The sequence below is a fragment of the Amphibalanus amphitrite genome, unplaced genomic scaffold, assembly GCF_019059575.1.
Source record: "Amphibalanus amphitrite isolate SeventyFive unplaced genomic scaffold, NRLGWU_Aamphi_draft 000811F_arrow, whole genome shotgun sequence".
Taxonomy (NCBI): Eukaryota; Metazoa; Arthropoda; class Thecostraca; order Balanomorpha; family Balanidae; genus Amphibalanus; species Amphibalanus amphitrite.
Genome location: NW_024882305.1, coordinates 60,437 through 201,317, shown reverse-complemented (window position 1 = coordinate 201,317; position 140,881 = coordinate 60,437). Strand labels below are relative to the sequence as shown.

At 48.6% G+C, this 140,881-nt stretch overlaps 9 protein-coding genes across 13 annotated transcripts; 2 read left to right on the top strand and 7 right to left on the bottom strand.

The window, feature by feature from the left end:
* Positions 1–7,022: 7,022 nt before the first annotated feature.
* LOC122366481 (protein disulfide-isomerase-like) lies at positions 7,023–15,670 on the bottom strand. 3 transcript variants are annotated; one of them, XR_006253894.1, is made up of 6 exons: positions 14,981–15,257; positions 12,428–13,128; positions 11,673–12,044; positions 11,232–11,360; positions 9,829–10,275; positions 7,023–7,906 (listed from the first exon to the last, which is right to left on the bottom strand). XR_006253894.1 is itself a non-coding variant. In XM_043338798.1 (6 exons), exons 1-6 carry the CDS (start codon positions 15,117–15,119, stop codon positions 7,847–7,849), a joined length of 1,470 nt encoding a protein of 489 aa, XP_043194733.1. In that variant the 5' UTR covers positions 15,120–15,670; the 3' UTR covers positions 7,023–7,846. The 3 variants fall into 3 exon arrangements, 2 of the variants coding, with proteins under 2 accessions (XP_043194733.1, XP_043194732.1); XM_043338798.1 differs by having other exon boundaries at positions 9,829–9,897; positions 14,981–15,670; XM_043338797.1 differs by having other exon boundaries at positions 10,147–10,275.
* Positions 15,671–23,196: 7,526 nt separating this feature from the next.
* Positions 23,197–27,513, bottom strand: LOC122366491 (uncharacterized protein K02A2.6-like). The gene has a single exon (XM_043338812.1). The coding sequence runs from the start codon at positions 27,511–27,513 to the stop codon at positions 23,197–23,199; it is 4,317 nt and encodes a 1,438-aa protein (XP_043194747.1).
* A 21,569-nt stretch (positions 27,514–49,082) lies between these two features.
* LOC122366490 lies at positions 49,083–65,109 on the bottom strand. The gene is made up of 3 exons (XM_043338811.1): positions 64,985–65,109; positions 63,152–64,804; positions 49,083–49,239 (listed from the first exon to the last, which is right to left on the bottom strand). Exons 1-2 carry the CDS (start codon positions 65,107–65,109, stop codon positions 63,178–63,180), a joined length of 1,752 nt encoding a protein of 583 aa, XP_043194746.1. The 3' UTR covers positions 49,083–49,239; positions 63,152–63,177.
* Positions 65,110–65,187: 78 nt separating this feature from the next.
* Positions 65,188–70,440, bottom strand: LOC122366489. The gene is made up of 6 exons (XM_043338809.1): positions 70,386–70,440; positions 69,977–70,215; positions 69,194–69,880; positions 68,529–69,015; positions 67,129–67,630; positions 65,188–65,536 (listed from the first exon to the last, which is right to left on the bottom strand). Exons 1-6 carry the CDS (start codon positions 70,438–70,440, stop codon positions 65,188–65,190), a joined length of 2,319 nt encoding a protein of 772 aa, XP_043194744.1.
* Positions 70,441–77,129: 6,689 nt separating this feature from the next.
* LOC122366488 (adhesive plaque matrix protein-like) lies at positions 77,130–81,705 on the top strand. The gene is made up of 3 exons (XM_043338808.1): positions 77,130–77,166; positions 79,714–80,476; positions 80,570–81,705. Exons 1-3 carry the CDS (start codon positions 77,130–77,132, stop codon positions 81,000–81,002), a joined length of 1,233 nt encoding a protein of 410 aa, XP_043194743.1. The 3' UTR covers positions 81,003–81,705.
* A 3,995-nt stretch (positions 81,706–85,700) lies between these two features.
* Positions 85,701–92,194, bottom strand: LOC122366492. Of its 2 annotated transcripts, XM_043338813.1 has the most exons (5): positions 92,035–92,194; positions 90,190–90,412; positions 88,519–88,617; positions 87,363–87,452; positions 85,701–86,355 (listed from the first exon to the last, which is right to left on the bottom strand). In XM_043338813.1, exons 2-5 carry the CDS (start codon positions 90,409–90,411, stop codon positions 86,107–86,109), a joined length of 660 nt encoding a protein of 219 aa, XP_043194748.1. In that variant the 5' UTR covers position 90,412; positions 92,035–92,194; the 3' UTR covers positions 85,701–86,106. The 2 variants fall into 2 exon arrangements, with proteins under 2 accessions (XP_043194748.1, XP_043194749.1); XM_043338814.1 differs by lacking the exons at positions 85,701–86,355; positions 87,363–87,452 and adding an exon at positions 87,530–87,593 and having other exon boundaries at positions 92,035–92,155.
* Positions 92,195–96,323: 4,129 nt separating this feature from the next.
* Positions 96,324–100,415, bottom strand: LOC122366495 (hatching enzyme-like). Its single transcript, XM_043338819.1, has 4 exons — positions 100,260–100,415; positions 98,255–98,422; positions 97,039–97,266; positions 96,324–96,632 (listed from the first exon to the last, which is right to left on the bottom strand). Exons 1-4 carry the CDS (start codon positions 100,294–100,296, stop codon positions 96,574–96,576), a joined length of 492 nt encoding a protein of 163 aa, XP_043194754.1. The 5' UTR covers positions 100,297–100,415; the 3' UTR covers positions 96,324–96,573.
* Positions 100,416–115,769: 15,354 nt separating this feature from the next.
* Positions 115,770–133,378, top strand: LOC122366493 (MFS-type transporter SLC18B1-like). Of its 2 annotated transcripts, none has more exons than XM_043338816.1 (13): positions 115,770–116,165; positions 121,016–121,122; positions 121,638–121,733; positions 122,214–122,292; positions 122,750–122,877; positions 123,159–123,247; positions 124,064–124,154; positions 124,461–124,597; positions 129,503–129,699; positions 130,097–130,198; positions 130,982–131,056; positions 131,625–131,718; positions 131,976–133,378. In XM_043338816.1, the coding sequence occupies exons 4-13, from the start codon at positions 122,279–122,281 to the stop codon at positions 132,714–132,716; spliced, it is 1,668 nt and encodes a 555-aa protein (XP_043194751.1). In that variant the 5' UTR covers positions 115,770–116,165; positions 121,016–121,122; positions 121,638–121,733; positions 122,214–122,278; the 3' UTR covers positions 132,717–133,378. The 2 variants fall into 2 exon arrangements, with proteins under 2 accessions (XP_043194751.1, XP_043194750.1); XM_043338815.1 differs by having other exon boundaries at positions 115,776–116,165; positions 122,214–122,287.
* LOC122366494 lies at positions 126,485–128,741 on the bottom strand. The gene is made up of 3 exons (XM_043338818.1): positions 127,861–128,741; positions 127,175–127,411; positions 126,485–126,841 (listed from the first exon to the last, which is right to left on the bottom strand). Exons 1-3 carry the CDS (start codon positions 127,918–127,920, stop codon positions 126,632–126,634), a joined length of 507 nt encoding a protein of 168 aa, XP_043194753.1. The 5' UTR covers positions 127,921–128,741; the 3' UTR covers positions 126,485–126,631.
* Positions 133,379–140,881: the final 7,503 nt, after the last annotated feature.

The window sequence follows — 140,881 nt, the reverse complement described above, 5'->3', positions numbered from 1 at the left end:
AGTGTTTGGTAAGCATAAGCTTGTAGCATAAAAGATGTTTGTGAAATGTCACTAGATTTTAAAGTGTTAGTCTCTGCACATTGATTCTCAGATTGTTTGAATGATGAAGTCTCTGCACAGTCTCTGATTGACTGAATGAGCTCTGCAGTCACAATAATGAAGTTCATGGGAAGATATGATTTGTAATAAAAGAATGTAATATTTTGAGTTGATTTTACCTATTCTGTGAAGATCATAGCATGTTAACAGCATTCCAAACAGGGCATGTCAAAGTTTGGATGGATCTTGCGATTTCCTTGAAGTGTGACTGTTTACCATATGTTGTTTTTTTATTCAAAGTTATTGTTAAAGTCAACCAACTTTTGCAACATTGAGGATCATACTTTAGCTTTGGAAACAAGACATATTATGTAGTTATGCTGATCTTCTTTTCCAGTCTTTGATTATTACGGAGCGAGCGAAGCGAGCGTAGTCTTTCCTTAGATTAACGGAAATTTCTGAGTATGAGCGGCCGGCCGGCCGGCCGGCCGTGGTCACGCTTTTGCGACGCTTATATCTCAGCAACCACTTGACCGATTTACATGCGGTAATTTTTGTAGGGTAGCTTCATTCCTTCTACCAAGTATTGGACTATTCCCGATGCATGTGGGTGACCCCTTATGCACGTGCCACGTGCAAAACGAAGAGGTGTCACTTTTGTAATTGTTGCAATATCTCGGTAACTACTTGGCCGATTGCGCTGAAAGTTGGCATGTAGCTAGGCACCCACTAGGCAATGCATATCCATGTGCCAGAGTTGGGGTGCTGCTGCACGTGCGCACGTGCAGGGGTCGATTCCAGATCTCGAGAACGGCTGGACCGATGGCGCTCAAATTTGGTACATGGTTAGGGACCGGTTAGTAGGGTGCCGTGCAAAAGTCAGTTGGGACCCATTTTGCACGTGCGCACGTGCAGGGTGCCGCTTCCAGATCTCGAGAACGGCTGGGCCGATTATGCTCAAATTTGGCACATCGCTAGAAACCGGTTAGTAGGGTGCCGTGCACAAGTCAGCTGGAGGTACCCCCTCGAAATTTCGCACGTGCAAGGCTCACCCTCTCGCTCGCTCCGTTAGTCGCCCCAAAAGGCGTTATACTGGTCACTTAATTTCATTCACTTTTGATGTAGTGAAATTCATGATCATTTTAATGACAAGCTACATTTGAAATGTATTGTTGCTCCCTTTTTTACCATGCATATTTTTGTGTCTTGTGAGGTCTCATATCAATATAGCAATAACAAGAGCAGTAACATGCATAGTTTGCTTGTGTTGTCATAACTTTGTACAATATTTCCAGCTTTATAATATGCAGTTACCTCACATTGGGCATCACACATATATTTTTTCCTGCAGGAGGAAAGACACAGAGCCAACTAGTGACTCATGTTTGTGCTCCTATCACTTCACCCCTGGGGAATCAGTGCCTACACCCCTTGAGTATAATGGTCATCGAGGGGTGCTGTCCTGACATGTTCACTTTCTGTTGATAAGGTTAGAACAAATACCATGTGTGTCATTTAGTTGCATATATAATACCTTCATGTTAAGTCTGCATTAAGTCTAAAGTCTGTAGCCACCCTTAATCCTAGGTTGTTGTGACCTTAATCTAGCCTGGGTGAATATCTTGCTGTGGGGCGTAGCACAGACTGCGCTACGCCCCGGCACGGCGGCCGGGGCGCCTCCCCTGGAAGAAAACGGCATCGGGGAGAGGGGACGGACGGCGAGGAGCCGGGGAAGGAGCGCGGCACCGTCACCCCACAAGCCGCCCGCAGCACCGCCGTTATTCTTGTGCCTCTTGGGCGCCGCCGACGCCCTGCGGTTGGGGAGCGCATCCCAGACGGGCGGGAGCCGGGAGGGCCGCCTGCGCCACCCGGCCGGCGAAGCAGCAGCCCGGCCAGGCGCGGCGGGCGGCTGGGTAGCGGCCGGACTGAGACGAGTCCCGAGTCGCTCCATGTCTGTCCCTTGCGAAACTAGTACCGCCGCCGCCCAGCCTTGATGGGTCACTACGAGGAAAAGGCGAGCCCGCTCCCAGTACCTGGCGTGGAGCTCCCGCGCGGGTACGCCGCCTTACCGATGGCCCCTGGTCTTCTCTCTCTCTCTCTCTCTCTCTCTCTCTCTCTCTCTCTCTCTCTCTCTCTCTCTCTCTCTCTCTCTCTCTCTCTCTCTCTCTCTCTCTCTCCGTCTCCGTCTCCGTCTCCGTCTCCGTCTCCGTCTCCGTCTCCGTCTCCGTCTCCGTCTCCGTCTCCGTCTCCGTCTCCGTCTCCGTCTCCGTCTCCGTCTCCGTCTCCGTCTCCGTCTCCGTCTCCGTCTCCGTCTCCGTCTCCGTCTCCGTCTCCGTCTCCGTCCCCGTCCCCGTCCCCGTCCCCGTCCCCGTCCCCGTCCCCGTCCCCGTCCCCGTCCCCGTCCCCCCCTCTCTCTCTCTCTCTCTCTCTCTCTCTCTCTCTCTCTCTCTCTCTCTCTCTCTCTCTCTCTCCCCGACGCCAAAACCGGCTCACAGGCGGCGTTCATGTCGGCCGGGGCGAAATGATTTGATGAATTATTTCATAAAGGCATTAACAGTGACAAAAGACAAAAGTTCAACAAATTCTACGCATGAATCATCCAGTAGGTACTGGCTTCGAGAACAGTTAAAATGAAGATGCAAAAGAAATCGTAATTTCCCTATGACATGACATGGCTGTCGCAATGCTTAGCCGCAATCACCTCTTTTTGTAGTTTAAATGGTAAGTAGTTTTTGAAATTATCCGATAAAAATCTAAAATTGATACCATATGAAAGACCAATCAATTCTACACCTGAATCAGGGTGTATCTTTGAGAAAAACTTGAAAGTTTAGGTGTGATAAGAAAAACAAATAAAAATGAACCATTTCCCCATAGACTTTACATTGGCTCCAAAATCGCATGGATCCAGAATTTCTGGAAGTGCCCTCGCCACAACTGCACGTGCGCTGCGCTCGAAAATGATCACGTGACCAAATCCAGATGAGATCACCGTATTTATAGTCACCGTGGCTATTTGGTAGGGACGCAGCACTCGTGTGGGCGGTTCACCGTTTCGCTCATTTCATGTGATCGTGCCAAAATAACTTTTGACGTAAATTCATGGCCAAAGTTTGGTATAAGCTTTTGGAAGAGCACAAGATGTTTTGAAATAGACTAGAGGCAGCCTTTGTCTAGATTACGATAAAATTAAACCATGAAACTTGTGAGCCGCGAGCCATAGGTATTAGGGTGCAATTCATCTCATACCTAAGTCTGTTTTGATAACTTTCGTTGATCAAACTATGTATAGCTCATCGGTCTGTCTTGTGCCGAAGGCTATATCGAGCCCAGTGCTATGTTGGGAAGAAGTCATTCGCTAATCGCTTTAGAGCAGTGGTCGGCAGGTCCTTCGGGGTCGTGCCCCCTTTCTGGGCGCCAGGCAGGGCCATTACCCCCACCTACTAGACTCCATTGCTTACATCAGGGGTCGGCAAATGGTGGGGCATGCCCCCTTTGGGGGTAATGGAGCCCCTTCGGCGGGGGTAATGAGGGCCCCTGAGAAAGCCTAGCTTTTTAGAACTAAGGACTTCCTTGATGGGACAAACATCGTGACTGTTGCGCCCCAAAGATTTACCCAGGCCAAACGCACACAGCATGAATTGCTTACATGGCGCATACCAATTTTTATATAGCTTCACACATAGACCACTATATATCAATGGAGTCTAGTAGGTGGGGGTAATGGCCCTGCCTGGCGCCCAGAAAGGGGGCACGACCCCGAAGGACCTGCCGACCACTGGCTTAGGGGAGAGGCGGGAGAATTGGGACTTATTTCTCAAGCCATATTTACTGAGGCATTATTTGAAAAGAATTGTTGCCAAGCTGCTATGTGCAGCACCAATAAAAGATAGGCCATTTCTCTGCAGCATACCATCATAAAAAAACGAGCCTATGCAGTGGTGTGGCTATGTGTGGAGAAAAACAAAAACACTCATTTTGGGGAGAATAGGGACACACGCAGGAGAAAAGGGACAGACACGAGGCTGAATTGGGACACATAAAAATGAGGTATTAGGACAACATTTTTATCTCGCATTATTGATCTGTCTATGTCTAGGCAATCAATTGAAACGTTGGAACTTATATTCACATTATCTGCTTCGTTAAGGCCGGGATTGTCTTTCACGATCACAATGTTCCCATTAAATGCACATTTTAAGACTTTTTGGTCTACGCTTTGATGCATTTGTGGTTAGGGAGCGCAGCTGCAACCCCGTCCAAAACATGAAGGTAAATACACATCTTTTTGCACCTTTTTACCATTTTCACTATTTGGTGTCCCAATTCTCCCACAACACCGCTATATCAAATGACGCATTTTTTGTCATTTGTCAGTTTCAGAGCGTGTTCATGCAAACTGGCAATCGCATAAAGGCGGTGCTAAGCTTACATCGTAACATCTTGAAAGAAAGATAGTTTGTCATATGCAATACACAGACAACTCAGAATAACACTCGAAAAAACAAGTTTTTTGGTGCTCAGCCAGCACAGCCCAACCGACGGACACAAAAGGGTTGCTGAGGCTTCCCGTCGTTGCACGACACATTGAATCAAAAGGTAAAGGCAAAAATCGTGCAAGGATGCTGCCCATTTTTTAAATATTGGCGTGTCCCTATTCTCCTGCGTCCCAATTCTCCCGCCTCTCCCCTACATGACCAATTTTACTGAAAATCCATACCTTTCCGTGACTCTTTGGGTATTTTTGCGTTTCCGATGCATCAAATTTAACTCACGCCCTGCTGGGGAGGGCGTGTTTGAACACCTGCCGGTTTTTTCGCGAATGTCTAAAAAACGGCGACACTTTGGCTATCGATGACCTCTGGTGACATGACCTTTGACCTGACCAAAAAAGTGACGGACTTGATTTCGACATTATTTTTTACGCTCTTTCGAACGCCGCCAACCACGTATCGTTACGTTGCCTATAAGCCGAGTTAGAAGGGGGTTAAACAAACACCCCCTCCCCCCAGCAGGGCGTGGAAATCCAGGAGCCCCAGCAAGGCGCGGAGTAAAACATGACACTTCCTCCAAAAAACATTTCATATATCACATTTAACCCTCGTACGTATAGGGGCAGCGGGTCGTGAATAACTCACGTAAAAGGCGTCGGATTACAACAAAATTGTACCCTCGGGCCGATCATTTTTTTCCACCTGCCCGGATAACATCATGACATGGATGATGGACGTGGGCCCAAATGACCGTTGGCTTATGAACTTTTCTGGTGATCATGTCGGGCCATAAAATCCCACTTCAAGAAGTTATAGCGGGTCACAATTTTCTCGACACTTGCCACTGACCTCTTCAATGAGATGAAATAACAAGGGCCCTCCCCTTGCACAAGCGGCTGTGAAAGCGCCAGTAGACAGGCGATGGTTAAAACATTGCAGTTGCCTTTGCACGACTGTACGGAATGGTGTGAAGCTATATAAAAATTGGTATGCGCCATGTAAGCAATTCATGCTGTGTGCGTTTGGCCTGGGTAAATCTTTGGGGCGCAACAATCACGATGTTTGTCCCATCAAGGAAGTCCTTAGTTCTAAAAAGCTAGGCTTTCTCAGGGGCCCTCATTACCCCCGCCGAAGGGGCTCCATTACCCCCAAAGGGGGCATGCCCCACCATTTGCCGACCCCTGCTTTAGAGCGAACATCAAACCGTTCCAGCAAAATGATAAACCATGCATATCGGCGGGCGATGCAATTTATAACCAACCCCTCCTGCGATTAGAAGACACCAAAGGGAATCGCTTTTAGCTTATCGTAAGCAGAAGACTATATTGGTGACCGTCCAATGCACAATGCACATGCATGCCTTCTTCGTAGTTCGTTATCCCAAGGCGACGGGTCACACTACAAAAGTACGGATCGTATGTCGTCGATGGCTCTTTGAGATAACATTCCAGCCTGGACCATGGTCAGCTATAGACCGCCATATCCGGTCCGATGCCCTATCAGCAAAACTGCAAAAAAAAATGCACTCGTTTGCTACCACATGCAGCGAACTAAAACCGGTGCTTGCAAACTTGCAAAATGTGCGCTACGCTTGCGTGCCCTAGCGAATAGGTCAGCTGCCAGTGCAGACTGCCGAAACATTGTTTATTTAGTTCGTAGCAGTGCAGCCCGCAGTGTTTTCGTTCTGCGTACAGCGGAAACGCCAGACCGTCTGCAGGAGACCGACCAGCAAACTCGAGCAAAACTCGCCGAATAACAGTCGCTTTCGTTCGTTTGAATGGCTGTAGTTTCGCTATATAACGAAAGTCAGATATCCCGATAGTGTCAAAATGTGGTACCCTCATCGGATTAACCGTACCACACCCGAAATAACGTTATACCACTCCGCAAGACGTAAAACCGTGACGGTTATCCCATCACGGAACGGGCTGGCGTACCATTCCTTCTCAGCCGGTGTCTCACGCTGGTCTGATAAAATGCCATCGACCCCGGCGGCTCAGCCGCGGTATAACGGTGTGCGGGGAACCCGAGCGGACGGTCGGGCCCCACCCGTGCGGCGATTCACCCCGCTTCCCTCCCTACCTCGCTAGCCTCCTGACGCCGCCCGGCACACCTTTCAGGGCGGGCGGTGACGCATGACGGTGGGCTGGGTTGGAGCTTATCATAGGTCTCCGAAACGCAGAGCAATCAAAGGTCTTAGAGGCGCCACTCAGACATCCCAGCATTGGGCAGCTTTCCGGCGATATTTTTGCTCTTCTCAGAAATTTATCTCCGCTTTTCCAAAGGCCTTTCACTATTCTCCCATGGGCATCCGGAGTCTCCCAGAAGTCATACAGCTCTTCATCCCACAGGTTATTCAGAGCCTCCTACGCTCCTACCTAGACCCTTCCACAGTCCACACTGCTCCCGGGGTCTCCCACCTTGGTCCCAGAAGCCCATCAAAACTCTCCAAACTGCCTCAGTTTTTCAAACTCCGCCATAAAAGCCTCGTTCACCTTTAGTCGCCATGTATTCGTCGCTGAGCCAACAGGAGTTCGGAAAACATCTGGTCACCCATCGCACCGTGCAGGTTCACCCAAACGAGCGCCCGCCGGCACTGCCGTCCGCCGCGCGCGCTGCCACGCACCAAAAACCCTCTCCACGTGACGGAATCTCTTCACAAACACAAGAAATCGCTTCACCCGGTGAAGGAATTCCCGCGCGGGGCAGCCGCGGCGGGCGGCGACGCCGGCGCAGAATTTGAAAGACGAACTGCACATTTAGTGTAAATCCGCACCGAACGATGGTATAAATTTCACTCCGCGGACAGGGAGCCCATGGGGATTTATCGGCCGAGTTGTGACTCGACGGGGTCGTATCAGACGCCCTCAACCAGACATCCGCCGCACAGCGGCCCGTCTCATAAATATTCTACACACAACACGAATAAAACCACCGACGCCGCAGTCACAGACACCGGAATTCTACGCATGCGCGTGTAAAAACTCTGTGGAAAGGGCCCGCCAACGGAAGTAGACAACAAGCAACCAGCGGTGCAAAACAAAAAACCAGCAGTCTCTCTTTCTCTCACTCTGTTACAAAATATGCCCTGTGTCACTGGTGGACGAGACCACCCCCATAATGAACGTTGCACAGATCAAATTCACGTCCCCAGTCCCTGCCCCCACTCTTTAGCAGACCACGTCCAGTGGCCGCGGACCGGGCTGCCAGCCAACGTATCAAAAATAGGCCTTTTGCGGCTGGCGTACGCAGCTTTCCGGGAAGAAAGGAAAGAAGGCCGCTCTCACAGGCGGCCTCACGCGGCTGAAGGAGATCTACAACTCGTCGTGCTTTCCCTCATCCTCTTCCTCTTCTTCCTCCTCCTCCTCGCCCTCCTGAGGAACGGGACACGGACGTGAGACGAGAAAAGGGCGTCAGGACACTGACATAAACGGTCACTAATAAGACAGGACAGAGAGAGAAAAACGATTATTGACAGCGGCATACGAAGGTTGAATACTGAGTATGTTGCAGTAAAATTGATGATCGGTTGACAGAAAAATATATAATTTACACAGAAATAATCGGAAAGCACGCTAATTTTCATTACGTTTTGACATAACAATGGCTTATTGAAACATGATCAAGGGAGAGAAGAAAAGTTAAAAAGGAAATTAAATAAAACAGAGTTCGCGATGACGAGGTCATACTGTAAAAACCCGTCTACACACGCCAACAGGCAACAATATTGACGAATGCTAAGAAGAAAACCAAGCACATGCTTTCTGCCAAGCCTCAGAAATCGCAGAACGATGCCAGGTTAGCGACAACCATCACCAATTCTAGCACCGCCAGAATCCAATATTGCATCATGCAGCGTTCACCCGGGGCAGCCCCCGTAACGCATACATACCATACCGTTGCCGCTACGGTTTGCACAACCCCCACCGGACCCTACCCGCTGTTACCCGAACGTCCAACGTGTGAATCATGCCAGTGTTATGTTTGAATGTCATCCCTTCGTAGTTGAATGTCATTCTTCCAACGAGGAGGTATGGTGCAATCGGTTAGTCACGGCAAAGCCGGAGAGTTCCGTTCCCGGATGCCTCAATCGACCTAGTGATTGTTGGAACGGTCCCGTCTACTTGATAAATTATTTCCCCGTAGGTATGATGGGGTTAAATACTGGGTTATTGTGAAACATCAGTCATCGCAGCCGCTGGGGTCATAGACAGCCCGCGCACAATATCCGGAATCCAGCCGCTCGCAGCTGGCCAAACTACCCTCCGCACCTGTCTGCGCTCTCCCCAGGCCACATTCCTCCCCGCTCTACCCGCCCCGCCGGCAGAGCGGCAAACCGGCTGGGCTACGTGGCGCTAGAGAGGTCCCTGAACCGAGCGGCGTGGGCCACGTCACGGCGACTGCCGCGGCCGGCGCGGCGCGGAGCCGACCGGACGGCCGGCTCAGGGGGCGTTCACCCGTACAGGGCGGTGACCTTGACGGAGCAGACCGACCGACAGACAGACCAACCGGCCGGCCGGCCGGCGGCAGCAGAGGCATGGAGCCGACGCGACCTACCAGCCAACCGGCCGGCCGGTAGACTGTCGCCCGTACGGCTAGCGAGGCGTTGGCGGCAGGCGCGGAGCCGCCGAAACCGACCAGCCGACCGGTAGACTGTCGCCCGTATGGTTAGCGAGGCGGCGGCGGCGGCGACGAGGCGGCGGGCCATGGTTAGCGGGTTAGTCTTCCGGTCCACGGGAGGCGGCGGCGCACCGGGCGGGGGCGGGGGCGGTGACCGACCGTGACCGTGGCCGCCCTCCGCCGCCGCCGCGAGGCCTCGCCATGCCGCTGCCGCCTGCCACCGACCAGGCCCATGCGGCGGCTACCACGCTGTGGCTATACATGGGACCTCGATCGGTAGCCCACAGCACACAAAGCCTCGGCCGGTCGACTCCAGCGGCCAACCCCGACCGTCAATAATCCTAGACGATCTCAGCAGCTCAGGCCCCATGGCACCAAAAATAGAAAACCAATTTTCGTCGGGCGTTGCACCGAAATAACCCCAATTTAAAGCTCCTAATGTCGGTAGTCAGTAACTCAGCATGCCGCGTTTCGAACGTGTAAGCGATTCATGCAAGCTCTTCTGTGTTATTGGGATCAAATCGCAGTTCCATTCCAGATTCCATGAAGTTGAGAGGTTGGACAGACAAAACAAACTAATGACGGACGGACGAAACGAGCAGATGTTATTTAACCGAGCCACCTTCACCTATGTTATTACGAACATACAACCACCTCGCCGGCATGGCGTACTCACCTCTTCTTGTTTGCCCTCGAGGAACTTAGTGAATCCGTCCAGAGTTCGCTCGCCGTTGTAGTCTACGACCTACAACCAAGGAAAGCGGTGCTCAGCGTTCGCCAAGAACACACTGGAGCACTAGTGGAGCACACTAAGCGGGGGTTCCCAGGGGTGGGGAAGCGGCACAGCACACATACACAGCGGCACCACCGGTTGGCGGTGTGAGGTCAGGTCAGGTCACAGCGGCGGCTACTAAAGCTGTAGCCTGTAGTGCTGCACGGCAACTCTGCACTCTGGCGCTGCGTCCTGTGAACCCCGTCACTCTCGCTGCTCTACCTCTCCTCCCTCTGCCTCCTCCTCGTCCTCTGCCTCTGCCTCGGACTCGGTAGCCTTGCCCTCCACGCCGCCCGACTCGACGAACTTGACCAGACTCTCGAGTTTGCGGTCACCGCCGTACTCGACTATCTGCGCACCGCGAGTGGCATATTAAGACAATGGTCATTAGGTGAAAGGTTGGGGCGACATTCAAACTGCTAGGAGCTCTCCTAAAAAGGACACATCATGCGATTTGCTATTTTCGCAACGAGTATGAATTTATCACAGATGTTATCACAAAAATCTTTATCAAAGAGCGTGGTGATAACTCGCAGAGGTGGTCGCATGCGGTGTCTTAGCGGGGTTGGTTAAATACATGAAACTGCTGTAAAAGTCTCTCGACTCAAAACCCACCAGGGATTAAAATCATCACGCTGGCTCCCCACCGAGCTGAACATTACACCTGTCAGACCGATAGAGCGACAGAGGGGGCGGGGAGAGGGGGTAGGTGGGAGAGAGGGAGGGAGGGCAATGACGCAGCACCGACGCGGTACACGTGGCCACAGTCCCGACAGGCGCGACATTTGGCAGCCGGGCCCTCTGCGCCACGTGGCACTTCAGGGCCCCACAGCTGTCCGTCAAACACCAGTCACAGGGCGGGAAAAAATGGCGCCAGCGCCGGCGTGCACGTCGCCATGTTGGTCAGATTGGACACGTCAGCACTGGGAAATAACGCGGCGAACCGAACACGACTACAGACTGAGCTAAATCGGGAGCACTGGGAACGATTTATCACGACAACGTGATAAACTAGCACTAGCCCATGACCAGATACAAATTACAAACTCTTAACAGCGTGAACCGTACTGTCTTAGGAGGTAACAACCAGCCTTCTAAGAAGGAACCTAAAAGCTCAAAATATCAGTTTGAAACCTAAGAAAAAGACTGGTATAAATATTTTTTACATGAGTGAGACGGCCGAGCAGCTTCGCGTGAGAGCCTTATAAACTCGTGAATATATCAATCCTGAATCGCCAGACATGGGTATTTCGAGTCGAGTCCCACCCTTGCCCACCACTTCCCTTCAGCCCCTGCGGCTGGCCTACCTCGTTGGTCTCCTTCTTCCACAGTTTGATGGTGGGGAAGCTCTGAATCTTGGTGTGCTCCAGCTCGTTAGCAGTGGCGTCCATCTTGGCAATTACCACCGTCTCAGAGTCCTTGTACTTCTCACCCAGCTGTGGAGAGCGGACGGGAGGGCGAGGTTAGTCATGGGGGTTGACGAACCGAAAGCAGCTTTCATAGCAGGTGGCATGATTAACTTTTGTAGATATGTTATGGGGATAAGATGCTAGTGGTTGCTTCATTGTTTAAAAAAAAACTTATCCAATCAGAACTATTTCGGTTCAACACCCATAACTTACTTGCAGGTGAAACACTACAAACATTTTGGAAAACAAATTGGCAATCATCCAGCATGAGCCCAAAATACTGTCCATCCACTATTCGAAACCCCCAGGAGCTTGAAGAACCACCCAAATCCTTCTTACCTCGTCATAGATGGGCACCAGCTGCTTGCAGTGTCCGCACCACGGCGCGTAGAACTCGACCAGCACGTCCTTCGTCTTGTCCAGCGCCACCTCGTCGAAGTTGCTGGAGACGAGCACCTTGACGCCGGCCTTATCCCAGTCCTCTGGCAGGTCCTGGCTCAGCAGGTGCTGCTTCAGCTTGTCAGCCAGGAAGTCCTCCACGAAGGAGCGAATGGTGGCCTCCTCAAGACCGGTCTTCTCCGGCTTGTACTTGGTCATGTCTTCCTCCATCTTGATGATGCGCAGGGCGGGCACTTCCTCGGCCTTCATGCCGAAGAACTCCATGATGCGGGCGTGATCCTCCTCGTCCGTGTCGATGGAGACGACCAGAATCTGGCGGACGAAAGACCGTGCCGGTTAGAGATCTCACGATTCACGGAGCAAGGAGCGGAGATGGCCGAGATCGGGTTCAGTGACCCCCAAGTGGCACAGTAAAACGATGTAACGTTGTGATCGACGAAACTTTAAAGTTAGTGCACTATCCACGCACAAATTAAGTGACATGACAGAACAGGCATGATTGGAAACCGATCGATCAACGCAAATTGCAATTTTTTCAGTCATTCAGTGAGTACATTTTCTATCAAAGAACATCGTAAGGATAGTCCAGAATACAGTACCAATGCAATGTTTTCCCCTTCAAAGCATCACCATTCAAACGCCAGATAACACTCTAGTGCAGCTCACCAAGGCAGTCCTCCCCCATTCACACGCACCTTTCCGCGCTGCTCCTTAGCCACAGCGGAGGCGGCCTCTGTGTGCTTGGCGAAATCTTCAGACTTCTTGCTCAGGAACATCAGCAGGTGCGCCTTGATCTCGCCGCCGAAGATCTTCTGAGCGGTCTCCTGGTTGAACTCAACCACCAGGGGCAGAGAGTACTTGGCGATGAAGGCCTTCAGGTTGTCATCGTTGATGTCTCCCTCAAGCTCATGACGCTTCTCGTCGAAGGTCTTGATCATGACGACCTTGCCGTCGGCCGCCTCGTACTTGCTGATGACATCGTCGGCAGAGCTGATGACGAAGGGGTAGTCGTCGACGCCGCCGGCGAAGCTGAGGAAAGCCTTGGCATCCTTGCTCTCCTGGTCCTTGAAGAAGCCGACGATGACGACGTCCTTGCCCTCGATGGCCTTCTCAGCGGCCTCGACAGTCTCAACGTTGGTCGCCGGCGGGCCAGTCTTCTTCTTCAGCCAGTTGACGATCTCGTCCTTTGTGCGTCCGCCGCCGTACTCGCTGTCCTTGCCGTTGCGGAAGAACTTGAGGGTGGGGTAGCCGCGCACACCGAACTTCTGCGCCACCTTGTCGTGCACGGTGGCGTCCAGCTTGGCCAGCTTCACGTTTGACTCCTCCTTGGCCAGCGCCTGGGCCGCCTTGGCGTACTCGGGGGCGAGGGCTTTGCAGTGTCCACACCACGGGGCGTCTGCGGAACAGAGAACGCAGCGATAAATATCGGACCATATTCATCGCAGAGTGCGCAGGAAAAAAACACTTGAAAAAATAGTTGTGTCAAATGAGAAACAAATGCATAAAACAAATGCTTGCAGTTTAACAATAACTTCTGGGACACCCAGGATTAGGTACCTATCTGTTGAGCAGTCCTTACAATATAAAGAGAACATTGATCAAGTGGACTGGCTGCCCATTAAGAGAGTGGGGCCCAACAAAAGTGGGTTTCAATATCAATAGGCAGTTCCTAGAGCGATGATATTCTAAAAGGCTCAGAATATTTCAGTTTTAGTGGATTGCTTTTTCTAAAAAAAAAATCATCTCATGGCATTAGCAACAGCCAAAACTTGCCACAATCTTTAGCATTAACCTGCAATCTGATTCTGAAATATCAAAGGATTTTTGTACATAACCACAGACATGCTAGGCAACAAAGCATCCCTTGTCTACAGCTCTGGCATCCAACCAAACACATTCTTCCAGTCTGGGAAACAATATCATGAGTTCCAGCTATTCTTCACAACCACAATATGGTGAATACTGCACAGGATGGTCAGACATATACCTACAAAGTGCCAGTTGCCAGCTTTGGGATGGAGCAAACTTCTACATGCCATCCACAGAACTACAAAACAGATACCATCTAAGCAACTCTTGCAAAGCTTGGTGCTTCTGATGCTGCCAAAATAAAGGACCAAACAAAGCTTTAATCCTGTGACTAGAGTCTTCTGCAGGTCACCAATGCCTACCTACTAAGGACCTGTGACAATGGGCAGTCATTTCTACCCTGATCCTTACTCTACTCAGCCTCTTATCAATAATTTCTCAATAATAAGCAGTGCATAAGTTAAAGGTGCTGGTAGTAATAGCCAGAACAGCACTATGATTGCATGAACAGCACAGCACTACTGAAGATGGTCCCATGAACCTCAAAATCCACCAAAAACAGTCAAAATTGTTGCCGCCATCACAACTGTTTTTGCAATGCTGGTGGATCTACTAGGAAGTTGAATGGAGGTACAGGAAGGCAATCTGGAGATTTTTGAAGATCAGTGTTAGGGATACCAAAAGAATGATAACAGCTCACACTTGAAAACAGAAGTTTTAGTTTTAGTAAAAAAGGTTAAAAGCATAACAGTAGTGTAATCTTCATTACATTTGAATTGTAAAATCCACCGTGAAAATCCTAACTTTTGTAATTGTCATATAGCGCCATAATTGTAAACCAGAGCCTACCTCCAGTCAAATGTGGACCTCCTAACTGACTCAAGGCTACTGGAGGTTTCTGGAGCTTTGGCAAGAGCTTTCTGGAGCTTACTGGAGGTGCTAGAATGCTGAATGGAAAAGTCTAGAACTTTCCGGAGGTGCTGGAACAGGCCCTAAGTTTTCTGCTTCTGCTATGGTCCTCCAGTAGTCAGCACCAATATTCACATGCACTAGGTTTAAATGCAGGTGCAGTGCTGGACACAGCTCATGGACACTTCATGAATCAGTTTTCAATAATCTAAAAAAATTCAGCATTATCTCTATCCTCTTACGATATAACAAATATATTGATACTAGCGTTATCATTTATGTTAATGACAGGAAGATGTGCCAATACCCAAACAAAGTAGGCAAGTTATATTAATCTATATTACCAAATTAATGAAGAAATTGAAGAAATGCAGGTAACTTGTTTCACTAGAGAATGACAATTGACAAATAAAGGAACACTATTGCTGTTTTAATCATGTTTCTAGCATTCAGTCCTGTTATTGTGCATTTTACTATCTTAATGCTTACTTCATAGCGGACGTAAACACGTGGGAGCCTAGAATACTCACAGAATTCCACAAGAATGAACTCATGACCACTGATCGCTTCGTCGAAGTTGTCGTTGGTAAGAACCAACACTCCTTCGTCTTCCTCGATCGCTGCATATGCAGACACGAACAAAACGCACAGTGACAGAATCAACCTCATGATGAAAACACTGCAAGCCCCCTTCCGATCAAACTTGTGCCAAGCGGTGAAATGGGAAGATCGCCCGACGAGAATCTCCGAAAAGCCGGCTCCGGCGGCGAACGTGGCAGTCGCTTGTCGTGTGATGGCCTCATTGGCTCAGTAAGCGCATGCGCAGTCGTTAGCGTCATGGCTACTGAAAACGGGAGAGTCTACCGATCAAATTAGAGAGCTAGGAATGAAACACAAGGCCCTTTGCAGCAAACATTGCAGAAAATAGGAACTTCAGCACCTGTGGAATAGGTAGCACTGTCTTGTGTTTCTTGACGTTTATTTTGAACGTGAAATTTTCTCTTGTAAATAATCCGAAGATTATTCAGACGAAGCAAAAATGCCTGTTGCTCGAATAGCATCTTCAATTGCTTGCATTCATATTTAAATCATGACCAATCTGAGGAATTGAGAAATTTCAAGAAAATGAGGAAGGACTTAAACTACTGAAAATTCGTAAAAAAGGGCAAACTTGCCAGGCTCCTGGGAAATGCTATGAAATACCGGGCTCCAGTGGATAAAATCTGGCCACTTAAAATTCTACCGGAAGCAGTGGTGATGCAACGTCAACTTTCAAGAGCTACCAACTTTTGAAGTATTTCCCTACCATTTCCTTTGCAAACGTACAAACAAGTAATCTTGGTACAGGGACCCGCAGTTGCTACTGTACACATATATTACCAATTTAGAATTGTGTTATTATTTGCTAAGTGCTGGCCATTGGAGAAAAGAAGTGTAGCACAAAGTATGGAGGAGTAACACATGTTTGCTTCTAGGACGAATGTTTTGCATAATACCTCTTACCGCAACAGATATTCTTCCAAAACTACAATCATGCTATTTTTCTGTGCCGGTTGCCTCCCCAGAGCCCGTCCTTGGTATCGCCACTAGCTCCCGCTCCCGCTACGTGTATGAAAGTCACGTGACTACTACACGTTTGCGCTCAGTACTAACACACCTAGCCCGAGGGCCGGTCCGTAGCGGGGAAGGGTAGAACGCCAGAGCTCCAGCGCAGTGGAGGTGGTGGTGGCCCGTATCATAAAGAGGCAACCGTAAGCAGAACTACAATTGCCGCAGTATGAGATTGTGATAAAGTTTTCTTTAAATGTATTGATTAACAAGAAAGTGCAACGCTTTTTCGATATGATAAAACGGTTTCCAAGGTCTTGAAAGAACTGTGAAACATATTCAGGAACGTATAAATTTATGATACAGGCCATGACCTTTCACCTTGCCTCCGGGGAGGACCGCTCAGGAAGCCACATACCGAACGAATCGAGGCCTCGCAGCGCGGCGGCAGAGGAGGTGGATAAACCATCGCCAGATCTTTTGATTACTTATGTTTCCAGAAGAAGAAAAGGGGAGGGCTGTTTTCAACCCACTCACCAATCCTTGCGTTATTAAGTTATAGCTTTCCAAAAAGATACAACACAATGGTGGCCGTCACGGGCGTCACGAGATGTAGCGAATAGTGCCTCAGCCACACCGGTTTTAAGTAAACCTTAAGCATTGGAATTCAGGCCAGTGATCCTGAAGCAGTATTTTATTTTTGTCGTGCATAAGCTGGGATCACGCGGGCAAAGTTATTTGCGAAGAAACGGTTTTAGTTTCAGAACATTTCTGAGGCTAGTCGCGCCAAATAGTATACGTTTGTTGCAAAATGTCAAATAGGATGTTGACGTGCTATCCAGATGATGGAATCTGGATGGAATCTGGACGATGATGGAATCTGGATGGAACGAACGAAGTAAAAAAAAAATGGCATCGTTAGTCATGTTGCATACCTATAAATCGATTCGTCAGCTCGGTTCGAGCTCAATAGTTCTTTTGCGGATGATCGCTTCGTTTTTTGTTTTGTTTTTTTTTTTGACAGTTTATGAGCCCGCAACCACCCTCCCCAGTCCTTCCCTCAACAACAACAACTGTTGACAAATACTGTGATGGCTTAAAATGCCCTCAATTGTGTTACGCATTTGGGGCTCTCAACTTTGATTTGTTAAAGTTATTGGTCTATTCATTATAAAAATCGGTCAAACTTGCCGTATCATTAAACTTCTATTGAGCTTGTATTTCACACTTCTCTAAAATAAACATTTTTATCACTGGATAGTTCTTTTATGAATGGATGGTCGCATGAATGAACGAATGAATAGCTCTACATCATTTGAGCGTCAGATGAAATCAATCCTAAAACATCTATCAGTCTGCAACGAAAAGGTTTTAAAACGGCAGTGCAAGTTAAGTGTAGGTAGTTTCTAATCTACATATACCGTTTTTCATTAAGTGTCTCATAGCTCCTCAATTTTGAGCCACTTATCTCACGATTCATTTTATTTGATGCTTACATTGTTCATGAAGTTATTGTATTCGAGCGGTCTTTAAACTGCTATCGAAATAAATTAAAGTATTTCGGTACTTAAAAACCAATCGATATTTAAACCTCACCCGTACAAGCATTTTTCAGCGTCTCACATGTAGCGGTGGGGCGTAGAAGCCCTCAGTCGTTCGGCCCTTTATAATAGAGCCAGAGCTTCGCTGAAAAAGAAAAAAAGAGCGTGCTCCTCGTGACGAGAGAAATCCGATGATTTTAGGGTCCTGGTCATCGGTGACGAGGGAAAGCCAATTATCTTTATGTCCTGGTCAATGTTGAGATCCTAGGTCATTGGTCGACCACCCAGATCATGTTAATAACCCAAAAGCACGAAAAATTGGATCCTGCTAGAATTTATCCAAGTGAAGTTTGCTGGGACTTGGCTTCCTCCTGACTTCGAATTTGCACTTGCTTTGTTCAAATAATCAAAGCATTTCGGGTAGGACAGGTCACGCCAGATCATCCATTAGGCGTTCCGCCGGCTATCCATAGAATGTTAACCAGCTTTGACAGCCTTGCAACATGTTAGATAGGCACTATAACAGATACCAAACTATACTTAGTTTTCAAAGCTAAAATGGATGCTAAATTTCAAACCAACATTACCTAAAAACCACAGTAAAAAGGTGTAAATTTAAAGAGGTTAACCGACATCACTTCAAGTAAACGACCTTAATCTGAGTTTCACGTGACCTTGGCACCCACAACAATCAATGAGAAACATTAAATATTATATTTCACATGTTGTCACGTCCCTTATCAGTTATCACATAAAGACTATGGAAACACTCAGAAGATGTGCGCTGACTGACTTTCAATCGCTCATCTGGCTAACATCATGATCTTGAGAGAAACTTATCACAGGTCAAAGGTAATTTGGTTCAGGGATTTCAAATTCTCGGAAAGGTGCAAAAATAATAAGGGCTATTTAATTTTCCGGGAAGCTGTAAAATTGATTATCTCCAGGGCACTAAAGAATCGTCGCAATCCTTAGCATTTCCGCGATTTAGGTATTGGTGAAAAACAGAGGGCGGGGTCTACTTAACTCTACTTGTATGTGTTGGTGAGGGTTAATATTCATTTTATCTGTGTTGATGAATGAGCGACAATTTCTGCATGAACTGAGACCAGTCCACTTGAGTATGTTTTTCTCACGGACAATAATCCGGTTTACATAGGGTTTGTTGCAAGCTTATATCTCCGTTCGTGATGTTGCAAAAGATGCCAATGGTGCTTAACAATTTACAAAATGATGCCCTCTAAATATTTGAAGAACACTGCAACGAAGTTATCGCCAAATTAACGAGCTAGAGCCTCGTCAAATATGCTATGTAAACCGGGTTAATGACAATACAATAACAATGCGAATAAACCAGACGTTTCGGACAACAACGTGCCTTCGTCAGTGGAGAAAAATAAGTGTAGGTTTAACATCGATTATTAATATATGCGGCACCGTCTCGGTCTGGCCAGCCGGGTTGCCGATAAAATACAGAAATGTTTAAAAGCTTCCATGATGTGCTTAAAAACTGCTGAAAATATATCTGAAACAATAAAGATACTACTTCATCTATTTTATCGAGAGATAACACCTATGTCCTATACCTATTATAGTGACTTATTTCTTGCCACTGACGAAGGCACTTTGTTGTGCGAAACGTCTGGTTTTATTCGTTTTGTTATCGTATTGTCATTCCCTGTGAGAAAAAGCATAACGCTTCAGTTCTAACCATAATAGATAAGCGGCTTAATAACACTTCACTGTGTATACGAAACCCCTAAGTCCCTAAAAATAATCCTATTTACAGCTTTTAAAAAGATACAGCTTATACAGCTTACTGCTTAGGCCTACAATTTTTTTTTCTGCAACAAGACAATATTCATTTATCTCCACAGAATATGTTAAAATAGCTGAAGTTCACTTTCGAAGCGTCTCCTCCACGAATTCCACAGCTCTCGAGTGTCATTTTGGATCACGGAACATGGCTGGGTGCGGGACAGGTCGTGTGCGAGCTTGGACGGACCACGTGACCACCTCCTGCCCTCCCCTTCATTCCCGTCCCCTTCCCCAGCAGGGCCTCCGATCTAACCGCGCCCCAGGCAGTCGGCTCGGCCCGACCTTCACTGGTCGAGCCCCCGTGCCGCCTGCGTTTGTGCCGGGTGCAAAACTGGAGCAGTTACTAGCGCCGGAACTAGTAATCAGCACGACCATCGTCAGATGGCAGGAGTGAATGGAATAAGCGGTTCCAGGTTTTAGAAGGAATGGGGCAGGAAGAAGCGCTGAAAACAAGGTTTTGCTGATTCAGCCATAAAACGTTCATTGAATTAGGAGAGCAGCACATCAGTTTAAAGCCCTTCAGATGGTGGTTTTAATAAGCACACAATCATTTCCCAATTCGCCTTCAACGGTGTCACAGGCCAAGAATATGCTGAAATACTAGTGTGTACAGAAGCAACTGCGGGTCCCTGTACAAACCAAACATCCACAACATTGCGACCGGCGACGGCCGACGGATGAGGGAAATCCTTCAAATCCCTTCCGTCCGGGTGCGGCTTGTGTTGAACGAGGCCCAGTGGCGGATCCAGGGGGGGGGGGGGCAGAATGGGCATTTGCCCCCCCCCCCCCCAAACGGCATAATTTTAACATTACGCCTATGGACGATGCATGGAAAGAATCATAAATTGTTATGGTTTGCCCCCCCCCCCCCAAAAAAAAAAAAACTCTGAGCTGGATCCGCCTCTGATGGGGATGGGATCCCATCCTGGTATTCTTAGGTCAGGAGTGCTATGGTCCGTCAGAACTAAGGGAAAGGTTGCAACGGTATGTCAGCTGGCAACTTCAAAGGAAATTCCTGTTGATTTGATAGACCAGGTTACCTTTGGCGGAACGAAATCGGGTGAGACCGGCTCAGTCTCCGACCTCCGGGGCAGCCCTCTTGATTACGGCATGTCGAATGTCCTGCAAATGAGGTCCAGACAAGCCTGAAGTCGCTGAAGAACGCGTCATGGTGGCGCACGGGACTCTGGAGATGCTATGCATCGTCGGGACGAGAAATATGCCCCGCGTCGAGGCCGTCGGCGCAGAGGGCGGTGTTTTTGCGACTGGGGTTCTTATCGCAACGTCATACCGAAGTCAGGAAATCATCGGGAAATTAGGTGGCAGGAGCAATAGCTCTATATAAAGGTATATGTTACAGTTAGTAGGTAGGTATGCGAAATCCGTTAGTTTGCAACGTGACTATAAACAAGTTACGTTGCAAACTACCTGACCTGCCAGGTAGTTTGCAAATTAACTATAGTTAGTTTATTTTAAGTTTGCCCCTCACTCACTGTAAACGTCTCTTTGAACACAGCACAAGCATTGCTAGCTGAATTACTGAGAAAACTGGTTACTGGTTAGCGCACATTGTAGGTACCTATTGGAAATATGAATAATATTTTCAAAATAAGTTTTGAACACGGACGATGTAACGTTATGTTAAACACCGCGCAATGTATCAATTAGCTCAGACATAATTCCTGAGAAGTCCTCTCATTCCCTATAGTGGGGCTGTAGGTATTGGCAAATAGGTACGATATATGAGTCAGTGAACTAGACAACTAGTAAATAAATTTGATGAAATTAACCCTCGCCCCGTTGGGGGGGGGGCATTTTGGCCCCCCCTGTGGTGTTTCCTGAATAGTAAGAAAACTGCGGCGCGCAGCGCCGCCAAATTTTCAGTACCTTTCCGGGCATCAATTTGACACCTTCACACCAAATTTCAAGTCTTAGGTCACCTTAGGTCAGGAGTTATTGAGGTCAAACTGAGGTCATGTTCGAGCAAAAATAAGCAAAAAACATGCAATCTTGAAACGCTCACCAAATCTACAGTTATCAAGCAATTTTAAAGTTCTTTATATGGTCTAATAGACAAAAAGCGGCGCTACAAAACTGCTATCTCGGATTTTCAAAATTTTGGGTTTTTGACCAAAAAATTGATTTTTCAAAAAATTGATTTTTTTAGAAAAACTAAAAAAAAATCCAAAATTTTTCCGAATTTCGAAAAAAACCGGAATATATGTGATATTCCCTGCGCTCTTCTATATACATACCAAATTTCAGATCGATATCTCGTTTTTTGGCCAAGTTATAGCGAAAAAACTGTTCAAAAATGATGACGTCAAATTTTTGAACTCAATTTTAAGCGATTCTAGACCTCGTACGGCAAAACAAAGACCACCATTGAACTTCCCGTGACAAGCTGCATCGATTCGATACCCATTTTATGCAAAAATATCAACTTTGAAATTTGACCTAATTTGACCTGACCTTGACGTGACCTTGACCTGACCTTGACCAAAACGTGACCTAAGCTGGCCCCAAAGGCTGCCTGACCCACATAATCGCATTTGTCATGTAAAATGGACCATAAAACATGTATCACACGATACTTTCATATTGTGACCCCCCAGTGACCTGACCTCAGTGACCTGACCTGGTATCAGTGACCTCAACTAGCAAAATATGTGTTTGAAGAACATTTCCCCATCGATGATTTTCAATGAAATGCATTTTACTCGATTTTACAACGCATTTCTTGAAATGCCTGTGAACGGTGAAAATTGGACCTTTGACCTGACCTGTGACGTCATCGGTTTGACCTAGGTCAATAAAATTGGGTCACAAGGTAGTTCCCTGATAGGGCTATCCAACACCGTTTGCCGCTTGTCGCTACGCTGCGTGGTTCTCGAGATCTTAGGGGGGCCAAAATGCCCCCCCAACGGGGCGCGTTGCTCGGCAGAGCCCAACGGGGCGCGGGTTAATTGTCTGTGAAATCTGGTCAAATCAATGCCATTGAGACCTTTCGAACGCCGCCTCGCAGGGCTCGATACGACCATTGGTTCTCGAGATAACAGGGGGGGGGGTCGGATCCGACCCCCCCCCCCCAGGCTGTCGTGGGTACGGAAATAGCCCAGGCGGTGCCGGGTTAAAATAAACGAACTATAGGTAGTTCCGTTGCAAACTATCTGACCGTTCAGTTATTTTGCAAACTAACTAGTTGGGATGCAAACTACTCCTAGGTAAGTACGTTGCAACGGAACTATAGTTATGAATTATGGTGCAAAATGGACGGCTCATTGGCAATAATTGAATTTCAATTTCAATGTTCAGTCGCGAGTTGTTAGAGGCAAAGTTCTGTGATTATCTCAAGGGTTGCGCTCCACGTTTGTATTGGTTTAACCCGCGCCGGGGTACGGTACCCCCTATTACTTGGCTCCTGAGCCAGGTAACGACTCGCGGTGAGCGGCATCAAAAAAAAAAAAATGTCAAATGTTACGCCGCTAGTATCCGCGGCTGAGTTCGTTCCAGCTTCCGGGTCCGCGATCTCGGTCCGCGATCTCACACAGCGTTCTGAATAACGTAGTCCTGTATTGGTGATCGGTATCCGGCGGGGGCCGCTGCCCGACTGCTGCACGGCCGCACCGTGCCCACGAGCGCAACGAGCTCAGCGCCACCTAGTCTACTGCACAAAGTTCAGAGGGCAAGGGCTACGTCACCACACACTACCCCCCTCAACAGGAATGACAGTCGTGGCGAAGCAGACAACACAAAAACTGGCCGAAATAAGACTAAACATCCGTCTAAAACTATTTCAAAGCAAAACCAGTCGCTTCGAACACGACTTTGTGTCGCCGTCACATTTCGGCTATGAGGCGACGCGGCTGCTTCCGCTGCCTGACGGAAACACGCTGAGCGATGCCTCCAGTTGCTGATCCAGCTCCTGTTCCTGTCGCCGATGAGGTCGCACCGCCACCTCTGCTGACCTCCTCGGCACCAGCGTCGCCGCCTGCAGCTACCTGCGCTTCCTCGGAGCTGCCACTGGTAGCGGTAGCAGGTGCTGTCACAGCATCATTGCCCGTCGCCCCCGGCCTGTCTTTGGCCGGTGACCTGACCGTCGTTTCCGACCCGCCGGTCACACCTGACCCGACGATGACCCCCGGTCTGATGATCACCGGTGGTTCGCCAATCCCTGTGGGGGCCACCGGAACCTGTCCAGTACGGTTCGGTGCTGCCACCGTCGGCTGCCGGCTGATTTCCTCCGCGCCATCGGACGCTGCAGCAGCCTGTTGGGTGCCCGCCAGACGCAGCTGGTCGGCGTGCCGCGACCAGATCGCGCTCCCCACGTCCACTTCGAACGACAGCGGGCCCGTCCGGGCGGTGATGACGCCCCGCCGCCACTTGGACGGTCCACCGTAGGCCCGTGTCCAGACGTGGTCTCCGATCGAGAACTGCCTGTTGTGACCTGGCCTACCGGCCTGCCACTGGCGAAGTTTTTCCTCGCGCTGCCGCGCGTCCACATCCGGCTTTAGGAGGTCCAGGTTGGTTCGCACGTTCCGTCCCAACATCATTTCCGCTGGAGACCTCCCCGTGGTCGCGTGTGGCGCCACCCGGTATGCCAGCAAGAACCGCTGGAGGCGCTGAGAAAGCGTTCCTCCGTCCTTGAGTGCAGCTTTCAAGCCATTCTTTACTGTTTGAACTGCGCGCTCCGCCGCCCCGTTGCTACTTGGATGCCACGGCGCTGTCCTGATGTGCCGAATCCCATTCGAGTTCAGGAACTGGGAGAACGCAGTGGCGGTCAGCTGGGGTCCATTGTCGCTGACCACCTGGACCGGCAATCCAAACCTGGCGAACATTTCGCGCAGAACACGCACAGTGCTTTCCGTGCTGGTCTCACGCATCGGCACTGCCTCCACCCAGCGCGAGTAGCTGTCATACACTATCAAAAAGAAAGAGCCCTGGAAGGGTCCAGCGAAGTCGATGTGAACCCTGAACCAGCAGCTGTCCGTCGGTTCCCAAGGGTGAAGTTCAGCACGCGGTGGTGCCCCGCGCTTTTCCATGCAAGCCGCGCAGTCACGCGCCAGGGCCTCCAGCTCGGCGTCCATACCAGGCCACCATACGTATCGGCGCGCCACACCTTTCATTTTGGCGCTGCCCAGGTGACCTTGGTGCAGCTCTGCCAGCACCTGTTGCCGAAGGCAGTGGGGAACCACCGTCCTGCCACCCCAGAGCAGACATCCCAGGTCCGTGGAGAGCTCATCCCGCCTCTGACGGAACGGGGCCAGCTCCTGCTCCACCTGTCCGGGCCACCCACTGTGCACGTACGTCAGGACGCGCGACAGTACCCGATCGCGGCGTGTCGCCGCCGCGAGTTGTTTGGCCGTCAGAACTGGAGCTACTCCGTCCATGAACAGCAGGTACGAGCCGCCGCTGTTGTCGTCTTCAGCATCCGTTGGCTCGACCTCTCCGCCTGGCACTGCCATACGAGACAGACTGTCCGCCAGGTGCATGTCTTCTGATGGACGTAGCTCCACATCATAGGTGAAAGCCGCGAGCTGCAGCGCATACCGCTGGAGCCTGGCCGCCGCCAGCGTTGGCAGCTCGCGCTCCGGACTCAAGATGCGCGACAGCGCCCTGTTGTCCGTGACCAGGGTCCACCTCCGGCCGTAGAGAAACTGACCGAAACGCTTGACGGCGAAAGACACCGCCAGCGCCTCCTTCTCTACCATCGGATACTTCCTCTCCGTTTTTGTGAGTGTCCGAGAGGCGTACATCACCGGACGCTCCAGTCCTTCCTCGTCCGGCTGCAGAAGCACGGCTCCCACGCCGACTTCACTGCTATCTGTGACGAGCTTGAGCGGCGCCTCTGCATCGTACCGCTTTAGGACTGTGTCCCCTGCCAGCAGTTTCCGCACTCTGACCAGTGCGTTTTTGTGCACATTAGTCCATTTCCACGTGGCGCCCTTCTGTAAGAGCTCGTACAGCGGCGCTAGTTCCGTGGAGAGGTTGGGAAGCACCCGCTGGTAGTAGTTGATGCTCCCCAAGATGCTGCGCAGACTTTTCACATCCTTAGGGTCCGGCATGTCGATCACTGCGTCAACTTTCTCCTGTACTGGACGCAGCCCCTGTGCTGAGATGCGCCAGCCGAGGTACTGCACCTCGTCGAGTCCAAGTTGACACTTTTCCCGTTTCAGCTTCACCCCATGAGCTTCCAGCCGAGTTAGCACTTCATCCAAGCGCACGCACAGGTCTGCCATGTTCGCCGCCGTCACCAGCAGATCATCTTGATAGGCCACACACCCGTCTAAGCCATCCAGGATGTGATCGATTGCTGCCTGAAACACCGAACTGCACGCCGATATGCCGAACGGTAGGGATTTCATCCGATACCGTCCTCGGTGCGTGACGACTGTTGTCATATCCCGCGATTCCTCCGCGAGCTCCAGCTGCAGGAAGGCGTCTTTCAGGTCCAGTTTGCAGAACCGCCGTCCTCGGACGCTCGCAAAGATGTTTTCGGCGGATGGCGTAGGATGCGTCGCCATTTGCAGCTGCGGGTTTACCGTCAGTCGATAATCACCGCACAGACGCACACCGCCATCAGCCCGTGGCACCGTCACCAGTGGTGTTCCCCAGCCGGGCGCGTCGTTTGGACCGACTTTTTCCGCGATCCCGGCCTGCACCCAGCGGTCGAGCTCCTGCTCGACGGCCGGTTTCAGTGCATATGGAGGCGAGCGCACCGGCCGTGACACCGGCCGTGCATCCGGTTTCAGTGTCAGGTGCGCCTTTACTCCACTGATGCGCCCCGGTGTGCCGTCAAACACCGACTTGTGCCTGTTACAGACCGCCTCCAGGTCCGCCGTCCCTCGTTCCGGCGTGACGTCCATCACCGCCGTCTCTCCGCCGCCCACACTTATGTCCAGAGCCCGCAGCCAGTCGCGACCTAGCAGACGGCGATCGCCAGGCAGGTCCACCACGACCAGTCGCAGTCGATAGTCCCGACCGCGAAACCTTACTAAGACGTCTGCCTCACCCCGGAGAGGGATCCGGTGACCAGTGAATGACGACAGCTGCAGCTGAGTAGGTTTCAGTCGCAGCCGCGGGATGACCGTGTCCCGCCCCACAGCAGTGATAGGGCTGCCGGTGTCCACCACCATTTTGATGGCCACCCCGTTCACCGGTAAAGTCATTTTAACCGCCTCCGTTAGGTTAACAGCGTTTATCTGCCCCAGCCCCCACATGTCCGCCGTGGCAGGCTGCTGTCGGCATTGACTGCGCAGATGTCCGATCTGCTTGCAGCGGTAGCACCGCCGCGTCTCCGGTGCCGGTCTGACCCCGTCGGACCCACGAGTGTCAGATTCCCGGCGCCCCGGCCCCGTCGGCCGCCGTGACGCTGGTGCCGCACGCGCTGACTCATCCGGGCGTCGGCTCTCCTGACAGTCCCGCTGGAAATGTCCCGCCGCACCGCAGCGGTAGCAGCGGACCATGCGCCGCTGGCGGTTCCGGTTACCGTCAGCTGTGCGCTGTGGCCGGACAGCGTTCAGCTGATCCGGTCCCGAGGTCACCACATCGACCTCTGGCCGCTCGTCCAATGCGGTGGTTGACCGTCCGACGCCGTCCGTGCTCAGAGACGCATTACGGAACTGCGTCACTAGCATTTGCGTTTGCTCGTATGCACGAGCCGTAGCCTGCAGATCTTGCAGTGAAAAGTTGTCTCCTTTGGTTCCGACCGTCTGCAACAGTCGCTCCTGAATTTGTGGAGTCGCGCCGGCCACGCTCCTGTCCCGGAGCTCACGGTCGAGGTCAGCCGCCGGGAACCCGCACCGCCCAGCCACCGCCCGCAAACGAGCCAGGTACGCGTCGAATGACTCGCCGGCGTACATGCTCGTGCGGTGGAACGTTACACGTTCCGCCATAAGGTTAGACGTCGGCTGCAGATATTGGCGTAGTTTAGCCACAGCGGTGTCGTATTGTGACGTTGCAGCCGTTGCAGCCGGCTCCGGCAGGGTGTCGAACACGTCCTGGATGTCCGGCCCCATTAGATGGAGCAGGACTGCAGTCCGCCGCCGGTCGTCTGTTATGTCCATCGCCTCAGCGTAGAATTCCAGACCCTTCAGCCACCGGCTAAAGTCCATCCCCTTTGCAAAAGGAGCCACGCTCGGCAGTCCGGCCGCCATGTTTGCCACCGCCCCGAGGCTGCACCGGGGTCAGGCACTGCACACTGCACTGACCGCGCTGACTCACCAGTCACGCCACACCGAGCAGAGTCCAAAGTTCAGAGTCCAGCGGCCGCCGTCGCCGCCCGCACCACTGTTCACCCAACACGGAGGTGCAATACAAATGTTCCCAACAACGATACAGCGAAACGCAGCGGCAGAGCTTACAGCGTTAATGCACAAAATTATGCAGCAGTATAAAAAAAATACTAAGCACTAAGCAGAACTAAGCACTAAGCAATATCACCCGGCCCGACGCTATCACTTCACCGTGATGTATATCCGCGCCGACCGCCGCGCACTGCACCATCCAGCACGCCAAAGGAGTTTGTCCGAGTCCCGACGCTGTCACTTCCCAGTGACGTATATCCGCGTCGGCCACCGGTGCCGCACCACCAGAACGCCAAATCCGTGAGAACGCCACTTTTCCTTCCGAGATCACCACTAAGCGAATCTCATCCTTGTCGCCAAGTTGTTACGCCGCTAGTATCCGCGGCTGAGTTCGTTCCAGCTTCCGGGTCCGCGATCTCGGTCCGCGATCTCACACAGCGTTCTGAATAACGTAGTCCTGTATTGGTGATCGGTATCCGGCGGGGGCCGCTGCCCGACTGCTGCACGGCCGCACCGTGCCCACGAGCGCAACGAGCTCAGCGCCACCTAGTCTACTGCACAAAGTTCAGAGGGCAAGGGCTACGTCACCACATCAAAGATCATCAAGAAGGCAATCGGTCATTTCTCAGGTTATTTCGAAAGTCGAGTTAACGAATGTCATCAAAGGTCAAGCTTTGCCAATTTCAACATTGTTTTCAGATTCAACCTTTGAACTGACCAGAGAAATGACTGAGTGCTTACAAAATGACTTTCGACGCTCTGACCAGAAAGTCTCACTCCTGTAAGAAAAATGCGCATTTTTTGGGAATATCGTTATCGTGAAAGACAATCCCGGCCGAAGCAGATAGTGTGAAGATAAGTTCCGACGCATCAATTGATTGCCTAGACATAGACAGAGACATAATTCGAGATAAAAATGTTGTCCCAATACTTCATTTTCATGTGTTCCAATTCAGCCTTGTGTCTGTCCCTTTCCCCTGCGTGTGTCCCTATTCTCCCCAAAATGAGTGTTTTTGCTTTTCTCCACATATAACCACATCACGACATAGGCTCGGCTTTTATGATAGCAAGCTGCGGAGAAATGGTCTACTTTTTATTGGTGCTCCACAAGACAGCTTGGCTACAATACTTTTCAAGTAATACCTCAGTAAATATGGCCTGTGAAATAAGTGTGATTTCTCCCGCCTCTTCCCTACGCCAAGCCGTAGGTAGGTATACAGCACCTAAGTGCGAAAACATTTGGTAAAATGACTGCCAGATTGTTAAAACATGAATATTTCTGCATTATTTGCACCATATTTCACGTCCGTCGCTTTGGGAAAGTCACGGAAATGATAAATGATGTGACTGCAGCCGACCGAGCGCTGCACCAGTGGTGCTGTGCGATGGTCCGAGCACTGATCGGTCGCTGCCGTCAAAACCGTTAACCCGCGCACCGACGGGGGGCGGATATCCGCCCCCCCTGAGGTTTTTCGCGGATAGCGGGAAAACCGCGGCGCGTAGCGCCGCGAAATTAGGTACGACTATTCTCTCATCAATTTCGCACATGGTGTGCAAGTTTGAACCTCCTAACTTTCAAGGTCAGGTCACCAGGTCACTTTGAATGACCCAACCTCAAGTCACTTTTTTGTAACTTTGTCACCGTGCCAGAGCTACAGTAGATGTCGGAGGCCTTTGAAAGTCGCAGGATGTTATTAGGTCATTAGTAGCTACAATTTGTATATCTCGGAATTTTGATGTCGGTGACCTAAGGTCAGGTCAATTTCGCGACCTCCCCATTATAAGTCAATGGGGGAAAAATCAACTCCCTGTTTTTACCACTAAAACGGGTCGGAATGGCCCCATATACCACACATGACTTCATATACGATCAACCTTCACTACCTTGAGGTCTGTCTTGCTGTTGGGCAGCTGTAAGGTCATGTGACGTCATCAAAGGTCACCAGCAGTTTTTTTGCCAATAACTCCGTACAGGAACAAGATACAGCCGCGCGGGTGGTCTCATTGTGTTCAGCTCGTCAAGACGCATCGAATGATATACATGATGACCTCGAGGTCACGTGACCTGAGGTCAACCTTTGACCTTGACCTTTCGAGGTCAACATATATATCATTCGATGCGGATTGACGAGAGGATCACGATGATGCCCTTAGTTTGTTCCTATCTTGACTAATTCGAAAGTTATTCGAGAAAAACTCTATCCATATCTAGCGCCGCCATTTTGACTTTTTCGACCCCTGTGACGTCATCTTTGACCTGACCTGAAAATGACCTTCGTAAAAATTGTAGACCTTGTCCATGCGTATCCGATGCCGTTTACCGCTTGTCGCTATCTTGCTTCGTTGGGCGGTCATCCGCCCCCCCCCCCGTCGGTGCGAAGTTGGCGCAGACCTCCGTCGGTGCGCGGGTTAAGAAAACACACACAAAAACACAAAAACATGCTGAGTGGCTACCTACTAGTTCACCAATAACACGAAACAGCTGTGCACTGTTCACCAATAATAGGCCGAGTACCGCCAGCGAGTGGCGATGTTTATTCAAGTGTCATGCTAGGAGCCGACGGAAAAAAAGGCGCCGACGAAAAAAGGCGCCGACGCATGAGTCATTCGAACCGCCGCAGGAAGATGGTACACTTGTTTATACACAGTACAGGTGTCTGGCCCACGAGTCACTGATCCACGGGACTGCAAACGTTCCTTTAGAGCAGGGGTGTCGATTTTTCAAAATGGTTGGGGGTGCTCAACCCCTGCACCGAGTGAAAGATTGCAGCTTTGCCATGAGGCACAACCGTATAGGGTTGGTTATCCCCATAAGGTACTGAATACTGATAATGCCGAGATTTCCACTAATATTTCCCAAGGGCAGAACGTTCTTCTTGAAAATCATTCCGCTCGCCCTAGTACTTGGCTACCTTATTACATAAACATCTTTCCGAAAAAAGTCGTATATTTGCCGGCAGTATGGCAGCAGCCCCGGCACCTCTGTTAAAGGGACCCTCCCACCTTCAAAAAAGTTAATGAATTGGCATGAAAGTGATGTCCCTTGGTTCAGAAAGAGCGAAAACGAATATCTACCAAATTTCACCGAAAAATATTCACTGGTTTTCAAGATATTAGGCTTTTACTTTTGTTTACTTTTTGGGATCTCCCCTGTTACTAGCGACTTTATTTGGAAGCAATAATTTGGCAGCCTTAAAGTGCGGCAGACGTTGCGCGCAAAGCAGCGTATACCACCACGTGTTAACGATGGTTTTAGTCTAAGATTTAAAAATCGTTAGATCTCCGCTGACGTCACAAATTCTAAGGGGGCATTCCAATGCATTAGCCCCTTAGAATCCGAAAACTGCAAGTTGGAAATTCCATATCTTCGAATTAAAGCATTTTTCGATGTTGTGAGTGCCCAAACCGGTATTTGCAGGCCATGGCCACCAATTTGGCTATCTCAACTCAAAACTAATGTTAAGGTGGGAGTGTCCCTTTAAAAGGTGACAGAAACCGATGACGGCGATTAGCACCGGTGCAGCAGTCGCTGCGGTCCGCAGGGGCGGACATTGCGCGGAGACAACGGTAGCTACGATGCTCTGGCAGTAATTAGACGATCACAATAATCGCTGAAAAAATGAAAGGTGATCGCATTTGGATATTTACAGGTTTACGATTTTCCTCAGTGGCGTAGCCAGGTGGGCCCGTGAGGCACGTGCCCCGCCCCCCCTCAGGTTCAGGGTCCCCTCGGGTTATTCGGGCCTGAGGGGCCCTGCGGCGCCAATTGGCCGATAAGGGTCCATGTTGACCATATTTGGATTCAGAAGGGCCCCACAGGGCTCGTAAAAAACACCTCATGGGCCCACAAGTATCAACAATAAGATCTCCATAAGGGCCCAAGCCAGCCTCGGAGGGCCACTTGCTGGACTCTGGGGGTCCTAACCGGCCTATTCCCAGCCAGCAAATTTGGCCTTGGCCGTAGCTGGTTTTACTCTGGATAGCTCAGGCATTTGCTCCGGCTAAAGTACGGGCAAGGTCTGGGGCTCTACTGGAGCTGACACGATCCCGGAGCTCGCCCGCACCACAGCCGGACTTATGCCGCATCAGCCGTGCCGTACCTCCACCGTACTTCAGCCACAGCCACAGTAAGCCAGAGCAGCTATGAGGCAGCCGGACTGGTCGTAAGGGAGCCGGACTTGAGCCGTGGCAGGGAGCCGGACTTGAGTCAGACTTGGCGGTCCGGAACCATACTAACCCGGGAGCGCTACGGCCAAGACTGGCTAACCGGAATAGAGCCGTATCGACCCAAACCCCGGCTCTGACGGCGTTCCTTTTATACCGGCCCGAGTCTGGCATGTCGGAGTTGCCAGGGCAAAACGGACTTGCGCCGAACCAAATTGCTGGCTGGGTTAGGGGGCTCTGGGAGCTCTCTGGGAGCTCCACACCCACCTGTAATAGCCCCACACCTATTTCTCTGAGGGCTACATTCCCTCAGAGGAGTTAAGGTGTTTTTCACAACGCATTGAGCGACGGAACGGCCTTGCTGACACTTGCATTTTTACACATTCTCTGAGGGCCCCTATAACGGCGACTGTGAGGGCCCTCACCGGCGCCTCTGAGCGCCACACCGGCGTCTCTGAGGGCCCACACCCCTAACTCTGAGGCCCCACACCAATGCATTTAAAAAACCCACATGGGCGGTTCTGAGGGCCCTTGTCAGTTATCAGCGACCCTGACGGTCCCACACAGGTGACTCGAAGGGTCCCAGCGGCGTCTGAGAGCGCCATGCCGGTCTCTGAGAACCCCACAAGGCTCCTGATGGCACCGGTGACCTCTTGATATCTTCTTGTCGACCTATGAAGGGTCCGTTCCGTAACAGCAGTTCTGAGGGCCACACGCGCGCCTGTGATGGCCCTAAACCAGTGTCTCTGAGAGCCCCCACAACGGCGCCTGTGAGGGCCATACATTGCCATATCTTAGGGCCCCACACTAGTGCCTCTTAAGGCCCTATATCTGCGGCTTTGAGGGCCCAACATCGTCGCTTCTAAAAGCCCCACAAGTGCACATGTGATGGCCACCCACCGGTGACATTTGAAGGCCCCACACCGGCGACTCTGAGGGCCCCATCGGCATCTGAGCCCGTGCCGGTCTCTAGAGACGACCCCACAGGGTTTCTGAAGGTACCACCGGCCTCTGATGGCACTTTGCCGGCCTCTGAGGGCCCGTCGCCGGTCTCTGGAGCCCCCTGCCGGCTTGTAAAAGGTACACGCCATCAGCTCTAAGGGTCCGACACCCGTCTACGACGGACCCACACCAGTGTCTTTGCAACTTAACGTCTTTTTACGCCCTTCTTCTTTAGACTAACTTTTACTTTCTTTACATCTTTACTTCATTTTTTTTTTATAAATTTAGTCCGAACCTTTTGATGGGAAGGATTCACAAGGACAGAGCCACCGCTAAGCGAAGCTTGTTGCGATGACCCTGCCCTCTACCCTCCGATCGCGCAATTCCGATTCTATGGCAGAATTTAGAGTCCAAAGTTTAACGTGCGCACAAAGCCGCGCACGGCCGGTCCCCTCGCTGACTTCGCCTGGCTACGGCCTGCCACCAACCGCAACCATACCTGTCAGGAGGCCCATAAATGTCGAGCGCCCGTCGCGCTTCGAACCCGGACTGTCATAACCGGGAACGCGTGCTCTCACCACGCGGAGTCCAACGCTCTAACCAACTGAGCTACGGGACCAAATCCAAACTTCATGCATTGTAAATTGCGTAATTGTTTTATTTTTAGTAGTGAAAGACTGCGGAACCAATTATTTTCCTCAAGCAGAGTTAGTGGGAGTTTTTGAGGGACCAAATCATTGGGGATGCTAAACTGGAAAATTTGGGGGTGCCCGGAAAACCATTGGGGGTGCTCATTTGAGCATTGGGGGTGCTGCAGCACCCCCAAAGGTATACAAATCGACACCCATGCTTTAGAGCTTTTATACATACCGCGCCATCGCTTTACTGCTGCGATATGACTATAAATGCACGTCTTTAGAGCTTCGAAATTCATATGAGATGGTATATCGTGCAAGGAAACTGTCACCAGCATTTTTACTCTCATCAAAATTCTGAGGGATACATTTTTTTACTTACTGAATGCTTTAAGCAGTGGCGCGGGAACTTCTTCCAGACTGGGGGGGCTGAACCATCATAGATATCAACCTAGGGTACCCCCAAATCTAGCTTTCTCATCGGTTTTAGGCCACTTATTTTTCAGACCTTGGCCTTTTCAACGAAAAAAAAGAAGAAAATATTTGCAAAAAAAAGTGAGGTATTCCGTCTCAGCTGAGTGAAGAAACTACCGTTTTGGCAACCTGGAATAAAGGTTTTAAGCTGCCAAATGAGTTGCCGAGTCAGTAGCCGCGTTTACATAGGGCTAGTTGCCAGATAGTGGAATTCCACTAACGGGACATTTTTTCCACTAACGAGACATTTCAGGCACCTTCAGATAATTCTGACGACCTATCCGGCCAGAAGGACCAAACCGATTGACAAAAATAAATACATCGTGGCGGATGAATACTACCGAGGTATTTCAGGCCTAGACATAGTATAGATGTCGCAACTCGCGGCCTTCCCGGCAGTAAGGGCGAGGTATAGATGACGCTTCTGCAGCAAGTCACTGGAACGTGCGAGTCGTGGAATGGAACGGAAGATACGGAACGGGGGCTTCTTAACGGAAGCTTATTCGTTTTATTTTCATTTAAGAATTGATTTCGTGCGCTAGGGAAAGAACATTGTCTTCTTTTTTCTTACGTCTGCACCCCCCCCCCCGTCCCTTCCATCCTTTGGATCAGCCAGTGTGCAGCAAGAGGGTTCATCGGAGAAAAACAACAAAGAGCAATCCTCCCTGAGCCTGTCAGGTCAGAAATAACCTGAGCATAGGCGGCGGAATGGGGAGGGCACCGGGGCACCGTGCCCTCCTTTGATTTTGGCATTTTAACATTAGCCCTATGGGCGCTGCATGGAAAGAATGGGACCAAAAGTCGGCGGTGCCCCCCCCCCCCTTAATTGAAGGTGCTCCGCGGCTACTGAACCTGATGACCGTTCGTTATGCCCTACTGCCCACGCTTCTTAAAATTTCAGTAGTAGTCAGTTATCTGGCCAATGTTTCCGTATAGGGGTTGGCAAACACAACTGAGCCTCGTGAGTGGGATGAGTACTGGACACAGAAGTGGACAATCTGTTGGCAAGGAGCCCGCAAGGATAATATCTCGAAACTCAGGACTACGTATACAAATACTAAAAGCATCTAAATCTATACTATAATCGAAAGCCGCATTGTTGTGAACTACCGGCACGTGCGTCCAATCACCATCAAGAACGGAAGTCCGACCTACAGCAAGCACGACAGTCCGATCATAGATGTATTGAAAAATAACTAGCAACTTTAAACATCGCCTTCCTCAGCCGCGCTCTACACCGCATCACATAAGAAAACCGCCAATATCGATTACAAAACACACATAAAGGAATTTCGTAGGTAGAGATCAGAGGAATACTTCACCTCCTTTATCTGGCGCGTCAATAGGTATAAAGTAATCTTTGGCGTCTACGCACTAGCAACATCTATAATGCAAACAGCAGTTCAGAAACCATCCACTAAAATTGCAACAAGGAATAGCAAACGAAATACAGAACAAGCAAGCACAACAAAGCATTCCACACTCGTTTAGACTGTACCTACAATATGCCTACATAAGACATTGCAGCAGTGTACAAGGGAAACATTCTTTAAAGATGCTAACGTGAGGAGTTTTACAAGTTTGGTGAACATAGTTACGAGTCACTGCACAAGAAATGTCGCGGTCGCCAGCCGGCCCAGGCGAAAGAGTCGACGGAGACGGCGTCAAACAAACCTGAGAGGGGGTAGTTTCATCCGCATCAGCGGAGGCGCTCTCTCTCTGTTAAGGTCGTCAGTTACCAGCCGCAGCACCCTGCTGGCGATTTGATAGCTGCTCTCATTCTCAGCTGGCTGAGCGCCATGTGCCGGGTCATCCGGCTCCATGATTTCCCCTTTCATTAGCAGCTGCTGTTGTAGTTATTGTTGTTGCGTTCCTTTCAGCTGCTGCCGCAGCATAGCCGTACGGTTCTGGATGGTTCTCACGGCGGCAGCCAGGGTCACCAAATCCGTCTCCCCGTAGCCACACCAGACTCGGGAAAATGTACCGAGATGTACCGAGCCAATGTTGCAGCACTCGCGGCATTCATCGGTAGGACTCCGCCCAACCCAATGTCGGCACTGGCAGGAGCCCGACCAGTGGTCCAAACGAAACTGATGAAAATCGACAGCTGATGAGCGGTCCTCCACTGACGCCGGACGGGTGGCGACGGCGCGGCCGGTCCTGGAGCTGGAACAGCAGAATGGACCGGTCGGGACACGCGGCTCATAGTCATCAGTCCATTCGTCCTGCTACTCCCCGTAGACCCCAGCTCCTTCGCTGCAGGTTCTCGCGTCTGCCGACCGGTCCGTCCACACCCAAGCGGCTCGATAGGGGAGGGGAGGGCAGATATCATTACGTCGCTTGAAGCAGTTCAGCTGCCGAGGCTCTTTGTCGCAACGCCGCCAGCGCCACGCATCGCAGCAGCACATACCGTGGAGTGCCAGCCTCTTCGCGGCAGACGCGGCATCGGGCAGCAGGGCACTCCACGTCGTTGAATTGTGGGCATCCGGCCTCGGGAGGCGGCCGATGCAGAGCAGGTACTGGCGGATGTCGATAACGACTGCACGGTCGGCCTCCAGGACGGAGCCAGGACAGCGGTCGACCCATATCGACCGGTACCATCCGTCCGGCCAGCTCCGCTGCCAGGCGCGCGCAGCGTCGCGCGCGCGCGCCTGCCTTGCAGATAGTGCCCACGTCAATCGGCGCTACCGTTGGGATAGACGGTGGTCGACCCATATCGACCGGTACCATCCGTCCGGCCAGCTCCTCCAACACCGCTCTTAGGGCGAATAGCTCGCCGCGCGTGCTAGAGCAGAGGGCGCCTGCCGCGACACGCACCTCTCGGATGTCGCGGTTCGGGGGGGGGGGGGTGGCCCCTCCTCCTCCATCTAGCACACCATCGGTGGCGGAGCTGTCTGACCAGATCAAGCTCGCCTCAGACGGGAGCTCCGCCAGACGACTTTCCGCCGCCTTGGCTCGCCAGCCGTCGCGCCCAAACTCGCTTCAGGCCGTGAGTCTATAGCCGGCGCGGTGGCGTGGCTTCGCCATGGTAGCCTTGGGCGGGTTGTCCTCAGAGAACGCATTCGCATTGGCGAGGAGGCGAGCAGCGCCACGAGTCCTGAAAAGACCAAACAATATCAATAGACAATCAAAACTGTAAAAATTGGCATTAACTGCGCAACTTATGTTTGCTTGTTTGTTTATTAGGGTTTACGGGCGCTGCGGTGGTCATTTTGCACCCATGAAGCTGTTCTGGTGAACCTGCGCAACTGAGCAGTGATCATGCTATAACTTATGTTTGGCGTAGTACCAGGGTTCCACCTAAAATTTCGGCGCACGTCAGGTGTAACGTCACATGCGACAAATTCAGCGCATGTCAGTTGGGCAAACTAAGGCTGATGGAATAATATAAAACGAGGGCACCAAAAATTGATCCTAAATGACCATACTTGGACATTAATGCAGACCCTCTCTGTATCACCAATTGTCAGAAAACAAGCGGTTTCAAGGAGCGTTAGAGAGTCATGAAGCCAGGATAAAACACAGTGCTATTTTCTCAAAACAGTTTTTACATGATAAAGTTAGGCAACTCTCTCTCTCTCTCTCTCTCTCTCTCTCTCTCTCCGTTTACCATTCGCAAGGCCAAAAGGCCAATTGGTTTTGAAAGACATTGGATTACAAGCTGAGCATTTTTTACTTTATCATAAAATGTTAAACCTGCGTGCAGATAAAGTCTGAACGGTGGTTTGTAGGCTGATAGGTTGGAGGTTGAAGGTTAGTAGGGAAGGTAAGGTCAGAATAATTTCTGCTTTTTATTTTCATTGGACTTCAGTCTTCATCAACACACGCATCAAAAATATCATCTATTTGAGCATCTTCAAGCCTCAATATACAAGTTGTACCACAAAAAATTAAAAATTGATGTCATGCCAACATATGGTCATGATTTTTACCACCAGAATTGAATTAAATGCCTATTGATGCTTTACCTAATATTTTGAAGCCTGAAATCTGATTAACCAAACATTTTTTTCTTGTGTTGGCAGTCTAAAATTTGGCTGGCTTGAGCGCGATGCTATTGCTCTAGCAGAATCTCAAACGGATGTCTACCAAGTGCCACTCCCAAGAAAGTTTTTCAAGATTCTAAAACCACAAACTTTGTTGCTGCCTGATCGTGTGATGGTAAATCAAATGATAGCACTCCGTCTGAGGCCAGTTTTACAAACAGAAAATAGCCACCTGCCGGATTATTTTGCCTAAAGGCTAATTCACATATGGAGTGTAGGTAAATGGTGAAGCCCTCACTGCTAACATGCCTATCGCGTTTACCCTCTGTATGTTGTACCTACGTGGAATGGATATATGAGGAGAAAAATTCCAGGCAGCTATTTTTGTTGGTAAATCGGGTAAAGTAAAACTGGCCCATGGATTACCTTATATGGATTGGAAGGTCGACTCGCTCACCATTATCAGCTGAGACATCGGCACATGCCTGCCATCTAGCGGCGGGAATATCGACATACAGGAAGATCAGGGATCGGCGGCCGCGCCCGGTGTGAACTGTACGCGAAACTGCGACTAACATTTGCTGTTTATCAGAGACATGGGAGGAAGCTCACAGGTCGAGGTCTGCCTACCTATCGTAGAACATCTTAACCTGCTGGGGTAACTACCTGTCCTATCCACAGTAGGTTGAGGCGGCCCTGGGCCCTGAGCCGACCCGTTGTAGTAGCGAGAGCCCGATGCCGGCCACTTACGCATTCGCAGCCTGCTCTTGACAGTGATAAAAAATGGACATCAATAATGGTAGCGGTGAATAGCAGATGAGGCGAGGACGTTGTATTGCCATCATATTGCACGTCAACACTCAATAGATCCTGTGACATATCATACAAGCAGCTTGAAATTGCTGAAATTGCAACATATACAACAAACTTAAACATCACACCGAATCCGAGTCGATCCGCAGCCCGCAGTCGCACGAGCACCATGCCACACCGCACCACCACTTGTACATTACATCGTTCCACACTGCCCTCCCACAGCGGTTCTACCGACGCGCCGTCAGCTTGAGAAGCTTTCGGTTTGCTTTGTTAGTTTGGAGACCTTTCCTGCATGTTTCTGCGCACAGCTTATAAAGCTGCATTCGGAAGAAAGTCTCCCCCATCTTTTGCAGGGTGTTGTCAGGGCACAGAACCGCCTTGAGAGAGGAATATTCCCCACTGCTGTTTAGGCAGGCGATCAGTCGGCGCACAATCCCGACATGTGTGAGCATGGCCGGCGCCTGCGACTGGCCTACAACGTAGGCACGGCGGACATAGTCATAGAATAGGTCACTCACGACGTACAGGCTGCCCACGTCCTCGTCATCGCCCGTGAAGCTTTTCAGAGCTGTAAATGTGATTCGGTCACAGTTGGGCATCTTCTCCGAGGTAACGAGGGCCTCGGTACAAGTACGACAGGCGTGTCCCTGGCATCCTCTGCGCACGAGGTAGCCGGCAATGTACGCTAACACGTTAGCCATGGCACAGTCGATGGGGACATCAGCAACGCAGCCGGGTTCAAAGTTGGTGGTTACCTTTACATTAGGGAACGGCGCGTGCACCCTAGCAGCTCCACTAGTGAGGATGTTGACTAAGTTGTCTGCATCTGGCTCACAGTTTGCACTATCTGGGGCTCGAAGGAGCGAGTTCATGCTGGCCTGCTTGTATGCATGCTTGAACTGTGTGGGATTTGGACAGTCGTTCTGTCCGCCCCGCTGTCGCACTACCCCAAAAAAGTTCTCCAGAGCATCCTGCTGGAGACGCCGAGTGGGCAGGGTACCTAGCTCGTCACCAAACTGTTCCCATATCCTGACAACTCCGGCTACCGTGATTGACAGCCCCTTGACAAAGTCTACCCGGACGTTGTCCCCGACCTTCCAGCGCCGAACCCAATCAGCTGCACTTCTCAGCAGCTCGATGTGGGAGGGTGAAGTCCGAGCAGAGATTGCCCTCTTCCACTTGCAGGCATTGTGCGGTGACGAGCTGTTCAGCACGTCGAAAACATCGTTGAGCCGTCCCAGGGCTTCGGCGGTCGAAACTGCGTCTTCTGATAGGAGACCTGCAACAGAAAGGCAAACAGGTTTTAATGCCCAGCTGTCTGAGATGGAAGGGACGAGTCAGGGGATGGTGTGGGTTGGGCCGTTGAGGGGGGAGGGGGAGCTCGGTTTGGAGTGAACTGCAGGCTGGGTGACTGACATGGCAAGCGGCACGCGGTATTCAGTAAATCGTAATTAATCAATTTATCATTTATTTTAGGAGTTAATCATTCAAGAAAGGATTAGTACTAAATCCTTGGGCAATGGGCAGGCCACAGAAACGTTATCGTACATAGTATAGCAACAATGGTATAGATTCCCGGATTTCGGCTCATATCGAACTAACGCCTGACAATAACCGTAAACATGCTCCCGAATAACAGTACGTGTGGCATGCAGTATTATCTAAAAGTACTAACACTGAACACGTTTATTGCAACCATGAATTGACATGTTTTTATAGCAGTAAAAAACAAGCTTAAACGTCTCCGCTGCAAAGGAACATTTAACTATGGAGGATATGCATGTGGCTCTTTCCATATTAATTGATATTGGTAGGTGAATACATTGCGAGCTTACCTAATGAGCTGTACATCATCATCCCCGCCGCCACGGATCGACTCATGATCTGCGTCGCCAGCTTCACCTTCATCTTCTTGAAGGGCTTCAGGATGAGGTGACCCGGCGTCAGCTTTGGAGCAAACCGCAGCGGTCTTGCAGAATCCACCGCATAGAATGCTTTGATGTGACTCCATGACAACTTCTTGCAGTCGACTTCAACATCGTTTTTGTACAGCCCATTGCGTATGCATTTGAACAGGTGAGGCACATCGTAGAGGGCAGTGATGGCATCTCGGCCACAGACGAAAGTGGGCTCCTCAGCTGTGATGCCGAGATGACTGTACATCTCCTGATTTGTGGTGCCCATGTCACAGACTGTGGCAGCAACCACAAACCCAGCAGTCTGCAGCTTCGTGATGCACTGGAGGAGTAGCGTCTGTAGGATTGCTGCCGTGGTTGGTCCAGCGCTCAGAAAGAAGCCTAACGGCTGCTTCCACTTCTTGCTCATTCCACGTGCCATGAACACGAGGGCATGGTCTGCTGGGCGACTCGTCCTTCCCAGACTACCGAAGTCCTCAAACCCTTCGACGGTATCATCTCCTCTGATGTATGTCAGACCTGATCTAAGGGTCATCTCATCGAAAGAAACGATGCAGAGTTTGTCCGCAGCTGGCGCTTCGCGCAGCTTTTCTGCCATGATTGCAACGATGGCATCACTAAAGCCTGGTTTTGCCTGGATGTACTCCATGCGCTTCCTCAGAAGCCGTGGGCTGGGGAGGAAGAAACGCTTCCTCAAGAAGCGATAGGCTCGAGGACCTTGGTAGTAGATCGCCAAGCTGAACATGAGATCCTCGTCTGAGTACCGACGACCACTTGGGGCAACAGATGCAGCTTTCACCTGGGACTTCAGGAATGACTGGATGGGATTGGGTAGAACCTTTGCCAGTGCCTCAACAGCCTCCTCCAACTTACATTCTCTCTTCTGTTTGACACTCAGTTCAGCGAGCTTCTTCTTTTGCCTGTTGATCCGACATCTGTACTTGTTGATCATCGCAGACATCTGGTTCTGCCGAGCTTCACTGGTCTCACTTGGTGCTTGACTTGCCGGAACCTCCACAGCTGGTGGAATGTTTTCACCATTGAAGATGATGGCATCACTGCCCCATTCTGGGAGGGGTTGCGTCTCTGTGAGAAAAGAAAAAGAAAAGGATTAGCTGAAAGACCTGGCTGCAGTCCTACACCATGCACAAAGACAATGCAAACACACATGAGCTTAAATGATGCAAATTTTAATCTTATGCAAACAGCCCCACATAAACACGGACTGATTGCAAATTTTGTAATTAAATGCATTTTTGTTTTGGGTATAGTGAAATGTTGAGTGCATACCTATTTCATTGTGAATTAATTTCAAAACACTGTATACATTAAGCTTAAACAAGAAATATGCATGGAGGCAGTTCGTTATTGATAATTGGGGATACCTATAGGCACACGACACACCTGAATGAGACTTGAGACATTGAGTGATTCTGTTAGGCACAAGAATTAACACATAGATTAATAAAATATCATACCTTTCCTCGGTGTCTTAGCAGGCAACTCCTGCTTGACGATCAGAGGTCTCTTGCTTTCATGAAGCTTCGGGGGATTTGGCACATCGAAGAGAGTTGGAGTCGCATCTCTTCGAAGCCTTGTGCTGCCTGGGTGGTACTGACTTTTTTCAAAGTGTTTTGAGCATACCTTGACATTGGTATGCAGATAGCTTGCTGTGTTTTTCATCAAGTCTTCTCTTCGCATGTTAACAACCCATTTTTTTGCTCTGAAAAAGATACAAATTTTGTAAGTAACATTAATTATCACATTCAAAATACAATGGTGACTTAATCATTGAAAATTATAACACCAGACTAATTTACTCATGGCTGGTCAAGGGGGAGGACAAACATAACTAGGTAGTCGTATGGCCAGCCGCAGAGTTGTGGGGGCAAGCTTCCCCCACTGCCCCCTCCCCTGGTTTCGGCGCCTATGTATGAATCTATGAAATTATGTTAGTAGATTTCCAATTTCAATTCCTCCAGCTGGGGGGGGGGGCTCAAATACATTACGAACCCCCCCCCCCAGCCGAAAAGTTGGAGGGCTCAGCCCCCGCTAGCCCCCCCCCGTTCCAGCGCCACTGCCTGCTTTATTTTCAAGCAACTAAAGCCAATAGTAAATGGTAAAACAGTTTAATGAAGATATTGAGCTTTGTAGTTAAACATTCATGAAAATGTCATAATTTACCTTTAAAAAAACATGGACATATTGTTGACATATTGTTGACATTTGTATATGTAGATAGGTACATTAAACTGATAGCAGCTATTCTGCCTTATGGAAAGTGATTCTATCTGATCATAAGTTCAAATCCTGGTTAAATTATTCGAATAGGACAAGGCAGTTCCTAAGCTTAAACTCAAACCAAACTCAAATTGCCCATATTAACAAAAGGACAGAGACTGAGACGTCTTCCCAGCCACCGACAACTTTTTGAGGCCGTACAGCAAAAACTAGATGACACCCACATTAGTGAATGCCTTCACCTAATGCACTAACCTCTCAGGATCACTGGGAAGACGATGAAACGAAAGATCTGGGTTTTTCTTCTTCGAATTACTGCAATTAATAGCGCCGCACCACGAGCTGCCGTCCGCCGCCATGTTCGCACTGGCCGCTTTCCTGTCTGTCGATTTGCGCATGCGCAGTCCCAAATGTCGCTAGGATCGCGGAACCTTCCAATCCATGTGTAATCCATGACTGGCCTCTGAACGAAAATTTGGACTGAGTGAGATGTCGGCTCTTTGGTGGTTTGGATAGGAGTTGCTGATTTTAATTGAAAGATTAAAAGGAAAGGGTTTCAAGACAATCGGCATGACAAACCAACACCTTACCTGCAGTCTGTTCAAGTTTGTCGATTTCTTCATCAAAATCTAGTCTTCGTCTAGTCCACAAATCAAGATAAAATTTCTGGATAGGTACAACTTCTTCTTCTTCTTCTTCTTCTTCTGCACCTCACCTGCCACCCCCTACACTTCTACCTTATTCTGATAAATATCTTTACATAATTTTCACAAGAATGCCACTCAACGGGGTAGATCTAAAAGAGTGCAGGGCTTAAGTTTTGAGCTACAGAGTTCTCAGCACTGAACTCTATAATGTGGAATGCGCATCGGCCGCCAGATGGTGTCCAACGGTGCCGCCATGTTGCGCAGACCAGGAAGCGGCCGCCGCCTGTGTTGGGGAATAGGGAATTCGGGACCTCGATTTACGTTTGCGGTCGCTGCATCCGTTACGTTCAAGCTATGTGGACACGGAACCCGGCATCTTACGCAGAATTGAGTGGAGAATAAGATGAAATCCTAAAACATTCTCAGCTACAAGGAACTAATACGTTAAGCCCTTATAAGTCAATGGCGAAATATGAAAATTGCTATTTTGGCGCCGAGAATGATCTGAAACTATCTCAAGCATATAAAATCATGATTTCATGCACTCCTTGCAAGGTTCTATGCTTCATATTTGCATTGTTGCCCTTGCGTGACGTCATTTGTGACGTCACAAGGGTCACAGTTTTTCTTCAATAACTCCCGATCAAATTGAGCTAGCGAGTCGGGAAAGCCACCAATGGACTCAGGAAGACCTGCCGAATCGAATGATATGCGACATGACCTCTTTCAACCAACTTCGTGACCTGGCGGTGCTGACCTGACCTTGACCTGAGGTCAACATCCTAAGTTGACCTGACCCGAACAAAAAGTATATCACTCGATGTGCCTGAGCTAGCTGAACACGATGATGCCAAAATCGCGGCTCTACGGCCATTTTTGGCGAAGTTATTTACCAAAAACCGAACCCGTGCCTTAGATCACTTGACCTGACCTCAGAGGTCACCGGTTGACCCGGGACCTTTACAGTGGGTTCCTACCAGTCACTCTGCATTATCCTTTGTCGCAAACGACCAATTTACCGCTTAATTCTAGTTTAATTAGCGGCGCATTAGCGAGTTGGGTTCAATCAACCCCCTCGGCCGGGGCAAATGTAGGTCCGGCGAGTGAATTTGAGGAATTCTGAAGATACGATCGTGTTCCCCACTCAATTCTGCGTAAGATGCCGGGTTCCGTATCTACGTAACTTGAACGTAACGGATGCGGCGGCCGCAAACGTAAATCGAGGTCCCGAATTCCCTATTCCTCAACACAGGCGGCAGCCGTTTTTTGGTCTGCGCAATATGGCCGCCACCGTTAGACACTACGGCCAATAGGGTTCAAGTGGCATTGCTCCCCTGTGGTTCTGGTTGGTTGGTTTGGGTTAAGCACCACATCCAGTGGACCAAGGTGCTAACCGGAACTCTCACGCTGTTCCAAGCGGTCAGGTAGCGGCAATGCCACGTGCATCGCCCGGGAATCGAACCCGGATGGCCGAATCTAGAGGCAAGTATCTTACCCCTAGACCGGAATGCTCCCCCCCCCTGTGGTTCTCAGTGATTTTGAGACACCCAATATGTCTTTGGCACGCCGTATTTGTCTCTCACCGCTTGCGAATTCGGCGATATGATTGGTCGAAGGCCGAGGCTATGGGTCCAAGAAAAGGCCAAGATTCCTGCCAAGATTCTTACAGATAGCCAAGGCCGATGACTGACGTGACTGACGGCATGTTACTGCCCTTGGCATATTGCCAATGCACTGCTCCGTCATATCGGCAGTGATGTCAACAGTCATATCGGAAGTAATATGGTAGCTATACGCAAAAACCATTTGGTGTATGGCTACCATACTTTTCCGATAACGAGACATTCTAGATCAATCTCTCTACTGTTGGCGACATCTGCTGAGAAATCCCAAGACCGAACGCAAGCACATAAAAGTAATGCACTCTAAGGATGCGTTCGAAATCTGGGAAGTGACGGATTTCATTCCTCAATGCGTGTCCCAGCGGCATATTTACGTCTGGACAACGAGTTGCGTTGGAGAGGCCGGAAATAGTGGCGATTTCAGGACCGCAAGAATGGACCGTCATTGGAATGATTCTTTTTTAAACCGTGCACTGTTTTCGGCCGAAATTTAATAGTTACTACAAAATATTTTGTAATTACGTTTCCACCAAGTATGAATGCCATCAGGGCTAAATTTTTAATTCTATTGTATTTTGTCAAGAAGCATATAGTGCTGTTATATTGCAGTTTTAGCGCGTTTGTTACAAAATATGAAGCGAATAAGCGTCAGTGTAATTCATCAACAGTGCCAGCTATGCTAATTGCTCTGCTCTTGTTCATCCACTAAAATTTATTAAATATTTTGCTTTGTGTATTCCAAAAGGAGAGGAAACTATTTCATTTGTGCCTTCATGTCAGAATTGAAGGTGGATCATTAAATTTTCAACGCAGTTTACAAACAAGCATTTGGTCTTCCTCGTTTATAAGCAGTGGCTAAGAAAAGGTTGATCAATCCTGAAGTTCAGTCATCGTACCTCAACTTGGCAGCAAGATCCCCCAAGGACAGAGGATATATTGTATACATGTCCTGTAAATCAAAAGAAACAAGCATTTGGTCTTTCTCGTATATAAGCAGTGGCTAAGAAAAGGTTGATCAATCCTGAAGTTCAGTCATCATACCTCAACTTGGCAGCAAGATCCCCCAAGGACAGAGGATATATTGTAAACCTGTCCTGTTAATCAAAACATTTTTGTGCCTTCAAAGGCTTAAGTTATCTGTGGTGTGTTTGGAGTTAGGCTAGGTACCTATATGGCCGTTTTTGTTGTATGTTTATGTGGAGATTGAATATAACTGTGACCCTGTGCTTGTTTGTATACCTACTTACGGTCAAACAGGGAACAGCACATTCACAGAACATACTCACCTAGCACCTAACTCATAGCTGTACCCTGCAGGATCTGTACTTGTTCATGTCTCGAGCATTAACAAAGCACTAAAGTAGCTTAGTAATCATTTCCCACATTTTCTGAGCATCTAACATGACATTCAGCAGTGCAGAGCAGCTTCAGAGAAGAAACACTTTAAATACACAGACTCACACCACCCACCCAATGAGCCAGTTCCTCAGTTGACTGTTTCCCTGGACACAGCTTGGCAATGTGAGCTAACTTTTGGCAAGTTGAAGGTTAGCAGGTAAGATTGAGTTAGGGTGAGTACCTACCTATAACTGGGTGCTACTGCCATGCAGGTCTTGGGTAGGCTGCAAATATGTGTGATGATTGAGGTTAGGTCAGCTGTCAGGTTAGTCAGGTTCAGGTATGCTCATTGCTCAGGTCACATTTTTATGGACATTTGGCAAATTAAAAAAAAAACTAACAATCTGATCTAAGCTAACCCGACTAAACATACACAACTACTGACTATAGGAACTGAGCCCCTACCTACTTGTGCCTACATCTCATACCATGTCAAAGTAGAGTTCCTTGGTGGAAGATTACCCTCAGTACTTTTTATCCCAGCCCTGTGAAGAAAACTAATACTTCTAAGCTCTGAGTCACTGCTGGCCATCCACAGGAAGAAACGCTGAGACTGAGAGCTTTGCCATTGTATATTGGACCAATAATGACTATCACGAATGACTATGAACACATAATATGATCACATCATTGCATGGATTGTCACATTGACAATTTTACTACAATCCTTTTTTCGAGAGTTACAGTGATGATGATTAACATCAAAATCAACATAAAGTGGATTTAGTGATCCAAGCTTTCTCCTCCAGTAGCAACGGAATGATCGCATGTTTCATTTGCCAGACACTGAGTACCTGATGCACATTACAATCTGCATAGCATCTAAGCATAGTAAAACTGCCCAAGTCCATTCATTCTAGATTTTAACTTGATAGTTAGCACTAATTTATCTTGCTGTTGTAAGTTATCATTCAATATTCATACCAATACATCAATATGCGCTCATCAGTCAACATGTTCTGACATGATCCTGCTCAGCGTGCTCTTCAGTATTGCTCCAAGGTCTGCAATATTATAGCTTGTTTTTGGACAATAAGCTCTTTTAATTTTACTTTTTCTTGCTGATATATGAGCCCGATCAACTTGCGTTTATCAACCAAAATTTCATAACTTGTTCAACTTGATATTGATATTGCTCAGTAGTCAGACTCAGGACCTCTGTCAGCCTCCTGGATACTTCAGATTGTTTTCAGTCAACATGCTTCTTAAATATGATATAAGTCAATCTTATGGGATTCAAAACATCCAACAAAACGACGTACAAGAGCAAGAAAACCACCAGATAAACTAAAAATATGGCCTTGGAACAGAGCCAAGTGGTGGTGCTCCATTTGTTTGTTTACAATGATTGTAGTGCTGATGTATTTTTAGGACTCTGAACGTCGGCTTATGAAAAATGAAACGTTTTTACAAAATTTGTAAAGCAAGTAATTTTCATCTGAAAGAACTAAAATATTCAAAAGCCAAACACTATGAAATACATGAATCGGAACGAAAAAGTAACCTAAAAATCCACCCTAATCACCGGCTCCTAAAACTGCAACACAATCAGCACTTTTCCCCGCAACTCGTTGTCCAGACGTAAATATGCGTCCCAGCGTTCCCCATGCTGTTTGCTCCGCCATCTATTGCCATGTTTCGCATTCGCACTTCATGAATTCACCACCCCGCCAAGTAGGTTGGTATCAAGTTGGTATAGGTGTCGCATTGCTCTGGTCGATTAGGCTGAGCCAGCTGTCTGGAGAGTGGAGCCGATCCAAAAAAACGCAGAAATTCAAAACACCGACTCCAAAGCAATGGCAATTGGCAGCATGCATATCATTAGAGCGTAATTCTGTCGTGATTGCGTCAGAAGCAAACATAATGGCAAGAGTTTCTTGTGTGTCGGTAGGCGCGTGTGGAGTCGCTGGACCGACCGGGGACGTACCCAAGGGGGGACGGACGGGGTGCGCCTCCCCCCTAGGGGTTTTCAGGGCCCATGCAGGCAGAAGGCCAACGTTGGCCAAAATCACGTCGGAGACGAACGAAATTCATGGGAATCCCCCAAAAAATCACGTCAGGACTCAGGACAATCAAGGCTCTCCGACTCGCCTGCCACCTAGGGCCCTTCAATTTACTGCGTGGGGCCTCCTGTGAATAACCGCTAGTGTCTGTGTCTGACCACTAGGACCCTGGACCCCTCTGACTCCTCGGGTAGAGGGCCCTTTGTAGGTAGGAGGCTCTCTCTACGGGATTCCTCCGCTCCCCCCCTCGGCCAAATTCTAGGTTATACGTGCCTGCGCTAAGCCGGGGTCGGAGAGAGGAGTTGACGACCGAATGACAAGGAGTACTCGTCCTGAAAGTAAACATTTGGAATATAAACAATCCAAAGCTGTTCAGTATTTATATCATTCGAGAGCAGTGCCTTCAATTTGGATACACTTAGCATTCATTTCCCACACCCGTGTACACTCCACGAAGGCTTCTCCGCTGCGGACTCCCGCTTCCGCCGATGCGTCAGTTCTGTTATGGTCGGTAGTGGCGATTAACACGGCGATATCCTTGGAGCGACACAGGACGACCGAAACACGATGGCGGCGACCATGGAACTGTTTATTTTTTATGTGCTTCCATATGACCGGGGGGTGAGACCAAATGAAGGGAAAGGAAAACGTGCCCCATCACAACACCCCCCCTCAAGACGCATGCGTCGGTACAAGATACGCATTGCGTCTAACACATAAACAAAAATGTACATCCATAGTCGAATTTCCAGCAAAGGCTGACACAAATAAACAGCGTCTATTTAAGGGTGACATTTTTAAGCTGACATTTTTGATCGTTTAATTAACCGGTGTCAGCTTATGCCAGCACATCCTGACATGACGGGAAAACGGCGTTTCTTTCATGGTTGGCAGGGGAAAGGGAAAGGAACACTTCGGGCACGGCCGACGCCCGCCAAATTTATGTATACCGCACCGGCGCGACCGACCTGACGCCTAGGTTGATAGGATGAGTACCTAAGTAGGCAGCTTGACCGGGGAGCCACTTCGTCATGATCGAGAGTGGGTATATGATGGCCGTATAAAGCGAAATTATTTCTTGTAATAACTTTCTCTAACGAAATGAGTTGACTTTGTACAGGCAGGTGCCCAGGACTTCGCCAGCGGGGGGGGGGGGGCGGTGGAATCCCGGGGGAGGGGGCTCCTCTCTAAAGAGGGCCTCCAATCCTTTCTACAGAGGGCCCCCTCTCTACTCGTAAAGGGGCCTCCTCTCTACAGACGGCCTCCTACCTACAGAGGGTCTCCTCTCTACTGAGGAGTCAGAGGGGCCCTAGCGGTCGGACACAGACACTAACGGTTATTCACAGGAGGCCCCAGGAAGCGAGAAGGACCCTAGCTGTCAGGCTGGTTAGAGGACCTTGATTGTCCTGGCGTGATTTTTTCCCGTGAATTTCGTTCGCCTCCGACGTGATTTTGGTCAACCTGGGTCTTCAGTCCACGGGGGCCCTGATTCCATACGGGGGCCTCCTCATGCCCCAAGGGGAAGGCGCGCGCCCCGTCCGCCCCCCCCGTGGGTACGTCCCTAATTTTGTAAATGAGAACACTAATGAGGTAGGCAGAGCACTTGCCTGGCACAGCAGACGTCCAACCGGGACTAACGGTCAGGGCCCCCCAGACCCCAATCATTGTTTGTGCTAACGAAGTGAGGGACAGGGCCCCAAAGGTCTTCTTTTTGTTAAAACAATAGATCAGTGGGCAGGGCTGCGGAGTCGGAGTCGGAGTCGGAGTCGGTCGGAGTCGACGGTTGTGACCGGAGTCGGAGTCGGAGTCGATATTGGAAACCCCAGCCGGAGTCGGAGTCGGAGTCACCGAAAATCTGTCGACTCCGCAGCCCTGCCAGGTGTGCGGAGTCGGAGTCGGGAGTTGGAGTCGATCGGAGTCGACATTTCTGCCCGGAGTCGGAGTCGGAGTCGGAGTTGGTTTTTGAAAGCCGGAGTCGGAGTCGGAGTCGGAGTCGCCGTAAATCCATCGACTCCGCAGCCCTGTCAGTGGGTGTTTAATGCATTGCACGGCATGTAAGGGGTCGGCATATTCTACCCCCAGCTCTTCCCCTGCTGTTTGCGCGTATCCGTACTCGTTCACTCGTACTACTCGTACTCGTTCGTCACCTGGAGTACTATATAAAGTTATTGTTCGTCTATGTAAAAGTCTATTCTGGAATGATAGCCATACGGCTAAAAAGGTTAAAATATGGCGACCACAGGTGCAGTGCAATTCGTCGTTCGCGTTATGGCCTGTCCCGTAGTTCAGTTGGTAGAGCACCGACTCCCGGTAGTGAGAGCCCGGGTTCGAGTCGCTCCGGCGCTCGATATTTGAGACTCCTGACGGGGATCGTCTGCGGTTGGTGGGAGCATCCGCAGCCAGTTGAAGTCAGTCGAGTGGGACAGGCCGTGTCCGGCTTTGAAGGGCACGTTAAACTTTGGCATCTAAATTCTCCCGTTACCCGGAATTGCGCGATCGGGCGGTAGGAGTCGGGTTCTACGCAACAAGCTCTGCTTAGCATTGGCCTCGGCTCTGTCAATCCGTCCATTCAAACATTCGAACTAAATTTATTTTTAAAAAATGGCACGTCGGCCACGTCGTACGCCCGCGCGGCCTCGCACCGGCGGAGTCGCGTCGAAGACTGTCCGGCCCCGTCCCGTCTCAGCCCTCACGGTACACAACACGTGGGCCCTCTGTCGTAAAAGTCTATAAAGAGTCTATACCTATATAATGTAAAAATTTGTGCATAAAAGTCTATATTGTCTATATATATAAGAACCAGGACAGGGGTAACATGACACACACATGTGCGCTGGTGCGGCGGACCGACCGTGCCAAGCGCCGGCCGTCTTTGCTCGCTTGCATAGCCGGCCCGGTTTTTTTCGCAATCATCCGCGGAAAATCAAACCACAAACGAACAATCATTCAAACTACACTGACACGCTTAAACTATTCGCATCCGCGCACACTTTACAAACACACACTTGCGTACAATACACATTAGTGTCTCACCGAGGCGGAGATCATTCCCGACAACAATCACGCGACCATTCATAAAACCAGTGACGGCGCAGTCTTAGCGGTCTTAGCAGCTGGACGTTGACACAGTGACACACACACTGGCACATATCGTTAAGTACAAACGCTTGAGAGGCACTGGCGGCAGTGAAGGTGCTGTCACATGGTCGGCACATCAACAACCATCGCAAAGCGTACAACACAGAACTCACATTAATTACCGAAGTGAACGTACGCGAACAGAGACTACCGCTAGCTTGGAAGCACTACCATAAACAAATCTAACACCGCACAAGACACTTCAGCCTGGCTCCAACAGCCATTACCGTCGCACTCCAGTCGGCAGAGGCGGGTGACAGGCCGCCTACATTGACCGGTGGCAGTCGCCACGTCCACGACGCGAATAATACAGCCGTCTGCGCCGGGTATCACACGCTCCACTCGTCCCACCAGCTAATGTCCACGCGGCCTACGTTTTCTTCGGACAGCAGTACTAGCTCTCCGACCTTGACCTCGGTCTTGTCCCTGAACCACTTGGAGCGCGCGGTCAGCGTGGGCAGATATTCCCGCCGCCAGCGTTGCCGGAAATGAACCAGCAGCACCTGCGTGTGCTTCAAGCGCCGTCGGCTGCACATGTCACTGTCGGTGAACACACCGGGCGACAGCTGAGGGGAGGCTCGTCCGATGAGGAAGTAGTTCGGTGTCAGAGGTTGGTAGACGTCAGGATCGGTGCTGACGTGCGTCAGCGGACGTCCGTTCAGGAGCGCTTCGACATCAGTCACCACCGTCTGCAGCGTCTCGTCGTCAACGACCCTGTCACCAAGCATAGCTGCCAGGGCGCGTTTGGCTGACCGCGTGCTCGAACACGCCGCCGAAGTGCCGCGCGGCCGGTGGTTTGAAGAGTCGATCAAACCCTTCTTGTGAGAGTGTCGGCGATCTTGGACTGGTGCCAGTGCTGGAGCGCCTGCCGCAGCTCACGCTCGTCGGCGCGCAGAATTGTACCTTGCCAGAGCACACGAGTCTGACCTTGCCTCGTCTGGCCATCATGGGTCTCATGGCCATGATGAATAAGTCAGTGTCCAATGAGTGGGCGAGCTCGATGTGGACCGCACGGGTGAACAGGCATGTGAAGTGACACCCACCCGTACCGTTTCTCTCGTTTTCGGCGTTTCTTGACGGTCATCGGTCAAAAGAAGTCCACGCCCACTCGCGCGAACACTGGCGCCGGCCCGCTCATGCGGAAGGCTGGCAGGTCACCTATTCGTGGTGGCAGCGGCTGTGCTGACCTTTTTCGACAGGGTGTGCAAGCGCGTGTGAATCGTTTCACGGTCTCTCTGCCGCAGAGAGACCTGATCCAGTATTGTTAGCTCAGGTGAGTCAGGACGTGCTCCGTCCTGGCGTGGGCGAGCTTCCTGTGTGGGTCGGTGACGATCAGCCGGATGATAACTCCACGGGCAGATAACATCACTTTATGCTTCGTCTCATAGTTGCGCTGGGCGTGCCGAAGTCGTCCGCCGACTCTGAGCAGGCCGCTGGAATCCAGGAAGGGCGTCAGCTGGTGCAGGCTGCTGCTGGGTTGCAGGTGCCTGACCTGCTGCAGGGCGACAATAAGCTCAATGGTTAAAGGTACTGCCCCACCTTTACCTGCGCCAGTTTTGAGTTGAGATAGTCAAGTCTGTGGCCAGGCTGAAAACTATGGTTCATCTATCTCGGTTGCAACCACCAGAGCTACCTAATGTCTGGCGTTCAAGAAATTTGTGCTACAGGGTGACTCGCGTCAAATTCCCGATTTGAAACTTGAGTAACTTCCTGCATTCTTAACCAAATTGGATAATTTTTCACACTACATAGGCAGGGTTACTTTTACAGGAAAACTTGAGGGGGAATAAAATTCGGGGAAGTCATGACCCCCGTCCCCCGCCGGTTTCCAGCCGACGCCAGTACCGATGTCAGTGAGTGCAGTGGCGGATCCAAGGGGGGGGTCACATGGGTCATGACCCCCCTGGAGCCCGGGGGCACCAAAGGTCTGCCAGGGGCACTACCGGCCTAGCAGGGACCCCACAAGCCTAACAGGGGCACCACAGGCATAGCAGGGGCACCATCGGCCTAGCAAGAGCACCACAGGTCTGCCAGGGACACCACAGACCTGCCAGGGGCACCATCGACCTCACAGGGGCACCACGGACCTGTCGGGGGCACTTCAGGCTTGTCAGAGGCACCACAGTCCTGTCTGGGCCTAGGGGCAACAGGCACACCAGGGGCACCACAGGCCTGTCAGGGGCACAACAGGCCTAGCAAGAGCACCACGGGCCTGTCAGGGGCACCACATGCCTGTCGGGGACACTCCAGGCTTGTCAGGGGCACCACAGTCCTGTCAGGGCCCAGGGGCACCAGCGGCCTAGCAGTGGCACCACAGGCCAGCCAGGGGCACCACCGGCCTAGCAGGGGCATCACCGGCCTAGCAGGGGTCCACCGGCCTCGCAGGGGCACCATGGGTATGTCAGGGACACCACAGGTCTGTCTTTGGCACGTCAGACTTGTCAGGGGCACCACGTTCCTTCCAGCGGCACCACGAACCTGTCAGAGGCACCTGCGGCCTAACAGGGACACCACAGCCCCCCCCAAATGAAATTAGGGCACCAGCAAAATTAAGTGGCATAAATCCGTTGAGTTTTTAATTTTGGGTATAGGTAGGGGCACCACTTCGATTCATGACCCTCCCCTTGGAGTTTTCCTGGATCCACCCCTGAGTGAGTGCGAAGAGACAACACAAGAGACGGTCTCACCGACCATCCGATCGGTATCGGGTCAAATCTGGAGTTCCGGATATACCAAGTTCCGCCCCGGCGGTGCCACTGCCCACACTCATTGATCATATCTTAGCGCCAGCAACGTTGATTGATGACTAGAATCTGAATAACGATGACTATAGAATCTGAATAGCAAATTAATTTTTTTTTTAAATAAATTTAGTCCGAACCTTTTGATGGGAAGGATTCACAAGGACAGAGCCACCGCTAAGCGAAGCTTGTTGCGATGACCCTGCCCTCTACCCTCCGATCGCGCAATTCCGATTCTATGGCAGAATTTAGAGTCCAAAGTTTAACGTGCGCACAAAGCCGCGCACGGCCGGTCCCCTCGCTGACTTCGCCTGGCTACGGCCTGCCACCAACCGCAACCATACCTGTCAGGAGGCCCATAAATGTCGAGCGCCCGTCGCGCTTCGAACCCGGACTGTCATAACCGGGAACGCGTGCTCTCACCACGCGGAGTCCAACGCTCTAACCAACTGAGCTACGGGACCGGCATTCGAAAATTAATTGAAAATGGTCTCAAAAATAATTTTGAAAGGGGGAACTTCCCCCTTCCCTCCCTAGCCATTCTGACACAATTTGAAAGGGAGAGTGGAATTTTCGAAGGGGGAAATTCCCCCTTTCCCCCTTTAAAAATAGCCCTGTATATAGGTACACGTTTGGGATTATATTCATTCAATTTTCAGACAAAACCATTTACTTTCAGCTCAGTTGTGCACCTCGACGTGAAGCCCATCTTTTTCGATCACTTTCTCGAGGCGCTCGCCGGTACGCCAGCGCGGCTTTCTTGTGCATCTCGACGGCGATCTCTGCGTAGGTGGCTTTGATGCGACCTTTAAACTCCCGAATGTTCGCCGGCCACGCCACGTATACCTTCAACTTCACAAACCCCCACATGAAAGTCATACGGAGTGAGGTCGAGCTTCGCCCAATCTGCTCTGTCCACCGCGCTCGCTTCGCCCAATCTGCCCTGGCCACCAAGCTCGCGCGACCTCACCCGTGTGACTTTTTCATGTGGGGGTATGTGAAGTCGAAGGTATACGTGACGCGGCCGGCGAACTTTCTAGAGTTGAAAGGTCGGACTAGAGCCGCCTTCGCAGAGATCACTGTCGAGATGCGCAAGAAAGCCGCGCTGGCGTATCGCGAGCGCCTCGAGAAAGTGATCGAAAAGGATGGGGTCACGTCGAGGTGCACAACTGAGCTGAAAGTGAATGGATTTGTCTAAAAATTGGATTCATCAATCGTCCGACCGATCGACAAGCGGTGCTATATCAGGGAGATGGAGATCTACTTCTTCAATCATGAAGTAACAACTACTTTTGATGCATATTGGTGACCGACACGACACGTGACGTGTGTCAGGTCAGGGGTGCTTACTGCTTAAATTGTTGCGCTTACAAAAACTACCAATTAACTCGGCGAATGGCGCTGAAACTTGCCCGATAGCTGAATCTCGTGTGGACCGAGGTTTCGTTTTCATGGCTATCACGGTTTGGTTGCTACTCTGAACGTGCGCATGTGAAGGGGACGTGCACACATTTTGACGGACACTGTACAGTCTGTCTTAAAAGTACCGCGCAAAGTGACGGTGGATCCATCAAGCCTGACCGATGAAGGACTGCCAAATTTGAGTCACCGAAGCAATGGACATCCTCGTCCATTCCCCTGCTCCATTGGTTCGGTGACTTTCAAATTATAGCAGGCCCTTCCTCGGTCAGGCTTGATGGATCCACCGTCACTTTGCGCGGTACTTTTAAGAAAGACTGTACGCTGCCCAACACAAAGTGTTACATTTTGGGCTCAATGAGTGAAAGGGACTCGCCAAGCAAACTCAGCCCATGAGAGCCTGGTGAGACGCTCTGTTCGCACGAACGACCTTCGAAGCCCCGAAATGGCCCTATGCGATCGCTTGATGTGAGCCTCCCGAGCCAACGAGTAATACCCTATGCGCGCAGCCAGACTCACCATGAGTGTGACAGAGTCATCTGAAGCTGAGCACTTATTAAGTTTTCGGACTACCGTAGGACTTGAGTGAGTGAGTGAGTGCCGAGAGGTCTGTGGCTGGATCCTGTCCTGCAGGCTCTCGCATGGGACAGGCCTTCTTTAGGCAGGCTCGAAAGCTTAGGGGTCATCAGAGGCCGGCGTTGGTCAAGAGTTCAGCGTGATTGCAAGTTGTGTACTGTTTTCAGAAGCCCTGTGGGTGGGACCCAAAAGATCAGCGTGGTAAAGATGTCAGTGTGTCGCCTTCAGAAGCGCTTCGATTATCGGTTACCCTTTGGGGCTCTCAGAGGCGTCGGTGTGGGGCCCTCACTGAGGGTGCGGGATCCGTTGAGGTTTTGGAGTGATACCCTCAGGCGGTGCTCTCAGGGACCGGTGATGGCTAGTGAAGGACCCTCAGAGTCGCCGGTCAGGACTCTCAGAGTCACCGGTGAGTGGCCATAGCCATGATGAGCCTATGTGGGACCCTCAGATACCTCGGTATGACGTCCTTACAGTTAGCGGTGTGGGACCATTAGTGCACTGGCGTTGCGCGCTCAGAAGGCCGGTATGGGATTAAAGCTCAGCGAGACTAAGGGCTTATGTGGTGCCTTCGGTAGGCACCTCAGCATAACCGGTAGAGAGCCCTCAGAGCCGCCGTTGCATGCTCTGAGTCAGTACGGTGCAGGGCCCGGCTCTGCACTGACTGGGACACACTGAGCCTGGACTTTTTGTTGTCTGATTGGGAAGAGTTGGGTAGCGCCACTGATGCTCACGTGCTGCTGGACATCTTTATGCGCACCTGGAACAGTCTAACTGATAAACAGTGTCCAGAATGTAGTGTGCGGACGCGCCGGCCCCACTGCCCGTGGCTCCAGGACGCTCTAGCTTAGGTGGGGGAGCCATTAATGCTTAAAACATTACACAAGCCGATTGGCAGCCGTTTACACAGCCTGATGACAAAGCGCTGTATCTGTCCCTGAAAAAGCAGTTAAACAGCAAAAGCTCTTTAAAGATTTTCGCAGATTTTGGAGCACCATGCGGAAATTTGGCCTGTCATCTGGGAGCGAAAGTGATGACGCCCATGTGACTACTGCCTGATCCCGACGCACTCAATGACTTTGTCTCCCCTGTGGGCTTCCGACTGGCGGCAGGGGTGACAGTGAGTGAAGATAAGTCGCGGCTCGTTAGACCAGTGAGAGTCTGCGCCGCTATGTTTAAGCTCACCCGGCGACGCTGACGGAGCTGTCGGCCGCTGGTGCCGACGGGGTCCCTCTGCTAACAGTCAGGCAGTGTTACCCTGCGGAAGGTCCGCTGCTGCTGCGCAGAGTGAACGCATTACTGGTCTCCGGTGTCTTTTCCTCGGCTTGTAAAACGACGTGCATTGTGCCGATTTCTAAATCTACATAGTGACCGCACATTGCCAAGCAATTTTAGACCCATATCTTTACTGAGCGTCTTGACCAAAGTAACCGAAAATATTGTACGTATGTATAGTCTGTCTTGAAAGTACCGCGCAACAGTACGGGGGATCCATCAAGCCTGACCGTCACCGAAGCAATCGACATCCTCTTCCATTCCCCAGGTCAATTGGTTCGGTAAATTTCAAATTATAGCAGGCTCTTCCTCGGTCAGCTTTGATGGATCCACCGTTACTTTGCGCGGTAGGTACTTTTAAGACAGACTGTAAACTCGATTTAGGACGCTCTGATCGACGTCACCTGGGTGCCAGATAACACCGACCAGGGCCTGCTGCCGTCGATAACGGCAGTGGATTTGAGCAAAGCGTTTGACAGCGTCGATTACGGCGCCCTCATCGAGAAGCTGGCCTGGTGTGGCATGCCTTCCCACTGGTTTGAAACTTATCTCACTGACAGGAGACATATTATTTTATTCCTTATGGTAAAATAATTTCTTGCGCGAACGACAGGGCCCATCCTTCCGAGAACGGCATCACTGACCTCAGAGATTGAGTCGAGTGCTCTATTTCCGCACTAGAAAAGTGGTTTCCACGAAACTCTCTGAAAATGAACAAGACTAAAACGAGCTTCATGATCATGAGGACAAAACAATCAATACTGAATCACTCGTCTGACGAATTGAAAAGACCCGAAGCTGACGCATAGTTGGACTAAGCCGATAAAATGTTCTTTCGGTAGGGGGGCGCTGTGTGTCATCGATGCCCTGTAGGACGCGGTGAACCGCATGTATGGCTACTTCTACGCTCACATTAGTGAAAAGTGACTTCACATCAAACGAGACCATCCTCTTCCCTCTCACATCTGCGTCTTTTAGCCGGTCGAGAAGGTCAGCGGAATTCTTCAGGTGTGAGCAGCTGATGCTCCCCAACGCGGCTGATAGTTTGGTGAGACATTTTGCGAGGCGGTGTGGGGCACTGTCCAGTGTCCACCCCCGAAGTGATGGGGCGCATGGGGACGCCTTCTTTGTGAAGCTTTGGCAGACCCTTCATCTGTGCTGATCTTGGTTTCTCTTCCAAAAGGTACTGTAAACGCTTGCGCCTTTCTGATCGCCTTAGAAGTTTTCTGGCTTCTTTGTTAAGCTTTTCGCACGCTTTCTTACAAGAGCCGGAAGGAACTTCCTCATAGACGGTGGCATCTGATAGGAATTCGTTCATTTTTTCGTCATATGTTGAACGGTCGAGGATGACAACCCCTCCATCCTTGTCACTTGAGCTAATGACGATGTTGTCGTCTTTAGCGAGCTCTTTCGGGCTAAGCATGTAGCGTCTGGGAATCGAGAGATGAGAAGAGGAAGCCATCGTCTTCAGACATGTGAAAAACCCTTGTTTGAAGCCTTTGCCCACCTCCGAGTCAGTAGACTTGATGTTACTCATTATGAAGTCTAGCTAGCTTTTACTGTTCTTGCCAGTGCCAAATTTGAGTCCCAGTGACAGCGCTTCAGTTTCTTCTTGACTGGGTGGCCGACTAGACAAGTTGGTGATCAGGCGAGCATCTCCAGCATGTTTCCAAGAGTTTGATGCGCAGAGCCGGGACAGTTTATCTAGTAACAGTTAGAGGTGCCTTTTCGCCTTGCGTTTTAATTGTTCCTCGAGGTTAGCTGGAAATAAGACGAGAGTATTATCTACGCGAGAAATATTTTAGAACTGAGAACCAAGCATTATTTTTGAACGACTGCATAGAAGAGCAAGTTCTCCCTCGTTCTGCACCTCGTCAACTGTACTCGAAACAGCACCCGTTCAAAGGCTGCAAGAGCTTATCTAGAGGATGGTGTGGAAACTCCGAAACTTTAAGCAACAGAGCAGCCATTTTAAGAAGTCGTTTCCGGCAGCCCTTTCCAGCACTCCTCGAGGAACAATTAAAACGCAAGGCGAAAAGGCACCTACAACTGTTACTGGGCAAACTGTCCCGGCTCTGCGCATCAAGCTCTTGAAAACATGCTGGAGATGCTCGCCTGATCACCAACTTGTCTAGTCGGCCACTCAGTCAAGTAGAAACTGAAGCGCTGTCACTGGGACTCAAATTTGACACTGGCAAGAACAGTAAAAGCTACCTAGCCTTCATGATGAGAAACATCAAGTCTACTGACTCGGAGGTGGACAAAGGCTTCAAACAAGGATTTGTCACATGTCTGAAGACGATGGCTTCCTCTTCTCATCTCTCGATTCCCAGACGCTATATGCTTAGCCTGAAAGACCTCGCTAAAGACGACAACATCGTCATTAGCTCAAGTGACAAGGGTGGAGGTGTTGTCATCCTGGACCGTTCAACATATGACGAAAAAATGAACGAACTCCTATCAGATCCCAGATGCCATCGTCTACGAGGAAGTTCCTTCCGACTCTTGTAAGAAAGAGTCCGAAAAGTTTAACAAAGAAGCCAGAAAACTTCTAAGGCGATCAGAAAGGGGCAAGCGTTTACAGTACCTTTTGGAAGAGAAACCCAAAATCAGCACAGACGATGGGTCTGCCAAAGCTTCACAAAGAAGGCATCCCCATGCGCCCCATCACCTCGGGGGTGGACAGTGCCCCACACCGCCTCGCAAAATGTCTCACCAAACTATCAGCCGCGTTGGGGAGCATCAGCTGCTCACACCTGAAGAGTTCCGCTGACCTTCTCGACCGGCTAAAAGACGCAGATGTGAGAGGGAAGAGGATGGTCTCGTTTGATGTGAAGTCACTTTTCACTAATGTGAGCGTAGAAGTAGCCATGCGTGCGGTTCGCCGCGTCCTACAGGGCATCGATGACACACAGCGCCCCCCTACCGAAAGAACATTTTATCGGCTTAGTCCAACTATGCGTCAGCTTCGGGTCTTTTCAATTTTTCAGCAGAGAATTCGTCCAAAAATCAGGCTTGGCTATGGGCAACCCGCTCAGCGCCGTTCTAGCCCCACTTTACATGGAGATGCTAGAAGAAGATCAGTAGACCAACACCAATGGTTTAGAGATACTGCCTTGTGAAGGCACAATGTGTTATAGAAGGAACAAACTTCTTCAACACCAGGCACTTGTAAAACTTGGGACCAAGGCAGAACATGGTTTCTAAGCCTGACTGCCCCAGACTTGGCTACATAACTATGTCAGCTCAAAACTAATGTTAAGGTGCAAGATGTTACCTTTAAGCACTATACCTAATGAACAGCATCAGCACATAACCAGCAGACACACCATCCCAACCTCTCCCATGCTTTACCCATTTGAGATTTGCGGCTGGCGCATCTCTATCTTCATGCTTCCTGTCTGTCCTTTTCCCCATTGAAGGGTCTGGTGAGGAAGCCTATCAGCACCACTTAGCAGGTGAGCCATAAATACATCCCAATACCTTAACAGACACATATTGAATATTTGCTCTTTTGTCAGTATAGCATGATGGAATAATATCAGAAGTCAGTTTGTAAGCAGCAACACCAAGGCCTCACATATAATTCACTGTTTGCGTGCCCAAGAAACTTCATACTTCAAGCAAGCACGTAGGTAGGTACCTACTTGCATGCATGCAAATGTTTTTCCATGAAGTAGGTAGGTATGTACCTATACGAGTAGGTAGAATATGGTAAAAAAGGATTGGATCCTCATAGAACCCTATCTCATATCTGGCATCTTTGTGGGATGCTAGGCTTCGGATTACTATTACCACAAGCTTGAGTAAAGAGTGTCAGGGCAGTCAACAGTTGAAATAACCTACCCAACATAGGTGGCGGAACGGGGGGCAACGGGGAACCATGCCCCCTTTGATTTTGGCATTTTAACATCAGCCCTATGGGCTTTGCATTGAAAGAATGGGACCAAAGTCCAAAGTCAGCAGTGCCCCCCTTAATTGAAAGTGTTCGGCCACCACTGCTACCCAAGCATATCTTGGACCCCTCACTCCAGACTGCAAAAATCCATATACTATGCCAAACACCTTGTGGCTCTCATGCACCTAAATTCAGCGCAAACAGTTTTGCGCTGAAATTTTGATATTTGTGCCAAGAAATCACACCTATTTTATCCAAACTGTTCCAATCACATGAGAGAATATCAACTGATGGAAAGGTGGGTACTCAATTCAAATGTAGAGTGTAGTGAGTAAGGTAAGCTAAGGTCAGATCTTATCGTCTCGTGCCAGAATTTCTGAAATTCTTAAATTTCACTTCCGCCAATTTTTTTCATTCATCCTTACTCCAAAACTTTGGAACACTGAGTCATGCCAGACACTGCGCTGTAATTTTGGTGCCATTCACCAATTATGCCGGACATGTTGATGGTAGCATGGATTTTTTTCCAGTCTGGCACTCCGTCAATGCCCTCGAATCCTAACTTGACATCCGATGAAGGCAAGGCGATGAAGGTTATCTACTTTCATGTTTTTAACTCATGCACACTAGCAACAACAGAGGAAGTAAAAATCGTAAAGATCAGGTCCTACATGCCCACATGGCCTCTAAATTTTGTGTACATACACCTAAGATAAGGTAGGGTTTGGAAGGATTAGCTCAATCACTCAGTTCTTTCCAAGGTTCTTTCCTATTTGGATTTATTAACATCAGTGAAATCCAACTACACTAAATTTGTGATTCTTGAATATTTCTTTTCGTGAATATGACTTACCTCACGTCTTGAACTATCTTCAGGAAACCATTCTTCCCTTGCAATCACTCATAAGACGCGCACCCACCCCACAAACATATCCCGAAAAACCTAAACAGTCGTCAGCTTTGTCTCCAGCGTGAATAACAAAGTGATGTGGGGTCCACATGACGTCAAATATTTTTTTCCAATCTCGAGAATTACATGTACCATGGTAAGTAAAATGTGTTCCAAAGGTCAACTATATGCATATTATCACGATTTAGTGCAAATAATCCAAATATTGGCCTTCTAATTGGTAAAATTATCAATAAATTGTTTTTGATGACGTCATTTTGCAGGGGTTGTTTTTGCTTCCATATACAAGTAACTATCTTTTGAAATGAGAGCACAGATGGTGACAATTAATGGCGCAATATTTCAGCGGTTTTTATGTGTGACAGTAGGAAATGCGGCAAAAGCAATCGCAATCGATTAGATTGCTTCCATATAGCGTTAGCTGTTGGCCACCCAAAACGAATTTGAAGGGAAAACTGAAATAAACCATGGCGTCCGGCTCAGATGCCCAAATCGTTTAATTCCTCATGTCAGCATTTGCATGGCAAAGGCTGACATGCTCCGATGTCAGTATAAACTCGTTTCTGGGCGTTTCGTATCAAAATACACTACGTTTAATTAAGGCTGACAAAAATGTCAGGTATAATTAAAAATAATTGAAAAACCGGCAAATGCTGACAAAATGTCAGCGTAAAAGGGAAATTCAATTACACCACACACGGTGTGGACGCACGAACTCAGTCGTACGTCTGGTCCGCCCAGCGCACGGTCAGTCGGGCCGGACGGCGACGGCGGCGCGTCCCACGGCGCACTGAGCTGGGGTCGTCGGCGCTGTTCCGCAGCACCGGTGGTGCCGGCTGTCCGCCCGCCGGCGCAGCGGCGGCGGTCTCCTCCGTGCCGTCGGGTGCCGAGCTCGGAGCGAGCTGCTGCCGGCGCCCGGGTGCAGGTGTGGCGGCGCCCTCCGAGATGAGAGATCTCTGGGGTCGCAGATAGCGCTGGTTCCGCCAGTAGACTCGGCCACTGGGCAGCCGGACCAGGTAGTCGCGCCGCTGTCCGACCGCCGTGATGACGCCGACGCGGTCCCACAGCCCCGACCGCGGGTCTTGGACGAGCACACGCTGACCCATGGTGAGCGCGCTGTGCTGGCGGGCTGTCGTGTCGTACCGCTCGGCTGTTTCCTGTTGCTGCGCGGCGGCCCTGGCGTCACAGTCGTCCGCCGCCCGCTGCCAGCAGTCGGCGAAGGCCCGGTGGTGCGCCGGCACTGCCGATCTCAGCGGGTGGCCGAACAGGACCTGAGCCGGAGAACGGCCGTCGGCGCGCGGCGTGTTGCGCAGCTCCAGCAGCCCCTGCGCGTAGGCGTCCATGTCGAGCTCGCCGCTACTGGTCGCCTTCTGGATGAGCCGTTTGGCGGCCTTGACCGCCGACTCGGCGTGCCCATTAGACTGAGGGTAGTGCGGTGTAGAGATCTGGTGCTCCACTCCCCAGCGGCGCAGAAACTCTCGGGTGAGCCGGGCGGTGAACTGGTGTCCACCGTCTGTCCGGAGGGTGGTGGGCACGCCGGTGGCCGCGAATATCTGGCGCAGGCTGCAGACCAGGTCTCTGGCAGTCGCCTCGCCGGCCACGTGCGACACAAACGGCCACCCGGACAGCCGGTCCGCGTATACCAGGAACGTGCGGCCGGCCCAGGCGAAGTAGTCAGCGGAGACAGCCTCAAACACTCGTGATGGCGTCTTTTCCGGCATCAGCGGCTCCTTCTGCTGACTGGGCAGGTACTGCTGGCAGGCCGGGCACGCTCCGACATGGTTCGCAATGTCACTGTCCAGGAACGGCCAGTAGACTACCTGCCGCGCGCGGCGTTTGGTGCGCTCGACGCCCTGGTGACTGGCGTGCAGGCGCTCGAGCGTGGCGCGCCGCAGACTGGGCGGTATCACGAGCCGCTGGCCACACACCACCAGGCCGTCGTCTACGGCCAGCCGGTCCCGAACTCCCCAGTACGGTCGGAGGCGCGGGTCCAGCTGTGACCGGTGCTCTGGAAACCCATTCAGGATCAGGTCAGTGAGTGCGATGAGCTCCGGATCGGCGGCGGCGGCGGCGCGCACCTCTGTCAGCGCCGCGTCTTTGAACGGGCTGGGACCGTCGTCCGCCCCGTCGGTGGCCAGCCGTGAGAGCACGCTGGCGAGCTGATGGCTGGCGTCCCTCTCGGCTTCCTCGTCCTCAGGCGCCGGGTCATCCACCGGCGCGCGCGACAGCGCGTCCGGGATGGCGTGCAGCTTGCCTTGCCGCCAGATGGCGAGCAGGTTGAACGGCGCCAGCCGTTCTCGTAGCCGCTGGAGCCGCGGATTTTCGATCTCCGCAAGGCTCTTACTGTTGAGGATCGGGATGAGCGGCCGGTGATCGGTCAGGACTTCAAACCGCTGCATCCCGCCGAGATAGATGCTGCATTTCTTGCAGGCCCAGGCCAGGGCCAGCAGCTCCAACTCGATCACGGCGTACCGCGACTCGGCGTCCGATAGGAAGCGTGAGCCGCACTGGATCAGTCGCTACCGGCCTGCGGCGTCTTGCTGCAGCAGGCAGTAGCCCAGGCCGCCGGAGCGAGCGGCGTCAGTCTCAAGGACTGTGCGGCGGCGAGGGTCGAAGAAGTCGAGCACGGGAGGCGACGTGAGTGCCATCTTCACCGCGCTGAACGCCTGCTCGTGCGCTGGCGTCCACAGCCACGCGTTCCGCGGCCGCAGCAGCTGTCTCAGCGGCTAGGCGGCGGCGGCGACCTCTGGGGAGAAGGCGCCGAGCTGGGTCACCAGGCCGAGGAACGACCGTAGGTCGGTGATGTTGCCCGGCCTGGGGAAGGCCTGGATGGCACGGACTTTCTTGCCGTCGGCGGTATAGCCAGCCGAATTGATGCGAAAGACGCAGAATTCGACCTCGTCTTCCGCGAACTGACATTTGTCCGGGTTGAGTGTGATACCGTGCTGGTCACACCTTAGCAGAATCTGCCGCACGTGCTGCAGGTGGGCGGCGTAGTCAGCGTCATAGGCCAGGACGTCGTCCACGACCTTACACGTGCGTGCGCGGGATGTCGCCGAGCGCGGCGTCACCGCGCTGGTTGTACACGTCGCCAGAGCTGACGATTCCCATTGGAGCCCTCAGGTACCGGTAGCGAGTTACCTAAGTGTGGAACTACAAGTCGATTCTAGGGCTCTGATTGGTGACTTTGGTCGGGGGATGACGCTTATAGCATGACGTCACTCGCGTACTTGGCCGGACCAACGGCGCGGCGCAGGCGCGCCGAGCCAACCCAGAAGCTCTCAAACTCAATTGTACAGATCCTGCGCATTGAATGGCGAAACTTCGGCGAGTTCGCTTGAGTTTGGAAGCCCCTGCCAGATAACTGGAGACGGCCGGATTATTTGCTGGACAGTGGGCAGCGCAGATGGCGATTGACGGTGCCAAAAAGATGATAGGGAAAAAGGGGTTGAGACTTGAGCAGTGAATTATAAGCCTGTTGCATAGCTGAGTGGTAATTTGTAAAATACTTAAGGTTCGAAGAGATGCAGTGTAGTTTAGCCGACTCAGGGGCATTCTGCCGAGTTATGTAAGGCGGAAGGGTCGCAACTCGCAAGTCGTTTGTTTACATGATTGCCTGATTAAAATGTAAAGCGTACCTAATGTTTAGTTGATAATACAGCGAGGTTGGGCATCTGCTCAATCCATTTCTTCTCTGCAATAGTGCATTCGCCACTGTAATTCATTGTAAGAAGCACTGGGCTGCGCCGCCTGTTAATTATTCCGAAACCACCAGTGAATTGTCACAGTCACTCACAACAATACGAATCGTTCAGTCGTGCGCTGGGGGTCCGCCAAGTTTGAGTGTGCTGCAGAATGCAGACTGGACCGCCGAGAATATAACACTTCCGTCTCCCTGGGCGAGCGGCGCATTGGAGCCGAAGGAAACTGCTTCAGTTTTTTGTGGGGAAGATACCCATGTTTGAAAATTATGTTCTGGAATGATGCGATAAGGAAAAGGACGGTTTCTTGAATTGAGGGCTGTGGAGAAGAAGCAGATTTTCTCATTTGCTACCCGATACAACGCGAAAAGACGCAAATGTTGCACATTGGGCTTAATAAGTCTAATAAAAGATAAGGGACTTCGTGAATCATGCCTAACTGACCGCGACCCAGTTATTTGCCACTGCAGGTATAGTAGGTAGGTACTAGGTAGGTAGATACTCATTTGTAAACAGAGCGTTCCACCAACCCTCGCCAGAAATTCAATCAGCAGTTGCTTATCTTAAAACGTTTGAGTGCACCTAACAACCTTTAAAAATGACGTCCTCCCTTTCAATGGTTCGTTCGAAGACACAAAGCCAGAATCAGCCTAGCAATATCGGAATCCATTGCGCAGTGTGTCGACTGTCGGATGTGCCCATCCACATAGCATAGCACACACTGCTAAATGCAGGTAAGCTCACCTACACATTAGGTATTCGAAGGACTTGATAGCTCATACACATGGAAGAAACGCATGAAATGTGATTAATAGCTGCAGCAGAAGTTTGGCGTCCGATGCCTCTTCGCCAAGTTAAGACCATGCCAATCTCGGCCAGTCTGCCGCCGCGCCGGCACTGGCCGTGGTGTGACGTCATCCGGCCGGCTCGGCGCTGGGTAGTTCCACACTTAGGTAACTCGCGTACCGGTAGCGGCTCCACGGCGGGATAAAACACGTCAGGTCTCGTCTCTGTCTTGTGGCCGGATGGGGACCTGGTGGTACCCCGCCTTGCTGTCCAGACTCCAGCTTGGTGAAGTACGCAGCGCCGGGTGAGACGAAGGCGAGTGCGTCTTGAGGCGAGCGGACCGGGTACGTCGGTCGCTTCACGAACCGGTTCAGTTTCGTGAAGTCCACGGTCAGCCGACAGCCGGACACTGTGCCGTCTGACGACCCCTTGGCCACAGGAACGATCGGATGACACCAGTCTGTGGGGTGCTCCACCGGCTCGATGATGTCCTTTTTCATCAGCTCGTCGAGTTGCAGTCGCACGTCCTCTCGCCAACAGAACGGGATATTCCGGGCGGTGGTCACAGCGTGAGGGACGGCGTCGTCCGTCAGCTCGATCTTCATCGGCTCCCCCGTCATCTTCCGCAGGGTCGACTCCGTATCGAAGACCCTCGGGAACTCGGCTTTCAATTTGTCGAAATCTGCCCGCCGCTGCCGTGCGGAGGGGGTGCCACCCAGAGGTCGAAAAACTGCCCATCCCTCCAACCGGTGTTGGAGCAAATAATTGACCGAATATCAATGCAAACGGAAAATAATCGATCACCAATGATCAATATTTTACCTGCATGGCCATTCCTTGCATCCATGTGCAATTTCAAGCTTCAGCCAATGATCCGCTGTGGGTACCTTCTAACCTACCCACGGCCTGGCTGACTTGCTCCCAGTTGCTTCCATCTTCCTGAAGCAAGTCGGTGTCAAAAAGGCTGCTTTTCCCGTTATCACGAACGGAATTTCGCCCTTACAGCAGTTGTAGAAGGTGGCAGTTTTTTAGAGCGTGCAGTCCGTGGAATAGATGTCGCTGCGGTCCGGCCGCGATATCCAGCGACATCTACGCGCGGAACAGTAAGAACTTAGAAGCACGGGCACGGCATTAACTCTTGCACGCCTTTGTTTCAGCGCATTGAAGCTGTCTGACGCTAACTGTATTGGTGTTCAGTGTACATAGAAACGCGAGAGGGATTCAAGTTCTTGACCCGTGCTTTAGGCTGTGCAACAAATCATTTTTCTTGTGGAGCAAATTTTAGGTCGGTTGGAGAAAGTCTAACAGTTTTTTCGACCTCTGGTGCCACCGGCGGCCGGGCGGCGGCGCGCGCGTAGGGCCGGGCGGCGGCGCGCGCGTAGGGCCGGGCGGCGGCGCCCGCCCGGTCGGGTCGGCGCCGGCCGAGCTGGCGGCCGGCCGGTCGGCGGCAGAGACGCGGCTTATGTCCCGGGTCTCCTCAGGTGCCGCCGTCGTGCCGCTGCAGCGCCGTAGTGCGGGCTGTCTGCCGGCGGCGGGGGCCTCAGGCGGCTCGCCGGGCGGCGGCGGCTCCGGTGCCCCACCGTCCGTCCCAGTCTCGGCTGCCGAGCCGCGCTGGCAAATCTGCCGCGGGAAGCTCGCTGGCAGAATTCCCAGGCCGATACAATCGTGCCACGACAGCAGTGGTGAGTGCAGTGCTCGCAGAACGGACACCTGCACGGTCTGTATGACGTCACCGAGCTGCAGGGTGAGGGCGTACGTGCCCACACAGTCCAGCCGGCGGCTGTCGGCGGCCCACAGCACAGCCGTGGAGGGCGTGAGGTCCGCTCTGCTCACTCCCATGGACTCGGCTTGTTGCAGTGAGAGGGCTGATATCTCGGCGCCTGTGTCGGGCGTCCATACGGTCGTCCGCCTGACTCCGTTTGGCAGGTGCAGCTGTAGCCGGACCTGCGGCGACCGGTGGGCCGTCACACTGTTGAGGCGCGCGCCCGGCGTCCGGGCTGCCGGCGGCGCTGGCTGCTGCCGGTTCCCCGTGTCTCTCGTGGTTGCATTCGCTGCCAGCACCGAAACCTGCCGGTGCGACGCGTCGGCAGCCGTGCTGACACGGCGGCGGCTGATTGCGCTACGGTGGCGCCGGCCCCTCCCCTGGCGGCTGCTGCTCGCGCTACGGAAGCGCCAGTCCTGTCCCTGGTGGCTGCGCTCGGAACTAGGCGTCTGCCGGCGCCGCTCTTCAGTGCCCGCGGCATGCCGGCAGACCGAGGAAAAGTGGTCCCGTTCGTGGCCATCGGTGGCAGGTGCGACCCAGGGCGGGGCAGGCACGACCGTCCGTGTGCTGCGCGGCACCGCAGCGGTCACACCGCCGGGTCTGGTCGGCCGAGCGCGAGTCCGCGCCGCTCGGCCGACCGCGCTGTCGCCGGTACTCGGAGAGCTGGCGCAGAGACGGCTCGCCCGGGCCACGGATCGCCGAGCTGTTGAGACGGGCGCTCTCGGACGCCCGGCACAGGTCGGCGGCCATCTGGAAGGTCAGATCGGGCAGTTCCAGCATGCGGCGTCTGGCCTCGTCATCACTGGTGCCCACCACCAGATGGTCTCGGAACCTATCATCGGTGCAGTTCGGGCAAAAATCACAGCAGGACGCTATCTCCTTCAGGGCGCAGATAAAATCGTCCACTGACTCGCCTGGCTCCAGCATCCGCATGTTAAACTCGCAGCGGTCGATCACCACGTTCCGCTGCCGCCGAAGGTGGGTGTGCATGGCGGTGATTACATCGGCCATGGACGCCTCGGCCGGGATGGGCAGGCCAAACCGGACCACGCGGGCCCAGTCGTCGTCGAGAACAGCGAGCAGGGCGGCCCGCTGCTCAGCCTCGGTGAGATCGTGGACGCCGGTGAGGAGGCAGTAGCCGGAGAACTTCTCTTTCCAGGCCTCAAACTCCTTGAGGGTAGCGGTAGCCGCCAGCCGGGGCGTGGGCGTGCCGGCGGCGGGCATGCGTGCACGCGGCCGGGCGCCGGAATCGGGCCCCGCGGCTGCCTGGGCGGGTGCCGTGGCGTCCTGCACGGCCGTCGGGCCGGGAAGCACCCGCTCCAACAGCGCGGCCATCCGCTCCTCACGTCGCGCTGCCGCTGCAGCCAGCTCCAATTGCTGCTGCAGCATGCCCCGAACTCCGAAGTAGCTCCATCTCAGACGGCTTCTCGGCGGCGGCGGCCGACTGCGCCTCATCGCCGCCCGCCATCTTGGACGCGCGCGCCGCACACAGATGTCACTCGCGACTGGCGACACGAGCATGAATCAGAGATTATCCCAGCCGCTCGCCAGGTTTCGTGCCCCACCCCACGCCAGCCCGTCATCGACTTCAGTCGGCTGGGCGGCCCATCTTCCGCGATAGTCCTGAGGGCTTGCCCTCGGGGAGCGCGTGCGCCTTGGCGAAGAGCTTCGCTACCAGCACGTCTCGCCGGGCGGCCAGCGGGCACCGGCATCAGTCCGACCTCCGCCATCACTGCGTGGGCTGGGGTAAACAAGGGGCAGCCGGTGATATACGGGTCACCGCCCGCATCTCCCTCTGGAGGAGTTCCACGTGGGATTGTGGCGTCACCAGGAGCCAGGTGGCGGCCGCGTGCACCAGCACTCCACGGACGTATCCAGACGCTACAGCGCAGAGCTGTCGTTCCTCTAGTCCCCAGCCCCGCGCTGTCCGCTTGCGAAGCTGCTGGATCCCGGGCGCACTCGGGAGCGGAGACTGCGGCAATGGGCCCCGAAGTGAAGGAGTAGGTTGAGGGGGTGGCTCCGAGTAGTTTGAGACGGTCGGCTGCTGGAGCCGACTTTTCGTCGACTTTGATGGCGCAGTCCACGGCGTCCGCGGCGCTCTAGGAGACGACGAGCAGCTGCGTATTTCACCCGCTACCAGCATCTTGGACTATGTTGCCCAGCGCACCACAGCGTCCGTCGCCTCCTGCATCCGGCCCCAGCTCAGTGTCGTCTGTTTCCATTAACACTCTGAAATGACAAAACAATTAGCAATTAAAATCAAAGTTCAGCACTGACCAAGTTTGACCAAACTTGCCATTTCAACATAACACAGTGAGCTGTCAGAATGCTGTTCTTTTGTGCTTTGACACAGTTGCAAAATAGGTACCTTAATACGTATATCATAGAAGTAATTACTGGTTACTATTATTGGAGGATTTTTTTTTTTACACCGTTCTCGTCAAGTAAAATAGGGGAAGTTGGGGCAATGCCGGAGTTGGGGCAAAGCCGAAATTCGAGATATTTCTAAAACCGTACAACATGGATGCCACGTCTCAGTGATGCTCTGAAGCTTAAGTGACTACAATTATCGCATGTTTGTTACGAGTCGTCATTTGGAATACTTCGGCTGTGAGGGCGCCAAAAGCGTTTTCAAGGTACGTTTCCCTTGTACTACATGCGCCTTTGAAGCTGCATTTCTTACTCATTATGCTACCGTTTGTCTGGCCAATTCGGTCAAGTAATCTTCAGCATGTCTTTGCATAAGTGTGCTGCCTATTTGAAATTTATACAGCACGTTTAAAAGTTATGGGCCTGCAAATGAAAGTATGGCTGGCTGGGGTAATGCCGAAAACGTGCAATTACGCACGTTAAAGCACGCTACGTGGACTTTACTGCTGTAGAATAGCAACACGTATTTTTAGTCAAACAAATTACACTTTCAGCCGGCACAACGGCCTGTTACCTATATGGAATGATTTACCTGGCATTTTGTTATTATATCACACAATTATAACTTCCAGTGTGCACCAAGTGTCCTCAAGCTCTTAAAACGCGTGTCAGCTTTGATGAATTTTGGATAAAGTTTGAGATAAATTGGCAAAACATCAATGTCGGCATTCCTCGTAGATCATTTATCCCATTTTCGGCTTTCCCCGCAGTCCGGGGCAACGCCGAAAAAGTCAGTTCTTTGATATTTTTAGTTTTTGCGCTTAACGGTATGCGAATTCATCAAATGCGCCTGGTATGTTTGAAAGACAAAAGACTGGCCTCTCGAATGACGCCAACAAGAATAGCTTATGTTGTCTACCTTGCGTACTACGGACGTCAGAAAAAAAGTATTCGGCGTTCCCCCAACTTCCCCTACATTATTTTCTTTAACCCTATTCCTGGCGGGGGGGGGGGCTTTAAGGCCCCCCATTCAGGTTTTTCTTGTGCCATTGCCAAACGCCGCAAGACTGAAAGCTCATACTCGGTGACTTTTTAAAACATTCATTGCGCACATTTTGGCAAAAAAAGTTGCCGGGTCAGGTCAGGTCAGGTCACTAGAGGCGGTTTGGTGACCCCACCTCAGAAAAGTTTGCAATCACGCCAGAGCTAGAGTTTTTGACCGAACAATTTCTTCTCTTCAGGCTTTAGTTAGGGTACCAGTATGTGCAATTTGTATATCTCGGAATTTTGATATCGGTGACCTAAGGTCAGGTCAGTTTCGCGACCTCCCCATTATAAGTCAATGGGGGAAAAATCAACTCCCTGTTTTTACCACTAAAACGGGTCGGAATGGCCCCATATACCATACATGACTTCATATACGATCAACCTTCACTACCTTGAGGTCTGTTTTGCTGTTGGGCAGCTGTGAGGTCATGTGACGTCATCAAAGGTCACCAAAGGTTTTTGGCCAATAACTCCGTACAGGAACAAGATACAGACGCGTGGATGGTCTCATTGTGTTCAGCTCGTCAAGACGCATCGAATGACATACATGGTGACCTCAAGGTCACGTGACCTGAGGTCAACCTTTGACCTTGACCTTGCGAGGTCAACATATATATCAATCGATGCGGATTGACGAGAGGATCACGACGATGCCCTTAGTTTGTTCCTATCTTGACTAATTCGAAAGTTATTCGAGAAAATTTCTCTCCATATCTAGCGCCGCCATTTTGACTTTTTCGACCCCTGTGACGTCATCTTTGACCTGACCTGAAAATGACCTTAGTAAAAATTGTAGATCTTCACCGTGCGTATCCGATGCCGTTTACCGTTTGTCGCTATCTTGCTTCGTTCTCGAGATCTCAGGGGGGGGGCCGAATCGGCCCCCCCCCCGCCAGTTTCTTGTCCCGGCGGAGCCCGCCAGGAATAGGGTTAACCCTCGGGCCCGTATTGGTGTTTTTCCATCCGCGAACGTATAAGGGAGGGGGGGGGGGGGGGGTCCGTTGGACCCCCCTCGTCGTTTCGCCCCTGATTGAGCTAGAGCTTCGCGGAAAAAACGAGCGTGTTGCCCGTGACCAGAGGAAGCCGATGATACCCAATTTTAAGGTTCTAGGTCATCGGTTGACCTTCCAGGTCAGGTCAATGACCCAAAAGTCGGGAAAATCGGGACCTGTTAGAAAGTCGTAAAGCGTGGCTGCTATGGGGGTTTTCGGGGTGCTGATCACGAATATCATGTTAGTTTTGATCACAGATGATGTCTTCACGCATTTAGGCCAGGTCGGGTCAGGTCAGGTCAGGTCAACCAGTAAGAGTATTCGTAGTAGGTGGCAACCGCCTCTGACAGCTTCGTAACATGTTACGAAGGTGCCAAAACTACTTCGTAAATGTTCATATGGTTGCTAAATTCGAATTCAGCTAAAAAAACTGGCCTAGAAACATGTAACACTCGTAAAAGTGAACCGAGGTCATCAAAGGTCAATGACCTGACCTGACCTTCCGGTGACCTTGACACACACCCTAGTGCATGGGAGCATTATCATATCCCATGTTTGAACGCTTAAAACCACGAAAAGACTGCAAACGCGCGGCTAATGCGAGCCGACATACGCCGAATCGCGATTCCGGCCAAACATGGTCTCGAAAAGTAGGTCACAGGTCAAAGGTCATTAGAATCAGGGTCATGAAAATTTAAGGGTAGGTGTAAAATTGATTAACGCGAGGGTACTGAAAGTTTCGTCGCGATCGGCCGTTTTTTACGCGAGTTATTCGCGAAAAACCAAGGGGGGGGGGGTCCGTTCGACCCCACCCCTATACGGGCGAGGGTTAACCCGCGCCCGGCTGGGGGTCCTGGATTTCCACGCCCTGCTGGGGGGGGTGGGGTGTTTGAACACCCCCCCTTCTAACTCGGCTCCTGGGCCACGTAGCGATACGCGGAAGGCGGCGTTCGAAAGAGCTTTAAAAAATAATGACGAAATCACTTCAGTCAATTTTTTGGTCAGGTCAAAGGTCAGGTCACCAGAGGTCATTGAAGGCAAAATTTCGCCGATTTCCAGGTCGAATGTCGACAATTTCCAAGAAGCCAACGCATAACTCGGGAACCAATAGAGCTACAGCGCCGCGGAAAAGCGCATTCGATAGCCCTATTAACGCCCTTTCTGAGTAATGTTCTCAGATTTGACCTAACGTCAACGGTTTTGCCTGCAGGGGGCAAAAACTGCAAAAATAGCCTATTTTTTCGGAAACAGTTTTTCTGCAATAACTTTTGACCCAAGCCTTGTACGAGCTTATTTTAACCGGCATCGTATTCCTCTCGTCAAGACGCATCGAATGAACTATAACCTGACCTTAAAAGGTCAACTTGAAAAATTGACCTCAGGTCAAGGTCATGACCTGACCGGAAAGGGTCATGTTGCATATCAGTCGATCCGTATCGTCGAGCTGAACACATCTAAGGCGTTTTCATCGCTCTAGCATGCCTCTATCAAAAGTTATTTGCGAAAAACTGTTAGATACCATTCGTGACCTAAGATGACCTCAAGGCATAAACAGGGGTCACGGACACCATTTTCATGTTCAGTGTGTCTAAATCACTTGTAATTCAGTGTTTGTGAGTGTTTATAATGTCTTTCGTCCAAAAGAGGCGCATTTCAATTTTCTCCCCTTGACTTATAATGGGGAGGTCGCAAAATTGACCTGACCTTAGGTCATCGATATCAAAATTATGAGATATACATTTTGTACATGTTAATGCTCTTAGCAATCGCTGAAAGTTTCAAAGCGATCGGTCACTCGATGTAGCTATGACAGACATTGAAACTTTTTATGAGGTGAGGTCACTCCAAGTGACCTGGTGACCTGACCTTGAATGACCTTGGTCTGAAATTTTCACAACATGTGTAGAAATGATGTATGATAAGGTGTACCAAAAACGGCGGCGCTCGGCGCCGCCGTTTTTAAGATATTCGCGAAAAACCACAAAGGGGGTGTTCAAACACCCCCCCCCCCCAGCAGGGCGCGGGTTAAGCAGAAACTCAACCTGTGTTTAAGCAATGTGTCTGGTGAGTGCGGTCTCTGCTTAATAATGATCGATGAACATTTTTCTAGTTAAATGTACCTCCACTCTTATAATTAAAGTACATTTCATTGGAACAAACTACGGTTTTCCTAACTTCTGCAAAAGGCGCATTTAGGCACAGCACGCCCTAATTGCGCCACATGAAATAAGGCATTAATCCGCGCCCGGCTGGGGGTCCTGGATTTCCACGCCCTGCTGGGGGAGGGGGGGGGGGGTGTTGGAACACCCCCTTCTAACTCGGCTCCTGGGCCACGTAGTGATACGGGGAAGGCGACGTTCGAAAGAGCGCCAAAATAAGGAAGTAATCATTTCGGTCACTTTTTTTGGTCAGGTCAAAGGTCAGGTCACCAGAGGACATTAAGGGCCAAAATTCGCCGATTCATAGGTCAGATGTCGACAACTTTCAACAAAGTGACGTACAGCTCGGAAACTATAAGCAAAGCTCGGACAATTTCCAAGAAGCCAACGCATAACTCGGGAACCAATAGAGCTACAGCGCCGCAGAAAAGCGCACTTGATAGCCCTATTAACGCTCTTTCTGAGTAACGGTTTTGCAGGAGGCAAAAACTGCCAAAATAGCCGATTTTTTTCGGAAATCGTTTTTCTGCAATAACTTTTGACTCAAAACTTGCACGATTTTTTTTTGGCAGCAAAATATTGATAATGCTGCACAATAGGCATGTAACGTCTTGTTTTTTGTCTCTCCATACCCGGCACATAGGGTAGACCGGGGCAAGTCGCCCCGCCGAGGTAAAACGCCTCACCGATATTTCTCGGAACTGGCAGAGTTCTGGGGAAACATCATCTCTTCTATAAAACGTGCACTGTATGATCATTATATGAGCAGACTGGAAAGAAATTGTGATGACTCTTTCGGGAGATATAGCTAAAAATGTGTTTTTTGAGTGATTTTTATGTTTTGTTGTCAGATTATGTATCATGGCGTTCTTTTATGGTCCACATTAGGTTAACGACTTTTATGTATTTTGAACAACTATTGTCTAACGCTTATCATGCCGGGTTGGTTCGTGTTAAATTATGTCTTGCTGGAGTGCAAGGCGTTGTTCTCTGACCGAATTACGTGATGGGGTAAAACGCCCCAGTAGGTCGCGGGGCAAAAAGCCCCTGGGGCGTTTTACCTCATGTGTTGTTCGGGCTACCCACTTTCTAATGTTCGGTAGCTGGCGAACAGTAAGTTTCTATGCCTTTATGTGTATTTTTCTCAGCAACTGGATGGCAAAGGAAGTATTTTGTTAACATTTGCATTGCAATAATTTATTATTTGGTCTTATGAGGTAGGTGAAAAACCTGCTCATACAATAGTGCCATAGCTGAGCACCTGACAGGATGGAATGTGCTAACTTCAGTGCCGTGCCTCCAGAGGTCTAACGGACCTCTCACATAAGATTTAGCCAACTACCATGTTAAATCTTTAATCTAAAGTATGGGGCTACTTGCCCCAGGTCGTGGGGCGTTTTGCCCTGGGGTTGGGGCAAAATGCCCCATTTGCAGTTGCTTCGCAAATCACTTCCTAGCTTGGAGTCCGATCATAAGTGAATCAATTTGAGGGGTGCAATTTAAAGTAAAACGTCCAAAGAAAGCATTGAGCACAAATTTGGCCTTCCAGGTGATGTGGGACAAAATTTATGTAGCAAAATAAATTATCTGGGGCGTCTTGCCCCAGGCTACCCTATGTATGTATACCTACCATCAAAAATCACTTTTTGCCACCCTTTCTCACGAACAGCAGTAACAGTTCAATAAGTAAGCAGGCTCAGGATAAGAAAACACTACATTTTACAAAACCACTCCAAGTACGCGGCTTATAACCTTACGCTGGTGGTGGTATAGGTCGAAAAATATTGTTTTGATGATTGTTTTTAATAAATTGTTTTCCAAACACCAATCGACATATTCGGTTCACAGAAAATGACACCGGCGCAATCAGGATTCCTTTACTACTCAGGTTGGTTCATTAGGGAAATAAAGGCGCCGTGTTGACGTCATCAGAGGAAATCCTTCACGTTCAAATGAAGGGGTCATTTGAATGCCTGATTTTGGCTTGATATAGTCCTATGTTTTTTTAGTTTCAGCCCAATTTATCGTAATTAGGCGAACTCATTGATACATTGGTACAACTTCTGATGACACATAATCTTTTTTTTCTCCAGCTCGCTCGAGAGATGATGAAATTTGCATGCATGTCTATGGGTGAAGGGAGATTCTACCGCCGTGGTGACGTCACGGTAAAGGGACTCTGCAGCTCGTGAACGGGGGCTGGGCGCAATTAGGACTTAGGAGACCGGGCGGAGATTGGGCACTCTCCCCTACCCCGAGTACCTACCATAAGAACACCGAGACCGAGGTACGCGGTACGCTACGGAGTTCAGAATGAGATATAGACGCACGGCCAATGGGGATTAAGTGGATAGGACAGGAATGGAGGAAGAAAACGAATGAGAACAGAGGCACAGTGTTAAAGGGACCCTCCCACCTTAACCCGCGCCCTGCTGGGGGGGGGGGGGGGGGGTGTTTGAACACCCCCCCCCTTGTGGTTTTTCGCGAATGTCTCAAAAACAGCGCCGCCGTTTTTTATACACCTTATCATACGTCAATTCTACACATGTTGTGAAAATTTCAGACCAAGGTCATTCAAGGTCAGGTCACCAGGTCACTTGAAGTGACCTCACCTCATAAAAAGTTTCAATGTCTGTCATAGCTACACCGAGTGACCGATCGCTTTGAAACTCTCAGCGATTGCTAAGAGCAATAGCATGTACAAAATGTATATCTCAGAATTTTGATATCGATGACCTAAGGTCAGGTCAATTTTGCGTCCTCCCCATTATAAGTCAATGGGAGAAAATTGAAATGCGCCTCTTTTGGACGAAAGACATTATAAACACTCCCAAACACCGAATTACAAGTGGTTTATACACACAGAACATGAAAATGGTGTCCGTGACCCTTGTTTATGCCCTGAGGTCATCTTAGGTTACGAATGGTATCTAACAGTTTTTCGCAAATAACTTTTGATAGAGGCATGCTAGAGCGATGAAAACGCCTTAGATGTGTTCAGCTCGACGATACGGATCGACTGATATGCAACATGACCCTTTCCGGTCAGGTCATGACCTTGACCTGAGGTCAAATTTTCAAGTTGACCTTTCAAGGTCAAGTTATAGTTCATTCGATGCGTCTTGACGAGAGGAATACGATGCCGGTAAAAAAAAGCTCGTACAAGGCTTGGGTCAAAAGTTATTGCCGAAAAACTGTTAACGAAAAAATCGGCTATTTTTGCAGTTTTTGCCCCCTGCAGGCAAAACCGTTGACGTTAGGTCAAATCTGAGAGAATTAATCAGAAAGGGCGTTAATAGGGCTATCGAATGCGCTTTTCCGCGGCGCTGTAGCTCTATTGGTTCCCGAGTTATGCGTTGGCTTCTTGGAAATTTTCGACATTCGACCTGGAAATCGGCAAAATTTTGCCTTCTATGACCTCTGGTGACCTGACCTTTGACCTGACCAAAAATTGACCAAAGTGATTTCGTCATTATTTTTGACGCTCTTTCGAACGCCGCCTTCTGCGTATCGCTACGTGGCCCAGGAGCCGAGTTACAAGGGGGGGGGGGTGTTCAAACACCCCCCAGCAGGGCGTGGAAATCCAGGACCCCCAGCCGGGCGCGGGTTAACATTAGATTTGAGTTGAGATAGCCAAAATGGGGTCCCTGGCTCACAATTACCGGTTTCGGCACTCACAACATCGAGAAATGCCTTAAATCGGAAATATTGAATTTCAAAATTGCAGCATTTTGATTCAGAGGGGCATAGGAATACCCCTCTGAATGTGTGACGTCAGCGCAGATATCTAACGATTTTTAAATGTTTGACTAAAACGTTTTGTAGCATGCGGTGGTATATGCTGCTTTGCGCGCAACAAGTGCCGCACTTTCAGTTGCCAAACTATTACTTCCAAATAAAGTCGCTAGGAACAGCGGAGATCCCAAAAAGTAAACAAAAGTAGAAGTCCAATATCTTGAAAACCGGTGAATATTTTTCGGTGAAATTTGGTAGATATTCGTTTTCGCTCTTTCTGAACCGAGCGACATCACTTTCATGCCAATTCGTAGCCTTTTTTGAAGGTGGGAGGGTCCCTTTAAGTGGGGGAAACCAAACTGACAAAAGAAAGGGAAAAATGACAATTGTTTTTTATGCATAACATCTGGGTATAATCCCTGTTTGGATGACATTTTCAAAGCACTTTTAAGCTCTACATAGTTATGTAGATCGCGCGCGGCCGTAAACACATTAAGGGAGCACGAAGCGTTAGGTCAGCCAAATGTCTGTCCACAATATTACCGGTCAAACAACTTCACCCATTCCGGTTTTATATGCTTACTACTGGATAGTTCATTGAGAGTGCTCAATATCTCTAAATCTTCTTTGCTTCCTCTCTTCTAAGACTCCCCCTCTACACATCTGACCGCTGACCCAGTGCTCCCTGTTCTCCTTGCAGGTCCGGACCGCCACCTGGACTACAGGACTTTGTTCAGTGATGCTCCTGACTACAGGACTTTGTTCAGTGATGTTCCTGACTACAAGACTTTGTTCAGTGATGCTCCTGACTACAGGACTTTGTTCAGTGATGCTCCTGACTACAGGACTTTGTTCAGTGATGCTCCTGACTACAGGACTTTGTTCAGTGATGCTCCTGACTACAGGACTTTGTTCAGTGATGCTCCTGACTACAGGACTGCGTTCAGTGATGCTCCTGACTACAGGACTTTGCTCAGTGATGCTCCTGACTACAGGACTGCGTTCAGTGATGCTCCTGACTACAGGACTGCGTTCAGTGATGCTCCTGACTACAGGACTGCGTTCAGTGATGCTCCTGACTACAGGACTTTGTTCAGTGATGCTCCTGACTACAGGACTTTGTTCAGTGATGTTCCTGACTACAGGACTTTGTTCAGTGATGTTCCTGACTACAGGACTCAATATCAGGACTCAACGACTGTGATCCAGGATGCTCCTGACTATAAGACTGCTGTGGTCCAGGATGCTCCTGGCTACAGGACTCAATATCAGGACTTAAGGACCGTGGTCCAGGATGTTCCTGACTATAAGACTGTGGTTCAGGATGCTCCTGACTACAGGACTTTGTTCAGTGATGTTCCTGGCTACAGGACTCAATACGTTACGGTCCATCAGGACTCAAGGACCGTGGTCCAGGATGCTCCTGACTATAAGACTGTGGTCCAGGATGCTCCTGGCTACAGGACTTTGCTCAAGGATGTTCCTGGCTACAGGACTCAATACGTTACGGTCCATCAGGACTCAAGGACCGTGGTCCAGGATGCTCCTGACTACAGGACTTTGCTCAAGGATGTTCCTGGCTACAGGACTCAATACGTTACGGTCCATCAGGACTCAAGGACCGTGGTCCAGGATGCTCCTGACTACAGGACTTTGCTCAAGGATGTTCCTGGCTACAGGACTCAATACGTTACGGTCCATCAGGACTCAAGGACCGTGGTCCAGGATGCTCCTGACTACAGGACTTTGCTCAAGGATGTTCCTGGCTACAGGACTCAATACGTTACGGTCCATCAGGACTCAAGGACCGTGGTCCAGGATGCTCCTGACTACAGGACTTTGCTCAAGGATGTTCCTGGCTACAGGACTCAATACGTTACGGTCCATCAGGACTCAAGGACTGTGGTCCAGGATGTTCCTGACTATAAGACTGTGGTCCAGGATGCTCCTCGCTACTCGACCGTGACTGCGACCCAGAATGCCGTTTAGTTTACGTTCTAGGGAAGGGAAGGTCAAGGTCAAGGAAAAAGCAAAATTCTAACCTGACATTTTGTTTGCATTGAAAGGGTGTCGACTGTCGATTTGATATAGTTTGTCACGGGGAATACAATGGTGGTCTTAGCTTTGCGCTACGTGGCCTAAAACGGCTAAAATGGAGATTGAAAATTGGCGTAAACAATTTTTTGTTGCCATGAGTTTTCCGAAAATTAAGCTAACTCAGACAGACTCGCCGCTCAGTCAGACTCGGGTATAACGAGCACATTCGAGAGGTCAAAAACTTAAAACAAGACACCCCTTTTGGTCTCCATCAAACAAAACATCCTGATGTTCAAATTAACAGCAGCAACGTCTCCATTCAACTTCTTCATGTGTCAAGAGACGGCCCAAACCGAAAGATCTGGATATCAATCTCAACATTCGATGTCTAAAAACAATCGTGAACACTCAAATCTCCTTTTGGCCTCTAATCTGTACCTACTTGTATCTGACTGATGGTGAACTGGAGAGTTGCGACATCGCGTGTGTTTGTGTGTAAATTCGACCGTTGTTGTACGAGTTTTTTTTTATCCCGGTAATGGTTAACTTTATCGACTTTTTATTTTGGATTAGTCATGGACAGCCAAGGTGTTGTGTGTTTGTGTGTGTGTCTATCAGTCTGCTGGGAAGAAATATATAGTTTTGCCGGGCGTTATCAGTGGTGTTAGAGGGAGGAAAACCAATGATGGGCTTAGTCTTAACCCGCGCCTCAGTGGCGGTCTCAGCCAACTTCGCCCTAGGTGGGGGGGGGGGAGGGGAAGGGCATATGTTACCAACCACCTCTAACTAAAAAATTAAGAGGGCTAGAAAGACGCGGTAAAAAAGCAATCGATAGCTCTCAATGCGTACGTTTGTAAATATTTTTTGTCATTTTTCATCTTGGAGCAATATTGGGGTCACTGGAGGTCATCAAAGGTCAAAATTTGCCAAATGTCATTATATTTTTCAGAAAAAAAATCTGCTATCTCAGGAACTATGATAGCTAGAGAGAGAGAAAAAAAAACACGGGTGTAAAAGCAATCGATAGCTTCTAAACTCTTCTTTTGATAAGGTTTCATCAAAATTGATCTCAGGTCAACGGCTAAGCCTCCATTGGTCAAATATTGTAAAAATAGCTGTTTTTGGATCAAACTTTTTTCACGAACAACTCTGCGGCCCCTGGTCCCGGTGTACAATGGAATGCATCAGCACGGAGTCACGATAATCGATCACAGCATCGAACTGCAGCCACCCTAACTCTCGTCTGGCGGCTGAGATGCGTTCGTGACGATGCTTTCTGGTCACGATGCGGGTAGCGAAGTTGATGGCCTTGTCTATGCGGTGGCGCTGCTGCTGTGTCGGTGGAGCCCAGGCCGGCAAACAGTAAGTGATATGAGTGAAAGCGAGCGACTGAATTAGGTGCACCAGTGTTTTCCGCGGAAGAGTGTCTCTGAGTTTGCTGATAGTTGAGAGACTGTTGTAGCACCGTCTCGTTACGTTGCTGACTTGTGGGCGCATACTCAGTTCCGAGTCAAGAACCACGCCGAGGATTTTGATGTGTTGTGCTGGCTGCAGGCTTAGTCCGTCAAATGAAATCGAGAAGCCTGTCGCCTTTTTCAGCGACGGCGCGGTTCCGAAAAGAATCAGCTCTGTTTTAGAGGGATTGGCTTTGAGTCCGTTCGAAGTGAACCACGCGGAGAGATGTGACAGATCAGCTTCCACAGTGAAACGCAGCTGAGCTAGGTCCGAAGGTGTGGGCCGTGCACTGTGTACAGGGCTGGACAAATGTGCCGAGTTGGGGTAGCACGAGTCTTCCCAATTCCACGCCGGCTGCGCCGGCTTGGCTTTGGAGCCGCACCAGACAGCGGAGGTCAAGGTCACCGCCAGGGCGGCGGCGGATTTGCTGCGCCCGTGCAACCCCAACTCGGCATATTTCTCCACCCCTGACTGTGTATGATTTGAGAGTCGTCGGCGTAAGACACAATGGATGCCTGGTTCGACAGGTGACATGGTAAGTCGTTGGTCAGGAGGTTGTACATGATCGGGCCCAGAGTGCTGCCCTGTACAACACCGTAAGTCACATCAGCGGTTGCACTGCCCCCTACCGACTGTGTTCGGTCCGTGAAATAGTCCAGAAACCAGTGAGACGAGATACCATACCATCCGAGCTTACTGAACAGCACATCTCTGTGATCTCTGTCAACACAGTCGAACGCTTTCGACAGATCACACGAAGTCAGACATGCCAGTCGTCCCTCCTCCCTATGGGATGATATGGTGCTGACAAGGTCTACCACAGCACTCTCCGTGGAATGGTGAGCTCTGTACGCGTATTGAGTTGGTGACATGATGTTATTCTCAGTTAGGTACGTACTTAGTTGGACACTTATAAGTTTCTCGGCTAGTTTGGCTACGCTGCTGAGCACGCTGACAGGCCTGAAGCTCGCCGGCTGCAACCGGTCACCGGCCTTGTAGATAGGCACTACTCTGGCGTGCTTCCATACTGCGGGTACCTTTCCAGTGACGATGGATGAATTGATGATCCGCAGTAAGTGAGGGCCGACCACCGGGAAACAGCGCCGGATCAGCTGCAGTGATACGCCGTCACTGCCGGTTGCCCTCGAGCCGCTCATGCGCTTCAGAGCGCCGCTGAGCTCCGGCAGCGTGGCTGGCCGGACCGTGAATGCAGAGCTGCACACGGTGGGCGGTCTGGGCGGCAGCGCCGTCCCGTCCCGGCGGCCGGCCAGCTCCTTGGCGATGCGGTGTCCCACCTCGGCGAAGTACGTGTTGAAGCGGTTCACCGCCGCGTCGTCCGGTACGTCGTCGAGCCCAGCTGATGGTTTGTTTCCCAGGGCGTGTTTCCGCAGCTCTGCCCACATTTCCTTCACACTCGCTGGTGCTGAGAAGTATTCCGCGCGGGCTGCTGCGATCCGTCTTCTGAACTCCTTTTTGAGAGAGGAGTACTCCTGGTCACTTGTTGGTGTTCGATGGGCGTCTCTCTTGCGTCTGGCGGCGTCCCTTCGAGCCTGCAGCTGCATCAGGTCGTCATTGAGCGTCAGCCACGGCCGGTCTGGATGTCGCAGCCTGACGCGCTTCAACGGGCAGTGAAGTTAACCGATTTCATGCCATCTTCAGCTCTGCCGTTCGCGATATTAAACCGAGGTGAGCTCTGCATGCGGCAGAACTTGCCGTGACCGGTAGTAAGAAACCGGTGCAGGCATTCCTCACTGTTTAGCTCCAGCGAAATCCGGCTCAATTGTCTGCCGAGGACTGGAGATCAGTGCCTAAAACTCCGCGGTACAGAGCAGGGAACGTCCATTTTCTCCGAGGATGCCAGACGGGATTGTGGACTTTGGGGATTACAAAATACTAGGATATTATTTTGATGCATATTTCATTCAGATGAGGAAACTAAAATATTGAAGCTCTGCAGCATTGGTGTCGGTCGGCGCTTGGCAGCACCAAGTTATGCCGAATTTTGATAGCTTGTAGCCAGAGTATGCATACAAGATTGTGGGCGCAGCTAAATAGGCGGTGGATGAATTCAAAGCGTGCTTACCCAGTGTGGCTGGGGCTCTGGAATTGGATGCAATTTTTGAAATTGGGTAAAATAAAACTACAGATGTAATGTTAGAAAGTAAATGCATATGATACTTTTTATTTCCCCATCCCCAAATTCAGTAGTGCGTAATTTTACGCTTTTAGACTATTATAGGTTGATGTTTGGATGCTATTTGTTCAAAGTCGATCTACTTTACTTCAATTCATTCTATCCTGACCACGATAACACGCCTATCGTATAATGCGGAAAGCGCAGTTCGCGCCTGTAGCTGGTCAAAAAAAGTCTCTATCAGGGTGCATCTGTCACGGTATTCGCAATCTGCACCCTATCCACTTCGCTCGCTAGGGTTGCCCGTGCGCGTAACGTACCTATTGTGAACGAGGGGAGGGGTAGGATCCGTTGTGCTGTGCAGCCGGTTAGGGCGGTTTTTGTACGCTCGGCCAGCGGACGATGACCCTTACTGACTCGCAGAACCGGTACTGCCGGTGACACGTAGAACTAACCGAGGTTCATGGCGGGGGGGGGGGGGCTGACGCAGACTGGCATCTGCCACCTTAGCTGCCATGCGGGGAGAGGCTCGTTAGAGATGCAAACTGCCCTATCGACGACGAATAGGCATCGATCGTTCGTAACTGTCGAACAGTGGACAAGTCCTGATCCATGCTTTCCAAAAAAAGGACGGTTTTTAACAGGACCGAGCTACACCGTAAGGCTATTGAATGTCGCTTGCTGATGTGACATCACTGATGAGTCATAATAAGGAGAAAATGACCACCTCTGATTATGGTGGTCGTCAAAAGAACCACCTCTTATTTTCCTAGCTCTCTTTTTATAGATAATAATCGGGCAACGGCCAAAAACAGCTTCCCATGGTGAATTTACGTTCAAGAAATGGGCAGACGTGACAGAAATATCCTAAACGAACAAAACAAAGAAACAAATAAATGGCAAAGTTGACATGGAGACCTTTACCTGAGAGCGTGGGAGCGAAATGCGACGTTTGTAAGCTAAATTCACATCCAGTCCTACACAGATCACGACTCACCGAAAAGGAATAAGTTAAATTGGCCCGGTTACCACTGTTAAAAAGTTAATCTTATAAACTCATCTCATGGATTAAAGTTGTATTTCCTGATAGTTGATATACAACATGGCTTTTTCTACAGACATATAATCGTCGGAAAAAACAAACATCTAAGCACCAATCATATGCATGGATGAACGAATGATCGTGGAACTTGATTATCAGTGGAAATGCCAAAAGTGAATGAAAGAGACAAAAAATTGGTTATATAAATTCAGGTATCGTCCTAGCCTGATTCACAAATGAAATGTTTCAAACTGGATGACATATTCCCTATAGCGAGCACAAAGCACGTAACGTGAAGCTCATAGCCTTATCACGAAATTGTTAGGCTTTGAATTAATCCCGGTTGTAAGCACAGCAATCACCTGTACTACAAGATCCTATGACAGACTTTTCATAAAATTACTGTCACATTTTCACACCAAAATTTAGGCGAGCATAGCCATAAACGATTCGTCATCCTCCTCGGAACTTTCTTTGGATTCCCGAAGGAAGTCCTCGTGACCATCAGGTCGACCAATCAGCGAATCGTGGCCCCTCTCGTGACCGTCAGGGCGACCAATGAGCGAGTCGCTTCCTCGCTCGTGTCCGTCGGGTCGACCAATCAGAGACGATTTATCATCTTGCTTGCTCATGTCGACAAACTCAGCAATGTCGGCCGACACTTCGGTTTGCTCCTGAAAAATGAAACGTCATTTTTATTTCTTTCCGCTAAGTCCAGTCCTGGATGAGATTATAGTACTATCTTTCTAGTTGAGGTTTATTTGCCATTGGGTCTACAGTGTAGGGATATTTCTATCTCTCACTCCTCTGAGATGCAAAGATAAGAATTTGTTATATCTGCATCCCTCTGAGATGCAAAGATAAGGTCTCGAGGGTTCATAGCGAGAAATCAAGAGTTCAAGTGATGATGGGTCAATAACCGAACGACATTTTTAATGGTTGTTTATGGATGAAACTTATGAAATAAGAACAAAAATACTCTGAATCTATTTTTTACATAGATGAATGCATTTAAATATAATATTTTATTAATTAAGAATAAACCTCAACATAGAAAGATATAGGATTCCTCATGGCTCACTCGTGGAAGATCGGATATCTTTTCCTCGCGCGTTACAGAAAAACCTCGCTCCTTCGTCGCTCGGTTTTTCAGTAACCCGCTTGGAAAAGATATCCTTATCTTCCACTCGGAGCCATGAAGAATCCTCTATATCTCATTCATGGTTCAATCATTTCTTGCACCTTTCGAGTAGCTGCCAGAACCCCGCCAGAGGCGGAAAGTTTCACGCCATTTTCACTAAAGTACCGAAGGTCTCGCGGGTTTTAGCGGTAGGTTTTGCCCGTACGAAATTTAATAAATTTCCGGCTTAATCTTCTTCGTCTTAAGCTTGTATGGGTTGAAGATCGCGATCGATTCATTTGTACACATGCCTGCCATGATCTAAAATAGCTTCATCGTATATCGATTAGAATAGTTCCTGAGACATAGCCGGAAATTTAAAAAGGCAAAACCTACCGCTTAAACCCGCGAGAGCCGTACCTACCTTCCTACGTATACAGGAGTGCAGATTCTAATAAGCACGGGAATAAAATGTTCACCGGTTTTTGCCTGTTCTCGTCATATGGATAGTGGATACCCCGGCTTATACCCATGCGTTTCGCCCTGTATACGGTATTTTACCTTTGCCATGAGAGCGCGCTCAATGCCCTCCAGACGAGCCCGGACGTCATCAGTGATCAGCCCGCTGGCGGCAAGCGCCGACTGCAGCGCCTGTAACACACATCATTGTGACGTCACAAACTCTGACGTCATCAGTGGCGGCAAGCGCCGACTGCAGCGCCTGTAACCCACATCATTGTGACGTCACAAACTCTGACGTCATCATCCTGCAGCCAGCGCCGACTGCAGCGCCTGTAACACACAGCAGTCACCTTCATTATGACGTCACAAGACCCGGGTAATGTAACGCTATATTCATACATCCTCTGCATGGTGTATATAGTATATGGAATCTACTAACATAGCACGAACCAAGTACGAACTATGAGCGGTGATGCGGTAAGTTTGTATTCACAACGCGTTCCAAGGAACCAGGCCCATCTTTCAACAGAAATACCTACAATTCCAGAAATACGTCCATACATAATTTCGTGAGCACCACGACACTCACCAAGCATGGTGTTCTGTGTCCTCCATAACCGGAAGCGGCGAATTTGGGGGCTTCGTTGAACCTTACCGTGACCCCAATGACCTCAGAGGTCGGATTCGACATCCCGATCCTCCGAATCACGGCGAATAAGCTAATAAACGAGTGGTTTAGGTTGTTGTTGTTTTTGTTGTTTACATGGTAGTACCTAGTAAATTGTCTTTTTAAATTGTAGTTTTGTAGTTTGGGGTGTTGTAGTTTTTAGTAAATTGGAGTTTTCCCTCACATCTAAATGATCTAAATGATCCTAATAGCCCCAAGGACCCACACTATTACTAACCCTGGCGACCCCAAAGACCCCAGTAAACCTAATAAGTGACCTCTTTGACCTGACCTTCTGCCTGGCGTGCTGGTGACCCCCGCTGTCCCCAGTAAGTAACCTGATTGACCTGACCTTCTACCTGGTGTCCTGGTGACCCTAGTGACCCTATATGAGCCCCCAGAGCCCCTCTGACCCCAGTGAACCTAATAAGTGACCTGATTGACTTTACCTTCTACCTGGTGTCCTGGTGACCCTAATGACCTTATATGAACCCCCCACCCCCCCAGAGCCCCTTGACCCCAGTGACCCCAGTGAGTAGTGACCCCAGTGACCTCATTGACCCCAGTGAGTGACCTCAGTGACCTGACCTTCTGCCTGGCATCCTGATAGTTGTCCTCACGCTGCAGTCGGGCGATCATCTGACGCTGCATGTCCACCACCTCACGGAGGTCGTTCATGTCGCGCGCCTGGGGGCAGAGGTCAGGCTCAGCGGGTCAGATGTCACGGGTCAGCGGGTCAGAGGTCAGGCTCAGGGGGTCAGATGTCAGGGGTCATGATAAATCAATGCTTAGCGATGGATAATGAAATTAATATAGCGGAGGCCAGCTACCAATGGTGAGCGGCCCAAAGGGACAGAGATAAAAGATCGTTGATAAAAAAGACAGAGATAAAGATTGATCGATTAAAGGTCGTTGGAGGTCAGAGGTCACGGTTCAGCGGATACTGATAAAGATCACTTTAAGTATGTCTGGATCCTCCACGTATGTAGATTCTAATTATGGGTTGCCTATAGGTTCTATCCCCTTTGGGTTGCCTGTCAAAAGAGCTCGGTAGTCTTGGATCTTGTCTGCAGGCCTACCAGCGAGTGGCTTCTGTTTGTCAAGGTTGTGCACTCGGAATGAAGGTGGTCGAGACATCTCTAGTGTTTATCCAGCCCTTCAGCTTCCGTCAATGCAATATGCATAGCGCTAGCTGAGGTTCTCAATAGCTGGTAGAACCCGAAACGCAACAAACAACGCTAGAACAGCTCAAAAGGCAAAAAGACTAATTGATTTCGGTAAAATGTAAGTAACAACTAAACTGCGGTCTTTAAAGGTAGTGTGCCACCTTTGAAAGATTTCCCATTTTATTTTTCCTAGGATAAGAAGCTTCTGTTTTTACCTAATATCGCAAAAAAAATCAAAAATGGGCCTGGAATAGTGCCTTTTTCGCCTAAAAGTTTTTCGGTTTTCAGATATGTATAACAACTGTAGTGGGCTCACCTGCAAACAGGCGTCGGGCAACAATCGCGAATGCGGCGCACTTGTGACAATAAGCAAAGGTCATAATAGTGTTACGACCATACGACGTACGGGAATGAGTTATCAGCTGTCTAATCGTAGACAACACAATGTCGAGCCTTAAACTGTAAGCCCGTATTGGTATTGTTTCTTTTATTTGGCTGTCGAACATTATTTATGGTTTGAAATATGATTTTATGTAAAATAATTGATATGAAAAAGCCGTCTTATAAGTTATGACCCCATTTCACCACACGCAAGTGGCAGAAATGACAATGATCAGCTGACGCATTTTTCTTGGCCGAAGTCAGAGCGCGCGGCCCGACGCACCACGCGTATTTGGAAATTCCGACCTCGACGAGCATCAGAAGCCACCTAACAGGCGTGTTCGAAACCGCAGGAGATGATGATGAACGGGTTTATCGAAACTTGATTGGATGATCATATCGGTAATAGCGATTTCAGTGTGTGCATTTATTGTTCATAGTGGTGTGAAATGTGGTTGGGGTACGACCGACAACCCGTCGGGGCGAATTTCGCACTGGGGTACTCAAAATTTGAAGAATTTAAGACGTTTCCATGAGTTTTGAAGGTATGGATAAGTTCTAAAAATCTGGTTCTCCTTATCTGGGCCATTAACTCCATACGGTCCAAGAAAGCTGGCACACTACCTTTAAACGTTCGTGCCTTGATTTGTCGGTGCGACACTTCCTTTGAAAACCACACCAATGAAGAATCTGTTTCCAGTCCTGCTCTAACCTGGCCCATCGGCGTGGTGGAGGCCGGTGTATAGAGCAGCACCATGAACACCACACTGCTCAGCGTGAGACTCGTGAGGCTGATGAAGATGGTGACCGCCTGCAGCGCCGTCTGCCAGTCACCGAGCAAAGCTCGCCTTCTCCTGCGGCCGACAGGTGGCACCAGCTGCTCCCTGTCCGCGGCCGTGCCGCACTCGGCTCCTGCGCCAGTCTGGATCTTCATACTGAAACGAATAACATGGAGAGTAGAATGATATTACAAGGGATAACGGGTCATATTACAGGTTGAGGACAAAGAAGGACAGAGAATGGTGAAATCGCACATAACACGGCATGGTAGTGTGGCGGGTTATAGGTACTGCACTGGACAACAGGGTAAAACTATACCTACTGCGCCGAATAGCAGGATTGATGCCTAGCAGAGCGATACTGCACCGGATGGCACTGACAGGGTATAGGTACACTATACAGGGTCAGATGCTGCACAGGACTTGCACGACATAACAGGGTGATAGGCACTGTGCCGTAGGGGAAGGTGGGGTAAGACGGCCCAGCGGGGCAAGACGGACCACCAGCCCTCCCGGCTGAACCGCTGCTGGTATCTACTGCTTTATGCACTCACTATGTTTGTTTTCCTTCGTAACAATGGCCACCTTGAGCTCATGCTGCTAGGATGCATAGCTTTTGAGCTATTGAGAAAAATGTTGTTTTTCGTCAAACCGATCTAATATAAGAGGTCTACGGGTGATTCAATTACGGCGCCTTTCTTGCATGATTTGTTTCTATTTTGCACTTAACTGTGAAGAACAAAGTTATAAACTTAGTTATAGTCACACTTTAGGAAAGGCAAGGTTTTGCAATGTTGGGCATATTTGACATATACGTCATGATAATGACAGAATTTAGATTTGGGGCAAGACGGACCACTGTGGTCCATCTTACCCTGTGGTGGTCGATTGTACCCTGCATATGGAAAGTTCTTTTCCAAAACATTGACACAAGTTTAAGTAAGCTAATTTTTCAGGAAGAAGTCTTTGTTGCATGTGAGCCATGCATGCAAGTGCTCAGTTAGCATGCATTCATGCCAAACGACAATCAACACACATGTTCCCAGCTTTAAGCTGCACTTCCATCACACATGAGTAAAGAATAAAGGCTCATTTTGTTATTTTACCATTCTGGTTACTTTTTCTTACAAGACTACAGAGCAGAAGTGTAACACACATGAACGGATAGCAGGCACTACTGGGTGGTCCGTCTTACCCCACGTTTTTTCTTGTCTGAGTTTTTGACATGTCCCTCTTTAAGAGCATCCACCACCTAGATGTCTTTAATTTGAAATTTAGTCTTTACACATATCAACAGAGCAAAAATTGAGCATTCCGAAGACTATAAATAATATGAATTACTAGAGCAGTGTAGCAAGATATGCGGCCTCAAACCTTAGCTGGTCCGTCTTACCCCACCTTCCCCTATAACAGAGTAAAGCAGGGTGATACTGTGCCGGATAGCACGATATAGGTGTAGGGTGATACTATGCCAAATAACAGGTGATTGAACGGCTGCATCACTCAGCCAAGGCGATAGCTGACATGTCACAGGTCACAGGTCACAACAAAGATAAGGGTATACTCGTTAGGTCACAATATACAGTCAAGGGGATAAAATGGGCCAGTTGATGCTAGCAGTTGATGCTAGCGCTGAATGAGTCTCGAATGAGCGATGTTTCCCAGATGTCGAACTATTCTTATAAAAACACGGCAGATTTATATTGAGCCTACCCGTGGCCGTCTCTCGAATCATTCAGTCTCTGCACCGTTCTTCCCAAGCCTCGATGATTCCTCACCTGTCTCAGAGTCCTGTCTCGGAGTCTTGCAAATCCTCTGTCTCAGTGAAGGTAACACCAGAAGCCGCGTACTATCCCCACACACCAATAGGTGCGTCTGTCAGGCCTCTTTGTCGCCTGCATCGAGAGCCGCTCCGGCGCTATCGGGACCAACTTCGACGGAAAAATCACCAAATACTACTACATTGTGTCATAGATTCATGGCATTTTGACGAATTTCTAGAATGTTTAGGAACAGGTACCACTAAATATTGCAATGCTAATCATAAGTGTACTTTTCATAGCTGAAATTTTCGCAAAAAAAAACACGATTCCTATGCGTTTCTAACCCCAGTTTTCGCTACTTTTTCCTCTATCGCTCGGACGTGCGATGGCGTTGCTCAACAAACGCTGATAGCGTGTGAATCAGTCGCTCTGATAGTCTTATCGGCTGTGTCACTGATAGTAATGTGAGTCCGTGCCGTTGACTGTACGCAGACGCTGATAACCCGGACCTACGGCGTAGCGGCTATAGGACTAGGACAGGCGTCATTCAGAGAAGACGCAGTTCAATTGGGAGTGATAATAGCCTCAACGTGACGGCGAGAGTTTCTTCTCCTAGATTTCTAACCAAGACCAAGAGTCAAAGAGCTAAATTTCTGAGATAGCTGCATGACAAAATAGTGCAAGCAAAACAGAGTTAGCTGTCATCTTCAGACAGCGCTTCTAGCCCAAAATTCGATATATGTAGGGGAGAGTGGGGTAATTTGGCCGGTGGTGTAATTTGGCCGCCCCCACCTGTACGATGTCTAATAAAAGTGAGTGAAATAACTCTAGTCTCTATTCATTTGTCATGGGTAGAAATAACTGGAGGACAAATGTCAAAACTTTGCCCCTCGTAGTTTCATTCAAAATTAATAAAACGTTAATTTCATTAGAAAATGGTAAATTTTACTTCTGTTTACAAAGTTGTATAACATGTAGTATTTGGGCTAAAAACGAATTCAGACATTATAGCGCCACTCTTGGGGGTGTTCAGCGGTTCCAAGAGCAATTTCATCTAATTCCGTACAGCCGTGATGACTTTATACACAAAAATTTTCAGAATGGCAATATGGGGTAATTTGGCCGGGACTAGCGGGGCAACTTGGCCGGTGCGCTCATGGTCACTATGCTGGGACGGCCGAGTTTTCATGGTCAATTGTACCATAAATGACATGATTCATGACCAACTTTGACTACTTTGATGCCTTACTTCCGATTGGTCAACTGTAAGAGCATGTGACGTCATCAAAGGTTACCAAACGTTTTTTGCTAATAAATCCTTACATAAAAATGGTACAGCCGCACAAATGGTCTCATTCTGTTTAGCTCGCCAAGGCGCATCGAATGATATGCATGATGACCTTGAAATCACGTGACCTTGAGGTCAAGCGACCTGAGATAACGTGACCTGAGGTCAACCTTTGACCTTGACTTCTCGAGGTCAACACATATATGTTTCGATGCGGAATGGCACGAGAATTACGATGGTGTTCGAAGTTTTGGCCTAGCTTGATTACTTCAAAAGTTATTCGTAAAAAACTGCCTGCGCATCTAGAGCCGCTAATTTGGTTATTTTGACCCCTGTGACCCCATGAGTCAACCTCCAAAATGTGGTAAATGCGTCCTAGGACACACGTCATTGCTGAATCTGAAGCTGACTCGCAATGTAACAGAAAATCCCGACCGCAAACTAACACCGGCCAAATTGCCCCACACCCCCGGCCAAATAACCCTGCTAGTGGGGCAATTTGGCCGCCTTGCATACCTTTGTAATACGTCACAATTTCAATATAAGAAATTACTCTATCATTACAAGTTCACTGTCCAGTAAAGTAAAATGAATGCGACACCTGCCAGCGTTGAGAAAATGCAGAAATGTGTCGTCAGTTTTAAGTTACATCGTTTTCTAAAAAAAGCGGCCAAATTACCCCACTCTCCCCTAAACTAAAAAAGGAACGTATTCGCGACAGCTCCGGCACACAATTCGGACTTTCCAAGTTTTCAATTCGGTACCTTTTATACCTACACAAGTCTACACAAACATAATTCATTCGTAAAGCTCGCACAATGCACACCAAATGGCTTTATAATTGCCCCCTTGGCGTCGCGTTGCAGTCAGCTGACTAGCCCTGGGGCGGTTTACGATATTGACCGACCTGCGGCTCCCCCCTAAGGTTAATGGGTGCACGGTCGCTTGACGTCAAAGGTGCCCCCAGCGGGGCTGGGCTGGGGCATTAAAGGAAAGGTCACGTGAGTGAGGAGGGGGGGGGGGGGCACGTATGCACCGGTCTGTATTATAAAGGTTTTCATGGTTCAGCCTATTTGCCATGACGTTCAGCGAAATTGTGAGCCAGTTGTGGGTATTTACATGATTTACCTGAGTTCCCAGAAGTTCTACACAGTAGCGGCGGAACACCTTCAATTAAGGGGGGGGGGGGGGGGCACTGCCGACGAGTCTTGGTCCCATTCTTTCCATGCAACGCCCATAGGGCTAATGTTAAAATGCCAAAATCAAGGGGGCACGGTGCCCCGGTGCCCTCCCCGTTCCGCCGCCTATGGACTTCTGCAACGGGATATGGCTCTAAAGTAGCCTGAGTTCACTTGAGCTCTTCAGCAGTGTATTACCTATTCACGACAGTTCATACAGGCTGACCAATGACCATATTCAGACCCCAACCAGTTACAGTGATTTAACACGGCTAAATGCTCCCTTGCCGTTTGGCGTTTTACTCTATATTGCTCTGTGGATAAAGTAAAGAAAAACATAAATAAATGCCTTCTAGGAGAAGGCAAAAACATGATGGTGAAGAGTAAGGTGAAAGCGTTGGGTGCCCGCCATTTTGTTCTGATTTAGTCATGCACTGGCAGGCTGTTGCAAAGACAAAGAAGCTGGGGGATTGAAAGATCATACCTATTATCATGAAAATGTAAGACAATCAAATGCAAAACCAAATGTAAGACAATTGCCGGTCCCGTAGCTCAGTTGGTTAGAGCGTTGGACTCCGCGTGGTGAGAGCACGCGTTCCCGGTTATGACAGTCCGGGTTCGAAGCGCGACGGGCGCTCGACATTTATGGGCCTCCTGACAGGTATGGTTGCGGTTGGTGGCAGGCCGTAGCCAGGCGAAGTCAGAGAGGGGACCGGCCGTGCGCGGCTTTGTGCGCACGTTAAACTTTGGACTCCAAATTCTGCCATAGAATCGGAACTGCGCGATCGGAGGGTAGAGGGCAGGGTCATCGCAACAAGCTTCGCTTAGCGGTGGCTCTGTCCTTGTGAATCCTTCCCATCAAAAGGTTCGGACAAAATTTATGTAAAAAAAATTAAAAGAATAAAAAAAAAACGAAAGCGAACGTCAACATTTGCTGGACGTATATTATTGGCGACAAACGAGCTCTGAGCAGCACCTTCACACGAATAACAAAGCATTATTTCGATGATACAAGGTACCGTTGTAACGAAGAATAGCACTGGTACCAATTACAGTCTTTTATACTGCATCGCTAGGTCTAAATCAATCCAAAACCAGTACATTCTTTAATTCTTATAATATTTCTAAATATCTCACTTATCTATACAGCTCTGGCGCAAAATGGACAATCCGCCGCGAAAACAATCAAAAGAACATTACATACCTAATAGTAAAACCTAGACAAGCGCATATATTGAGAATAAACAGCATTGGGACCTTACAAGAAGTTCCAAGACATGTATGCTTGATATGTGAGAGGCTAAAATGTGTCTGGTGAATTGCTACGCGATGATCTATATCGCAATTGAATGAGGACTTAACTCCACAAGAAGTCGCTCGGGTCGGAACTTTCGAATGATCTACGATGATCTATTATTAGGCTCGAGTGTCTCGAGCTTTGGTACACATCGCACAAACGACAGCCGTGTCTACCGTCTGGCGATCGACAATAAAGTATTATATACACAGAGCATATGCATGAGTTGTCAGCTGCTTTTCTACAATGGACACTGGGCCTCACTGAAAAAGAAAATAATAGACTTATGATTCATATAAAAACAGATGTAGTGTCCGATGTTTTGATTGACTATTAAATTTGATGCGATAACCAATCCATATTGAGACTCATATCTTTATGTTAGTGCTCAGTAATGTTGCAAACTGGTCGCAGCTTTGTGCTCTAATTGCAAGCAAAGTCCGAGTAGAATTACTATGCACTTCTGGGTACTATTAGCCTCTCTCGCATACCTACCACCAGCGCAATCGGTCTGAGTTCACGATTGATGTATAATTGTTGTGCTTTCGTACACACACTTGAGTCACGCACATTTACGCTAACTTGTCAAAATACACCTCTTTCACTTTTTAGCCCGCAGCGAAACATGAAAAAGAACAGCCGAACACGTAGCCCACTCGTCAAAAATAGATCAACAGCTCTGAAATGTGACCTTTTACACCACAAGTTAGGGTAGCCAAGTTTTCTAGGATGGACGCTTTAACTGGCTGTTCGACAACATGTGTACAGAAGTTCACGCTAGCGAGTTTTGCTCACTGGTGCACCATCCGGTAGATCAGAGGCCCGAACAGCAGTACGATCTGGTAACCTCCTGGGAACAGAGTAAAGTAGCAGGATTCAGAAGGGTAAAACATTTTGGGTGCTGGCACCATCTCACTAGTTGTTAAAGATATATCCTTTCATAGATAACATGAATCATAGAACATGAATGAATGAATGAATGAATCATAGAACATGAAACACGAATCATAGATTCATGTTATCTATGATCCTTTCTATCCACTGCCATTCATTCATTCATTCATTCACTCATTGGTTGGTTGATTGAATTATTGATTCACTCTCTTCACTCGCTTTCTGTCTCTCATCATTCATTTCTCTCTCTCTCTCTCTCTCTCTCTCTCTCTCTCTCTCTCTCTCTCTCTCTCTCTCTCTCTCTCTCTCTCTCTCTCTCTCTCTCTCTCTCTCTCTCTCTCTCTCTCTCTCTCTCTCCTCACCACAGCTCCGGAGACCGCTGGCACCTCCTCCTGGTGTCGTTTTTTGAGGACCACTGGCGGCCGCTTTTGGTTGAACATTCGACTTGGCCGTGGTTGCCTTAGTTGTTGGCTTCGTAGTCGCTGCTTTGGTTGTGGTCGTCGTTTTGGTTGTAGTGGTTGGCTTTTTGGTTGTTGTGGTCGCCTTTGTAGTCGTGGTAGATTTGGTCTTTTGTGCTGGAGCAGCGGCAGCTGTGGAAAAATGGGCAAAAATGATCTTTTGAACCGTATTTTTATATTGATCGTTATGGTTTATGAGAAGTAACACAACTCGTAAATGGATGCACAAAGTAATCAAAGGCCATTCTTATCAAATATCATCTGTACATAGGTAAGATGACAGGCAAACAAATGAAACATTGGGCACTGTTTTTCTATGCACATTGACGTTCATGAAGACCAAAGTCAAAAATAAAATCAATCATCATTAACATGGACATTGGCATAGTCTGTATGTACAGCAATGGTCAAAACAAGCCACTCTTAAAATCATTCGAATTATGTGTTAAGTTCAAGGGATACTTTCCAAAGACGTGTGTAGTGTGGGGATAAACTCAGTGCGCAAGAAAATCGGTGAGCGGTTTTAAAACTCGTAGAGCTGTCTGATAATTAGCTTTCTGGACCCGGAACGTCCGGAATCTAAATGCTAGCTAGCCTGGTCGCAATTTAGTATAGCAAAGCAGCTTGGTATGTCATCCATTGCAGATAAGATAAGCAGGGCGAGGCACAAACGTGCAATGCTCAGCAAGCTTCAGAAGCGATGGCATTGTTGTTTTCTGTTTTGTGCTTTAGGCCTCACCTTTTGGAACGTTTGCCTTAGTGGTTGTAGTTTTAGTAGGGGCGTTAGTCAATCCCTTGGTAACGCTTGCCTTAGTGGTTGTAGTTTTGATAGGGGCGGTAGTTAATCCCTTGGAAACGCTTGCCTTAGTGGTTGTAGTTTTAGTAGGGGCAGTCACTCTCTTAGAAACACTTGTTTTAGTGGTTGTAGTTTTAGCAGGGGCGGTAGTCAATCCCTTGGAAACGCTTGTTTTAGTGGTTGTAGTTTTAGTGGGGGCGGTAGTTGATTTAGTTACAACAGAAGTTGCTGGCTTCCCAGTCGACGGAACGGTAGTTTTCATCGTGTCCTTGGGAGAGGCTACTGTAGTGACCACCGGGTCCTTGGGAGAGGCTACAGAAGTACCTGCTTCGCCGGTTGTCGTGTCGTCTTCATAGCTGTAGCTATAGTCGTAGCTGTAGCTGTAGTCGCTATAGTAGTCGCTGTAGTAGTCGTAGGAACTATCGTAGTAGTAGTAGTAGCTGTCGTCGTAATAGCTATAGTCGTCCTGAGTAGAACCGTGTTGTAGCACAGCTGCAGCGAGAGCGAAATGAACATTTTAGGTGCGGCATAAGGCTCAATTTGTACCTGCAATAATTGTATGAACGCTTCTTCTCCCTTTTGATCTTAAATATAACGAACTTTTGAAAGATGTTCCTGTATACAAGTCCGACCACCAATTTTCGATAACTCTCTGGCTTTTCACGCGCGTAGGTATTGGCTTATGTTAATATTCAGTCGTAAACACAATGAACATAATACACAAAGAATATATGTATTCCAATCTTATTTACCCTTGCATGTGTAGGGGGGTCGGATGGACCCCCCTGGGTTTTTTGCAAATAACTCGCGTAAAAAGCGGCCGATCGCGACGAAACTTTCAGTACCCTCGCATTGATTAATTTTACACCTACCCTGAAAATTTCATGACCCTGACCCAAATGACCTTTGACCTGTGACCTCTTTTCCGGGACCATGTTTGGCCGGAATCGCGATTCCGCGTATGTCGGCTCGCATTAAGCCTAAGCTACACTAGCATGAATTCCGACGTTTTTTTTTCGGTTTCTGCGGGATTTCGGTTCGCGTCGTCAAGTTCGCCTCATAGCGAATGCATTGCGCGAGCTACAAGCTGCCAGTCTGGCGTCCCGTGGAACGAAAACCCGCAAAAACCGACGAGTCGGAACCGAAAAAAAGTTCATAGCTGTGAACTTTTTTTCGGTTTCTGCGGGATTTCGTTTTAGTGATGAATGATTAGAAGTGATTGTTGCTACTAATATTGTGACGATGGAACAGTTTCAAATGTAAATAATGAAAATGGTGTAATTCATGATTAAAGAAGACAAGATGTGTTTCAAAACTCATCATTCTACTTCAAATATGATAATTGTAATTAAGCTGACAAATGATTATGATCGAAAATATATTCTTGTTAGTTGTAAAATGCTTTAAAAAAGTATTCAATTATAATTTTGTTAAAACACGATAACATTTAACATGAATAATTAATTAATTTGATCGCTTATCCATCAGTATGCAATAAACAACACGTCCACGCGGCGGCCGCCCGGAACGAAAAAACGCAGAAACCGTAAAAACGCGGAAACCGAAATCACGCAGAAACCGAAAAAACGCTGATAGTGTAGCCTGAGCTTTAGCCGCGCGTTTGCAAGCTTTTCGTGGTTTCAAACGTTCAAACATGTGACTTGACGTTGCTCCCATGCATTAGGGTGGGAGTCAAGGTCACCTGAAGGTCAGGTCATTGACCTTTGGTGACCTCGATTCACTTTCTCGAGTTTTACATGTTTCTAGGCTAGTTTTTGGAGCTGAATTCGAATTTAGCAACCATTTGAGCATTTATGAAGTAGTTTTGGTGACTTCATAACATGTTACAAAGCTATCAGAGGCGGTTGACACGTACTACGAATACCCGTCACGACCCCTACTGGTTGACCTGACCTGACCTGACCCGACCTGGTCTAAATGCTTAAAGACGTCATCTGTGATCAAAGCTAACACGTTATTGGTGATCAGCACCCCGAAAAACCCTTAGCAGCCACACTTTACGACTTTCTAACAGGTCCCGATTTTCCCGACTTTGGGTCATTGACCTGACCTGGAAGGTCAACCAACGACCTAGGACCTTAAAATTGGGTATCATCGGCTTCCTCTTGTCACGGGCAGCACGCTCGTTTTTTCCGCGAAGCTCTAGCTCGATCAGGGGCCAAACGGCAAGGGGGGTCCAACCGACCCCCCCCCCCTACACATTAGAAGCTGGCAAACGCCGCACACATGCGAGGGTTTATCTTATAGAGCATGGTACACACCAAGACAATCGCGATACTTAAATGTTGTACATAAACTTAGTCCTCACCTGCAGTAGCCAATAGAAGCAGAAGGATCCTCGCCATATCTGCCTCTGTGACCTGGTGAGGTCACGGGTCACTGGAGATCAGCGGCCTCTGACACTCTCTGTAGCCTCTACACAGGGATGCCAGTTACCACGCCCCAACTCACACTCGTATACTCTATCAAATCAAAGCGCCGGAGGCTATACTCGCGACACCTTACCCTGTGTAAAGGGGTGGGTCTACACCGCCCGGGCCTGCCTGCCCTGACCGTTCACCGCGCCGGTATTTGGAGTCAGGTAGTCATGACACCTACACTGACTACCCAGGCAGCCAGCTCCACACACATCCACAGACACACAGACATACAAACCGGGTATACGACGGGGTGGCGTGGCGCCATGAAGGTCACGGGGCTAATCGCCCACGGCGAAAATGGCACGGAGGCGCCTTCGAATGGTCGATGCCTGCAGTTGTAGTTTCATAATGTGGCAGTTGTAGTCGATTTCCATGCACTGACGCTGGCACGAGGCACGGTTGTTATGAGCAGCGGCAATTTCGTAAATTACTCGGGGCCAGCCCAGCAGATTCGTTCGTGGAAATGCTGGTCAAAGTGTGTTTAGTTTTGGATTTAGTAAGGTGAAAGAATGCATATCATTTGAACTGGTAGGTATTTCCTTTTGGTTACATAACTTTTTTATTCGAAATACCGACGGAGATCGGTGTAACCTTGCAACTTATATCTAATGCACATGTCTTAGGACATGGCCATACGACAAAGTAATGCAACAAATCGCATACTATAGTCTTCAGGTGGGCAGTCACACGCACCCAGGTTTACCTAATATTTTTAAAACTTTACCTAGACTTGATATTTTTTAAACTTAACTAAGGTAATTGTGAAACATAGTTGAGGATCAGACACCCCGGTATCATATTTGATACCATCCCTACGAGGTGTAAAGGTCATAGGCTTATGCAGCTGTCCTTTGCATAAATCTACATAAAAACGTGTTTATGCATGATGAATGCCTTGATGTCTACGAAAAAGAGTAGGATTACATTTTGTCCCCCCAATAACCCTCTTATTTAGAAGTTCTATAACGCAAAGCCATGAGCCGCTTCCACCATCTTATTGCCGCCGTTGAAATATCGTGTTATGACCTGATTTAACAGCTAGCATAACGAAGGTCACCTATTGTCCTTGTCTGTCTGTCTAGAGACCAAGGCAAACCCTGTACAAACTGATGAACCTAACGGTTAGAGGTCCTGCTGCTAACCAAGTTTATAACTCTAGCCTCCAAGATAGATGGAGGGTCTGGAAAATCATCCATCAATTCCTAACGCCTCGCGTGCACAAAATCCACCCGCTGCAAGTTCCTGGGTGAAATATGGGTAATACATGCACGTTGGCGGCAGAGGCGGCGCTGGGAGAGGCAGTGGGGTGCGCCGGGCCAACCCGGGTCAAGGTCACGGCTAGTGGGTGGCAGAGGAGGGAGAGAGAGAGGGAGGGAGGCACACCTCAGTCGCCAGGGGCTGGAGGCTGGAACAACATCCGTGTCTAGAGTTGGTGCTGCGACGGTCTGAGAGTGGAGAGAGTGGAGAGAGTGGTGGAGAGAGTGACAGAGGAGGTGAGGGAAGTGGCGCAGGTGACAGATGAGGTGACAGAAGTGGCGCATCAAGCTGCTGGATTGGGGAAAAACGGTAAGTAGCTCCAGTCATACCAATACGCGTAATCAATGTAAAGCATGCCCTGCCTTGAGTTTCCTGTGTCGTTTAAGTTGAAATTTTCAGGCAACCATATTTTTTTTTTATTGTAGCTACACTGTCATCGATGTTTAGAGCAGAACAAAATCCGTAAACACAGCATTGAAAAAATCACACCCCATATGTTTTATTCTTTTTTTTTAACAACGACAATCGACATTACGAAATTCCTTCTCGGTGTCTACTAGATACAAATATATTGAGGTAAAGTGATGAGGTCATGTACCCTGAAATATGCATATATTACACTGCATGTGGTGGAGGTCATTCCATCATAAATTGCTAGCTAGGCTTTTAACCCTATTCCTGGCGGGCTCCGCCGGGACAAGAAACTGGCGGGGGGGGGGGGGCCGATTCGCCCCCCCCTGAGATCTCGAGAACGAAGCAAGATAGCGACAAGTGGTAAACGGCATCGGATACGCATGGACAAGGTCTACAATTTTTACTAAGGTCATTTTCAGGTCAGGTCAAAGATGACGTCACAGGGGTCGAAAAAGTCAAAATGGCGGCGCTAGATATGGAGAGAGTTTTTCTCGAATAACTTTCGAATTAGTCAAGATAGGAACAAGCTAAGGGCATCATCGTGATCCTCTCGTCAATCCGCATCGAATGATATATATGTTGACCTCGAAAGGTCAAGGTCAAAGGTTGACCTCAGGTCACGTGACCTCGAGGTCATCATGTATACCATTCGATGCGTCTTGACGAGCTGAACACAATGAGACCATCCACGCGTCTGTATCGTGTTCCTGTACGGAGTTATTGGCCAAAAACCTTTGGTGACCTTTGATGACGTCACATGACCTCACAGCTGCCCAACAGCAAAACAGACCTCAAGGTAGTGAAGGTTGATCGTATATGAAGTCATGTATGGTATATGGGGCCATTCCGACCCGTTTTAGTGGTAAAAACAGGGAGTTGATTTTTCCCCCATTGACTTATAATGGGGAGGTCGCGAAACTGACCTGACCTTAGGTCACCGATATCAAAATTCCGAGATATACAAATTGCACATACTGGTACCCTAACTAAAGCCTGAAGAGAAGAAATTGATCGGTCAAAAACTCTAGCTCTGGCGTGATTGCAAACTTTTCTGAGGTAGGGTCACCAAACCGCCTCTGGTGACCTGACCTGAGGTCAGATCAACTCAAAATTTTCAGACATGTTGCGTAGAAGCCTTTGAGGGAAAGTCAGAAAATTTGAGCTTCCTAGCTCAACGCGTTTGGGAGAAATAACCAAAAAACCTCAGGGGGGGCTCCTGAGGCCCCCCCCGCCAGGAATAGGGTTAAAGCGGTGGTTGTGTCCGTTTTATAACAGCGATTAAACTATGCTTAATGCATATTGCTGATTGCACATGGCTGTGACCCGCCGTTTGTTTTGGACGATACGGAATCTACCCTTTGGCTCTGTATAAAAAGCTTTATGAATGTCAAAACAACGATTTTCCTGAATACCTATTAATGAATCGAACACCACAAATTAACATTCATTTTGCAATGAAATGACAATAGTGCTCCTTCCCAATGGTTTCCTTTCCAAAGCCAATGCGTACTAAAGTGGTCGATTTTTTTCGGAAGACGTCTCGCGGTGCTAAAAACAAGCCCCCGACCATCAGCTGGTGACTGTTGAATATTCCAACAGAACCCAAACATCTGTCTTTACCTACATGGGCTGGGACTGTGGCGGCCCTCACAGCCGTGACCAAGCCCTGTGTCCCGACTGAATAATTGACGTGGGTTCGGCGCGGCAGGTGGCTTACCTACTTAAAGGTGTCGATGTCGTCATCAGCATATCGACACCTGAACAGTGAAAGGCGCCACTGTGGATAATTAGGTGCCTTTTCTAATGGCTACCTGGCATTGTTTGAGGAAAACCAGTGTCTCAAAAGTCGAAACTGAAAGTGATCAGCTCCTCCGAATTTGATGCATGATCCGAATCGACGAATCGAAAGCATTGTTTGACGAAGGGAGAACGTCTAAACATGTACTTACATACATACCATAGTTACGACCAAAAACTCTCAACCAGAAGCAAAAATAAGGAGTAGCGGGTTTTGACCGAAGATAAGCTGCTGCAGGCGATGGAAGGGGGTCGGATTCTAAATTTAGGCATCACCTGAAAGCACTACAGCGTCTGCCTGGTGCGGTGTTTTACGTCGAGTTCCGCCCACTGGCGGATCCAGACTTGCGTTTTGGGGGGGGGGGCCAACTCGTGCAAGGAGCCAAACCTAGGGTACCCCCAAATCTTGTTTTCTCATCGGATTTAGGCCACTTATTTTTCGTCACAGCCCTGAAACGATAATTTTTTTTAACTAAAAAAAAAATAGAGAGAGAAATGGTAGCCCACTCAACCCGTGCCTTAATATTACTTTGAAAACACTTCAAATTGCTTTTGTCGACCACCGCTCCGGGTCGGTGCTTGGCGCAGCCTTCGCGGGCTGGGAGGTGTCGGTTGAACCTCTCTGCCGTTCGGCCCCTGATCAAGCTAGAGCTCGCGGAAAAAACGAGTGTGTTGCCTGTCAGTGACGAGAGGAAGCCGATGATACCCGATTTTAAGGTCCTTGGTCATTGGTTGACCTTCCAGGGCGGTGTTTCACGGTCGCGTTGCCAGCCGCTGCCAGCGCATTCCGCGAGCTAAGGTCAACCTTCGGTAGTGATGTAGGTATTAGGCTAGTTGATGTCTCCATGGAAACCAAAAGTGCCAACAGCGCTGGCAGCGTGCCGTGAAACACCGCCCAGGTCAGGTCACAGACCCAAAAGACGGGAAAATCAGGGCCTGTCAGAACCTCCTAAAGTAAGGCTGTAATAGATTTTTTGTGCTGATCACGAATTTCATGTTAGTTTGGATCATAGATGATGTCTTCATGCCTTTAGGCCATGTCGGGGCAGGCCAGGTCAGGTCAACCAGGTCAACCAGTACTTATGGGCGTCCGTGTAGCAGGTGTCCGACTACCACTGGCAGCTACGTAACATGATATGAAGGCATCAAAACTACTTCGTAAATGTTCAAATGCAGGGGCGGCGCTGACCTATTGAAAGTAGGTAGGCACTTGGTAGGTAAGGCAGAAAAGATGAATACGGAATAGGTAAACTAGGGGGGAAAAGACAGCCTTATTGCTCAGTCGGGATGCGTCAAGCAGCGACAGCAGCGTCATCTACAAAAACCATTAACTTAACTAGAGCTTACACGTCTGCCGCCAGAGGCAAGCTAGTCTCCCAGTAGGAGTCTAGTTCGTCCAATATAATTTTTAACAAACAATAGAATAACACAACAGACATAACAACGCTAGGTACCCTAAACTAATGATAAAAATTGATAACGTTAAATGTGTTTTATTTTATGATAAATGAACTTAATAAACAGTTAAGTTTGAAAGTTAGAAGGTAGCACCTAGTCGATGTGCCGACCATCTAAACTTTTTCTACCAAAAGGCTCAATAGCCTCAACATGGCAATAGTCGATAATCTAGTAGGACGAGGTAGGCACAATTAGGCAAAGGATTTTGTCAAGTTGTTGTTATAACACGATCTTTGTTTGACATTTTTTGAAAAGCTTAGGCAATTCTCTTTCGTTTCAACCCATTTTGAAAAACGAAAAGAAAAAGATCTTTAACAAAAGCAATCAAACAATCAAAAGCCACAGTCTAGTGATGGTGTAGACACAGGGGAGACGACAAATGACGTAGGCACTGCCTACCTTGCCTATATGGGAGAACCGCCCCTGTTCAAATGGTTGCTAAATGCTAAATTCAAAATCAGCTAAACGAAACTATCCTAGAAACATGTTAAACTCGGAAAAGTGCACCGAGGTCATCAAAGGTCAATGACCTGACTTGACCCTAAGGTGACATTGACACCTACCACAATGGTTGGGACCAACATCATTTCACATGTTTGAGCGTTTTAAACCACGAAAAGACTGTAAACGAGCGGATAATGTGAGCCGACATACGCGGAATCGCGATTCCGGCCAAACATGGTCTCAAACATGGCCAAACATAGTCTCGAGAAATAGGCCACAGGTCAAAGGTCACTTGGGTCAGGGTCATGAAATTTTCAGACTTTGTCAACATGAGGGTGCTAAAGTTTCGTCGCGATCGGATTCATGATAACTTACACGATAACTTCACGCGTCGATCGAGAGGTAAAGTATGCAATAAGAACTTCTTGGGTGAAGACGAGACCAACACTCAAGCTCACATATTTTTAATGATACGGTAGTTTCTACCTACTACGCTACTTTCTCACATTCATACCTATTTCTTAAGTGTTTTTGGGGGCCAAAATACATGTTGCCCCCTTTCAGGCTTGGGGGCATGACCCCGTGGCCCCCCTGGATCCGCTAGGCCGAAACTAACTAGGCCGTTTTCAAACGGTCTGATATTTCAGGTCATGGTTTGCAAACGGCCGGTGTTTTCAGGCTGTTTCATATGCCCTGACTGGGCCAGGCCGTTTGCAAACGGACAATTTTCATACGGCCTGTAACATATATTCATATTTCACCATCTGTCGCAGCATCAAATGCTGATGTGGTGCACTCAAAAGCCGGAATTGGTCCTTGGATGCCGTAAGGACCCTTTTAAGAAATAAGTGACCCGACTGACCCCTTAGAGATTGGCCTGAGCTCTGACCGAAATAAGTCTTTTACCGTTTCACGGGAAGGGACAAAAAGGTCCCTGATATGCTTCTTGTACAATTACCAAACAAAACAAGCTTTTCAACGCCAACTCAGTGAGTGTTCCTAAAAAAATTATTGCGCATATTCCGTGAATGAAAAATTGCCGGGTCATGTCAGGTCAGGCTGCCAGAGCAAGTTTGTTAACTTGACAGTTCAATCGATATGTATGCAATAAGACCTTCTCGGGTGACGACAAGACATGACGACACTTTATGAAGGAAGCTAGTAAACCCGGTGGTTTCTCCATAGGCACGGGAACCGGGGCAGTGGGGACAGCTTGCCCACCCCCTAACTATGGGGCCGTGGGGGCGGTGCCCCCACAACTTTCAGACGGAATACCCCATTTTTTGCAAATGTTTTCTTTTTTGTTGAAAAAAGCCAAGGGATGAAAAATAAGTGGCCTAAAGGCTAAAACCACCGGTGAGAAAACTATATTTGGGGAGACCCTAGGTTGATCTCTATTATGGTGTGCCCCCCCCCCCCAGTCTGAAAGTAGTTCCCGCACCCCTGAGTTTCTCTACGCTATTGAATCACGCCGGTGATTCTAACTTTTAGGTATATCTACTACGCAACCTTCTGACATTAATTTTTCTTCAAGCGTTTTGGGAGGGGGGCCAAAAGATATGTTGGCCCCCTTTCAGGCTTTTGGGGGGCCATGGCCCCGGTGGCCCCCTCCCTGAATCCACCAGTGGGGGGCGGTGCCACCACAACTTTCAGACGGAATACCGCCCTTTTTGCAAATGTTTTCTTTTTTTGTTGAAAAAGCCAAGAGATGAAAAATAAGTGGCCTAAAACCGGTGAGAAACTAGATTTGGGGGGACCCTAGGTTGATCTCTATTATGGTGTGCCCCCCCCCAGTCTGAAAGTAGTTCCCGCACCCCTGACTTTCTCTACGCTATTGAATCACGCTACTGATTCTAGTAGGTATCTACTACGCAACCATCTCACATTAATTTTTCTTCAAGCGTTTTGGGGGGGGCCAAAAGATATGTTGGCCCCCCCTTTCAGGCTTTTGGGGGGGGGGGGGGCCATGGCCCCGGTGGCCCCCCCCTGGATCCGCCAGTGGTTCCGCCCAAGTAGTGCCCCCTGCAATACCAGTGAGTTGATAAGGAAACAGTAGTATGGTTACCGGCCGCCACCGGCGCTAGCCTCGAGTTTGTATGCGCTGGAGCACGAACGGGCATATCTCCTCTTCAGTTTTTCTTCAATGAGGATCATGAGGGCTAAGGCTTCATTAAAAGCCAGGTCCATTTTATATCTTGTCAGGAGTCCGTATCCGTCTCACATTCTGTCTCATATGCGTCTTGCAGTGAGGAGAATTTCGCTAGTCTTTACAATATCAAGATACGCTTGGCCCCAGTTAGGTAAGTCGGGCAAAATATGCGTTTAACTTTAACCCGGCGGCCGCTGGGCCTCCGCACCACCCGCCGGCCGCTTGGGGGGGGGGGGAGCATATAGTTGCCCTCTTTACTTTTGTGACGATATGGTCGCAACGCGAAAAGATAGAGAAGCGAAACTTTGCACACATCTTCCTATATACCTACCTGGCCCACGTTGTGTCCAAATTTGGTGTCAATCATATTTGAAATGACGTCACAGTGACGTCAGAAGTCAAGTTACAGATTTGCGACTCTCAGTTTCCTCACGATATATGCGATATATGAGACCGAATATAAAGGACCGATTATTGGCTAGAAACAAGTTGGAAGTGTACTTAGATGTTTCAGGATGACATCAGGTGCTGTCATAGTTCATTTACAGTTGAGTGTCATGCTCAGCGATATCAGAAGCGATCCATATCGGAAAACGACAAAACTTTATGACGTCACTGTGACGTCATCTTAGGTGCTACAACCACCAAACTTTCCTCAAACATTGCCTAGGCATTCATTTCGAAGATATGCCAAGTTTCTCATTCGTATCTCACCTTCGTAGAAACGAGTATTCCACAAAACGTAAGGGAGGGCAACTTTATGCCCCCCCCCCCCCAGCGACTCGTGGGTTAAAAGTGGGCAAATAAGGCAAAGGGCCACTTGCCTTTGCTCGAGAAATAATTTGTATCTGCGTGCTGTTCGAACAGCCTGCTCATTGGTTCAAGCAAGATTACGGTTCAAGTACAAATGTTTTAGAATTTTCGGTCTAACAGTTTCGTTTCACTTCCATTACAATTTAGAAAATGTAGGGAAAAGTGGGGTAAGACGGGCACCTTAACCCTATTAGTGGCAGGCTCCTGGCTACCCCTATTAGTGGCAGGGGGGGGGGGCTGTTTACGACCCCCCCTTGATATCTCGAGATCTAACGGGCCGATTTTCAAAATTCAAACGGCATTCGACTTCGCTCAACGTGATCTACATTTCTAAAAAAAAAAAATTAAGAAAATGTCAAAAGGGGGGTTGAGGGGGGTAAAAACGGGCAAATTGCAGATACATTTTAGACTGCTTATCACGGCCAGGTTTCTGAACCAATCTTAACGCAACTTTTGCCGATCGATAAAGAATGAACCAGGAATTCACATGGATCCTAAAAATATGCATTTTCAAAAATCATAGGCGGATACAGATCATTGAGATTGGGGGTACACAAAAAGTATAGCAAATAAGGTTTTTGTTGGTACTGTTTCTAAAAAGGGTGGTAATGGTCTTGTTATGTTACAATTTTCTTATGAGAGAACGACTACAATTGTATTGGTCATGCATAGGCGGTGTCAGGGCACCTATGTTGGGAGGTAAAACATAACCCCCCTTTTTGGACGCCTGGATCCGCCTATTATAGCAAAAACGTGTCAAAAGAGGATGCACAATAACTTTGTATATGTTATCACATGATATAACTGGTGCATACAGTTATAATACATCAGCATCGTGATCATCGCCCAAATGACTCGCTTCACGAATAGGACCCCCCAATTCCCAGTGCTCTGGAGCCGCCCTTGGTAAAGTTATGAACTTGAAATTTTCAGGGAATGTGCCCAATTTAGTTTTAGGAAAAGTCAGAAAATTTCAGCATCGTAGCTTCAGCGGTTTCGGAGATATTCCCGAAAAACCTGAGGGGTGGATGAAAACAACCCCCCCTGCCACTAATAGGGTTAACTTTGGAGCCATTTTTCGGCCGGTTGGAAACATCATAGAAACGGGAAACTGAGTGAAAACCCTTATTAGGCATTTTACTTCCATTTGCCAGAAGATGAGACTTAGACCTAATTCAACAATAAACTGCAGCTATTTTTGCAAAGCCTTGCAAAAACCCGTCTTACCCCACCCATGGGGTAAGACGGTCACATGGGTAGGGCAAGACGGCCAGCTTCTTTCACCGACCAGCACAGCTCGCAACAATTATGCCCGAGATTAGCCGCATTGATACAGTCGCTCGTTGGTCTCAAGTGCTTCGGAAATGGCAGTATACGAGATTCGTGCAGAAGGCGTATGCATTGCTCGTATATACGTCTTAGTTCAGAGGCCATGTAGAACCATTTTTCACATTTATTATTCGAGAATAAACTGTGCCGAAGGAATATTGCTAACATGTCTGTGAGTATCGGAATCGAACATATTCTTATTAGAAATGCTTCTTTTTTTTTCGTACAGCAACACAAATATTTTCACCATTACAGACCCATTGGATTCATATAGTTGCCCGTCTTACCCCAAACTCAATGTCAGAAGTTCAGCACGATTTTTCTCTGTGGACAATTTGATGCAAACAAAGCAAATCCGCGGTAAATATGAACACTGGTGGCATATGAGTGTACCACAAGTGATTGCGAGTTTTTAACTCTATAGTGCTGCACACAAAAGCTTGCACAATACATTATGGATGTTTTCAATGAAATGTGTGTTTTAAAGAAATCAAAATAAAAGATTATCGACTGAACACAAATTCACCAGACTTCAATGGCATGGTGTGTAGTGGAAAAGGCAATTCTGGTCCTGATTTTTTCTCGCTCGTAGCGCTATTGGTTTGGTCTGCAGAAGGGGTGCCCGTCTTACCTACCCTGACCGTCTTCCCCCACTTCCCCCTAGGTATTTCTTTTTCCGGATAGGGGATCTTTACATGTTAATAAAAAAGATTTGATCGCCAGCCCACACCACATCTCATTGGTCATTACGACCCCCACCAAACACGATTTGGCAGCACTGTAATGACGCCTGCTGGGCGTGAAGTTTTCCCTTCACCATAGGGTTTACACACAAACTGGTCAAAGTTTGAGCCAGGATATACAGGGTGTCCCAAAAAATGTACCTCATTTGAAATGAAGATATCTCAGTGTCTGAGCATACAATGATCCCAAATTTGGTGCCATATGAAAGCTCATTCCATAGCATTTTGTTTGATATAAACTATTTTACTGTACGTTACGTGACAGCCGAGTAATAACGGAAGAGCAAAACCCTTGCAATTTCGCTCTTCAACTATTTCCACGGGTCTTCCTGGGAAAAAAAACTTTCAATTGTTTTGCCGATATTTTCAGCAACTCAGAAGTCAGGCTCCCAGCACCGACGAGAAGTGGTCTGCCTGGAGAGCCGTCTGGGACCCGATACTGGACCGACACATGCCGATCAAGCAGGTCAAGCTGCGCCACAAGATGCAGCCGTGGCTGTATGACGATGCCGTAAGAGAGGCAAGGGAGGAGCTGCAGAGAGCACGCAGAATCAAGGAAGAAACGCCATGTGCTGAGACTGAGCGCGAGTTCCGGCTCCGCCGTAACGCGGTGAAAACCGCCCAGTACAGCGCGTGCTCCAGCTACTTCCTCTCGTCTTTCAGACAGTCGAAGTCTACCACCTGGCAGGACATCCGCCGCTTCTTGGTGATGTCTAAGAAAACTGAGCCTCGGCCCCGCGACACACCCGCAGCTCGACCGGAGAGCTGGTACAGCCGCCTGAACAAGCACTTCGCAACCGTCGGTCCTGCTGTGGCAGAAGCCCTGGCAGAAGAAGATGCTGGAGAGACGCTCAGCCCTAGGCCGCCGCGCGTCTGCAGCGGGGCATTCAGCCCGCGGCCGGCCACGCTGCCGGAGCTATCGGCAGCGCTTCAGAGAATGGGGGCGTCAAAGGCCAGCGGAGCTGACGGCATAACCATCGCGATGCTCCGAATGACTTTTAGTGTTACCGGACCGCACATACTGCATGTTGTGAACAGCTGCATCACGCGCTGTGAGCTGCCACTGGCATGGCAGACCGCTGTAGTTGTTCCTCTGCATAAGGGTGGTGACGTGGATGTGCCGAGCAACTACCGACCTGTGTCAATACTGCCTGTCGTTTCTAAGCTCTGTGAGCGTGTTGTATGCACGCAGCTCACTGATTACCTCGTGAGCCATAACATTCTGTGCCACCAACAGTATGGCTTCCGCCCCGGACTCTCCACGGAGGCGGCCCTGCTCGATGCTGTCACGTTCGCCGTCGATAACGTGGACAATGGACGCGTGACGTCATTGGTGACGGCAGACACATCCAAGGCATTTGACAGCGTCGAGCATGGCCGTCTCCTGGAGAAGCTGGGATGGTATGGGGTGGACGAGCGTTGGTTTCGCGCGTGGCTCTCTGGTCGCTGTCAGACGGTGAAGGGAGGAACAGGCGAGACACTACCGGTGACGCACGGGGTGGTACAGGGGTCGATCCTGGGCCCCGTACTGTTCCTCCTGTTCACCAACGACCTGCCGCAGCACGTGCCGTACGGCAAGCTTGTCATGTACGCCGATGATGTACAGTTCTTGGACACCGACCTGTCGGAGAACTTACCTCTGCTGAAGTGTCGCGTGGAGAACATGCTGTCTGTCGCCTTGCGGTGGTTCACCCAAAATAGGCTTAAGGTCAACCCTACGAAAACCGACATGCTTCTTCTCAAATCAGCTCGAAAAATTGTCACCGGTGACTTCACAGTGAAATTTGGCAGCTCTTCTATTAACTCTGTACGATCGTCCAAGATTCTGGGTGTGACTCTTGACTCGTGTCTGTCGTGGGAGCAGCATGTAACGGCGGTTGTCAAGCGATGCTACTCGATTCTGATTGGTCTCGCGAGAATGCAGCGCCGTATACCTCGAGAGACGAGGCAGCTGCTGGTGGAGACGCTGGTGTTTCCCCACCTGCGGTACTGCAGCTCTGTGTGGGGAAGCTGTTCCGTCACACAGAAACGCAGACTGCAGAAGTGCATCAACTTTGGCGCTCGCGTTGTAACCGGCCTAGGATACCGAGAACATGTCACGGAAACGCTGCGAGAGCTAGGGTGGAAACGGATCGAGCAGATGGTAACTGAGCACGACAGCTGTGTCATGTACCGACTGTTACACGATACCAGGGCCTCGGAGGTGTTACGCACACGGATTACCAGTCGTTCCGATGTAGCTGCACGTGAGACGAGGGCCACTGTCGACGGCCAACTCGAGGTGCCGCGCACGCGCACCGAATTCGCCAGACGGTCGTTCTACGCCCGAGCCGTAAGGGCGTGGAATGAGCTGCCACGATGTGTGAGGAGCTCCGCCACCTACGCTTCTTTCAAGAGGCAGGTGACCGGTGCCGGTTGATCTAGTGATCTCGCTTGAGACCTTGTAGGTATTTTAACCATTTTAAGGATTTTAGTCGGGTACATGTCCTTCTTTTGTGTGATATATTGTAGGAATTATGTTGGGTACTTGTATGACGTGGATAACTGAAAACCCACCCGATGGATGTTTTCCGAAATACATGATTATGATTATGATTATGAAGAAAACAATTAGAAATATTGAAAATAGGTTTCGTTTCATTCATGCATTGCTAACATAACAAGCACACATCGCATCACATCCCAGTTAAAGGTTCAGCCGTGCTAACGCTCAAAGTGCCCTCCCTTTCGCTCGGCACACATGGCGGAGCGTCTTTAGGACTCCGGCTACGCGTGCACATGTTTCAAGCGGGATTTTCCGGATGCATGTCCAGGTCGAGTTCCTCAGCTCGTCCAGAGTTTGAGGATTCTTTGCGTATACCACACTCTTGAGGAACCCCCACAGATAAAAGTCAAGGGGCGATAGGTCTGGGGAGTGTGGCGGCCAGCTAACGTTGGCACGCTGGGATATGATCCGATCACCCATGCGCTCGTTGAGCCAGACCATCGTTGATCTCGGAAGTGTGTGGAGGAGCCCCGTCCTGCTGTAGCCATTGGAGGCTGATGGTGTTCACACACTTTTTGCACACGTGTGGGAGGAGCTTTTTTGTTTGTTTGTTTTGGTGTGGGCCTTTAGTTTCCGCTGTGTTTGCACCACAGAGCCGGTTTGGGGGTAGGATTTTGCAACTTGAATCCTTCCCTCCTTGCTTAGTTGCCCCATTGTGCAAAATGAAAGATGTGGAGCATTAATTGGCATGAAATAGCTTTAAAGGGACCCTCCCACCTTCAAAAAAGTTTATGAATTGACATGAAAGTGATGTCGCTCGGTTCAGAAAGAGCGAAAACGAATATCTACCAAATTTCACCGAGAAATATTCACCGGTTTTCAAGATATTAGACTTTTACTTTTGTTTACTTTTTTTGGGATCTCCGCTGTTTCTAGCGACTTTATTTTAGAAGTGCGGCGTTTGCGGCAGATGTTGCGCGCAAATAGCATATACCACCGCGTGCTACAAAACGTTTTAGTCAAACATTTAAAAATCGTTAGATATCTGCGCTGACGTCACACATTCAGAGGGGTATTCCTAAGCATTAGCCCCTCTGAATCAAAATGCTGCAATTTTGAAATTCAATATTTCCGATTTAAGGCATTTCTCGATGTTGTGAGTGCCGAAACCGGTAATTGTGAGCCAGGGACCCCATTTTGGCTATCTCAACTCAAATCTAATGTTAAGGTGGGAGGGTCCCTTTAATGAAATATATTAAAGCTATCATCACGTGCGTATTTTCTGAGATGTCTTCAGTTGACATGAGACACAATTTAGAATTACTTGTGGCAGTAATTCAAGTGCGAAATTGCAAGGGTTTTGCTCTTTCGTTATCACTCGGCTGTCACGTAACGTACAGTAAAATAGTTTATATCAAACAAAATGCTATGGAATGAGCTTTCATATGGTACCAAATTTAGGATCATTGTATGCTCAGACACTGAGATATCTTAATTTCAAATGAGGTACATTTTTTGGGGACACCCTGTACTAGTCTAAAAATGCAAAAAACGAACAAATTTTGGCATCAATAGATTCAGCATTTCATCGTGTGCCTCAAACCGTCCATCATTTGGCCTCAAAGGAGGTAAAAATTGTTCAAAATCGAAGTTGAAAAGATGCTTTCTGAGCACATAATCTGGTAGCAATCACGTGACCTGCTGTAAGCAGCTCATCGATAATTTACAAACATAATTATTAATATGCTGCTTTAAACAACATTAATCATACATTTTGAGCTTTCAGTACTTTAAATAAGGTCAAAACATCGCAAAACACAAAAGTTAATACAATAGTCACGTGGGTGTCAGGAAATGTCACAGGTGCGTCAAATTTGTGACTGGGGCTTTACTTTCAAACATCGGATCTACCTGTTTCTTATAGGTATCTTGGGTCATTACAGCTGGTCTATGGCAATCAATGCATGAAGTGCACACTTATGTTAAATTTTCTTCATTCTTCATTTCATAACTTTCATAATATGATTGTTTTATTTTCCATTTAACTGAGTAAGTTTAACGTGGCTATGTAGTGAGAATTCTGTGGCCTGTGGCTGACTGGGCAGCCGACGCTAGTCACGGCTCCCAACAGCCATCAAATTGCGGTACCACTTATCTAATCGGCTCCTAGCTCACAAGACCGCGCGAATCTGCCCCATGTTGACCTTGTTTCACGGGCGCACCCAGGCCGGGAGATGGTGGACCACTGCGGAGGCGCCGTAGCCTGTTCGAGAGAATAGATCAAGCCCAGTAGGAGGTAGTTATTTATTCCCAGAGACCACGTAGGGAAGGTGTATTTTGGTGTTACTCAAGGATCGGTATTTTGTCCTTCGATTTTCCTGACCCACACCAGGCACCGCCCGCAATCATTTCACAGCGGTGAGTCAGCCAATGGGCGGCGGCCGTGAACTGGTATGACGTCATGTATGAGTGACGTCACCTGATGCTGGCAGTAGTTGTCTGGTTCTGTGGTCGTGGTCCGTTCGTGTCTGCTCGTGCGGTGCTGTGGAGAGGCGGAAAGAGTGATAGCGGGAGAGGTGGAAAGGATAGACTCATTGGTGTGCCGAGAACTGATAGTGACACGCGGTGGCGTTGAGATAGTGAAATGGTGCAGCGGTTGTGTGATGGCGGCAGTGGCGGAGTTGGTGCCGGCTGGTGATTTGGTGTACGATGTAGCTGCCTGGTAGGCAGATAGATCACCGTTAACCGAATCGGAAGCTGAAGGATTTTCCGTTGAAGTGTCGATCATAGAAGCGACTCACGACAGGTCAGGCAGTTTGTGATCACTCTGGAAGCCTAAGAAGACGAGCTGCAGCTGGGAATACATCAATACAGTCAAGCAGACATATAGGCGATTCGCCAACCTGTGAGTATCTAAACTCATGTCAACTACTGGAAACCTGCTCGTGCCCGACGATCGGGTGAGCGGAGCTTGTAGGTCATCCTTTTCAGTTGTCGCCGCTTAAAATCATGAAGGCCTAACTAAAAATCAAAATAAAATGGAGTAAACAAGAGTAAAAATACGTAAATAATGAATGATAGTACGATTACATGTGATGTACCAAAATTTCCGGCAGCGCGGGTAAAGAACAGGATAAAATATGTAAAATTAAAGAAACGTGCTATAAAAGAAAGAAAAAAGTTAACTTTCCATTTTGGGCCACCCAAAGCCTAACTCAGTGATTGACATGACGTCACTAATCTGTTGTCCCTCGCCTCCGCGCGTCGGTACCGGAAGGCGCCACTCTCGTTCCGGTTTTACCCCTCAGTGGGCATGGGGCTGACTGAGCCAAAACACCCTGTGGCTGCGGTGGTTCGATGGTAGCTTGGTACTTGTTAGACACTGATTGACCAAACCAGACTAGGTTGGGTGCTGACTGCTGAATGATGACTAAACTAAGCTAGTTGCTGCGTGCTGACTGGACTAGACTACCCAGACTAAACCAGCCTAGGCTTTGTGCTGATAAATTAAGACTAGCCAGAATAAACGTGAGCAGATTGGTGTTACACATGTTTCAGAACTGGCTATGGGCGTTGAAGGTTTTGCACTTTTGCACCCTTACTTTTTTCAAGTGATCCTAGAAATTCTGTAATCCGAGCGATCACAAAAGGATGTCGTGTGGCGAATACCCATTCCTGAGATAAGCTGGTAGTTTGTTAATCATTCTATCATTAAAAATCTTTAAAATACCAGCTTCGTTTATATGTTGCGGGAGCTTTCGAAAGACGTTTCCCTTTCTTCTTTAGCCTGTCTAAAAATTCGCTAAAATACACACACAGCCCAAAGGTACAGACTAAATGAAGCAGTTTCCTGAATGAAATGTGTTTTCCGATGGAATGTCTCTATCCAAGATAAAAAATACCATTTATAGCTACATTAGTTTGAATTATCATTTTTCATATCCCCTCATACTTGCTGCAAACTTAAGTCTCTTTTATTGGCTACATTTTCATACAATACCACAAAGGGTCGGGAAAACATATTTTCAGTCCAAAGTTTGTCGTTCATATAAATACAAACAAATATTCCTATTGTCTTGCTTGAACGTGGAAGTGCTTTTCGGTGATGAAGAGAGCTGGTAAAAGTAGCAAAGTGGGCTGACTATCGAGGCAATCTTCCATGACTTTCTAGCTCATGGAGTAAACAACATCCCAATTTACCCGCGCCCTGCGGGGGGGGGGGGTTGATCGCCTCCTGCGGTTTTTCGCGAATATCTTAAAAAAATGGCGGGGCTGAACACCGCCATTTTCGCACTACTTATCATACCTCTTTTAATCACATGTTGTGAAGATTTCAGATCAAGGTCACTCAAGGTCAAGTCACCAGGTCACGTCAAGTGCCCTAACCTCAAAACATTTTTCAATCCCTGCCTTAGCTGCACCGAGTGACTGATCGCTTTGAAACAACTTTCAGCGATTGATAAGGGCAACAGAATACACGAAACTTGTATCTCGGAGTTTGATATCGGTGACCTAAGGTCAGGTCACTTTTACGACCTCTTGGGAGAAAACTGAAAGGCGCCTCTTTTTGACGGACGTCCTTCTAAACACTCTCGAGCACCGAATTACAATTAAAAATGACACACTGAACTAGAGAATGGCTTCCGTTACCCCTCTTTATGTTCCTGAGGTCATCTCAGGTCACGAATGGTATCTAACGTTTTTCGCGAATAACTTTTGATAAAGGCACGCTAGGGCGATTAAAACGCATTAGATGTGTTCAGCTCAACGATACGGATCGACTGATTGCAACATGCTCCTTTCCGGTCAGGTCATGGCCTTGCCCTGAGGTCAAATTCTCAAGTTGATCTTTCAGGGTCAACTTATAGTTAGGTAATACGATGCATCTTGACGAGTGGAACACGATGCCGGTAAAAGTAAGCTCGTCGAACTTAGAGTCAAAAGTTATTGCAGAAAAAACTTTCCGCAACAATCGTCTACGATATTGGCAGTTCTTGCCCCCTGCAGGCAAAACCGTTAACCTTAGGTGAAATCTCTGAGATAATTGTTCAGAAGGAGCGTTAATGGAGCTATCGAATGCACTTTTCCTGGACGCTGCAGTTCTATTGGTTTCCGAGTTATACGCCGGTATGTTGAAAGCTTTCGACATTCCACCTGAAAATAGGCGAAATTTGGCCTTCGATGACGTCTGGTAACATTAGCTTTGTCCTGACCAAAAAAGTATCAAATATTTTCGTCATTGTTTAGACGCTCTTTCGAACGCCGCCTACCCTGTGTCGCTACGTGGCCTAGGAGCCGAGAGAAGGGTTGAGGGCCTGTTGGCACCCCCAGCAGGGCGTGGAAATCTAAGACCCCCATCGGGGCGCGGGGTAATGCGAAAAACAAGTTGTATTATATGTAAATATATATGTCAATGTAACATAATATGTTAAAATATACAATAGTCGTATAAATGTAGGCATATTCAAATGTTCAAGTCTGGGCAAGGCTCATTGAAATAGTCTTGTTTTGTCTTTACTGATCACCGCAAATAAAACTTGGTTGCAAAAGCATCAGCGCAAGAGAAAATGTTAGTCATTCACAACTGGTGTCATCTAACTACACATATGTTGTGCAAGATGTGCAACTTTGTTTATCAAAGCGGAAAAAGCAAAGGAAGTGGCCGTGCGGCCTACATTTAACTTGCCACTGGCGCGGCGGCTCGGTGACTGGTGTGGAACCGCAAAGTTGCATCAGCTCACATTGAAGCACAGAGGACTTTCATTCTTCAGTCGGTGATCGAAGTAGCGATATGTTGGATGTTGTATCAGTATTTGACGTTAGATGAGCATTTAGGCAAGTAGCAGAAGAAAATAGGAAGGCATCACCCAAAGCGGTGCTGATGTCACATTGTGTCAGTGTTAGTGTCAGTGTTAGTGTCAGTGTCAGTGTCAGTGATAGTGTCAGTGTCAGAGTCGTTGTCGGTGTCAGTAGCAGAGCTAGTGTCAGTATCAGTGTCACTAGGAAGGTCGCTTCCCACAGCGCTTGGGTTACGTCAGAGGTTGAAGGCACAGGGTTCTCTCAATCCCAACGGGCCTGCGTTCTCGTGTCTTTATGTATGCAAACTCGATGCTGAATTTATTCAGGGAATGTGAGGTCATGGCGAACAGCTGAGTGTGGTGTCACAACCAGTTACAAGTGTTTCCGTCCGTGAAAATGACAATCTACATCTACATGAAATTCACATTGATAATTTGCTCAGCTTCGTATTGATTTATACCTAACTAGTTGGGTGTGATTCGCAGCATGGTCGGAATCATCCCTAATCATACCTAGAAGGTATACACATAGGCGCTGGAACGGGGAGGGCACCGGGGCACCGTGCCCCCCTTTGATTTTGGCATTTTAACATTAGCCCTATGAACGTTGCATGGAAAGAATGGGACCAAAAGTCGGCAGTGCCCCCCCCCCCCCCTAAATTGAAGGTGTTCCGCCGCCACTGGGTATACATTACATTCGTTTATTGTGTATTATTTACCAGCGTTCCCAAGCTCGAAGATCCCATTCCCGTCAATGCTTTCGATGCAGTCAACGTTCGCAATGCAGTGCACGCTCGAAAAACACAGGTTATTGTGTCTATCAACACGACTGCTGGTCGGATCAGGTTTTCTCACCACATGGCGTCTGGAATCTGTGGACTTTGAACCTGAGACTGGTTTAGAACGTGACGGGAGGCACTCGGGAGGGGGGCGAGGGGGAGCATGTTGACGGGCTCAAATGTGGTTGGGGTCGTGAGGAGAAGGAATGTTAGTCTTTGTAAGCCGTGTAGAAGAAATACAGGTGCCATAGGAGACAGGCTGAGAGAACACTTCAAAAGAGACTTGTGTTTGGAATCCGAGTCCCTTTGTAACAATTGTTACTTATGCTACTTGGGCTTTACATGCAGTGACCCTAAAGTCGCACCATAACATTATAAATAAAATGAATCGAAGTCTGTTATACGCTATGGTCGCAACCAATTGTAAACGTTTAGAATGTGAATTCATGCCATATCTACAGCAGATTATGACAATATAGTTGGACCAACCATTGCTGCACTAAGCGGTCCCGATGATTACGGAGCGAGCGAAGCGAGCGGAGTCTTTCCTTAGATTAACGGAAATTTCTGAGTATGAGCGGCCGGCCGGCCGTGCGGACGCTTTTGCGAGGCTTATATCTCAGCAACCACTTGACCGATTTACATGCGGTAAATTTTGTAGGGTAGCTTCATTCCTTCTACCAAGTATTGGACTATTCCTGATGCATGTGGGTGACCCCTTATGCACGTGCCACGTGCAAAACGAAGAGGTGTCAGTTTTGTAATTGTTGCAATATCTCGGTAACTACTTGGCCGATTGCGCTGAAATTTGGCATGTAGATAGGCACCCACTAGGCACTGCATATCCATGTGCCAGAGTTGGGGTTCTGCTGCACGTGCGCACGTGCAGGGGTCGTTTCCAGATCTCGATAACGGCTGGGCCGATTGTGCTCAAATTTGGCACATCGCTAGAGACCGGTTAGTAGGGTGCCGTGCACAAGTCAGTTGGAGGTACCCCTCGAAATTTCGCACGTGCAAGGCCCACCCTCTCGTTCGCTCCGTTAGTCGCCCCATAAGGCGTTATGCTGGTTTTCATGTCATGTGCTAGGTACTCGTCATGATATCACAAACAGCTCTGCTAACATCCAAACACATTTTACATATCCAGTCACCGATTCCGGTTCGTATTTTCCCCGCAGAAGCTGAGATGGGCCAACGTCAGCGAATCGTGTTTTGGCTCGCCGGACTGGTCAACTTTGGTGTTTCCGCCAGCGTGGGAACGATGGCACCCTTCTTCCCACAGGAGGTAGGTACAGCACGTTCTCAGTACCAGAAGATCCGGTGATAGGTATACAATTGACGATCGACAATTGTTAGGTTACATTCGTGCGTTTTTCGATAGCAGAGATACTATGCAGAGATTTCTATAGCAGTATGTACTTTTTTCGTACGTTTTAGCTACTTCTTTGCAGCATGGTCATTTATTTTTCTTTTTTATTGGTTAAAAGTCCCAATTCTAGCCTTTATTTTAACTTCTCACATGCTAGCATCACATGCTTTCCAGTTTCTATGTACTAACTATAAATGCCAAATACCCTACGAACACTTTTCTTCATATACTACTTTGTAAATGACCTCTCATTGACATACTAGTAAGTAGTATGTTAGGTAAGATATACACTATAAATTACAAACACATGCATACTTTACAAACACTTTTCTTAGCCGAATATTGTACGTACTTCTTGTTACACGGCTGAATTGAGCACTCAGTACCCTTTTGCGCGGATAAATTCTCCCACGTTTTTTTTTCATTTGCAGGCAACGTCTCGGGGAATGTCGGCCACCACCGCTGCGCTGGTGTTCGGCGCCTACCCGCTGTCTGCACTGGTCTGTTCGGCATTCATGACCAAACTGGTAAGTACTGGTAATTGGTAAGGACTGGTAATGGTAAGGACTGGTAAGGACTGGTAAGGACTGGTAATTGTTAATTGTCAGCCCTGGTAATGTTCACGCTGGTGTTCGGCGCCTACCCGCTGTCTGCACTGGTCAGTTCAGCATTCATGACCAGATTGGTAAGGACTGTTGATTACTTCTAGACTTTTGCTGGAGAATTGGTAGGCATTGGTAAATACCGACTACTGCTCTAAGCATTTGTAGCAAATGGCAACGGTTCAAACATTTCGATATGCTCTAGAAGAGAACCTATCGAGCATATCTAAAGCGAACAAGAACCATGTCTAAAATTTCGCTTGTCTAGAACATACTTATCGGAAAATGGCATGTAGCACTGCCTCAACTCTCATAGTGATGTCACGGCACGATGACGTCACCCTGGCTCAGGCCCCACCATGACGTCACAGCACTATGACGTCACACACCTTTCTGTGCCGGCAGGTACCGTTTCTGGGACCGAAGAACGTGTTTGTGGCCGGAACAGTGGCGGTCGGAGTCGGAAACGTATGCTTCGGGTAAGGTAGGCTCCTGAGTGGTTTGTGTTATTGACACTGCCTGAATGGCTCGGACTTGAGAGCATTTTATTTATCGATGCATGAGTAATTCATCTGGAACATAAAAACCGATTGGTATGTTGCTCATTATGATTAATTCCGATGTAATTAGTTCCGGTGTCATCTACTTTTTGAAATATGATGAATTCGCATGAAAGGCTAATGTTGTTTAAGTGTCATATTCACAACGCAAGGATGAGACAAACCGATTGCATTTCGGTTAAGCGTCCTTTGAATGTTTATCAGGGTATTCTTTACCTGTGAACTGAACAAATAAACCTAGTATCGACTGAATTGATTTTAAAACGCTATTTTTATGTCACTTGCCATTTCTATTTCTTACCAATGCTGGTCGGTCGCCGATGACGTTTTGTACCGTTACCGACACAGTCCTTCTAACAGACTATTCTCTCTTGGTTACAGGCTGCTCATCTACGTCCGAGATCTCCAGATGTTCACCGTCTACTGCTTCGTCATCCGGGTGATGATGGGTACAGGATCGGGCGCCAACCTCACCTCCACCTTCACCTATGTGGCCAGCACATTCACAGGTGAGTGACCTCCCCTTCAACAACTTCACATGCGTTGTACAACGTTCAAGGCTAGATTTATCCAATACAAAACCTTAGCCTAATATAGTTTTTTTGTCTTTTTAACAATGCATTAAATCGTAAATGGTATGAGGCATATGCATTCTATTGTTTATATTAGTTTCAATATAATCCTCAAAGCCACGGTTGCTGTTACAGGGTTTATCTCTCAATATCTCGCATCTTGTCCGTCCTGACTGGGTCCGCCTTGATGACTGTTCGTCTGTCTGTCTGGTTTTCAGAGAAGATCTCGCTCACGCTGGGTCTTCTGGAGGTGTTCACCTCACTGGGTCTCTGCGTGGGCCCTGCCCTCGGGGGTCTTCTGTTCGAGGTACGACAGTTCTACGGCTATTCCACCTCAGACCCACCTACAGTAGGTGCTGCCACCTACATATAGTTTCATGTTATCAAATGTTTCATAGATGTCGCTAGGCGTATACGCCTGCAGGTAGACTGTGCCGCCAGACACTGAAGCGAGCACGACGTGGCTAGAAGCTTGGTTTACGCAGTGTGCACTCAGCTAGCAGAAGTGTGATTTGTACCGCACCTATCCGTGCTTCTATCCTCAGGATGCTGAAATCCTTCTCCTCCACGCCACAACCCCCCTCCGGGCTGGACAGGCAACTTTATCTCATGCGGGCTGCTCCCTTGGAGCGGTACCGCTGCTCCCGAGGGAGCGCACCCCGTAGCCGGGTGCAGTGAGTGCCTTGGGGCTGGGTGGCCTGTCCTCTGGACGGGCTTAGCCCCGGCGACTCACTAGGGTGCCTGCCCAGACCAATGTCTCCCCCTAAATCCTATCATCCTTCCGGCTCTGAAATGGTCTTGTCAGACCGAAAGGGCCTAACCCAACAAAACAAACAAACAAATTTGTACCGCGTGCACTCTCAGCTATGAAGGATGCGTGATTTGTGTCGTGATGCCGTGTGTCGTGAAGCGTGATTTGTGCACTCGCAGGCTACTGGCAATGGAAAACGAATTGCGACTTGGGCTAAAGCGGAGGCGGGAACAAGCGTTGTTCTATGCTGTGCTATGGTCCAGATAGATAAAACTCGAGCTTGATTTCGTTATTTTTAAATAATCCTGAGTTTAAATGCGTCACTACGGATGCGATCGAAGCTATTTTTATTCATTCTGCTCTTGTTGACAGGTGGGCGGATACAGCATGCCCTTCTACGCCGTGGGGGCGTTTCTGCTTCTTTTGCTACCCATCAACGCGCTGGCGATGCCCAAAATCGAGGGTAAGATCTCATGGCGAGGCCATAATCACAATGGATGATTGTTGTGAGCGAGCATCGGAGATTGGCATTCATACATTCCTAGCTTCCTATGTGAGCGAACACGCTCGGTCAAAATTCAAATAGTGCTTGAACGGCACGATTTTTTATGGGACAAACCTCATTAACGTTATTGTTGTAAACCTTGTGTAAACTTTTACGTATGCCTACCTCTGTGTCTAAGTGTAGACCTCTAGCCGGAGAGACTCACCCCACACCAGGGTAGAATGTGTGCTGTTGTCACCAATCCTCCCATGTGTCTGTTCTCAGGTCGCTCCAGCCATTCGCTGTCATACGGCCGGGCTCTCATCTACCCTCCCATGTACGTCACACTCGGAGCCGTTGCCATGGTAACCATGGTGTTTGCGTTTTTCGACGCGACAGTTGCACAACATCTTGCCGACAGGGTAAGTCGAGCTGAAGATCTTTTGCCTTGGCTGCTGTACATTTTTTCTTCGAAACAATTAATAATTGTGGTGAAGTTGTCTTGAGATAACCATCACCAGTGTTTGGTTGAGAATGTGCTCTTTCTGCTTCAAGCGGCCAAATAAGGAGTCAAAATCTAACTTCTACAAATATGAAGGTAAATTATTTATAAATGAATTTCACCGCAAAGCTGGTTAAATCGTAGTTTTAAAATGTATTTACATTTTACATATCTTCTGTCTTCTTCTGCAGCCATATCGTTATTTGAAGTAGGTCGTATCAAATTGTCCTCATGATCGCCACACGGCTTAATTTTGACCGCCTTAGCTCCTTCAGCTTAATCAAAATGTCACTCCCAGCGGATGATGTCATCAGCTGGCTCTAAGATCAAAGCCTCGATAAGATACGACAGATCTGTAACGGTATTTACCAGTACTCGTGTGCATTATCACGCTGACGATGGGCGAATATGATGGAATATGATTCCGTCTTTAGCAGTATATCAGACACGATGCGGCTCTTCCGTCAGATGCGAGCAGTCTTATAAAGTAAGTTCATATGTTCATTATTTGATAAACTCCTAATGGAGCCCCGATTGATTTCTGTCAATAACCATACAGTTGCGATCTACAAACAGTGATCACACTGAATCTCTAAGACAGAACTATTGCAACTTGCAGCAAAAGCTACTTAAGAAGACGAAATCTTATTTGATCTCGGTCTAAATCATGTCGGAATCCGTAAGCTCAATTAATTTCTTGACGATAAAATCATGGTCGCCTCTCATCTCTAAGCATCACGCGATAACATGGATAAGTTGGATGATAAATATATGATCACAATGAATTTCGGATCAATGAGCATTGAATGAAATCCCAGATCAATTTCTTATCGAAATGCACTTATCAAAAGGTTTTTTTAAAGCTCGAATTTACCTAAATGTCTGATGGACATATGTTGTTACGAGACGTTCTTTGTCCATCACAAGATTCTCGAGTTTATGCCCACTTAGCGTTATCATGTTCATTTGAGATTCAGCGTTTTTAATCTCCTGAAGAAGTACAATATGTTAACTTCTTTTTTAATCCCCTGCCCGGTTGCCGGAATATATCATGCTAAATCCCAGGTAAAAAAGTATGGACTCTGTCAGTCTGAATCCCTTCAGCACTGAAAAGGAACCGAAGGTTTGTTGTCAATAGTTAAAACACTATTCTTAAGAATTGTGTTTTTCTATTGAAAAACAAATCTGAGTTCCCTGACAATTTGGCAAAAGCTGCCTGAGATCAGTACAACTTATGGGGACGGGCGCATCTTACACCCGAACGTTGACAGATGGAAATAAATATTCAGATAGGGGAGATAGATACAAAGCGAATCCTGTCTAGTTCTACCCAAGATTGTGTAGTTTGCTCACGATACACTGATAGACGCACTCAGTGAAGGGTGGAGCTCAAGATAACAACCGGAACCAATAATACATATATCACTGACCAAGTAGCTGTGGTTGTAGACAAGGTTTGATGGATGACGTCGGTATTTGCTTAGAGTGTATAGAGCTCTGTCGTCCGATACAAGTGACTAGCGAAACTGGCAGCAGATTGTAGCTAGAGGTAATATCCGATACAGCCTGACATAGAGGTGGAAGTTGAAGTTACGCCTGGGTAGCTTCTAGTTAAAATATTTGCAGTAATACTTAGAGTTTTCAGTTGTTAGCATAATTCATCGAGATAGTCTACACTTAAATACACAGTGTTCTTAAATGAGACTGAGAGCCAAGTTTCCTAATAAAATATACGCTTGCTAATTAAAGTTAAATCTGACACTGCACGCTATTTATGACTAGCCTGCACATGAAAAACTAACACATTATGAAGCGGTTTATTTTTCAGTTCCTATCTCAGCAGTTTTCACAAAGGCAATGAAACGTCAAGACGCATTTTAAACACTCCTAAATAGCAAAACAGACACTGCTCTTTAGCGGCAAAATATCACATGCTTTCGTCTCTCCTATGGTGTCAATCGGTGGGGTTGTCTTTAATGCGAATATGTATAAATATGGCGTCGACAATTTGAAGCACGGCGACGCCCACGCAGCAGCATCCTTCGGTGATGAGTTTGGCCGTGTCGTCCTCTCCTCCGGCGGTGCTGTCGCCACTGCTGCTCACGAACAGCTTCATAGCCAGGGCCAGGAACAACGCGCTGCCAATGACGGACATCCCCAGCTCCTGGAAAATCAAACTCGAGTTTAACAAGGGGACATCTCCCGACTATGAACTCTAGCCTAGAGTGACACTGACAACCAGTCTCGAAGATCAATCTTAAGTGCCTTTGGGAAAGGGAAGTGACATGTAAACATTTTGCTACTTGTTTGTGATTTTTGTTTATTAGGAGGGGGGGGGGGGGTCGATATTTGCATTTTGTTGTCACGTACAACGATGTGATCATGAAGCTCTCCAAAAATGATAAAGTTAACAAAAGCTACCCAAACTAGCACATGCCCTGGGTATGTAAATCTCCTTCGATTTGAAAACTTGGACTATTCCCATCAAAAAACGTACGAATTTGGAGAACTGAGTCTTGGTATCGCCGAGGAGGTAGCAAATAACCAGCACGCAGCAATTGAGCAGGTAGCACATGCAGATGCCGGCACCGAAAAAGTACGAGTGCTTGTCTTCAATGCAGTGAACAGCTTGATCTTCAATGGTTGAATCATTTATGTAGGCATTCACGGCACCGCCAAAGCCGGGATGGGAGTGGCCGCCTTGAGCGACGCCGATGGTGATGAAAAGAAGCACCTGAGAAAGAGAGAGCGAGAGAGAGAGAGAGAGAGAGAGAGAGAGAGAGAGAGAGAGAGAGAGAGAGAGAGAGAGGGAGATAGAAAATTGTAACAAGTATGAATTTAAGGACAAAAACACTAAATGAGAGCTGGAGAACATCTTTCCAGTCATCCATCATTTTTCTAGCTTTCTGATGTTTGTCACTCTTGTATCTCATCCAAACGTATCATTTTCCATTGAAAATGCTTTCAATAACAATTTAATATCTCGATTTTAGTTGACACTGTATGATAACGTGTTTATGTTTTCTTTTACACATAAGACTAATTAAACAAAAACAAACAGCTGGCCTTTTGCCATAGCAACACAATGAACATTAAGACAAATTCAGTGAGTCTATAATGAGAAAGGGTAAATTCGAGATGGCAGCCGGCTTGGATGTTGACTCATGACTGGACTCTACTCACTACTTGTCCGATCTTGACCATGGTCGGTATCCGCAATAAGTTTTCTTTCGCGAATCCCATTTTGTCATTTGATTCCGATTACCTCACTGAGCCAGTTTTAAGTTCAAAATATGTTGTTCGAAAGTACGTGTTGGAAAACGGGACGGTTCCAACTTGGTAGAGTCGCGCAATATCTTGCCCAGTTTCACTTCTAGTGTCAATATATTCAAGTAAATGCGTCTTGTAATTGCTGAATAATCCGGAAAGTTTTCAGCTATTCATGCGGGTAGTCCTTGTAAGCACATTTATATTACAGTAGGCACATGAAACACTTCTCAAGCCAAGTTTCTGGCGTCTCTAAAAGCTCACTATCTTGTAGAAACTTCAGTCCTCCACACGCCGAGTAAACAATTGTTTCACAAGTCTGTCTGTGCGTCCGTATTGAGATGAATCAGCAGCGAACTCCACAGCCAATCAAATGATCAGATAACTTGTCAAAGACCAAATGATCACTTGCTTTCTTAGAGTCACCACAAATATTCACTGCTAGTAAACGGTCTCCCACAAGCGTCGATTGACGATTGACTTGACTGATGAGTGACAAGAAATACACCACTGCAGATTGCACCACTAGCTTCAATTCACCTGTGTTATCTGTACGACACCCGAGCACTGTTCGATCGCCGTTTTTTATCAGCTGGTTGCCAGCTTACTTACGTTTCTCGGCTTCTCATTGGTTGAATTCACGTGGTCTGTGCGGTTCACCAATGAGGGGCCGAGAAACGCCAGCGCGGTACTTCCAAATATGGATAGACCGGCAGCATGCTGATAAAAAACCGATATCGAACAGAGCTCAGGTTCCCTCCCCAATCCTCCTGTCACCTGCCCTGACCGACCGTCACCAACTGATAGTCGAAGCGGATTCATTTTGTCATCCGCCATGTCACTGACAACGCTGTAGTCTGTGATATGATAGTGAGCTGATAGTGCAGGTCACTATCAGGGCACGTGCAGGGCAGTGGCTGAGCGACAGACAATGTCACCGAGGTGCAATCCGTTCAGAGTTTATTTAACAACGTTTGTTTTCAGCATTCAAGCGTAACTAGTTGGACAAACGTTTTGGCCCTTGGTTCTTTATCGACCATTGGATTTTGGCAAACCCGAATATTTTGAAGTGTATTGAATTAGCCGTATATGTGCGACGTCGGAATCTTTTGCGGAACACGCAGCACCGGGAGGGTGTTTTTACTTCAACTAACCACCTTAGCTCCATTTTTATTACCTCTGGGCTCTGACTAATTTGTATCAATTACGGCTAACTCGAGAACGCCGGAGATTTGCGTAAAGTAGCTATGGAAAGTCCTTTGCGAGTATTACACACGCATCATAACCGTAAACAGTTATTGAATGATCCGTGATGCGAGGGGGTCATCATACCCCTTTTCCTGCCTCTGACACTGATCCAAATCAACCTTATCTCTCTGCTGTTCGCTGTATCCCCTCCCTCTCTAGCCCCTCCCCATCCATCTGTAATTCTCTCTCTCTCTCTCTCTCTCTCTCTCTCTCTCTCTCTCTCTCTCTCTCTCTCTCTCTCTCTCTCTCTCTCTCTCTCTCTCTCTCTCTCTCTCTCTCTCTCTTACTCACCTCCTCTCTTTGTCCACAGTTCACTCTATCACCACGGCCCATCGGTCTCATTCTGCTTCTGTTCGCCGTTTGCTACGGTCTCTCGTCACCTGTGTTTGGTCGCATCAGTGACGCCCTCGGAAAACATCGACTGATCATGGCTGGTGTTTCGCTGACACTGGGCTCAGTGGCTCTAGTCGCCGTCTCACCGCCGGACCTGCTGAATTTCATACCCAGGTGAGAAACTCAGATGAAAAGGTTAATCGGGGAGGGTGAGAATGAGTAATTAATTTTAAGTTAATGACTCACTTTACACGTTTGCGGTTGTATGTCGTAGAGCCGAAGTGAAATGATGAAACAAAAATATTCGTATGATTTGGAGATCTTTGATGAACATTTCGTGGCACAGGCGAACGTCGTAGATAAATAATTAATAATTATCTATAGTACCAGTCAGCAAGACTGTACTTATTTTAACTCTCGACTTGCAAAAAAGCAAATATAACTGAACTACAACATTCGTCGCAATAATCGTTTTCCGTTGTTAGATTAGTGTATCATACAGCAACGCTCGCTGTCCTCACTCTGCCCTCACTTTGCTCTGACTCTGCCGTTTACCCGCCTCTCTCCATAGTGATGCTCTCTGGGTGACCCTGCTCTCCCTCTGCCTCGTATCAGTCGCCTCAGCAGCCACACTGATTCCAACGTTTGCCGTCTTGTGCGATTTGGTCAAAGGGTGAGTACTAGAGATATCAATCAGATACCAGCTTTTGGGAGATACTTATCCTTACTTATGTATGGGAAACCCTCAATTTGGTAAAAGCTAGTATTTCTTGAATGGTTTTTAGCACAGTTTTGAGAGACATTATGAATATAATAAGAGATATTATTATATTATATTATACTTATATTATTATACTTATACTTATATTATTATACATAACGGTTGATAAAGGCGCAAAGCCGAAAGTTCCCGAACCTGTATTTTGTCTTTTTGAAATTTTATATCTTTTGGCTAATATGAGAGTAAAACTAGTATTTCTATCAATTTCCCTATTTTTTCATATTTGGTACGGAGGGGGCATTTTATCATGATTACGTTGTTTGTATCGGGCATTTTGTCATAGTTCGTATTTGTTTGGTATCAGTTTCCAATTATCTGCGACTGACATAACTAGTGAGCACCATGTGTATTGGGTAGATGCTGATGGGAAATTACCGAATACAAAGTACATCGATTGTTCTGGTCGTCAGATAAGATAATACAGTTACTAAGCGAATGTTACGGATCGACATTATGAGGATGTAATGGTTGCCGCGTTGATTCATACTTCTTTGTTCATTTGTGCTAGTCAGCTATAAAACTTTTTTACCGTTAACCTTGGATAGCAGGGAATCGACGATGTTTTTTTTTTTGTCAGTCATCACCAACTCCCGGAAAATGAGAGATACATTTCAGCCGAGTTACCTAGATAACCTGGCCACGCAATGTTGACTCCAATTTGACCGTTCCCTGCAGACCTCTGGGCTTTCCGGAGGACGTTCAGACCGACGCGCTGGTGTCAGCGGCGTTCCAGACCTTCTTCTACCTCGGGTAAGATGCACCTTTTACCCCGGGTAAGATGCGACTTCTTCCTGTGGTAAGATGCGCCGCAACTTGACGTAGGTCGTAGAGCTCTTCTCGAGAGACCATGCATGGCCATTCCCTTTTTTTATAGAGGTTTCAATTTCTTATCGAAGGGCACGCGTCGACACAATTTGGCCTGAAGCTCCTTGCAACAAAAAACCTAGCGACGTAGAATCGCCAACTTACCTCTGACATTATCTTACAGTAGTCTTTCTTGTTAGATCTACCACTCTAATTAAGTACCTCAACAGCCACCGTGTTTGCATTACCGTAAGGTGGGGCTATTTGAGACAGTGGGGCTATTTGAGACAGTATTTAAAATCGCTATGAAATGAAGAGCGTTTTAAATTTATGCTTAATTTTTGCTGAGGCGATTTACTGCTCGATTCCACACCTTCCTGAGCAAAAATATCACATAAAAATCAAACACTCTTCATTTTATAGCGATATTAAATACTGTCTCAAATAGCCCCACTGTCTCAAATAGCCCCACTTTACGGTACTTTCATTTAGGTATTTGTGTGGCCGGTTTCAGGTGTGTGATCGGCGCTGGAGGCGGTGGCTACCTCGTGGACCACCTCGGCTACAGCAATGCCGTCGGCGTGGTCAGTGCAGTCGTCCTGTTCTGGGTAAGTTGGATCGACAGAAACATCGCTCTCGCAAAGATGCTTCTCAAATCAACCCCTTGGAAGTTACTCTCGTTGACGTAGATGATGTTTTTTATCACGTTTGGTAAGCCAGTTGCAGTATATTTGTAGGTCAAAATGCGTCTAGCTTTGCTGATATCAATATAGGTGACGGAATGGGGGGAGAGGGGGGCACCGGGGCTTACATCTCCATCAAAGCCTGCTGAGTGCTTACCGTCCCCGCTTCTCACCTCCCTCAGGGCCTTCTGACGCTCACCACAGCTGCCGCAATGTCTTGCTGCTCACCATCCAACTCACACCAGCCTCTTCCGATCGACGATAAACTCGCCGTCGATGTCGACACCTCCGTACCGACTGCCAGCGTCGTGATCGACGATCCTGCGCCAGAAGCCCGGGCCAGAGGTCGGCCGGAGAACCTCGACCTTTCGCAATTATCAATCCGGGAGTCCGGGGGATACAAGACTTTCCTGCCGGAGATTGGAAGTCTGAGTCCACCTCCAGAAAGAGCAGAGATGTTACCGGTTGGAGCTGAAGGAGATCGTTCGTCTGAGGAGAGTGAAGCGAACGGAGTTCTGGTGGAAGAGGTACTGAGAAGAGGGGTCAATAGGATAGGATCGAGAGAGAGGCTGGGAGGATCGAGAGAGAGGCTGGGGGAATCGAGGGAGAAGCTGAGGAGATCGAAAGAGAGGATGGGAGGGTCAAGGGAGAGGCTCAGGGGGTCGCGAGAGAGGCTGGGAAGATCGAGAGAGAGGCTGGGAAGGTCAGTAGAGAGGATCAGTGGCTGGCTGTCAACCGGAGGAGAGAGCTCAGGGGAAAGAGGAGGAGGGTCACGGGAGAGAGTGGCTACTTCAGAGGAGAGAGCAGGTGCACAAGAGGAGACTCGTATCGCTGAGATGATCAAGAACGCGGACCTGCATGAGCTACAGGAGCTGCTACGTAGCCCTATGGAGACAAGTCCCGACTTTCCGCCGCCGTGGTGACATCTATCGACGGAAACTGGAACTAATGTTTGTGGCATATGACTGCAGAGTAGTGTATGTGATGTTACGGTGTTATGGCGAGAGGTGGGGGCGAGAAGGAAAAAAAGGAGGGAGAGTGTTCAACTAGTGCATTTTGTGGACTGAGAACTATTGAACTAGCCAGAAGTATCAGACCTTTGAAGGCTGTTATTGATGAGTTCGATATTTAGTAAGGGTCGAGAGTTGAAAATGTTTGAGGCCGACGTTTTTCGAACATCATTCAGCAAGGCTACGTCATTGGAATCGGAGTTGGAGTCACCGGAAATCCATCGACTCCGCAGCGGCCAGCCCGTGATAGTTTGTCGTTTGATGGTCGGTAAAGTTGGATGCTGAAGGATCAACTCAAAGCGAACATTTCCCGTCTATAATAAAGCGAGTTGCATTACGAGAACTGTTCACAGGACCAATACAATTCACACTGTTCTTGAACACTTACAAACTTCCGATTGCAGCTGCGGCCAGATTGAATTGTAGTTTGATTAGTTACAATATATTTACATATAGTTAGTGGGAGGTTGTCATTGTTGTAAGCTGACAATCAAAGGTCAATCACAACCAAATTTGTGGTGAGCCATATGTGAATGTGAGCCATTGAGTCTAAGTGAATATAGTTGTCCTGTGTTTTGAATTTATATAGAGAGCACGAATGCCTCAATGCATGTGCTTGAATGGCTCGAAGCATAGAACTGATGCCGCAGAAAAAGCTGTTGCCATTCTGCCCTCTCAGTAAGTATTTCCTAAGTTGAGTCGTTGACGCCTAAAGCTGCGTACGCTGACATCGAGCGGGAGACGGTCGTAGTCCCGCACGGCGCTGTAACACAGCCGCCGGCGCCCGGCCTCCGTGCGTATCCTCGGTAACATATGTCGGCCGGCGTCACGCGTCCGGTACTGGTGCTACAGTACAGTACAGGTCTCGCGGGTTTTAACGGTAGGTTTTGCACCTATAAAATTTAGTGTACTTCAGTCTATATCTTCGTCGTCTTAAGCTTTTAAGTGTTCAAGATGCGATCGACTTGTTGGTTCACATTTCACAAGCCGGCCATGATCGTGTAAAATGACTTCATCGTAGATCGATTAGTTTCTGAGATATAACCGAAAATGTAAAAGTGCAAAACCTACCGCGAGCCGTACAGTACAGTATATTTACAGGCCATTCCACATGGTGGGTTAATGTTATGCCCTGATAAATGAGACATCAATTAAAAAGAAAAAGGTGACAAAGAAACACGATGGTGCCGTGTGTTTTCCCCTATGGTGTTTGCTGGCACGCACACAATTACTGCAAGCCGAAAATAGCGTCTCGAATGTCCCTTTGACCCGTCAGCCGAACGATCAGCCCGTCACCCAGGGCCCAGCGGAGCGGTCCCATATTTACCGCGGGCGTCTCATGTTTCCACGCAATATAGGCTACACAAGCAGACCCACTACCAAGCGCTGTAACGTTATCTGTCTGTCTGTCTGTCTGTCTGTCTGTCTGTCTGTCTGTCTGTCTGTCTGTCTGTCTGTCTGTCTGTCTGTCTGTCTGTCTATCTCTCTATTCCCTCTTTCATTGTCTCTGATTTTGCCAGTACCTCAACGGTTTACCATCCTCCTTGTTCCTCTTTTTCTCTATATCCCTTCCGATTGACATGGTGACCTGACATCCAGTAACACATGATCTTCATATTGATTTTCAAAAAATTCCGAGATAAAATGTGCGATGGATGACCCGCCACTACGCATAGTAAATATCCGTAGGAATATAAAAACTGTACAGCCCCTTCTCCCTGAGTCCACGGGCAATAGCGTCAAACAAAAACCAAATGTGTAAACTAGCAACTATTTTTAAACTTCGTTATCTTTCACGAAAGAGGCGGACTTTAATGCACATGTGCTCAGCGAGATAATAACTCCAAATGATTTACACGAAAGAAATAAATGGTTGATAAATCGCCAATAATTCTCTTTACTGCTACAAAAAATCTATTTCGGTATCATAGGTAAGTAAAAGGTTTTCAGTGAAGACTTTCCTCTCACCATTGGCCATGATGGCTGGGACACTCACACCATCTCGCCTTGATGAAGCCACAAGCCACGCTACAAAACCGTTCTTTATCCCCCGGTCTTTTCCGACCGTGCCGACTGCCGACATTTCCGACCGTCTTCCGACCGTCCTCCCAGTATATCCAGGCCGGTCTCCATCTCCGCGACTGTTCTATTTTCTGCTAATCCTCTGGTCGGCTGCCGTCGTTATAAACTGCCCCTAACTGACCGTGTCGTGGAGCCGCCGCCCCCATAAGCGGCCATTCTGCGACGGGCCCGGCTAAAGCTCGGTTCATCTGAGGCGATCTGACTCAGGTGGTGGGTGTGGTGGGGACAGTAATGAACTGACCACTGCGGTCAGCGACCGGAGGCGGCAGTTGCACGATCAATACCATCGCTGGAGACTCCAGAAACATCCAACAGGCAACTTAGAAAATTCTTGGACAATGGACATTATACATTAGATTGAAACATTTTTGCTATGTCTCCTGTGTATTTGTTTACATTTCGTTGGAATTGTCTCGATTCCTTCAGTGTATCTTATAACATTTTCAGTTTAAATGTAAAAAATACACGCAACGTTTTCCTCTCTAGTCTCTCTCTCTCTCTCTCTCTCTCTCTCTCTCTCTCTCTCTCTCTCTCTCTCTCTCTCTCTCTCTCTCTCTCTCTCTCTCTCTCTCTCTCTCTCTCTCTCTCTCTCTCTCTCTCTCTCTCTCTCTCTCTGTCTCTCTCTCTCTCTCTCTCTCTCTCTCTCTCTCTCTCTCTCTCTCTCTCTCTATCTCTCTCTCTCTCTCTCTCCTCTCTCTCTCTCTCTCTCTCCCTCTCTCTCTCTCTCTCTCTCTCTCTCTCTCTCTCTCCCCTCCGACCTCGGTCGGTACGTGATCATTCGTAATTTCAATCGAGTAATTACGGATTATTGCCACCAAACCGATCCCTATCATGCTGTTTGGAAGCACAGCACTTCGAGTGCTTTCAACATCATTGAAAATTTCTGTTAAGAACTTTGAAGGTTTCGTAAGATGGCTTCCAAATTTCTGGCAAGTGAGCCTTCGCGGCAACAAACAATCTTTATTGGTGATGAAGTGCACAGAGCGTGAAATCTATTCGGAAAAGGAAACATTCCATCAGCCCCCACGCCACGAACTTCGGACTAAAGCGCGTTAGAATACCACGCATCGGAGCATCAAGCTATATAAATATGCCAGATTTGTCTACCTCACTGCTTTTTCCCCTCCAAACCTCACCATCAGCCTTGCTTCGGATAAGTGTGGTAAACTATTCGCGGCAAGAAACCCAATGATTCTAGGAAAAATTATTCCGCCTCTTCCGGCCATTGCGATCTTCCGCTCATTGCGAACCAAAGAGCGCCAGCCGCCAACGCCCGTCGTTTGCCCTCCCTTCAACCTCATAGTCCCTCATAGTCCATCCGATCTGAAGAGATGGGAACGTTTCCACAAACTACTCGGTCGATTCAGCTGACGTCTATGAGGGCAGCCCGCCTAACCAGCAGACCCCTCGGACTGGGCATTGAACACTGGGACAGTAATATTCCTGGACTGAGATATCGACTACGAAATTGAAACCAGACGGTAGCGTTCGTAGGACAGGGGATTAGGCGCCAGGGGAGTGTAACCTAGCTGGTTTCAGCCGGGCAAATCTGGCTCAGAGGGTAAAGTATCATTTGATCTAGGCGCTGGCTATTAATTGGGTACCGTAAAAGGATAGTAGGGTGTAACCGGACCAGTGCGTGCATTTGAAAGCGCGCTCTGCATTTTTGAACACCCCTCCCTTCCAGTCTCTCGTTTTATGGAAAATATATCAGTCATGCACGGGGTTAACTTATGTGCAGAACACTTCTTCTGTTTCCATTTCATACTTAACACTAAGCAAACAAAGAAAGACTCTTCTATTTCACAACAAGCTTCAGCATCAGCATAGCTGAAGCTCTCAGCTAAGAACAAATGTATGATCAGACAGCTACCAAAACATCACACGAGGTATATTGCTCTCAAATATGCTAATGCGATACACGGTAAGAGCTATAGGTACCCAGCAGTTCCTGTGTTTTCCCCATAGAAAGGCTCGGAAGTGTTTAACTATTCGTCATGCAAGTCTTGGACAAACAGAGCGATGGTCATCCTAATTTGAGCACTACCTGTACCTAGGTACAGGTAGGTGTACCATCTGTGGGTACTGGGTAATTTACATTCGACCCAATGGATAGCCTGAGACGACAGCCTGAGACGAAATGAGACGAAATGCTGTTAAAATAAAAATGCATTTTTAATAATTCTGAGAAGCAGCCACTGAGTTTCAAAGACATCTAGGACCTTTCTTTGATATGTGTCTGGTCTTCACATTTTCAACAAAATATTAACATCCTGCTGCAGAGTTCACTGGTATTTGTATGCTTACAGTTTACATCACCTTTAGACAAAATTTAAGGTGTATTCTCAATCTCATCAATTCATGGAGTATAATTTATAATATAATAATGGAAATTAATTTGAAACAAGAAGCTTGAAACTCGACCAGTGTTTTTCTTGCATGCAATACACCATTAAATCCAATCAATACACTGAGTTGCACCTGGCTGCAGCTCCGCGGCAACCTTTGTTTGTAACTGTCCAACTATTGCGGAAGTGGCGAAATTGGCTAAGTTGCTAGTTTTCCGCTTAAGCTACAGTCGTTTCAGTGGAGTGTTGTGCAGAGTTCTCGAACTCGAAAGCGCTTCTACTGGTGGGAGACCCAGATGTTGGAAGGTCTAAGGGCGATGAAACGGAGGAAACGTTCGGTTTAAGTTTATTGAAAACAAAATATGCATGTTTGTATTATTTTCTAGCTCTACTAATATGGTCTTCTACACCGAAACTCACGTAAAATTTTCGGTACTTAGCCCTTTTTTACCCACCGTCGAAGCTTATTCACTTCTGAACGTTCTCGGGTGTAAATATTAGCCACCAATGAGAGTAATTTTACATTTGAAATAATAATGCATGTCAGTATAAGCTGTGCATGGTCAACATTTAGTAATATCAACTGTTAAATGAAATTGTTATCAGGTTAGTCCTTAAAAGCTGATGGTGTTTAATTTTCACACACTACCTTTTCCACGTCAACCTATTGCTTTTCTCAAATAAGAGAAATTGTTTCTTCTATAATTTTCAGCGAGCTCCATCCGTAGTTTCATCTGCAGCAGCCTTGTGAGCGGTGCGCTACTTCACGAAATATGCCATCCACTCCGGTAAGTGCTGCTGGAGTGATGGCTGTCTAGCATGCAACCATTTTAGCAACAGCCTCCTTCCTCGTTCTTCGGGTACTTGTAACTTTTATGTCCTCATTTCATCGATTTACAAATCGTTTCCATGGAAACGTGAACACGAGAAAACAAGGATTAACTTCTGGTCGAGCCAGTCCGAAATTGTTCTTTTAGAGGGAACAAAACTAAGCGTAATGTATGAAGCCAAACATTCGTTTCGTAGGCGAAATAAAAGATAAATATAAGCGAGCGGGACGCTCCGAAGACACAGGCCGATGTAAGGACGCCAGCAACACATCTGTGCACGGTCACTAATCAGAAAAGGACAGGTCACGTCAACTAAATCAGAGTCGATGCGACCTTGGTTTGACCTTCCCTGTCGGATGTTACAGTACCATATGATACATTATGGCCGTACACGTGTGCTGACGCAATAACCGTGACGCGAAAAATGTCAACTTTAGAATGAATGAGATACAAAAAGATGTAGGTACAATTGTATTAATTGATATGATTTTCTGCACTTGTTATGTTTCTGCCATATGCTGCTTTGGAAGAAATATAATCATCCTAACATTGACTCTAAAAAGCTATCAAAAAAGTGCTCCAGACTTCCCGTCTTTCGCCGTGCAGCCCCAAAACTCGCTCATTAGAATCCTGAAGTCTTGCTGTCTAATTAGACTGAAAAATGAAAATCCCTGAACACGGAGAAAAGGCACGGAAAATTGGGAGAACAGGCGTACAACAGCACTGAATAATAAAAGTCCTGGATGATACGTTTACCTAAAAAAGGCACGGTGGTCCCTTTTTATGAATGTGCGGGTGACGAAAGTTCCCCACATAGACAGCAAAAATGCTTGAACGATGTGGTAGGTATAGAAATGCTAAAAATAACCGTGCTCACTGCTCAATGAAGAAATACACTAATCATGGCTTTCTGGGTCGTGTTATTAGCCTGGCTGTTGCTGGAGTATATACTTCGCCATCCATCTTATGCTCAAGCAAAAATAGCAAAGAAACCAACTTCAAATGAAGCATTCCGAACAACAAAATATAAAAAATATTCAAACACCCCCCTCCCCCAGCACACACTGATCTTTGTAAGTGAACATTGTGTTGAGACTTATTAAGGCCGCCCCACACTGGACCTCGCATGCGAGTTGCGAGTTTTTGGGTTTTCGGGTTTCTTCCAAATTAAATAACACACTCTATGTTGAGTGACCCACACCACCATGTAACAAGCGAGTCTGCATGTTTTTAGCATGTGAGCCAACTTGCATCGCATTCCAAAAGCTGATTTTGAGTCAACTTTCGATTTTCCTTGCTGCGAGGGCAGCGAGTTTTGGTGTGTTTTGTTGAAGTCGATTTTTGGTTCGTTTTGCTGATAGGTATTGCAATAATATGCAATTTTCTGAGGGTCTACCGGCTTCACTGCATTCATGTAGTGACCATAAGAGAATGGTTTAACCCGCGCCCGGCTGGGGGTCCTGGATTTCCACGCCCTGCTGGGGGGGGGGTGTTTGAACACCCCCTTGTAACTCGGCTCCTGGGCCACGTAGCGATACGCGGAAGGCGCCGTTCGAAAGAGCGTCAAAAATAATGACGAAATCACTTCGGTCAATTTTTGGTCAGGTCAAAGGTCAGGTCACCAGAGGTCATTGAAGGCAAAATTTCGCCGATTTCCAGGTCGAATGTCGACAATTTCCAAGAAGCCAACGCATAACTCGTGAACCAATAGAGCTACAGCGCCGCAGAAAGTGCATTCGATAGCCTTATTAACGCCCTTTCTGATTAATTCTCTCAGATTTGACCTAACGTCAACGGTTTTGCCTGCAGGGGGCAAAAACTGCAAAAATAGCCGATTTTTTCGGAAACGGTTTTTTCTGCAATAACTTTTGACCCAAGCCTTGTACGAGTTTACTTTCACAGGCACCGTGTTCCTCTCGTCAAGATGCATCGAATGAACTATAACTTGACCTTGAAAGGTCAACTTGAAAATTTGACCTCAGGTCAAGGTCATGACCTGACCGGAAAGGGTCATGTTGCATATCAGTCGATCCGTATCGTCGAGCTGAACACATATAAGGCGTTTTCATCGCTCTAGCATGCCTCTATCAAAAGTTATTTGCGAAAAACTGTTAGATACCATTCGTGACCTAAGATGACCTCAGGGGACAAACAAGGGCCACGGACACCATTTTCATGTTCAGTGTGTCTAAACCACTTGTAATTCGGTGTTTGGGAGTGTTTATAATGTCTTTCGTCCAAAAGAGGCGCATTTCAATTTTCTCCCATTGACTTATAATGGGGAGGTCGCAATATTGACCTGACCTTAGGTCATCGATATCAAAATTCTGAGATATACATTTTGTACATGCTATTGCTCTTAGCAATCGCTGAAAGTTTCAAAGCGATCGGTCACTCGGTGTAGCTATGACAGACATTAAAACTTTTTATGAGGTGAGGTCACTTCAAGTGACCTGGTGACCTGACCTTGAATGACCTTGGTCTGAAATTTTCACATGTGTAGAATTGATGTATGATAAGGTGTACCAAAAACGGCGGCGCTCCATTCGCGAAAAACCACAAGGGGAGTGTGTTCAAACACCCCCCCCCCCCCCAGCAGGGCGCGGGTTAATCACTCCATGAATGCTTATTATACCCGTGAATCCAAAACCCAAAGACTCGCAACCTGCATGCGAGGTCCAGTGAGGGGCGGCCTTTACAAAGCGGAGTTAGCATGGTCTACTCGAGACACATCTGAATCTACTTGCAATTTGTCTTTTAGTGATGACAATTTGTAGAAAGGAAAACATTCAGCAGTGTGTAGCGCACTATACAACAC

Excerpts from the sequence above, each read along its gene's own strand:
- LOC122366481 (XM_043338797.1), bottom strand. The coding sequence starts at position 15,119 with ATGAGGTTGATTCTGTCACTGTGCGTTTTGTTCGTGTCTGCATATGCA. Across the intron at positions 13,129-14,980 it reads GTTCATTCTTGTGGAATTCT|ACGCCCCGTGGTGTGGACAC; the intron begins GTGAGTATTCTA and ends TCTGTTCCGCAG. Across the intron at positions 7,907-10,146 it reads AGGAGGCAGAGGGAGGAGAG|GAGGGCGAGGAGGAGGAGGA; the intron begins GTAGAGCAGCGA and ends CCCGTTCCTCAG.
- LOC122366491 (XM_043338812.1), bottom strand. The coding sequence starts at position 27,513 with ATGGCGGCCGGACTGCCGAGCGTGGCTCCTTTTGCAAAGGGGATGGAC.
- LOC122366490 (XM_043338811.1), bottom strand. The coding sequence starts at position 65,109 with ATGGCACTCACGTCGCCTCCCGTGCTCGACTTCTTCGACCCTCGCCGC. Across the intron at positions 64,805-64,984 it reads CAGCAAGACGCCGCAGGCCG|TAAGAGCCTTGCGGAGATCG; the intron begins GTAGCGACTGAT and ends GATCCTCAACAG.
- LOC122366489 (XM_043338809.1), bottom strand. The coding sequence starts at position 70,440 with ATGGCGGAGGTCGGACTGATGCCGGTGCCCGCTGGCCGCCCGGCGAGA. Across the intron at positions 70,216-70,385 it reads CCGCCCGGCGAGACGTGCTG|TCGCGAGTGACATCTGTGTG; the intron begins GTAGCGAAGCTC and ends TCGTGTCGCCAG. Across the intron at positions 67,631-68,528 it reads AGCCGAGACTGGGACGGACG|ATTTCGACAAATTGAAAGCC; the intron begins GTGGGGCACCGG and ends AGCGGCGGGCAG.
- LOC122366488 (XM_043338808.1), top strand. The coding sequence starts at position 77,130 with ATGACACCGGCGCAATCAGGATTCCTTTACTACTCAG. Across the intron at positions 77,167-79,713 it reads AGGATTCCTTTACTACTCAG|GTCCGGACCGCCACCTGGAC; the intron begins GTTGGTTCATTA and ends TTCTCCTTGCAG. Across the intron at positions 80,477-80,569 it reads CAGGATGCTCCTGGCTACAG|GACTTTGCTCAAGGATGTTC; the intron begins GACTTTGCTCAA and ends TCCTGACTACAG.
- LOC122366492 (XM_043338813.1), bottom strand. The coding sequence starts at position 90,411 with ATGAAGATCCAGACTGGCGCAGGAGCCGAGTGCGGCACGGCCGCGGAC. Across the intron at positions 88,618-90,189 it reads CCACCACGCCGATGGGCCAG|GCGCGCGACATGAACGACCT; the intron begins GTTAGAGCAGGA and ends CTCTGCCCCCAG. Across the intron at positions 87,453-88,518 it reads ATCAGGATGCCAGGCAGAAG|GCGCTGCAGTCGGCGCTTGC; the intron begins GTCAGGTCACTG and ends TGTGTGTTACAG.
- LOC122366495 (XM_043338819.1), bottom strand. The coding sequence starts at position 100,296 with ATGGCGAGGATCCTTCTGCTTCTATTGGCTACTGCAG. Across the intron at positions 97,267-98,254 it reads CACGACAACCGGCGAAGCAG|CTGCCGCTGCTCCAGCACAA; the intron begins GTACTTCTGTAG and ends ATTTTTCCACAG. Across the intron at positions 96,633-97,038 it reads CAGCGGTCTCCGGAGCTGTG|GAGGTTACCAGATCGTACTG; the intron begins GTGAGGAGAGAG and ends CTCTGTTCCCAG.
- LOC122366493 (XM_043338815.1), top strand. The coding sequence starts at position 121,024 with ATGGGCCAACGTCAGCGAATCGTGTTTTGGCTCGCCGGACTGGTCAAC. Across the intron at positions 121,734-122,213 it reads CGGCATTCATGACCAAACTG|GTACCGTTTCTGGGACCGAA; the intron begins GTAAGTACTGGT and ends CTGTGCCGGCAG. Across the intron at positions 124,598-129,502 it reads CACAACATCTTGCCGACAGG|TTCACTCTATCACCACGGCC; the intron begins GTAAGTCGAGCT and ends CTTTGTCCACAG.
- LOC122366494 (XM_043338818.1), bottom strand. The coding sequence starts at position 127,920 with ATGGGATTCGCGAAAGAAAACTTATTGCGGATACCGACCATGGTCAAG. Across the intron at positions 127,412-127,860 it reads TGGTCAAGATCGGACAAGTA|GTGCTTCTTTTCATCACCAT; the intron begins GTGAGTAGAGTC and ends TCTCTTTCTCAG. Across the intron at positions 126,842-127,174 it reads AGACTCAGTTCTCCAAATTC|GAGCTGGGGATGTCCGTCAT; the intron begins GTACGTTTTTTG and ends TTGATTTTCCAG.